Source organism: Corapipo altera, unplaced genomic scaffold (genome assembly GCF_003945725.1).
Source record: "Corapipo altera isolate COAL_440 unplaced genomic scaffold, ASM394572v1 67, whole genome shotgun sequence".
NCBI classification, from domain to species: domain Eukaryota; kingdom Metazoa; phylum Chordata; class Aves; order Passeriformes; family Pipridae; genus Corapipo; species Corapipo altera.
In genome coordinates this window covers 8,812,323-8,956,501 of record NW_020884906.1, presented here as the reverse complement: position 1 = coordinate 8,956,501, position 144,179 = coordinate 8,812,323, and the positions used below count along the sequence as shown (strand labels likewise).

The window sequence follows — 144,179 nt, the reverse complement described above, 5'->3', positions numbered from 1 at the left end:
GGTTTCTTCCCTGTAGGTATCTGGATTTTTGGCAGTGTGGCTGTTGAAACTGTGTTCATCTTTCACTCCAGTCCTAAAATCATGTGCTCTTGCAAAGTGCCTCTGTGTGTGGTAGGGCAGAAAAGGAGTGGGAAAGATACCTCTCCTCCTCCTTCTTTCCCTCTCTCTCTCTTCTTTTTTTTTCTTTTTTTCTTTTTTGCTTTATTACAATCACAATCCTGCTTTTTTGATCTTGCTTCCTGCAATATTATGAGGACTGCAATGGATTGCTATGGCAACTGGCCAACCAGGCCTGCATACTAAATGAAGACACCTCCATGAGGGCTCACAGGGGAGGGAGATAAAAGTGTAAACGTTGCAAACAAACAGAAGAAACTCCAAACAACAGCAGTAGCACCGTGGATGGGTTATACTGTGACACAGGGTGGAGGAACACAAGGATTAAAGCTCAGTATGGATGGCCAGCCTCGGGGCCAGGACTTTTTGTCATGCACCAGCAGGATAGAAAACTCACATTCTTCTCCTCCCCCCGTTCTCCGAAGGCCTTGCCACAAGCAGATATCCAACACACACGTGTGTCTGTAGCTATAGGTGGACTGCTAATTTGCAGGGAGTTGGGGGGGTGGCTGTGTGAAATCAGGGATGCAAATGTTCAATTATTGCAGCTTGACAGTGATGAATGGAGAGGGGAAGAGGGGCTGCATGGCTGGGTTCCTCCTTTGGGTACTTCTGTTCTGGTTGGTCTGAGCTGCATCCCTGTCCCTGTGCCGGTGGCTCTGGGGAGTCCTGGGCAGGAGCAGGGAACATAACAGAAGCAAAGTGCCTGTCTGGCATGGGGCAGGGACAGCTGGCAATAGGGGAGGTCTTTTCTGTTTAATAAAACCGGGTAGAGATGTTGGTTCCTGAATCTCTGGCAGAGGAGGCAAGGAGGTGGGGAGGGTATGTTTTTCCCCAGCATACTTGTCTTTATCTCCACCTTCATCTCTCTGCTGTATTGGATGTCCCTCCAGTCTCCCACCCACAAGCCCATATGGCATTTCCCCCTCCCCACAACTGGAAGGAGCCAGCCTTTTTCCAGGGAAGGAGGAGGGGGGCAGTGTGGTGGGAGGGAGGGGGAGGTTGGTGCCGCTGTTAGGGCCAGATGGCCCTAAAGGGCTCACTCTGGCTCAGACCTTTTCAGCTCCTTTATCTCTGCTCTTCTCCTTCCAGCAAAATGGGCAATTGAACCTGGCACTGCCATTAAAACCTCCTGGGTACTTTCATCCTGCTGGGCTGTGGGATGAATGGGGTGACCCCAGAAGAAATGCTGTGTATGGAGGAGTCTAGCAGATGTGTGTCCCAGGCTGAGGCCTGTTGGAGCTTGGCACAGAGCATGAGAGCCAGTGCCCTCTGAACAGGTTGAGGAGCCTTTCCCAATTTCCCTGTCTTTGCTTTACTGAGCACAGACTCCCATTTGTTTCCATAGGGTTGCATTAGGGCACAAAGGATGACAATTTTGCCCCTCACCCAGAAGGAAAACCACGGTGTGTTAAACCAACCCATTTTTATAGGCACTTAGTCACCAGGCAGCCTCTTGAAATCAGGTGCAGAGACACAAACCTGATAAAGGAGCAAATTTCCACAGAGCAGAACAGGTGACAGTGAATGCTGGAGAAAGGCAGACCTGTGTATAAATGCATGAACCCTGCTGAAAGACAGTGTGCAATGAACAAAGTATGTATTTAGCAGTACTTTCACCCAGTTTTAGTGATCTGGAATCCCACACAGAAAATCAAGCAGTGTTTTTGTTCTGGGGTTCTGCTTTTGGCAGTGCTGTTTGCAGACACTTACAAACTGCCAGCCAGCAGCAGGGCTGTGCTGCAGAGCACTGCTGGGACAGTGACAGGGCCAGCACGTTTATGGCCTGATTCTGCATACAGTGCTCCATACACATCAGCTCTCCTTCACAGTGTGTCTTTGCTGCAGAATTAATGGCTTTTTTTTTTGTATTAGCATCCTCCTTGGCCTGTTCTAGACAGCCACACTGCAGAACTGCAGGTGAGTTGACTTGTGCTGTTTTATTCTCCACCAGCTGCACTGTGAAGTTGTCTGGGTTCACATCCTGTAACTCTCTGAGCTGTGCTAAGATGAACCACTCTTGAATGTATTTTTCATTGTGTTTGTTCTGTCATGTATTAAAGGGTTGGACAGCTATTGGAACTTAAGCAATTCAGTGGATTTAAGTTACCAAAATGAGAACCCCTGTGGTGTTACAAACCTTCCTGGGCACCACAGCAGCGTGTTGCTAAAGTCATTGTGGGGCTGCTCATGGCAGGCTTATGTGTAGCAAGGAAATCTCACCCCACTGATAATGTGCACAACATTAACAGACTTGTTAAATCTGAGATGCTGAGCAAAAGGTTTGCACCACTGATTCTTTCCTCTGCTCCCTGCAGCTGGGGTATAGCTCACACATTTGCATGTGTCACTGTGGCCTTCCTCCTTCTCTGTGTCTGTGCCCCAAATGGGTGTCACCACAGTCCTCCCACCATCGTGTAACCAGCTACTCTTTCACATGGGAACAGAGACACTTCAGAGATTTGCAGAAATGGTCCCTAATGCATCGCAGGGGTGGCACGGGGGGGCTAAAGGAGGCAGTGGGCTCAGCCTCCTGTCTGTCTGGTGGTACTGGCAATACTAAGATAGCAGGAAGCATCTCAAATACCAGGACTAGTAACAACTACATACATTTATAACTAGAGTTTCTGTTTATAACGTGTGTTGAGGAGGGTAGACCTGTAACAAGTGTTCTGAATTAACCTTCCTGCTGCACACAAGCCCCTTTCAGTGTGGTAGCTTTGTAAAACACTGGATTAAACTCTGAGCCTCTGTAGAGGCTGGGGAATGCTGATCCCAAGACATCAGCCTGAGGAGCTCTGCAGGAGTCAGGCTTTGATTGCCAATGCTGTGTTCCCACAAAATTCTGCGTCCTTCCAGAAGTGGGCTTCAACCCTGTGGCCCTTCTACAAAATATTTTCCGTCGATTTTACTTTGCCATTTTTGATAAGTTGTTTCTTTGCCAGTTTCAATGTGTTGTTATTCCATTCGTGGGGCTGTACCAGGCTCCCTGTGGCTGGTAATTAAACACACTGGAAATTCTTGTGCTTTCATTTTTGACCAAAGACCCTGGGCTGGCTGGCACAAAGGGATAAGGTTTGCTGACTTTGGTGCAGGAGGCCCTGAGTTCAGATTCGCTTCCCTTTCTCAGCACTTTTCTCTTTCTAATGAAAACAATAAAAAGAAGAGCGATGTGATCAGAAAACACTTGACAAGTACAAAAATATTGGAAATGGGATGTTTGCAGCAAAAAAATGGGATGAAGTTAGAACAGGCTGAGCCTTGAAATGGGCCAAGTTAAATAAGCAGCAAGTCCTGATAACTTGGCCCTTTTTTTCCAAGGTTCATACACCCACATATGGGATCTCAAAAGGGTGAGCCAATGTAACCCTAATTGTGTCTTATTTATCTTGGCTGCTTAAACAGCTCACCATGCTGTAACTTGGCCCCTTCCACAGTGATTGCATCTTTATACAGTTGACCTTTTCTTCCCCCTCCAGTTTTCTGTATGTGCTACAAGTTTTCATGTCAGATATAATTATCTGAACCCCCGTAGGCTGTAAGGATAAGGTTTCAGCCATTTTTGGCAATGGGGTTCTTTCCCAGGGCTGCAGATGGGTTAGGTGAACCAGATGTACTCAGATAAGTTTGTTGCAATTTCTTTCTGGTTTTTGGGTTGTGCTTCAAAGGATGGCCTCTGTGCTTAGGGGTTAGTTGCCTTATAAATTGTAACTTACATTTTTGCCTTTGTGATGAGGGTATTTTTCATTTCATTGAAACCTGGCTTAAACTATCATGTTCTTGTAGATTCTTTTCTAGAACTTGGGAAGTGACAGTTGCGTGTGTTTGCTGGTATGTAAGTGCTTGGACTAAGCTTGAAAAATAAAATATTGAAATATTTTGGAAATCGGAGGCAGCTCAGTTGCTGCTGTACTGTATCACCTGCAGCAAGCTCTGTGTAAGGGACTGCTCTGTAATGGGACCAGATTTACTTGAGAGATAAAGACACTGCCTGGGTGTCAGGGCTGTGTGTGTGCAACTGCACAACCAGCCTTCTGCCTTCCCCTGGGCCCCCACAGCCACTCAGCCACTCCTGCAGCTGCATCTTAGTCTGATTCTTACAGATTACTGGTGGGCTGGGAAGTAGACACATTGGTGAGCTGGTTAATTAATTCTGTTTTAATATTATTATTTATACTGAGGGACTACAAAGAGCTGTCAGAGGTCACACTGCCCCTTTCACTGGGCACTAGAAAAGCACATGGGCAGGACTTTGGTTTCTGTCTCAGTAGATCTATCTCAGTTGTGACCCTGATTTTGCAGAGAGGGAATGAGGGAGATGGAAAGTAAGGAATTTGGCCAAGACTGTGCAGAGGCTCGGACAGAGCCAAGAAGTAATATCAGCTTCCCCCACCCCTGTGCAGGGCATTCATTGAAGTTTGCTCTTTTAAAATGTCTCCATTTTAATAATTCCATGCTGAGTTCCAACCTCTTTTCTCCACCCACGCCCCCACCTCTCCCGTCTCTCACTCTCTCACCCCATCCCCTTAGACTCAGAGCCACGATACAGTATTTGCTAGGAACAGCATCATTTTGGAAACAACACAAAATGTGTTTCAAGTGATAGCTCTGTTCAGCTGCACCACGTGTAAGGGGTGGAAGGGAAGTGTAAAGAGCTCTCTGGCTTCTTTGTGTCAGTGAGTTGGTGGGGCTGTTTCTCCTCCCTGCAGATGCCATACAGGAGCACCTCCTGACTTCTGTTGGAGCCCCGTTCCCTGACAGGGCCACACACTGAACCCGGCTGAGCCCCAGCTGCACTGACTGAAGGCCGTCAGAGCCCACAGTGCTCAGACCCCTCAGGAATTGGCTCCAATTTTTTTTTCAATTTCATGTTTTTGTCTGTTTGGGAGGTGACCAGTGGCACTTAATGTGGGTCAAGCCTGGCAAACTGATCTCCATGGCAACCCTTAATGAATGCCATTGGCTCAGTGGTTCCATCCCTGCATCTCATTAAATTTCAATGACTTTCATGGGGCTCGGACATGTAATTAATATCAAACACATGGTATTCAGCAGGATAAGGTTTAACAGCAGGCAACTTGTGCAGGAGCAGGAGAGTGACGTGGGGGGGAATGTTTGGGCTCTGGCCCCAAACATGACAGGAACAGACAGCCCGTGAAAAAGAAGCGGGAGGCAGAGCCTGGCGGTTGCTGCTCATGGCCCAGCAGAGCCACTGACGGGCTCTTTAGCCCTGTCTGCTCTGGTGCAGATTGGGAACCAGTTCTATGGTCGGAGCTCATGCATGTTCAGAGTGGTTATCAGCTGCTTTGTGACCAGTGGCCAATTGCTGAAGGAAACAGAGAACCACTGTAGGAAACGGGGTCACATGAGCTGGCTAAAGAAAACTCCTCAAAGGCCCGGGAGATCAGAGCAAACAGCTCAAGGCAGGAAAACAAATGCAGTTGCATTCGTTGGGTTTCTTTTCATTGTGCACAGGTACAACCCCGGTGGCACATTGCAAACCCTCCCTGTCCCCAGCACAGCTGCATCACAGAACAGCTTCCAAAGCCCTCCCAAGAAACCATCATGGACTGGGAAAAATCTTGTGCTTATTGTTGGAGTTGGGTGAATCATAAGACTCTTTAAAGCAAGGAAGAGAAATTCAGGCTGGAGGTGCAGCAGTAGGAGCAGCAACCACAGTGTTTGCACAGAGACCACCTGAGCTTCTCCCCATCCAGCTGCACAGTAGGGCCAGGGGAGCCTTGTTCTCTAGGGGAAGGGACAGATGCCAAAATACAGGGGGAGAGTGGTGAGGAGTGATTTTTGTCATTTGCCAAAATGAATTTGAATTTCTTAGGGTTTGCATGCCTCTAGTGAAGATCTCGGTCACTTCAGCTGTATTAAAATCTTCCAGCATATTATCTCACATGGATTAATGTTATCAGACATGAAATGAAACAAAAAGGTGTGGGGAATGGAGGAAATAACCTCTGCTAATTACTAATATGCAAAGTGAGTAACAAGATGAAGAAATAATGTGCTATCAGATACAATCCTGGGGTTTTTAAAACGAATTATTTCGTCTTCAACTGCATTGCCGCTATTCCCCAGGGAATAATATACAATTCCCACAAGGATGTGAGGGTATAATTCAGTGGCAGCTCTGGTGAAGTTATATTCAGTTTAATGAACGTCGGTGGGAAGCTAAGATTGAATTATTGCCCGAGTGCTCTGTCAGGTTGCCTCATGTTGTTATGCAGGATATAAAGAAAATTATTATTGACAATACTAAGGAGATTCATTTTGTCTGAGTGAAGAAGGTAAGGGAGGTGTATTGAATATGTGACGTAGTGGGAGAAGGTTAATCATGACTGTAATGTGGGATGGGGAGATCGATCATGCGTGGATCACAGGGATGGGTATTTAATGTGTGTGTGACACAGCAGTGGAAGTTTTACTGGCCAGGACGTGTGGAAGGGACAGAGCTGGAGGCAATAACAATGACTTACTGTGTGACTCGTAAATAACAGTGTGGGGAGGATGGCATTCAAAGATCCTTGTGCCCACTAGAAGGTGCAGCAGTGGGGGGAGAGTGCATGGGATTTCCGACAGGGTTGGGGTAAATTCAAGGCATCTCTCTACGTGTGCGAAAAAAAAACCCGGAGAGCCTCTGCCAACTTGCAAATGGCAGCGCGATTTACACTCGTCCTCTCTGGCCATTGGGTGGCAGCATCTTGATGTGCAAAACGAGCATCTCCAGCGCCCTCATTCCGAGCATCCCAAAGGCACCCTCGGAGGGCTGGGAGTTCGCACTCACACCGAGAAACACCGTGCCCAGGCTCCGGTTACAACGTGGTTATGGCCTTCAGATGTGCCGGGGGAGGTTTCGATTGGATTTTAGGAAAAATTCCTTCACTGAAAGGGTTGTCAAGCACCGGAACAGGCTGCCCAGGGCACTCGTGGAGTGGCCATCCCTGGAGGTATTTAAAGACTTGTAGATGTGGCACCTGAGGACATGGTTAGTGGGACTTGGCAGTGCTGAGGGAACAGTTGGACTCGATGATCTTAAAGATCTTTACCAACCTAAATAATTCTGAGCATCTGTGGTGCTGCAAGTGAGGTGTGGCAGAATTCTAACCCAAACTCACTTTCTGTAGGTCCCACTTTATTTCCCCATGTGGTACAGCTGGAGGCTCCAGTCACACACTCTGGGGGGTTTGCTCCCAGGTTTCTGGGAGACCAGCTCAGAGCCTGGGAAGGGTGATGTTGGAACACATTGCCATGTGCCAGATGAAGGATGGCAGAGATTCTCAGGGTATCCCTGTACTGGACAGGCAGGTGAACCTTGGAAGCTTTTTGTATAAAGCTGGAGAGCAATGAGGAGGATGCTGGACAGTGTTCTGAACTGGCCTTGCACTTGCTCAGGGCTCCACATCCTGCACTGGAACAGGCTTGCTGGCCAGCAGCTGTGGTTGCATGTGGCATGAGGGGTGCTCTTGTACAGTTGTCTCTTCAGCAGTGAGCAGATGATGTTTTAGACTCACTTAATGTATCTTATTTTCTAGTTTTCTGCCTGCTTCTCCTTCTCTAAATGCTTTTACTATTCTATTTCTTTGGTTCTTCCCTTTCTTCCTTTTTCTCAGCCCACTCTACTGCTTACAACATAGGCAAGTTGAGCTGGAAGGGATGTCAAAAGAGAAGCAAAGGTTTTCTTCTGACTCAGGGCAGGTTCAGCTTTTCCAGGGTCACTCCTGGGAGATGTCCAACCTGTTCTTAGAGCTCTCCAGGGACAGAGCTTCTGCAGCCTCCCAGACAGTCCAGTCCTATTGCTTCATTATTCCTTACTGTAAGAAGTGGCTTCTTGGTGTCCTGCCTGGACTGTCATTGGTTCATTCTGCATCATTTTTTATTACTTCCACTCACCATGGCCTGTAAGCATAGATTGCTTCCTCCTGTTGCCACATCCTTTCCTGTGTTTGAGTACTTTGTCATATTTCTCTATAGGATTTTCTTATTCCTCAAGAGTATAAACTGTACAACCTCAGTTCCTGTAATTTGCATAAGAACTCAGCTGGCCTCCTTGGCTCAACAGAGCAGGAGACTCACAGACCCATCAGTTCTAGGACTTGAATCAGAAAAGAGAGAGGTATGAAAATTACAAAGTAATACTGTTCAAAACTATGCAGAATTGGCAAAACTAGTTTTTGCTAAAACCACATTTGAGTGTCTTTGAGATCTCCAGATCTGTCAAATTTAGTTGACATTGATCAATGAGTTATAAGTAATAAATAAAATGTAGTGTATGGTATCATAATGAATATTTAAAATTCACACAATTATTAATGGAGAGACGAGCACAAACATGTGGTTACACATACAGCAAAATTGTGTAAGATCTGTTTTCTCAGAAACCAGCTGATAAGTGATGGATGGTTTGGAAAGAAGGATCTGAACATTTTCAAACTTCCAAGAAATGTTTGCTTAAAAACAGACATTAGAAATGCTTTGTTTAAAAAAAAAAAAAAAAATTCAATCTCTTTCTTATCTTGCCCTTCCTACACAGGAAATTTATGAGTTACTTTTCAGGATTCCAAGTCACACAGTTCTAATCAAGATTTCACTACACCCACTCAGAAGGCACTTGAGGGATTGTATGATTCATCAAACTTTCCACATTGAAAAAAGTAACTTCCAGTTTTGGGTACCACTGGGGTAAAGGGGTGTTTGGATCTGGAGCACTGGCCAGGGCACATCATCAGTATGGATTAGTGTCCACAGATTAGCACCTATTAGAAGGAAATTAATATACTGAAATTCAGTGCAAACCATTATAAGCAAAGCAGCTGGTGGTCTTGTTTCAGCAAATTCCATTATCTTGCAAAATAGAAGGAGATCTGTCAAAAAAATCCTTTTCCCATTTTTTCTTGTTATCCGCAAACAACTTCAAAAGCAGATTAAATTCAGTCTCCTCGGGCCTGTCCACCACATTTCACTTTCATATTTTCTTAGGAAAAAAAATCTTACAACAAAATATGGAGATGATTGTTTCATTTTCTCAACCTGTCACTCAGGGTGTTTGATCTGCCTGTTCAAAGTGCAGCACTTGCACTCAGCACGTTCCCATTACAGACGGGAGGAGCGCCCGGTCCACACCACCCAGAACTTCTCCAGTGGTGGGACTCAGAGCAACGTGGAACATTCCATTGGTTTCCATCTGCTGAGATGACAAGAGTGAAAGGCAGAGAAATACATAAATAGGCAAAAGCAAATTCTCTAATGGCCAAACCAGAAGATATTCTCATAAACCATAGAATATGTTGAGTAGGAAGAACCCACTGAAGGCAGTCTTGTCCAGTCTTCTGCTCAAATTCCTCATCAAACATATTCAAATTTTGATATCCTAGACCTCACTGTCAAATTCCTACACTGTTTGTTTTTTCCCAAAGATTTATCCAAGTCCCATGGGTATCTTTCTTCTTTTCTAAGTGCAGTTCTGCTTAGAGCATCTCACATTCCTGACATTTCTCTTTATTTTATTGCAAATAGCAAGAGACAGTCTTCAGATGCAAAATTTGAATCTACATTCAGAATCATAATCACAGGACAGGGCTGTGCTAAAATGGAGCTGAAGTTCAGACTATATGTCAGTAATTTAACAGTAAAACACTGCAATGTGTGTCATCCCAGAAGTGTGCATTAACATACCCAGGGAATTCAGAATTGAGATAAAACTTTAAAGAAATCCAAATAAAGGAAGCAACAAAAAACCACTGAAAAAATACCGAACTCTACCTTGTAGAGATACAGATTTGTTACTATCATAGAGATGTCATAGTGCCTGTGGGCAAAATTAAACAGGTATTAAGACACACTAGATTTTGCATATTAGATTTTTTTAAACTAGGATTATTCTGGAAATGCTGCTGATACATTAAAGCACCTCAATCTTATTTTTTTGTTTATGAGCCAAATAGCAAAATATATTTGTGAATTCGCCAGGAATTCCTACGGTAAAGTCTGAATTCTCAGGTTTTATTCTAAGGAGTTGCTAAGGTTTTTCTTGTGAAACAAAGAAGTTTGGATTTTAGGAAAGTTCTACTCTGAACTTGGGTACCTGGCACGTTAATGGGGTGGATGTAGATTGATGTATGGAGAGAAAAGTGAAATTAATGAGGTTTGGTGTTCTGCAAGTGTGGTGATCACAGACCTGATGAGAACCTGCCAGTCCCATCCTCAAAACTGAGAACAGGCACAGAGTGATCACACTTTAATGTTTTGGGGGGGTTAATTGTATTTTTTTAATGGCAAAATGTGTGAGCCACAGGCAGGACATGCCCCTGGTGTTCAGATACTGAATTGGCTTGAGTGAGACTTTCTTACCCCATCCCTGTCTCTAGTCAGATTCTCACAGGTCTGTTTACATTCTGTCAAAGTCAAGAGGAAGGAAAGTTTTCCCTGAAAGCAGGCTTTTGCGTTTTTCTTTGTTTTGGGGGGTGGGGGAACAGGAGATCTGCAGAGGTGCTATTTCCAAGCTTCCTGACATGGAAAACAGTTGCTGCATCACACCAGACACCACTTTGACTGCTGCAAGGGAAAAAGGTGCTTGTTGAAATCTGCTGCTGCCTGCTTGGAGATCAGATAAATGCCAGTAAAGACAGATAAATCAGAAATGGGACAGCTGCATTCCCTGGCAAAAGGCCACCGTAGTTAAATGTGCAGAAAGCAGTGGGCTTGAGGATTGAAAAAGGGAACCATAACGGGAAGATGTAACCTGTGAAGGGCCACTTCCCTTCCTTCCAGCCTCAGGCTGGCAGTGAAGGAGATGCCAGTTCTCCCTTGGGTGCTGCAGGGTGCCTGTTCTTCAGCCATCTCAGCACATTGTTGTGCCTGGCACAGAAGCTGCTTCCTGACAGAGGATGCAGCACTAGTTCCCAGTTTCCCAGAACACTGATGGAGCCAAACTCTGTATCTCAAACTCACCTGTCCAAAATCTCATGCTTGGCACCAGGCCTTTTTATTTTTCTAATTTTTGTTGTTGTTCTTTTGCCTGGTAGAAGATCAAGCAGATTATCACAGCTTTGTCTTAGGGACTGAAGAATAGAGAGGGAACCAGCAACTGTGAAGCTGAGGGAGGAGAATTCCTTCAGCCAGAGCCCTCTGGGCACTTGTGCACGAGTCTGGCATTGGCACCATCTGATCCAAGCTTGCAGCAGGGAGTTGGTGTAGAGCCCTGAGTCAAGTGTCTGTTATTGCCTTGGGCATGGCACTTCCCTCCTTTCCCATTCAGGGGCTCAAAATTGCTACAGGCTTGGCATGGATGGGGAGTCGTGGTCATTGAGACAACTCAGCAGGTCTGGTTCCCAGCTTCTGCTTACAGCTCCCTGCCAGGGACTCCAGCTGAGCTGCTGGTAGTGTGGAATGAAATACTGGAAGCCCAAGGTTTCCCAAGGCTCCTGCCCAGTAAGTGTTCTGGCAAATGAAGCCTTGTCACTGAAATACAGTTCCAGCCTTGTCTCTGGAAAGATGACAAGGCCCTTTTGCTGTGTGCGAATCTCTCTCGTATTATCCAGTCAGCGGGTTTGGGGGATCTGTGCATTAAATAGATTTATGTGTTTAATAATTATTAGTTTCAAAGATTTACAGTGCCCTGCTGCTGCTTCTGTGACTCTGCCTCCCCGGGGGGATAAGAAAGTGAAAATCTTTCATCAAGGGAAAGGAAAAAATTAGAAACTCTAAATCTTCCATCATTTGGAAAATAGGTTGTGGAGAGAGGAAACACACATTGTCTGAATGTTGCTGGTTAGGTGAGCTCATGTGCATGTCTTGGGGTTGCACATCACACACATGTTTAGGGAACGTGTAAAGATCTGGATATGTTTATCTCCTCCCACTTTGCTTTAAAAAAGACATTTAGACAAGTTAGGGGCATAACCAGAGGAAGCTTCACAGCTGTTCTGCCACTGTTTTGTGGTGCAGTGACAATTTGATAGAAAGAAGCAGCCTTCATTCATCAAGCAAAAAGGAATGGGATTTACCAATAAGAAGATACAGCTACTTCTAAAACAGCCTTGCTTTTTTATGTCATCTTCAAAGCTGTCTCTTGGTCTGTGCTCATATCAGCTCCAAAGCTGCCTCATGCCAGAGCAAGTCCCATTGTGTGAACTGCCCAATTTAGTCTCCTTTTCATGTAGAGTGATTATAGTCACTGTAAAAGCAAAAGGGAACACAAAGGGGAATTTAAGAACTGAAATGCTTGCATGTGAACATATTCCTATCTGGGTTTGTTGCAAAACCAGTGCAGTTTCATTAGATAACAACAGTAGAGGCATGAGGAACTTGGAATGCACCTTACAGAAATTGAATTTGGATGGCTCATTTTGAAATGAGAGTTAGATTTGGAAAGGAAAAGGAAACCATTCTGGATTCCATATTTATAACAGTGAAAGTGTTAATGAATTTCATGCTAATCCTGGTTACCTACAAAAATTAGAGGTTCACAACAGAACTTAAGGAGAAGTAACGTGAAACTGGAAAGTGTGTGTTGCTTCTGGGAAGAGAAAATTTAGGGAAAATGTATATTGTGAAAGATGAGAACCATACAGTAAAGAATTATGCTTCTGGAGTTTTCTTGAGGCCTGGGCATTTCCAGGGTCCCAGAAGGATGACAGACATGTAGAAAACACCAAAGTTCCTGCCCTAAGTGCTCCTTATTTTAAAACTAAATTCATGAATGCCAAGGACAAGAACTGCCTGGTGAAATGGCAGAGCTCTGAGAGATGAGCAAGCTTTATGCCCCTGGAATGTTGAACTCTGGGCAACCTACTTCCCACCCCTGACCTGAGTAGTTCCAGTGGCCTCGGTAGGAAGGAGTCAGTCATCTCACCTGGTCAGCACACCTAGATGTCCACACTGCAGTCTTGCTGCCAAGCTCATACTGATGTTAAGGAGCCTGTAGAAGAGAAGTTTATCTTGAAATCTGGCAGCACAGAGAGGTAGCTAATATTTGAGTGAAGTTGCCAAAAGACCCTCAGGGCCCTAGCAAATTGCAGCTTTTGAAGGACTAAGCTGCATTTTTTCGCTCGTGATCTAATTTTAAGAATCCCTGTGGAAAAATCCTTTTGTAATTGGCCTTGCAACCTTAGGTTGATAATTCAGATCTGATCAGCATGGTCAAGACAGACTCTTGAATTTTGGTTCATGAACAGCTGTCTGGAGGAGCAGATAACAAACAGCATCCAAACCAGGCTCTTTAGGCACAGGGGATCGAATAAAATGTGCTTCAAGAGCATCAGTAATGCAGCACCTGCATCTCTGCCACCTCTCCCTGCAGCAGCTCAAGCAGCTTCTGGCCTGGCATGGACAAGCACAAGGAGTGCCCATGTCTAGGTTCTGGCTGGCAGCTGCAAGGGCTGGGCTGGCCCACCCAGAGCACCCACAGGCAAAGAAATTCAATCCCTGCTCCTGGTGCACTGAAAAAAACCCTTCATGGGCACTACAGTCCGAGGAGTTGGCTGTGTTGAGAAGGTTGTTTAAGCAGGCTGCCTACAGAGGTTTCATGTGGTGCAAGTAGTTTGCAGGGGTTGAGGCTTTGCTCTGGTTGCAGAAGAAAGCTGCTCTTATATGTGGTAGATGAAGAAGAATCTGGAGGGCTGTTCCTAAACTTGGAGTGATCTGTACTCTCACTTCAGCCACTTTGCTTTTCACTTGTAGCAACGGGGTCTTGCACTCAGATAACCAACTCAAAGCAAGCCGATGCTGTTGTCCTGTAGTACCTGGCACACTCTGCATCATTACACAGGGACTTCCCACTCCCAGCCTCTCCTGTGGAACTGCAGGGGCATGCAGGACTGCAAAGTCCCTTTTTCACCAGCCTTTGCGAGTGTCACTGCCTGTTCACATGTGAGCTGAACCCCCTCTTGCACGTGTTACATTTTAGCACCTCTAAGAGTAAAACATCACACCGTGGGGTGGTGGTCTGGTCTGGAATGGCCATTTGCTAAACTTCGTGTGCAATCCAGGAACAGGAGGAGGAAAAGGACAAATGGGGAAGAGAGGAGTTTCTGTTGTTGGGAGGGGTGGTATGGGGGTGTGTGGCAGTGAAGATGCACGTGTGCACTAACAGGCTTGGAGGTCTTCATTGTTTCTGTCTAAATGTTTTTACTTATTATGCTGGAGCTAAACATTTGTTTTCTCCTGTTGCTGTTAGCTCTCCTTTTTGTGCATGCTCCTGACAGTAAACATGCTTGTTCATGTAGATAGTACATACATATATTTATGTGCCCACAGCCTTCAAGGGACAAATGAGGACACAGGACTTTACAGTGTCCTACATATTAAATGCTTGCTGCAGTTGTCTTTTTTTATTTTTTTCCTCTAAAGAAAAAAATGTTTGATTTTTTTCCCCCCTGCTCTGAGTAGTGCTTATTGGCCAAAGGTGTCTCAACCCTCTGTGGCTGTAATCTGACATTCAGGAGAGTGGAGACACAGATGAATCATTTCCTTACCATCACTGCAGCCAGAGTGCTGCAGTCTGTGTCCCTGCCCTGGCTCCCAAATAAGTAGTGGACAGACTTATTTTGATTTCCAAAAGCCCCATTCCTCAAAATGCTGGAGGCAGAGGAGAGGGGATGATTACTGGCCATGGTATCACTTAATAAAAGCAGGGTTTTGAGTCAGCTCCTCCTGTTATATTTTCATACCCTTTTTGATTTCAGTCCAGAGGTGCTGTATCTGTTCTGGGCACTCGGTTCCTTGGTAAGCCCAGGGTGGCTTGGATCAGCCCCTCACAGTGACAGTCCCCAAGTGCCCATTGTCTTGTACCTTTAGAACAGAAGGCAGGAATTGTGTTTCTTTGGATGTGGCTGGAAGTTGATCAGGATTGTCTGTAGCTCTGGCTCAGCAGTGCTGAGCTCAGCACACATCCTGTGTGATGTGTACAGGACACAGTCTCAATAAGATCTGGATTGAAAACTTGGCTTTGTCGAAGTCAGTGGAATTGCTTTATTTGGGTTCATTACTTAAACTCATCTCTGGTAAATGCTGAAGGTTTACAATAGTCTGTTTATAGTAGTCTTCTCAGCATATTGTTAATGCTTTAGCAACACACTTCTAATAGGACTACTGTTTTGTTATTGTGCTTCTGTGGTCAGTACCACTGTTCTACTTTTAAGATAGCATAATGCTATGATTTAATATTTTTAAATCAATTCAACTAAAATGGGAGAGTTGCATTTTAGGCATTATGTCAAGGTGTGCTAAAAGCATGTGACTGCATTTACATAATTCTGCAGGTGAAATGCAACTTCATTCTTTCAGTCCCAAATAGGAACATGTAAGGAGTATAACAAACAATAACATCCTCTCATAAGAATGGAGCTCTGTAGTATGTTTTCCATCTGGCTGTGCTGAGAACCAAGGCAGTTGCTGTTTATGCAGGAAGTTCATTCATAGAAATGTAAAGGCACAATGAATAGCAAAGGAGGGGAACAGTGATAAACTCTCTGTGCCACTTAGGTGCTGCTGAATGAGTTTCTGCATCCTCAGCTGGTATGAGAACCCGGGATCTCTGGCACTTGCCATTGATAGCACCATCTTGTATGGTGACCTGGTGACTCCCTGTGGAAAAGAGCACTCAGAGGATTAAAAGAGTCGTTCTTGGCTTCCTCTACCTTTCTTTGATAGCTTTGCATAGAGAAATGTAGGTATACCTGAGGAGGATTAGCCTGCTCTGTATCTGCATGGGTTATTCTTGTATCACTGTAGATACAGAACTGCATGGCAGCAGTTTACTGAATTCTTCTGTCGGGCAGTTGAGACAGTGTTAAAAAGTAGGTCATTTGAATGCATTCCTGATAACAGTAATGGATTCACACATCAGCTGGCTGCTCCATACACATGTAACCCCTGCCCAATGTCACCTCCAGAGTGATTCACTCCCAGGCCGTGGAATGTGCCATTTTGCTAATGCACATATGCAGAGTTTGCATTTCAAACTGAGGAGAGCTGAGAGCTTAGAAAATGCTAGTAATAACTATTCCCCAGAAAGAGTCTCTCAGACCTGGGCTCTACATGGCTGGGATATATGAAGTGGCATCAGGATTAGAACTTGCTTAAAAATTCGTATGTTACTGGGAGGCTGTTTTATTAAAAAAAAAAAAACAAAAACAAACAAAATGAAAAACCCACCCCACAAACAAAACAACCCTCTTGCTCTTCCTGGAGTACACACACCAGAGGATGGCGTGTTCAGTTCTGGGCACGTCTGTGGGCTGCTCAGTCTCTGCAGCACCCTTTGGAGCATCTCTGTGCTTCCCTGGTGCTGCAGCGAGCGCTGCTGGGATGGGCTGTGTGGTGACACGGCCCCAGCTCCGCGGGCCGGGCGCTGCAGGCACTGGGATGCTCCGTGCCCAGGGGGTGCAGGCTCTGTAATCAACAGCTCTGTGTTGCTTTGCACGAGTAGTTGCTTCTTCCTACTTTCAGGACAGCTTTAAACTAATTTCTGAATCTTAAATACTATATACAGTTCCTTCTGCTGTCGCACAAAGGGCTTAAAGCGATTGTGCCAACCAGGAGCAGCCAGGAGCTGTGGGTTACATGTCTGGCTGTTGCTGTTGTTAAGCCACTGGAAGTAGCAATAAACCTCTGCCCTCCCCAGACCAGCTCCTCAATAAGCAGCACTGAGTTAGGGAGAAGCTGCAAAGGCAGTTAGGATAGTAGGTCAGAAAGACAGTGGCAGATCAGAAAGGCAATGGCAGAGCTTGGGCTGAGGAATTAGTGTCACTGTTTGCTGCACACAGAACAAGAGCTGTGAGCAGAAGGGAACAGAGACATTTCTACCCACTGTATGGAGACATTGCAGATAGTTTGCTTTTAAACTGGAAGAAGCAAAAGCAAGTCTAATCTCTTCTTAGAACCCACTTGTAAAACACCAGGGCTGAGATAGGTATACTTAGAAGTGCATCTTAGGAAAGCCCAAGAGATGAGCTAAAAACCTACCAAAATATAACAGAGGCACAAAACACAGTTAACTCTCTGCTAGTTGACTGTGCCATGCAAGGAAGAGAGCATTTCTCAGACTGTAGACTGTCTCTTTCCATAGCAATGCTGGACAGTGCAAAATCTTACTTGACAGGTAAAAATAGTTTGGTTAAGGTCACACACAGCCTTTGCCTTCCCCCCCTAGGTCTGGTATGATTAAGAATTGTATGTGTCTCTTATGTGTCTCTATACTTAAATCTTGTGCGTCTCTACACTTAAAAATATTGTACTGTTGGATTCACTTTTCTTGTCTAAAGATTCAGGAATTGCTGATGAGACGAAAACCTGCAGCTTTAGAGAGAATGTATCTGAAGAGTCAGCAGTGATACGCTACCGCAGGCGGTTCCTGTGCATGCCTGTGGTAGGAGGTTGGCTTTTCCAGCGCAGCATAATGCAGCAAGTTGATGGAAAGCTGAGTGTGATGCAGGCTTGGCTAATTGGAGCACTCCTGGGAGGATGTGAATTGCACAGTTTCCATAATGAGTAGAGAGAAAAGATAGTTTACATCCCCTAATGTAACAGCATCAGGACAAGATTAATAGCAGAAGCAGGGCAGCGGTGTCCATCAGACACTTCATTATTAAAGGAACTGGGTCTTGCTAATGGCATTGTGCTGGTGATGGTGCTGTGAGTCAGTAGGCAAAATCCCTGCCCTGCATCTCCCCTAACTTTCTTATCACCAAAGCCTAAGATTATAATGGACACATGAACACAGAGATTTTTCTGTTATGTGATGCAATTAAACTGTGGTTCAGCTTCCAAACCACACTGGAAATGGAGTACGTGGATCTTTTAATTTTGCTATTGCTTTATAAAGGGTCTTATCAGGAAAGTTAATGAAGAGTCATTAGTTTGAGGTTAGAGAGGTGGACTGGATTTGTGTAAACATGCCATTTTCTTTCGTGTTTTGAGCACACTATACACTGGCCAGGTTCTCAGTGATATTAAACTGTATCTCAGCCTAGAAACTGGGCAGAAACAAATTTGGAAAAGAGTCACCTTTGTTGGCAATTGTTAACCTGGACTGGGATGGCAGGGAGTGTTACAAATCAGCGTGCACGTGCCAGACTTGACTGGGAGGCTTTTGCTCTGAGTAGCATTGTAGGGTTAGAAACCAAAAGAGGTCACTTTGCTGTCATTTCAGATATTTATTAGAATACAAGCTATGGTGTTGTTTACAACCAGAGAGGAAAAGATCTGTAAGTCCCCACTGCTCTAGGTAAAATATGTGCCTTTTTGCTGCTGGTTTTGAGAAAAATCACAATGAGCAATTTTTTATGATCTGTGCTGGCAAAAACGCTGTGTGTTTTTCAGATACCCTGTTCGTGGGAGGTGCCTTTGTCAGACAAATACTCCTTGGGTTAACACTAGATAAGTGTCTCTAATCCCAGTGCATGTTCAGTAAAACCTAATCCCATCCCGGTGAAGTGAAGGTTTCAGTGCAACTTCAGATCAGTCATGTATGTTAATCTGTGTCCCCTTCCCAGGCAGATTTGTGTCTCTGTTGGCACAGGCACCCTCAGCTTTCACAAGACACGGTGCTGACTGACCAGACTCAAGGCCCTCTTTGGTGCCAAACACTACCATTTCCAGTGCTTGGTATGGTGATGTGGTGATAGCTCTGGAGGCCCCAGTTTAGTCTGTTCTGTCCTGATGTAGAGGCTTGGCAAGCTCCAGTCTTGGCTTAGAATGATGCAGAAGGTGAATCTGTAGTGCAGTAACTGTCTCTGAACAAATCCCTGTAGTAAATACTTTGTTGTTACTCAGAGAGCGCAAAGGCAGTCCCGTGTTCTGTCTGGTAACTGAGAGGGGAAACTTTTGAAGTCAAAATTACAAAAAGCCCAAATCTTCCATAAACAATATTAGTGCAGTCATCTGAAGAACTCTTCTCTGCAGTTACCATGATTACACACCTGTGGAGCAAAGAAACCGAGTGTCTGGGGGTGCTCTGGGCATACAGACCTCCTTCCTTGTGGCAGTCCATGTATGCATCCAAAGCTGGTCACTTAACCACCTGCCTGGCCTGCTCCTCTGAGTTCATTTGTTTCTTACTGTGATTGCCCGGGTCATCTTAGAGTGCTTGTAAACAGAGCACGTTTCCTTCTCTCTCTCTCTTTGTTTTTTTAAAATGGAGTTAACCACAACTCAATATTTGTATCATTCAAGCTCAATTAAAAGCACACACAAAAAAGTTCACGAATAGTCTGCTTCTAATGAAGAGGCATACTTTATAACAGCCCATGTTCAAAGATACTTTTAACAACGAGACCAAAGGATTTACGATGTAAGTATTTTAGTCATTAAAAAATTGGAATTGTTTCTTTGGAGAAAACAAACAGGCTCTGGGCTCTTCCTAAGAGCAGTATGAACTCAGCGGCTGGCAGCGAGTTCGCCCCCCTGCAGGATGAATTAATGATAAAACTGCTTTCGTTCAGAAGGGAATTTTATTGGGCAGGATGCCGGGTACCAACACAATGAGGTCTCCAGGCGCCCCTCCCTCTAGGGGTCTTCAATTACACTTCGTAATGAGCACTGTTTCATTAGTGAGGAAAGCAAAAGTCGGCACTAATTAAAATTAAATTAGGACACACTCAAGTTGTGTCACACAGTGTGCTGAGATATTAATAAAAAGGAAGCTGCCTTGAACAAGCATGGACCAAAGGGTCAAGTGATAACAATTAAAATATTGGATGTGATGTCAATGCTGAATTTTAACACTCCAGTTTTGGCTTTGTGTATGGAAAGATGATGTCTGGACTGGTTTCTGTAAGTTGGAAGAGGCATTGCATCTACATCTGTCAACATAATGTCTGACAGAACATTTTCCTAAAGCTCGCATACTCGCCAGAGTATTTCACAAGAACACATGCGTGTGCACATGTGCCTGCAATCTGCTGTTCATGCCTGCTGTTGAGCTGACGTGTGAAAATAAGATGTACATTCCACGTGAAAACCCTGCACAAACTCCTGCTGACATACAAAAGGTGTCTGCTCGAGCACTCGTGGAGCGAAGCAGTGCATCTGCATTGTTACATATGGATACCATGAGAGGAGCACACATTTTCTAGCTGTCTGTGTCACATGAAGGCTGTTTCTTCCAAGAACAACTGAGTTCCAGTCCCAGCTCAGCTCCCTTCCTGGGAGCACTAATGCTTCATTTACCTTAGCACTTGTGTGATGCTCATGACAGTGATCCTCAGATGAGCTGCCCTTAGGTTTAGAGCATTGCCGAGCTTCGTCGCTTGTTCACCTTTTAAAATCTGCAGTTTTTACTTCTTTTGCTGTGCTCTGCCTCGGTGCCTTCTGCTGTTGCTCCCTGTCCCCACTGTGTGCCAGCAGTGCAGTGCAGGCACCCCCCCAGATCTCACTGCAGGCCTGGCAGAGCACAGTCACCCCAGCTCCAGTTCTCCAGCTGCATCGCTCTCAGCCTGTAGCTAATTGTTCAGACTAGTTGTTGTAAGCATTTTGGAGGAAAACTTACTGCCCAATTTAACTGTGTGTTTAATTAAGTTGGTTCCAAAGGCATTTGCCAAAATATTAAAATATATTTGACCTTCAAAATGGATTAAATAGGCATGATGTTCAGCAAGGCAAATTACAGTGAACATCTGTACAGTTTGTGTTTAAATATACACACGTGGAGCTTGCTGAGCTGGTGAATGGATATGGAATATTCAGCACACACAGATGGTAATCTAGAAAAGAATTTGTTCTTCTCGGTGAATATATTCTTGCACATAAGTAAAATTGTGGCCAAGGCACCTCACACAGTGTGGATCTGTTTGCCTTGCAATAATTATTGATGTTTGCTGTGGTGCAGCCGTAGATTGGGCACGAGACTTGGGTGGAAAACTGAGCAGAAATAGCATCCTGATGTTACATAAGAATCCTTGGAAGTCCAGGCACCCAACCACCAGCCCACCCAAATGCCCACATCTGTAGAAATATATTTCAGTGGAGTAGGCCTCATCATATCTTTTTGTGCTTTAAGTCCTCTTCCTAAGTGTTAGGACAGTTGGTTTCCTTAAACTTGCTGTTGCTTGAATACTTGCTGGATGTCTCCCTCTCTGGGTGTTTCCCATTGTGGCAACTACAAAGAAAGCTTTCCATCCTGTGGGACTGTCCCTGTGCATCCAGGGTAAAACTGGCAGACTATTTAAGGCCCAGCTCTGAAAGCTGACTACTTACATTTCCTTAATATGTATTTACAAGACAGATCATGAAGCCTGTAAATATGTGTTACAATAAAAACATCCCTAATGTGTAACTGAATGCTCTGCCATAACCATTCCACACGGGCTGTTACTCGCTGTGAGGGCAATAACCTGCCTTGCAATGATTTCCTAATGTCTGGCTTAACAAAGACTGACTTCACTAGGTCATTTATTTACAATTCTATAAATGCTCTACCTTTTTAGTACAGTCAAAACATACGTTTGTGGATCTTGTGAGGGTTTTGTTTCTTTTCTTGTTGTATTTGATTGTAATGACATACATTTATACTGTGCTTTCAATTCAGGAGACAGAGATATAGCTCAGATAAAGTGCTTCTGACTTCACCACCAATACAGAAGTTGCTCAGAGGTGGAACAGAGCATCTTCTGAATACGGCACACAGACCAGGTTAGAGATGTTTCAGAGGGATTTTTAAATTTAGGGATTTTTAAATCCCATGTCCTGCCCAGAAAATCTGAATTAACAATCCTGAGTTGTTGAAAGCGAGTATTAAATCTGCTGAGCAGGAGCCTGACCCCCCGGGGAAAGATGCAAAGGGAAAAAGTAATCAAATCACCAGAAACCATTCCTTAGCACCTCAGCTTTCCTGGATGCCTCCAGTCATATGAGACCTAATTCTGATGAGCTTCGAGGCAGGACAATCTGTGAGCCTCGTGGTTTTGCTCAGTGCTTCAAATTATGCTGTAGCTCTTTGTAAAATCTGTACATGCTCGGAGTTCAGTACCAGCCCAGTGCTGCACTGCTGAGTCCCGGGCTGCAGACAACGAGCATTATAAAGGAAAGATAATCCTAAACTAAAGTCGTTAACAGTAAGAAGCGACAAGGAATTCAGGGTGGTTGGTCACTTTAAAGGAAGTGAACCTGGGTCTTCCACATCCCCAAATCTGTGGAGATCCCAGGCTGGTGCTGGTAGTCTTGGGAGATACCCCCGGCAGTTCCAGGCAGATCCATCCCATGACGGTGGCACAGGTGGCTCAGAACGGCTGTCGCGTTCCGTGCAGCACACAGGGGATGGCTGAGATTTCAGTCTCCAGAGCCAACGGTCCGGCACTAAAGCTGTTAAAAAAGAAACGGGCGGGGTCGGGGGGAAGCGTACTCTTCTCAAATACATTTCCAGTCAGTGTTACTCCTTGTCCTTTTAATGTGCACTCGGGAAAGGTACAAGCAGGCACGCTGTGGATGAGTAAGCAGGCAGCACACCAACATGCACACACAGCACTATTATCCTGGCGTGCCTTGTACAGGCATTTTCTTGCTAGTTCCTCTTGCCTTTCACTTAACTTGCTGGGGATTGCAAAGGAACACGCTTCTGTGTTCGCTTATATTGAATCACTGGATGATACAGATCTTTGCTCTGTTACCTAAGCCTGCCTGGTCCCATTCAGGAGCAGAGCATTTGTTTTTGTTGTACGGAGGTACTTGCTTTTGCCTGCTGCAGCCCTTTCTTAATGGTGAATGGAGAGCGAGTGAGTGTGGGTGTGTACGTGTGTGTGAGTGAGCTTTACAAATCCCCTTATAGACACCCCTTTGGCAAGCTCTTTTATGAAATTTTTATTAGTATGTTCAGCAATGTGCATGTCCTCAGGAATAACAAACAGCACAGAGAGAATATATAGCCACTCAAATGGTCCAGGGGCTTCAGAAGGGAGGTGAACAATGCTACTTTAAATATTGCAGGATGGTTTACAACCCTGAGGGAGGTGGTGTGGGGGAGGAGAGGGGAAGAGCAGATGGGCACAGTGTCCATTTAAGGTGGTCTGGCACAGTTATTGGTCAGCAACAATGTGATTTATATTTGGAGGCTCCTTCCAGCCCTGTCTCTTGAGTTTGCATATATGTCTGTCTTTGAAAACATTGCCATGGATTTCAGGGGGTTCTCCAGCTGAGCTGTGCCACAGTGAGTAGGTTTAAAGATTGACAGAATGTTTCAGGGATCATTTCATGTGTGACATGGCTGACATGCCCTGTGTTAGGGGCTGACCCGGCAGGTGATGCTGCCCGCCTTCGCTGCACTAAGCCAGTCTCAAATCACAAGAAGATGTGTGCCTGTCATGGGGATCTGCTGAGCTCAAAACCTCTGGCAGGACCTGAAAAACATTCAGAAACATTACTGGCCATTATCCCAGACACCAGACTGGCTCCAGGCTGTGCAACATGGGGAATGAAAAAACTGTGTTATTTTGGGCTTTTGGCTCCAGGAACTTTGGAACCGCACGAGATCCTTGCACTGATTGAAGGTCCTGGTGTTCGAGTAATCCTTAACATACCCACACTCCTGTGCCTCATACTGCAGGGCTCTGAGTATGTGCAGTTTTCCCCCTGGGCAGTGGGAGCTGAGGATGCTCTTTCATCAGGATTTGAGCCGGGGAGGTTATGCAGATTCTGGCAGCCTTGGTTGTAAAAGAAGTCACTGGACTGTGCTGTTTGTATATTCCCAAATAATATTTATGTGATCCTTGCTCCTTTTAGAGTGCAGGAGCTCTGAGGCTTGTGGACACTGAGCTGTTGGTTCCCTTGGGAGAAAAGGGACCTGGTATCTACAGCAGTGCAGGTATCTGTCCACAATCAGGGCCTGCTTCATCTGCTAAATTTCTTTGAATAAGATTGTATTTATGTTTGCCAATTCTCCTCCCCAAGTGACCCATTAAATCACGTTAATCCCTTCACTCCAGTCTGTTCTTCTACTAAAATCCATGTCTTCCTGTAACTTGCTTCTCATAATCAGCCCATATGCCCGTGCTGCCACCTGAGGTGGTCAGCAAATGGTGTTTATAGACTGGAACAGGTAGGTCTCGGTGCCTTCATTTCTACTCACTGGGTGATCCCCTGAAAGGCCTATGACTTTTTGCCCCAGTTTCCCCTCCTGCAGAATTGTTTATTGCACTGCAGGGCTTCACACAGTAAGGTCATCAAGAGAGCTGATATATAAAGGCTAAGGAAGAGCATTTTTACTCACATGAACCTTGATATGCCAACAAAATTAGTCTCATTCCCCTGGTTTACTACCAACAGTGGTATCAGACTCCATAATAAACTAAAACTGTCTGTGTAAGAGTTCTGGTTTATCTGTCTGCATTAGTATTATTCTGTTAATTGTCATGGCAGTGAAATATCACCCAAGAGCACTAGAGATGAACTGTTTCTTAACTTCAGAGTCTTCGGGCATGTGGGTTTTGTATGGAGAGACATAATAGCATAAAGAACAGTGTTTGTGTTTCTCTAAGTGTGAGATGACAATGGATTGTCAAGTATTCAGCCTTCATGCTGCTACAAGAATAATACAAAAGAAACAGGGCATCATACTGAACAGAGACTGAACTCTTTGGGGCAGGATCCATCATTTTATAATGTAGGCACTGTCTCCAGCATGGTAGGTGATGTATCCCTGAGGTTATTTAGCATTCCATCAGAAAAATGTCATTATTGTCACCACAGACTTGCCTGTGTGATGAGATGTACATAGAAAGGTCTGATATTTTAGGGTTATATGTGCAAAACAGTTGGCTGGCTGCTGCTTGCAAATCCAATTTTGTCCTTATGCATTGACATGCTTTAGCTGTTCTGGGGTCCTGCAGCCCGTGACAGGAAGGGCTGTATGAAACCTTATTCAGTTTTCTGATGTCTAGAACCTGCAGTCAGTTAATCCAATGGACCTTAAGGATGTGGCCAGGCATGTGCAGTATCCAGCCACTGGAGTATTCAAAATGGGTGTGACCCAACCAGAGGCTGGAAAACCGCCTGACACACTTGGCAAGTGATGTAATTCTCCATTCTCAGGAGGAAATTCTTTACTGAACCCCTCTAGCAATGAACTTTTGGCCTGAAGCTGCAGTTTGGATTGCACAAGCTCAATAAATGTGTAATTATAAATACTAGAGACACACCAAGCCCCCCCCCCCCTTACAAGTAGGACCTGTTTTAGAAGTTGGGAAGAAGCAAAGATCCAACCAGTAAACCCATTGCAGGAGCCAGCTGCTCTGGCAGAGAGCGGCCTCTGCTCGGGGTGTGGGCCCTGCAGGAGATGGCTCCTGCCCAAGAAAGTGTCATCGGTCATCCTGGGCATTGTGGCAGCCAATCAAGCCAGCAAAGCCATCAAACACATTCAGCCTCCTCCTCAGGTCTTGCTGCTTTGAATTGGCTGCTTGACAAGTGTGTGGTAATTCTGCTTTTACCTGAAGTCATTGCCTAATTTAGAGTTTGTTTGCAGCTTTGCCATTTAGGAGCCAGGGCTGGATGGGAAGCCCACGGCTGTTGGGGTTTCTCTGATGTGGGAGATGGTATCACGCAGAGGGGGAGAATCTCTACTTTCATAAAATATCAGTCTCCAATCGTGGTTTTTTTTTTTTCTTCCTCTCTTCTTAAATTAGAGTGACTACAATGTAATGCAGAGATAGAGGAACCACTTTGATGGTAGAAATCTACCTGCAGCAGCTTGAAGCTCAGCACTGGTAGACCCTACCCTGCTCCTCTCACTCTGAAGGAGGGATGCAGAGCTCGTGGTCCAGTGATGCTTCCACACCTGTAATACAGTGCTTTGAGAGGCAGCAGAAAGCACTGGGAGGGTCACTGAGGCAGGAATGCTTACAGGGTGATTTCAGGGCAAACTGTGCTTTATGATGTTCCAGGCTCAGTGTGTGTGTGCCCAGCAGTTCCAGAAGGAACACCCCACTTTTCAGTTTTCCAATCTGAGCCATTGGTGTTTCACATACATCTGTGCTGAGTGGGGTGAGGCTGGGATGGATGGAAGTTGTTTACATCCTCATTTCAGCTGGGATAGCGTGGGGTGGCAGAGTCACTGCTCTCCTTGAGAAGTTGGAGATGTTGGTTTTGTGGGGTTACCCAAACCCATGGTAACTGTAGCTCTACCTGCATGTAATGCTTTTCAAAAACCTCTGCTAGTTTGCATGTTAGCTTGCTAAGCCTTTCATGTATAGGGTGGATCCAGCACTGAAATAAGCAAATGAAAAGCCTGTTGAAGGAAGGGTGAGGAGTGGAACCCAGAGGTGGCATATTCAGTCCTTTCTGAAGGCCAGGAAGACCTGTCCAGCCTGCTCACTGCAGTTATTAGATCACTAGAAAAACTCAACACCCCTTTGAAAAGCCTGGCTTACATCTAACTGCAAATATTAGAATCGACTGCCATTGAGCAAAATCAGGCAGGAGCAAAAGCCAAAATATTGTTACTCTTAGGCTGGAGAGTGGAAAAAAGAATCCTTGTCCTAAAGTGTTCAGAACAGTCACCCCAAAGTCGTGATGCACCGTACAGCAATCTGTGTTTGGAAAGCATTAGGATAAAGTGTGTTTGTGGGGTGTACGAGTGTGTTTGTGCACACACACGTGTGGTTTAGGGTTAGCAAATGGAAATGTTTTCATTTCTGCCTGAATATGGATTTATCTTCGTGCTTTAACACACCTACAACATGACTGTTTCAAACCTACACAGCTCGTGATGGTTATGAAGCATTGTTAGTAATTATTGTTAACCAGGGCACTTTAGTGATGAGCCAGGTGTGAGCAGCTTTGTCATGGCTCTGTGAGCTTTCTCACCGTGTTCCTTGAAGCTCCAAAGGACATTAGAAGAGGGTGTGGAATAGTCTGAATATTCCTCTGCAGGACACAGCAGATCCTAGCAGAGCTCCAATGCTTCTTGCTGTTACAGCAGGAACAGCAGCGTGGTTCCAGTTTGGAGGTTTACCTGGTTAGTGTCTTCTTCAGATGTCTGTGTATTAAATGTGATCAAGTAATTTGTCACTGCCTCTGTGTAGTTTGCTTTTAATCCTATACAGGAAAGCGTAATCAAACATTTGTGACCATTTAAACCATGTTGTTTTATAACCCTCCCAACATTCTTTTCCTTCAGATTCTGCAAAGTGATTCCCTTTGCTCATCTTTTCTCTTTTTCTCTTTCAAGAATGCTGGTTGTATAACCTCCTGGTTCCTTTTGTTCTGCCCATGGACTTCAATTTGTTTTGGCACTTTCTGCAAATGTGAAACTTGCAATTAAGCTACGATTTTTATATATGCTAAATTAGTTGCATTAGTTCAGCAAAATATTTGTTTTAGCTGTAATAACAGTATTATAATATCACAGTATTATAGTATCAAGGTAGATTATCATTTATTATGGTGTATTATTGCAGTTAGTAAACAACACTGTCTGCTGTAATTGCTATATCAATACGACTGTTTCAAGGATCTACCAATGTTTGTACTAGAAAACTAAATTTCAAGGGTTTATAATTCACCCATTATATATTGCCTGAAGGTGGAACTTTATATAGTATATACCAGTATTGGGGAAATCCCTGTTCCCTTTGTATTATCCAGTGGATTGAGGCTTATCATGCTTGGAGGAAGATCTAACCTCCTAGAAGTACAGCTGTGGAGGCTTATCTTTATGGGTAGGAACCCGTGCCAATCCCTGCAACTAAAGGTAGATATCTACTCTCTCCAGCTTCTAGTAAGTGTATCTTCTTTTTCTTTCTTGATTAGCTATTCAGTTGACTCATTTTACACTTCCAGAGGAAGGGAGGGATAGAGAAAGAAAGCAAGAAATGTTTAAGAGAGAAATTTGCTTCCTTGTCAGCAAAGAGGTGAGAAAAAGAAATTCCTGGAATGAAATCCCAGTCTCAGACTGCTAGCTGTTCTCTGACAGTCAATGTTTAGTCCTTATTTTCCAGAGGCAGGGAGGTATGATGGACTAGAATTAGTTATACTTCTATTAGTTATACTTCTATTTCCCTAATCCTAGGGGGTGTTCCAAGGCTGTCCCCTAGGATCTACATGGGATCCTTCTCTCCTCTTCCTTAGAGCCTGTTCCCAGTTTAGTTAAGGAGGAGGCTTCTATATCAACATCAGCCTGTACCTCTTCAAAAGGGGCCCCAGACCCACTGTTCCTTTCTTGATGGCATGATGGTATCAGATACAGCTTTGGGTATTTGAGTAATAATAATGATGATAATACTTGGCAGAGTTCAAAGGGGAAGAATTGCAGGGAGATCTACTACAAATCTCTTGCTATATAATTGTGTGTGTGTGTTCATATGGAGGTGTAGGTAACTGAGAGTGCAAATCCAGGCACAAACACTAGAGCCATAGTTTTTCCCCACTCCAAAGTGGAACACAGCAAGGATGAGATTCCAGAATGGAAGCAAAACAAAAGAGCTTTCTGGCCTGCAGTGGACCTTGATTGACTTCAACTCCTCACCGAGTGCAGGAGTAGTGAGGGCCCGTATGAGCAGGGTGAGCTGGAACCAGCTCTTCCCGGGTTGATTCACAGGAATCCTCTCACGACTCTCCTTTCACCCATCCTCCCTTCCCACAGGTTCCACGTGCTTTGCAATTGGGACATTGTCAATGAGCAGGAATTGGCGATCCTGTAAATAATCTGCAAGAAGGGGAGCAGGTGCCAGGGGGCGCAGGAGAGCCGCCGGTAGGACACCCATCCTCGGCCGGGAGGTGCTGCCGGGGGTAGGAAAAGTCCTTCAGTCTACGGAATGTACAACTAAACGCATTTAAAGCAGGTATGACTGTGTTTTAAAGCTTCCTGGGTGATTGACCATACCTCCTGAAATTCTGCCTAATGATTCTGCACTTACCTTCAATGATATCAGGCTGTTTCCTGGTCTCTCTGGAGGAAGCAACACAGTGTAATGGATTAACTCAGAGAGTTATTCACTCTCTAGTCTAATGCAACTGCTTCTGGGGTGAGAGGGGCATGAAATGCTGAGATTTTATATCAGCTGCCCCAGTGAAATCTAAAATAATTCTGTCAGCTGTCAATGAAATAGTTTGATTTATACCCATGTACAAAATATAGCCTTAAAAATGCCTCCAGTAGAAACTACATCAAAATGCTAACAATAATTTGGCCAGAAAACGAATTCTAAGGCAATTTCTGCTGGGCACAGATGTATTTAAGCCAGCTGCATACACTGGCTTAAATGCATTACATATCACATCTGCATCTCTGGGTTGCACTCACAGGAGAGAGGATGCATGTAAGCTATATTCCTATACTGAGAAGCATTATGGAACCCAAAACCAGACAGGACAAAGCCCTCCTATCTCATCCCAACATCATGTGAGACTTGCATGTACTCACTCAAGAGGCATTTTCCTTTTCTGGTCTGGCTGGTTTTACCACAAAAGGGTTATGATACCAGCAATTTGATTATGGTGCAAGTGGGGGATTACTAAAGGTTTATGTTTCCTCTGGTAAAATTCTATGATTGCATTTGCAGAATTACTCTGATATTACTAGGACTGTCTAAAGAAAAGACATTGAAATATAAAAATTTTGGCAACGCTTGGTTTTTGTTCTTCTTTAGGAGAAGTTCATTGATTTGTTGCCTAGGGGCTTGCTGAAGAGCAGCACTCAATATCTCCACTGCTCTGGAAGTTAATTCTTCTTCATTCTGCCAAGTGCCTTTTCTCTTTCAAGCAACTCTCAGTACTGTCCACCTTATTCTTCTCCTGTCTTCTGAGTGCTAATATCTACCCCTTCCTTCAGTAATTGCTACCATGTTGATAGTAATTAGTACATTTGTCTTCATGTGATTATTTATTGTGTTACAAAGCAGTCTGTGGCAACAGAGGATTCCTTCCTGTCATGGATGAATAAGGTATCTCTTCAGTGACGTGCTAAAAGGACAATGCTGATCTGAAAACAAAGCTGCTTCATTCAAACACTGAAGTTGGACATATATAGCCCAATGTATGGCAAAAGCAAATGTAAACCCATTAGATAAATCTTCCCTCAGTAACAGGTTACTTTGGCTTAGTGAAGGCTGAGAGAAATTCTATAAATACACCAGAACAGGAGAAAAAAGAGAGGTAAATACCAGGGAGGAGAACAACTGCTTAGACTAAAGGCAGCACTGGCACAGGAACAGATGGGTATCATCTAGCCAGTAGTAACTGTAGCTGGTAATTAGAAGGTTCCTAACCATCAGAAGAGAGAGATTCTGGAGCAAAATCCCAGCAAAAAATGATGCTTTTTGCTGTTGGGGTTTTTTTTTCCTACTTCTTGCTGTGAGGCAGAACTCAGTAAGGTGGCACGAGGGGTTGTGTTATCGGGTGTGCTGGCTGGGTTTGCACAACTTCTTCCTCCTGTGCCCCTGCAGCTCTCAGTGAGCAGGAGGGGTAGGGGAGAGAACATGAGTAATGTAAGTAAACATCAGCATCTACATAGTGTGAGTTCATCTGGAATATTTTAATACTTCCCATGCTTGGACTGTGGGAGAAGAAATAGCCAAGAGCTCTCTTTTGTGTCCTTGTGGCACAATCAGTCCCAGAACAGTGATTCCTGTTGTAAAGGCCCGAAGATAAGAGGAGGCAGGAAAAGTCACCCTGGGGAGTCTGTCCCTCTGCAAAGGATTGTGGAGTGGTCTTCTCTAATGCTGGAGAAGACAGGCCTGGACCAGAATGTCAGATCTAAACAGCTCTAGGTCCTCCAAATCTGAGGTCTGTAGTATGAGCCTATCTCCAATGACATCTCCTTGAATCTGAATCACTTCTGCTGCTAATGCACAACAGGCAGAAATGTATTCTCACACCCACTGCTCACCTGTGATTCTGTTTTTCTCTTTAGTAATTGTGCAAGTCACCTGATAATTCAGCTGAAAGCCCTTACGAGACATTACATAACGTCCTCAGAGAAACACTGTCTGCTGTAACATTGGAGAGATTATTATGTAAAACTTTCTCTCTTTTTCTCAGTTGTTTGGTTTTGGGTGGGGAGTCAGGATGGATTTCCACTTGGCTGAGTCTAAATGGTTTCAGGCTTACACTGTATTGCTCCCCTTTTTTATTCATCTCTGGAGACTGTGCTGGAACTGCCTTAGCATCACAAGTGAAATGAGTTTGGCAGGGCTCTCTGGAGTCAAGGCAGCACACCTGGCTGCGAGCAGAGGTGCGATTCAGCTCAAGTGGTAACACTTACTCAAGAAAGCCCCCAGCTCTAATGTGATGATTTAATTAGCATCACTGGACCAGATCCATGGGATAAAACCTTCCCCCAATACTCCCTCTGGACTGCAGAGCTTTCTGTAATGCTGAGGGGATCGTGCACTGCTTGCAAACATGAGCAGAGCTGTGGGCAGGCCTCTGCTGAGCAGGAGAAGTGCAAAGAGGCAGATCCCAGCTTCCACTGAAACCTCTGCTTCTTTTCCCTGGGTGGCTCTTGAAGGCTTGACCAGAAGGACTGGGTCACTCACACTCTCCTTTTTTTTCTCAACACACAGAGGCCCTGCCTGCTCTAATGAATGGCCTGTGGGTGACACTGAGCTCCCACAAAGGTCTGAAGGGACGTTAGAAGTGAACACCCAGAGCCGTGACCCAGCTGTCCCTCACATCCTGCTTCTATCAGCATCTTGGAGATCTCCACCCACAGCTGCTGGGTGGAGGGGAGCAGGCAGACCTCTGCCAGCAGTGTCCCCCAGCTGAGGAGTGACCAGGCACTAAGGGCCATTCCCACCACCACACCCTTGGGCAAATGCTGCAGGAGCTGATCTCCAGCCCTGCTGGGCATTCCTGCACCAGCCTCCTGCCCACTGCCCTGCCTGGCCTCCAGTTCATCTGCAGAGACCAGGAGCTCATCAGAGCTGTGTTCAGGCAGCACTTTGATAAAGCAGTGGAAAGGAGAGGGGGGGAGAGCTTTGAGGGGATGTCCTGGACAGAGGACTCTGCTCTCTGACCAACCCCAGCACAGTCCCCACACAGAGCAGGGGGAAACTGCACCCAAGCTCAGGTCAAGAGATCTTATCAGGAACTGTTTTTCTTCCTGTCCAGAAGTTCTCAGTGGAAATACATTCTCTGAAATACTGCTTTTGGCTGTATATTTCAAAGCAGAATGAAAAATTTCGTTTCAGCTAAAAATGTTCTCTTTGAACTGAGATTTTGAGAGAACTTTTTCTTCTTGAAAACTGAGATTAAAGAAAGTCGTCAACTGCCTATCAAAAAGTGCAAAATATTAGATTTATTTTTTAATTGCCCTATTGAGGAAGAGGAAAAACCAATAATTTGTAACAGCTATGTTTTTCAAAGGGAAATTTTTCCATTCCTAACAATATCAAACAGCTCTATCAAAATTTGTGTTTCCTTCTGCTTGTTCACATCTCTTTTTTATTTTTCCCTCCTCATTTGGGACACCATGTAACAACTGAGAACTCTGAAAGTCTTTTTTTTCCCAAAAAAGTTCGCAAACCTCCTTGATGAACAAGCTTTAGGCTTGTCATGAAACCTGAACCCAAGGCAGGTTTCCTGGCTTCAGCTTTCAGTCTGATGTTGCACATGGCTCTGGCTCAGAGGACTTGCTTTAGTGTTGGAGCAGGGATGGGAAATCCACTTGTGCAGAGGAAAAAAGGATGGAAAGTGTATGGCTGCAGTGTGGAAAATCCAGCTGCAGGGCAGCCCCTCTGCCCCTGCTCCTAAACCCTGGACTGGTGCTATGCTGGAGTTCTCAGCAGCTTTGGCAGCTGAGCTGGATTGCTGTGGACCACCTTAAATGTTTTCCATGCCAGCTGAGCACAGAAAGCTGCTGAAATGGGTCTCTGCTGTGCGGTGCACTCTCTCTTAGCAATGCCCTCATGGTGACTCAGTCCCATTCCCTGCTTCTTTTAACCCACAGCAGGTCAAGAGTTTAACAAAGTGACTGGGGCTGGGAGCCAAGTCCCCAGAGTTGCAATCTGCAGCCAGCATGCCAGCATCTGGAAAGCGTTTGTGACCAATAAAAAATGAATGTGCAGACTCCGCCAAAGCAGCAATCATTTGGCATCTCAAGCCCAGATCTTTACAAGATGATTCTTCTGAGGCTTGGAAAGGCTGTTTTCTAATAAAAACAGTTCTGGGCTGGGCCAATAGCCGGGTGAAGAGTGCTGTGCGTCGCCACATGGGAGACAGCCAGCCGGGAATGGGAAGACACTGCTGGAGTGTAACCTCTGGGGCTGGCTGCCTCATGTTGGTGGTGCTGTCGCTCAGGCTGGGCCAGGGCACTGTGAGTGCCACAACAGCTGCCACTCAGAGCACACCCTGACCCTGGGCTGTGTTATCTGGTGCCGCAGGACTCCTGGGGAAGGGCACACGGAGGACTGGTGGGTACAGAACACCCTGCAGTTAGGGCACGGAGCTCTTGGTCAGTGTGACAAGAGCTGCCTTAGACCAACCCCATGGATAAAGCAGTTTCCAGTATTCAGCAGTCACTTTTCCAACTGGTGCAGCTTAAACATGCCAGGCTGTCTCTGCACAGTACGTTTGCATTCCCACCTTTTGGTCAGTTCCTGACTGCAGGAGATCAGCGGAGTTGTAGGAGTTGCTCCCAGGCCTTCTCAGGCACAGGTAACAGCACAGGCCCCTCTTGTCTCCTGAAGAAACTGAAGAGGTTTAGTGTATGTACTTGGTACCTTGGAGTGGTACAAGCCTGTGAATGCTGCCATTGATGGTCCTTGCCAGCAGCTCATACTGCTGCTGTTGACTGCATCCAGGAGACATTCCCATTGCTTTCACACTCTGTCCCTCAGGAAGTGTTGAACTCGGCACCCTGCTCCTCCTAGCAGTGCTCGGTGGGATGGGTTTGTCCGAATGCATGTTCCTTCCCTCAGCTGGATTCTCTCCTTTCTCCTGTTTTCCCTCTCCCCTCTGGAGTGACCATGACTGGAAGTCCTTCCCGCACAAACCTCTAGGGCTTTGGACTCCACCACATACCCTGAATTCCACTCCAAGGAAAAAACTGAAAATGAGTGGAAGTTTAATAATTGTCTTGAAAGTTGCCAGAATACTTTGGCTGGAGCTGGATGGATGTTGTTCCTATGGTGTCATCCTTTCAACCACAGAATCAGTGCCATGGATAAAGCAGTGCAGCTGGGGTGCAAAAACCCCCACAGCTAAAACCCTCTCTTAACTGTGCAGACAGAGAAAAGAAACACACGGTTGTTCCCTTGACTCTGAGCATGATTTGCAGAGGCAGTGCTCCCACAGAAGAAGAGCGAGCTGGCATCTAAACTGTGGGATTCGAGCACAGATACAATGCAGATGCCCCACCTTCCTGAATTTCATCTTGTCTTTGAGGGACATAAAAACTGATGAGGGTGAGGATGTTGGGAGGATGAGGAATTCTGTAAGTGAAGGGATTTTCTTTTATTCATTTCCGTTTCAAACTGCAGATATTTGAAGTGAGGTCCCCTGGGACTGCCAAGGCTGTGCATACACTGCCATTTTACTGAGTTTGGTTTTGACTCAGCACCATTTGTTCTCACCTTGGTCCTGCTTGCAGTAGGAAAATGAGCCAGAGTTAGCCAGTCTCAACTAATGTGTGTGCTTTTCCGTATATTCCCAAAGGGTAGGTGAGGGTGGCTGACCCAGGGTAGGTAACAACAGAATCATCTGAAGAGATGTTACTGGTCTGAGTCAACCTACAGTATTGCTAAAATCCCCCCTTGTGTTGCTAGTCTTGGCAGGATTAACAAAACAAACCCAACCCTCTCCCCCTCCCAACACCTTGTGCTTTGAGTTTGTGTCACACATAAAAAATCCCTCCAAAGGAAACTCTGCCAAAACTACTTGATTTCCCCGGTTTGGAAACTTTAAATTGGGCAAAGTTGGCTTTAAAAGTTGAGGGACTCCTGGCCAAAACCATCCTGATTCAAATTTCAGAACAAAGAGAAATCCAGAGACATATTTAGTTTTGCTTTGGGACATTTCTTGGAATCCTAAAGTTATTGTCACTTACTCCTGTAGTCAGTTTAAAAACAGTCCTTGGAATTCATATCAGCCATGTTCTCTAGAAGTGCCAGTTCTTTTCCCTTTTGTTATTTTTAATGTGGGTGGGTTTTTTGGTTTTGTGGTTTGGTTTTGTTTGGTTGGTTGTTTGGGGGTTTTTTTGTGAGAGGTGCCTTATTAGCTCTAGTAAGAGATTATTTGGAGTTTGCAAAATACATCTTGTAACTACTCAGCACTTTCCATGCATCCCTGAACACTGCTCCTATTTCCTCTAGATGGAGATGACCTGGTCTCTTTGCTTCTGTCATCCACACAGCAGTTTCCTCACAGGATTAAAAATGTTCCACTTCCTACAGATGCTTAGATATGCTGGACTGGGGCTGTGTTAACCCCAGCAGTGCTGCTACTCCGATGGGCCTGTTGAGCCTCCCAGTGATAAGAAGCTGCTTTGTTAATGCCCCAGCCACCCCTGGGAGGTAGCAGGGTGCTGGGCAGGCAGATCCATAATTAGAGGATAAGGAGCTGTAGGGCTGTGGCATGTTCTGGGCAGTGCAGCAAGCATTGGTTTGGATTCTGCATCTGTAGGATGGCAGCTGGAAGGCTTGAGGGGTGGAGGCAGATGACAGTCTGGGCAGTGGGATGCAGGGCAGTGATGCAGAACGTGCATCTCAGGGGGTGGGTGCTGGGCAGGCTGGTGGGCAGTGAGCAGGTGGTGTGTGCACAGGACACAGTGACAGTGCCATGTGAATGAGATGGCTCTTCTTGTGATGATCCTGGGGCTGGAAATCTTTCACCATTTTGATTTCTGGTGGCTTAAGATCATTAACCCTTTTGCACACAGCAAGCTGCTGTCCAAGTGATCACAGAATACTCCTGGTGTTTATCCTTGAAACTATTCAAATGCAGGTTGCTGCATTATATCTAAACATTCTCCGTGGTTGTTGCACTGTTTTCCTCAGTCCTGCCTCTCTGACAGTGAAGGGTTAAATCCCACTTTTCCCATGTGCCTGCTGATGAACTGTGAATATGCAGCCAGGACCTGTTTTCACGCATATGTCCCTTTCTATAATCCAATCTTCTCCACTGTGGCACAGACCTGGAGGCTCTTCTGCAGGCAGGTCTGCTGCCATGGGATAAGAAGCAGTAGGTTGATTTACATAATCATATATGCAAATAAACCAAAATCAGGGTCCTTCCATTCAGGTTTGGTTTTAAGGGGACTTCTTCCATGGGCTGAGAGCAAAGGGATTTGAAAGGATGGTTTTCTTCTCTGGAGCTCTTGAGAAACAGAGCACACCCTCAGAGCAGCACTGCTGCTACCAGCCCTGCAGAGCCCGATGGGTGTAAATGATTAATTGTGCAAACCCACCTGATAGCCCATCCCATGCAAATGCAGCCTTACCCTCTAGGCCTACATCATCTGTTCCCTCTACTGGAAGTGTGGACGGCATCCTTATGCAGGAAATGAAAGAAACTCCATCTCCGAGGAACAAAGGGAATTCATCTCTTCATCTGGTGGAACATTTAAAAGATGTTAAAAGCAGCAACAGCCTCACACCTGTGGCAAACCAGATGAGCGCTGGTGGAGACACGTGGGGAGGTCATTCCAGTGTGTGCCCTTAGAGAGGCTACAGGGAATAAATCCGAGCGCAGCCGTGTCCGTCAGCACTCGGAACGAGAACTCCAAACACTTGGGCTTCTGCTTGCTTCAGTTGCCCTTAGTCTTGGGTAGGGATGCAGGCCAGCCTGGTGTGGGCTTCAGGAAAGCTCCAGGAAAGAGTGGTGTGAGCCACCCATGCCAAATTCACTGATCAGTTCAGTGATCTTGGTTCCAGCAGTGACCCTCGTAGGGGTTTCCCGTGGAAGACTCCAGAAGGAATGAGGCTAACGAGATACCTGTGAAGGTACACAGATACCTGTTCTTGACCTGTGAGGCTATGACAGGTACCAGCAGCGTGGTACATCTTAGCCTGGCTGATGGAGGGTTCTAAAGATCTAATGATCCAAAGATGAAATGTTTAATCAAATTTCTTTAATCTTAAAAAAACACCTAAAATTAGTAAGCTATTAATCTCTTTCTTGCAACAGTGGGACTAGAGGTAGATTGGATGTGATAATTAAACATTGAATAAAAAATGATGACATTTTGTCAATTTTAAGTGCTTTGCCTTTGGAATTCTACTGACTTTAAGGGAATGTGTATCTTGCTGTGCTGTTCTGCCTGAGTGATCAACTCTTACTTGAACATACATGGAACTTTGCAATTTGATTTAAAGCTTTAGATGAGGGAAAATATGGCCAGGTGCTCTGAAAAATGCCACAGATTAAGGAAAAAAAATTCAAACCCAAGAGATACCATAGGTGAGTGCTGTTGACTGTTTTGTCCATTACAGATTCTGATGGCATGAAGCATAACAGTGGACATTCAGAGGTAGGTAAAGCTGTGTCTTTAGCTTTAGGCAGTCTCCTCAATGAGGGGAAAATTAATTTTTGATCTAAGTCTGCTAAGCAGCTTTATCATCCTGGAGTTCAGAGCTGCAGACTCCAGGCTGCTCTGGAGGTGCAGTGCAGTGCAGTGGCCCTTGTCATACCCTGCTACTCAGAGCTGGGCAGAGCTCTGTAAACAGCTACTGCCACATCCACTATGCCAAGGGCAGGCAGAGGGAATGTAAAAATGCTGACTGGATTGCTTTGGTGGTGGTAGGAGATTCCCTCTGACATCTTGTTAAGTCACCTCTGCAGTCTCTTTGCCCCTGGAGCAACACAAAGTTGCCCTAGATAGGATCGGAGTTGGCTCATTAGGAGTGTGTGAGCTGTTCCTGCCTTGCACACTCTGTTGCACCCATCAGGTCTTTCAATTCTAAACCAGTGTCTGCTGCAGAGGACTTACAGCATCACCTACACTACCAGGACATCTCAGAAGAGGTCTTGTGGACCTTCTAAGAATTAACTAGTACTGAAGAAATGCATCTTCTCTGCATTCCTGAGAACTGTTGACACACACAGTGAAGAAGCTGTGTCCATCTTTTGCAACTACAGTGTTCACACAGCACTTGTGCAGAGAGTATTGTGTGTTCTCTGAGGTTAGTCCCAAAATGAAGCTGAGCAGTGTTCCTGCTAGGAAACACTGCTACTGGTAGCACTTGGTCTGACTTCAGGCTCTGATGCCCACGGGCTCAGTCCTTACTGCTGAGATGTGTTGAATTTTTATAGCATTTTGCAGCACCAGTGCACACTGGGTAGAACTGGTTAAGTCAGGCAGTGCTCTCCTTGAATTGGTGCATCACAGACAAGAAACTAGTACAGTTTCTTCTTGACTATGAGTGGATAAATTCAGGTGGTACCTGCCACCTGAGGCAAGAAGAGTTGGGGATTAAGGGAGGACCCGTGGCTTTTTTCTTTGAAAGATGAGCTTTTGAAAGTTAAATTTGCTTGTCAGGCAGAAACTGGGTGTGCCTGACACAGCCTCTCCTGTGGTCTAATGGAGAGTCTGGGTCTAGAAGGCAGAGGCTGTAGCAGCTTTTGAAAGTGCTCATCCATGTAATTTGAGTCTGTGTTTTTCTTCTACAGTCAGTAAGGATGTCTTTGCCATCTCTTGATCCTTATCCCAATGATAAGCCTGACCTGGACTGCAGGTGTCACCCAGCATCCAGTTTCTTAGTTCTGACCAAATCCCCATTGGGTGGATGGGGGCACATTGACCAGCCCTGCTCTTACATGCACAAGGATTTACCACAGCAGAGAATCCTGCAAGTGTGAGTGTGTGTATTTATAGGAAGGCAGATGTAAACCACATTTGTCCCGTGTTTCTGGCAAAGAGAGAGCGTGAAATATTTGTGACCCAAGTCATTGGCTTTCCTGCCATTTGTATAAAAATTTCCAGATGTGATTGTTGATGCCTCACCTGGGACCAATTAAAGAAAGAAGGGATATCCAGAACCAACTGTATTCATGTGGATACTTGACTTGTTTGTGTGTGCGTGCGTGTGCTCATCCCTGTTGCAATGTGTGTGTTTTAAAGTAAAGCAGAATTTCAGTTCAAAGAACTTGTGTTCTCTCCTAGTGTCTTCGTTTTCTTTGTTATCCTTTCCTCCTCAGATTGTCCCTGTCTCACAAACCAGGATCAATTTGAATCTCTTAGATACTTTCCCTCCTCATCCTCATCCTCACACCTTTTCTGTTACACCTCCCACTTGTGGCTCACTTTGGTCACTGTGCTCTTCCATGCAGACACAGCAAGTTTCCTGGAGAAGATTCCTGACTAATATAAACTCCTAGGAAGACAGTGTGAAATCTCTAGTTACACAGCAACAACTGACCAAAGCAGGGTGCAGTGCAGTTTGGACTGCTCACCTCCAAGGGAGCCCTGTTCCCTGCTCTGTCTCCTGCCCTCGCTTTCCTCACCTATTCCTTCAGTCTGTCAGCCTGCTGGGTCCATACTAGACTGTGCCTGGAGATTAAACTCCTGGCTCTCCTCCCTTCCAGGCTGTGTCCACAAGAACTGCCTCCTGATCACCTGTTTTGGCTCCATTTTCTTCACTCTACTCATGACTGGAAACTTCTCTCCTTCTTGTTTATTTTCTGTTGAGTTTCTCCGCATGTTTTTGTCCCTCCCCACAGTCCTCCCTGACTGTATTTACCAAGCTGCCTCCCTGCCTTAGTCATACTGTGCTGGAAAGCAAATCTGAAGTCATCCAATCTTCTTTCCTTCTTTTATTGTTGTTTTTGCAAGAAGAGTTCAAACAAACACCTCCCCAACATCTGGTGCCTTTCAAGAGCCTTAAACTCATGGCCTGAATGAGTATGTGGAAGGAAGAACAGGATGGGAATCCAACTAACTTGCAAAATCTAGGCATGGACTCAAAGGCACAGACTTATTCTAATTCAAAGTATCAAGAACAAAATTTGGACTTTTCTGCTGATCAGTCATCCCCTTTTAGCCATGATCAAAATCAGTTTCTGTGCTTCCCTCCATGCCTGCTGGTGTCACCCACTTCGCTGTGTGGGCACAAGGCCTCCGCTGTGCAAGCATTTATTCTAAAAGGGAAAGAATGCAGGGTCCTGTCTGCAGCAGGACTCACCGGACAAAAGGTCTGGAACCAGAACCGAGGGGCTGCTCCTGTGTAAACCCAGTGTGGCGGGTATCGGGTCCAAAGTGAACTTTGCTTTTTTCTGTCTCGTTTTTTAGCATTGACCAAATGGATTTGGATATTTTTGTGTTTCTTTTCAACACAGAGGATAATTAAAATACAATTGTGAATGCTGGTGGATGTTTCACACAGTCATTTGTTCATTAACAAGGTGTTTCCAGGGTAGTTTTGTTTTAGCTCTAGATTTTCAGCTAGGATTTTATTCCTCCAGCAGCAGATTTTCATAGCTAGACTAGAATTGACAGTCTTAGTAGGTGACATGTTAAAACAGGACTACAATTCAAGTGTAGATTTACCTTTTCTGTGTCTGTCGGGGAGAGAAATACACATATTCTAACCAGCTGATTACAGTCTTTCTAAAAGGATTATTTTTCTTTACATGGAATAAAGCGAAGGGAAATGATGGTGTATTGTTGTGCCCTGAAAAATGTCTTTAACAGTTGAAATAGTTCTGCTTCATTTTTTATAATTTCAAAAAGGGACACACATGTTCAGACAATAAGGCCAAGGGTGCCAGTTGCACAGTGAAGCTTTTAGGTGTCTGTAGGTATTTGTAGTGGCATTATTCTCTTGTGCAGTTCTGGCTGGCAGGGGTGTAAACCTCTCAGACTTTGCCCATCGGTTTACACTGGCACCTCCAACCCCTGACCCAGACAACTCTGCAGTATGGAAAGGTGTATTTTAACTCCACTGGGATACTGTGGGTGTCAGGCACTCCAGCTGCCTAGTGGTGAGTCTCTCTCTCTCCTTGTGTGTGCAGCAAATAAGAAAATAAATGCAGCGCTAGAATATTCCCCTCTCTGCTCTGTTCCCTTGCAAACATTCCAGCCACCTCGAGCTTTATCCCACACTGCACCGTGGGGTGAGCCACATGCAGCTAGCCCAGAGAGGAAGGGTAAAGATAAACTGAAGCAGTGAGTTTAGCAATGCATCAGCCAGGTTATCTCAGCTTCCTGCACCATGCCAAAATTTCCCTGAGTTGGCTCTTTGATGCTCGGCCTCTTTGTCTTTAACCCCAGAAAGACCAGAGCGGTGTGTTTTACCCTTCCATGTGCTATGAGCCTCTCAAAGGAGGGGGTGGGCCAACAGTGCCCACAGGGCAAGTGTGGAAGGAATGAGAGTGGGCAGCTGGAAGTCAGGGGGATGGGACACTGCAGAGAGCGCTGTGATGGCCCCAGGGCAGTGCAGGAAGACTGGCGATAGAGGGAAGCTGTCTAAAGCTGATCCAGTGGGAGACAGAAGTGGGTGAAGAAGATTCATGGCTATATTAGAGCAGGGGAGTGGAGTGCTAATATACTGGTGGCACGATCAGGTATCTGGCAGCGTTTCTTTGCAGCGAGGCCAAGCTGAACATTCTGCTGCATAAATGATTCCTTGCTTTGCAGGAGAATTTCTGCCAAGTCCCTTCCTCTTCTGGCTCCCAGGTTTGGGTGTCTTGCTCAAGTCATGGGGCTTCCAACCACTTTCCTGGCCGCTGCAAACTAAGGTGGTGCCAGTACTTCTAAAAACAGCCTGTGCTCTCTCCTCCTCCTCTTCACTTTGGTGAATTCCTGCCTCCTCTCTTTCAAGCAATGCTTATTCAGCTTTCCTTACTAGACTCTCGCCCACTCTGGAGCATACCGAGTTCTGACCTGAGGAGTGGAGTAGGTAATGCAGGAGGGGCAATTTTAGGAAATACTCAGCCTTCCCTGCTATTATGAGACAGGTCTGACTGCTTTGAGCTGCTTTCTACCTTCAGCACTTGCTTTATTGTCCCAGCACTGCTTAAATGAACTCTTTTAAAGCTTTGTGAGTTTTATTCCTATCTGAGGGGAAACTTGCATTGTTGAAGATCTGGCCCAGTTCCTGTGTACTTTAATCAACACTCGGCTGTGCTTGAAACTGTAAGGACTGGGGAGGGCAAAGACTCCCCCAGGGACACAGAGCATCCACCGATGGGTGCAGGTATGGAGGGTGATAGGGAAAGGGAAATTTAGTGGTGGCTGCAAGCAGGGAAGGGTTCGTGCCCCACTGTAGCAGGGCCACGAGCCATCTGTCCCCACAGACGAGCAGAGCTACTGCATCAGTTCAGGGACAGTCGGGGGGGGGCCCTCCAGGCCGGTGGTAGCAATGGGGTTCCTCTCACCCTGGAAGGGGCCGTGGGGCTACGGCTGCTGTGAGCCCGAGCGGGGGTGGTGCTGGGCTCAGGGGGCTGCCTTGGGCCCGGCCTGAGCTCCTCAAGCACAGCAGTGCCCTGTGGGTCGGGGGGAGGTCCGTGGGTGAGGAGCAGAGGGGGGGGGGTGCCTAAGGCAAGCGGCTGCCCGCGTTGTCCTGTGTGTCAGACTTGATTAGATTTGGCTGGCGCTGGGGCGAAGGCCCCCACGCTGCGAGGGGTGGGGTCTGGCTGGAGGGGCAGAGCCAGACCCTCCTTTTATGTGCTGCTGAAAAGTGGCCTTTGTTGTGGGGTTGACCGGCTTTGTCCCCTCCTGGAAGCAGTGCCCCTTTCTCTGGGTTTCAGCCCCCGAGAGAGGTGAGCAACCCAGTGTTTTTGTGTCAGATTTGAGCTCTGCCTTGTGCCAGTGCTTGGGTGTCGCACTGGCCCTCCGGGGGTCGAGAGAAGCATTTTTCCTGCTAGTTTGGAGTTGTTAATTTGAAACTGCATCTGGCGAGGATCCAGCAAGGTGTTAAGCTACTTTAAGTCGGGACTTCCCCCCAAGTCCCTCCCCTGTTTCTTCACCCCTTTATGAAAGGTTTAGAACAACTGGAGACAGAAACTCAAATAAAATCTGCTCTTCCAGGCCTTTCTGCAGACATGGCTCCTGCAGATTGAGTGATCTGCACTCAGCAATTTCCCGTAAGGATTTCCATCTTAAGGTTTTGTCATTATAGTATTAATTTTGAGCAACATAACAGACTGGGAGTAAACAGCCCTTAGTTGACTTTACAGACTCCTGAGCACCAGAATCGATAATTGTCCAGCCCCTACTGCTTACCAAAATCTTCCTGTGTCAGAGAGCTGCAAGATGTATACCCCACAAACCAGAGCTCAGTGGGTGGGAGGGCAAAAGGTGGGTGTTCCAGAGAGCAACTTTCAGACCATGGGTCCCAGGGGTCTTGTCTCTCTACTGCGGGATAGACCTGGACTGAACATGCAGCTGTGTCCAAGGACAGTGCACGGGCAGTGCTGCACTGCTTCCCAGTCCTGAAGGCTTTGCTTGCCCAGCAGTCCCTTTGCCACCTTTTTGCCCATTGCATCTGCAACACATTGGTCCTTGTGCTGTGCTCTTCAAAGGGTTTTCAAGCATCATTTTAGCTTGTCCAAGGCCAGGTAGCAGAAGGACAGTGAAGCAATTTTCAGATGAGAATGGGCTTTGTATTTACTGTGTATATGCATTGCTTTGGTTAAAATCATTTTAAGAATATAGCAGCTGGAGCACTGGCTATCTTCTGTAGGCAGTGGATCTTTAATTTGACCTGTCTCTCCTGTGGTTCCTTTGGGAGTCTGGGAATGATAACTGACCTCCAGATGTCTTCTCTGCAGACTAATGCTCTCGTTGCCCTGGGCATGCATAAAGATTTGGCACTGCAGGGGTTAAATAGCTCGAGAAGGGTGGAGGATTCTTCAGCCAAACCCAAACTGATTGCACCTGGTTTGCTCAACCTGTGTGTAAATGACACCATGGTCTTCCCACCCCCACCCCAGCAAATGCCACAGGGGCTGCCAAGGTCTACGTGCAGGCAGGGCTGTGAGCAGGTGTGGGGCCTGCAGCGCTGGGAGGCTCCTGGCCCGGCCGGGGGAGCAGCCGTGCCAGTCACACACATGAGCCTTGGAAGCTGCAATCGCCACGAGCCACTGAAATGACAGTGAGACGAAGCCAAAAGTCCCCTTTGCTAACGTTTGCAGCCTCTTGTTAAACGTCCCTGTCAGCTACTGACAGACCTTAGTAGGGTCTGTCCTCCTGAGCAGCAGAAGGGCAGATTTTGGTGAGCATGGGTTGGGCAGCCTGCTTAGCCTGGGAGTGCCTCTGCCTGCTCTGTCTTTGTGCAGAGCACATGGCCCTGAGTTTCCAACCAGGCTGGTCTGTGGCAAGGCCCACTCCTGTCTTTGCTCAGCTGTGCCTCTGGGACAGTGCTGGCTGAATGTGGAGAGGAATTGGGAGCGAGGAGGTTGCTCATGCATGTGAGCATTGCTTTGCTGTCCTTGGGGAGTAATGAAGGGTTTTGGGCCATAGAGTCAAGACTTGGAATTTAGTCTTTGGGAATTTAAAGGAATTTAGAGTTTTGGGGAATTGCTAAGGAGGCAATGAATTTTTTATAGGAAACTAGGCTGGAAGTGTGTTCAGGCAAGCTGTGCTTCTTTAAGTGTGAGTGCCTTGTGCAGCTCTGAAAATGATCACTATCATGCAGTAGAGAGGCTGAAATTATTCACAGTTATTCTCTCTTCCCCCACCCTGAGTCCAGGTGGGGCCAGTCCTTCCTTTTCCAGCCATGCTCACAAAGACACTTGTCACTGGGTCACCCTGCTTACATATCAACCATCATATCAGCCAAGGTGTCATTCATTTCTTCTTTCTGTGTCCACCATTAAGACCTGGCATAAATCTGTGGGTGTAAACGAGACTGTTCTACTGAATGTAAAGTTCTACCCAGCTCCAGTGGAGGGAGTTTGTCCCAGAGCTCCCAAAGCTGACCTGCATATGGGTTTTCTTTGGCATTGTGTAGAGACTCTGAGGTGAGTGGTAAGGGCTGGGGAGATTCCATGTTGTGGCCCAGCTGGCGTGTGCAGCCACAAATAATAATTAATTGGCTCTTTAAGAAGTCTTGCAAACTCTTTTTTCTGTCTGTCTGTCTTAAGCTCCTTTTAATTAACTTCAGTCATGTCCCAACACATCATCTTGGCTGACTCATAGAGCTCACTGTGCCAGTTTTTTGCATTCCTGAAATACACAGGCCGCCAGTGTTGCGAATGCAGCTCGGAGGAAGTCGGGCAGCTCTCCTGGAACTCTGAAATTTTCAGGAACTGTTGTGACATCGAGAGGCAAAGCAGACCAGTCTCTTTGCTTCCTGTGCTGCCCAATTCCCAGCAGTGTTGCTGTCTCTCACTTTACCCACTGACTCAAGGAGCACCTGTGTGGGAGCAGCTTTGTTCCCCGGGAGAGCCCCTTGTTCGGGTTACAGTGCTGGGGGCACACGGCCTTTTCTTCCCCGCTCAAGAGCTCGTTTCTTTGTCACACTTCTTGTTGCCAAGGGTCAGCTTTCAAGATCGGAGGGCATGTTAACAAGATACTCAGGCATATTCAGTCACCAAACAAAGTCTGTGTGGCAGCAGGACAAACTTTTGTGTCTCTTCACTAGAAAGCTTCAAGCCTAATCTAAGGACCATTTCCTTCTTTAGAGAAATTTGGGGTTCAGGAGTGTCTCTATTGCATTATAACCTGTCTGTGCTGATGGAAAGAATCCCAATGTTCCTATTGACTCAAAGCTGTATCAACAGCTTTTGTCCCTTCATCTCTGTGTTTTGAGCTGGAGACTTCTGCATTTGATAACTCAGAGTCAATCTTTAGCACCTCATTTAACAGTGTGTTTAATTTACTGAAAATAAAGGAGGTCTTGTTATAATCTCTTGGTACATGTTTAGCAAGTGCAGCTTTGATAGTGGAGTTGTCCAGCTAGGGCAAAAAAAAGTGTTAATATTCAATGGCTAAAAGAGGGGGCAGCATTACAGTGGTGAGGATCTTTATCCATTTGAATAATGTGCCACTGTATTCTTCATTCCTAAGCATTTTTTGAATCAAGTTTGGAAACAATCTCCAAGTGAAATTATCATACTAAAAAAAAAAAAGGGCATTTATTCAGGATAATTCTGTACTTCGTGCTGAAGATTGCAATTTGCCTTCTGCCCTAATGAGACAGGAAGCAGGGCATTGTGGTAGCAGCTTCAGGTGCTGTGCCCCAGGCTGCAGGTGAGGAGCCACGAGTTGCCTAGAAAACTCTTTTTCAGCAATTTTTTCAGGAGCTCCAGGAATGACTGCTGAGAGATGATTGCTGTGGTGGCATGTTGGACTGTTATGGTAAATTTTGAATAGGTGTGAGGAAAACACATGTGATAGCTGAGAAAAGGCAAAGAGGAAAAAGGGCCTCAGCCTTTTGTGAAAAAAGGGTAAGAAAAAAAGAAAAGGTAATTTCCAGCAAGCACCAGGTTGGAGATGGGAGCAAAGTCTGGATTGCTGTGTCTAAAGACACAAGCACATTGCAAATGGTAAGAAGCAGGAGCAGCATTCAATAATGAGCAAGAAAGTAAAAGAAAACTACCACTGCCTAAAAATGCCTCCTCAGTCCTGTGGAACTCAGGCTGGTTCCTTCTGCATCTGGTATGTGACACTTTGCTGTGTGGACAGGCCCTGACCTGGCTGCACCAGCACTATTGTCATGTAGAAGGTTGCTTATGTTGAGGAGAAAACTTCTTAGAGAAGTCAAACACAAAATACAGTGACAGTGAAAGAGAGAGAACTTAATAAACTTTTAGGAGGGACACTCAGCTCTGGTGCCTGTTCAGGAATTAAGGGTCTGCTGACACACAAAGGATTTGGGTCTTTCCAGTTCCAGCCTCAGGGAAAAACCAGGTATGTTACAGTGAGTGAGTTAAGGAATATATTTCCTCTGACATCCTTTAGAACAAACAACTTGTTTTTAAGGAGCCTGTTAGTCACTGCTTCCCAGGGAGAACACTGCCATGGCAATGCTCGCTCCAGGTGCACAGAAAACTGCAAGCCTAGAGGGGGTTGGACCCCAAAAGAAGTGCATTTCAAATGGCTGCCATGCCAAAAGGGCATGGCTGTAACAAAAGTGATTAAAAAAAACTCCCATCCTGGATGTTATGATGGTATTTTTCCTGAAATTCTTCCTCTCGTGAATAGTAAACATTGGTTTCTAAAGCACCGGGCACCTGTCCCGGAAGAAGTGCTGGAACAGCAAAACTGAAGTGTGCTGTCAGAGTGAGAGGGCTGGACTTGGCCTTGAGCCACTGACAGCCTGTTTAATTCCCTCAGTGAGGGGCAGGAGGAGAAAAGGAAACTGAGTCACTAGTTGTTAGAAATGATGAAAACAGCTACCAGGACCTGCTCAGAAAGGTCCTTTGGTAGGTAACAGGCCTTTTCCCTGAGTAGGGGCAAGGCTTCAGATCACCAAGTGTGCTTAAACAAATCATACAGTGATTTGTTGGTTTTTGGTTTTGTTTCATATTTTCAGCTAAGATTTTCTTTCAACAGACCACTTTTGCCTAGGAAAGCTATGAATCAAGTGTTGATAGTAACACTGTTTATCCTGAGGATCTGGTGTCATGCATATGTTTATAAGCAAAAATATGGGCATGTTGAGATCCTTGTACAAAAGTTTGGGATTACATAATGTGAAAAGTAACTAGTGGTAGGGAAAAAACAAAACACACAGCACTCAGAACTGTGGTCTGCTGAGCAGCCACCAGCTGCCTTCGGGGAGCTGACAGGGCAGCTCCAAGGCTTCCTGACCCCTTCCAGCAAACCCCTTCCATAAAACAGTCACTGGCTTTGCTTCCCTGTGTTCCCCATGGCTGTAGCTCCCCCAGCAATCCCCGGGCACTGTGTGTACACAGCGAGACTCACAGCACAGAAAAGGCTGGGAAGTTCTGCTCTCCAGTGTTGTTCCGTCTGCTTCCACCTCGGAAGGGTGGTTCTCACATGTTCTGTGGGGTTGTGCACCAGGTGCTTTCAGCCCACGTTTCCAGTTCCAATGGACTTCAAAAGAGGAAGATACTCCCATTAATGTTTTGCATGATAACAAGTTAGGCAGGCATCATTTTTGGATGCAGTTGATGGAAGACTGGTTACTACCAGTGCCAAGTGGGTGTCTGAGTTGAGACTATCAAATGATGTCTGTTGTATTAAATGCTTTGTTGGATTTCCGGCTCGGAAAATGAGGCATGTGCCAGACAGAGCTTTCTGTTTTGGCATTAAAGCAATCTTGGCGCCCGGTGGAAACTGTTTACTTTAAAAGCTTAATTTTAACTATAGTTTTGGAACACACTTGGAAATGTCTGCAAATCAACAGTAACAGACAGGAGACTAAAGCATTGTTTCCTTAACTCCTGTGTCCTTTGAAATACCTTAATCTGCTTTGCCTTATGGGAGCCACTTCTGGCTGGTGCATGATTTATTCCCACATTGTTTCTTGCTGAATTGGACAGTAGCTGAAAGACAGGTAGGAATGGAGAGCACAAAAGATCATAATGCACAGCAGCATTTCAAGTCTTTTTAGTATCATTTAACCCTTTCTTGTGACACACGACTGGTGGAAGGGGAACGTGTTCCACCTTGCTGAGCTCTCAACAGAAGCAGCCTGTGCTGGGATGCTGAGGGACACTTCCCAGTCTGCTGCACCGCCAGTGGACCTGCAGTGCCATGAATTTCCACCCAGCAGAAAGGTCCCTTGGAGCGCCAAGCGTGACGCCAGAACACAAAACACTCCATTCATCAAAGCCAGGAGTAAGAAACTCTGTGTTTTTGGTTTTAGAAGTAACTTTTGTACGTTTACGACTTTTTCCACATTAAACATCATTTATGGTTTGGAAATTGTTCAGGCAAGAAGCATGTGGTTTCTGTTCCTGAATATCAGCAGCAGTTTTGCTACGTTCAGTCTCTATTTTTTGTTGACATTTTTTTGGCTTTTCACTTGTCCTTTGGGTGGACCTCTTTGGAGCAGGCTGCCCCAAGGAGAACCCATAACCCTCTTTCTAAATGAAGACTGAGTGATCTGCTTAAGGTGAAGTAGATTACTTTGGTACGGAGAATTTGGATTCAGTGCCAGACTTTTGCAAAGTACCTGGTGAAGAAATACCTTTTCTGGGATGTTCCCTCATCAGAGCAATTGCTGGAACAAATTGAGAAGGAGGAATTTCACACCTGGACTTAAGAGACAGAAGTTGATAGGTTTTTCCATAGGCAATGTGAGAAGTTATAGAGTAGCTTTTGAATTTTCAGTTAATTCTGTTCATGCTGAATAAATGGTAAAAGGCCTAATGATCTAGGAGATCTACAAATTACAGATTTTACTGAGATTTCAAGGGCCTCCTTTTGCAGGCCTTCCTTTGCATAAGTGCCACATTTTAAGGGAGAGTGGATGAAATTACAGAGATATTCTCTGTGCTCCACTTGCCCAAGGACTGGAGACCCCTTTTCTGCCATTGTGTGGGGTGGCAGTCAGAGGAAGTGCCTGCTGCCTTTCCTGAGGTGTGCTGCCAAATAAAGAGCCCTGATTAGAGGCCTTAGTTTATGTCCCTGCTCCTGCCTCAATGAGGAATGAATAAAGACATGTCCTGCCATGTGCTAGGGGTGTTTTCTTCCCTCTTTGGCCCTTTGCATTGTGGCCCAGTGACTCCTGGTGCTGAGTGTCTCTGTTCTGGTGCAGTGCTCTTTCTTGGAGACTGAAGCTTGCAAAAGTTCCCTCCAGCAATAGCCCATGGAAAGTTGCCTGGAGCTCACAGCAAATGATGCCTAGTGCCTCTGGAATTCAGGATAGAAACCTGCTTGGAGGGGAAGGGTGTTGCAACTATATTTTTTACAATTGTTTCCTCTTCAGTGTTTGTATTCTTCCATTACTGACCATGTTTATCCATCTGCTGTTCAGGGTGAACAGGAGCACTGAATTTCACGGAGAGAAAACAAATTTTTTTAAGGAATTTTTTTGTTTTGTTTCCCTCACCTAAGCTTTTTGTGTGTGCCTACTTTGTACCCCAGCTGCTTCTGCAAGTCTAATATGCCTCTATTTCTACACCCAGTTTCTCCTCCCTGGTGCCCTGGGCCAGGGGCTCGGAGCATTTCTCTCCCAGGGCAGAACAGCCTGTGACAGCGGGGTTTCGTTCCCGTCCTCCCAGGTCAGGACCATGAGCCTACGTGGGGTGGTGCAAACTCTCCCAGCTCAGTCTCCAGGTTGGGATGGTTTCCCAATAATGGGAAGAGATGATGAAAGCAAAGAAAGACGCACAGATGGGGAAAGATATCTCAGGGCTGCCAGGGCAGCTGTTCGAGATCCCTGAATCAGATGGAGACAGAGCTCCACCACCCTCAGCTTCCCCACCCTCAGCCAGCCCATCTCCACCGTGCAAAACAAAACCAGCCCCACCCCAGCCGTGCTGTTTTAGCTGATGGTCTAGTTAATAAATGGCAAATTCCAGGGGTAATCCTGTCAAAGCCTTCCTGACATCCTCATTGATAATACTAACCACAAAGGGCTCCCCTGCTCATCCGATTAATACCAGGAGAATTCTACTTGATTAGGTTATTACTGAGGGGAAATGTAGGAAAGATAAATATTCCAGGGAAAAATCAGGCTTTAGACAAGGGGGAAGGTCACAAGTGTCCATGGCTTGTAAAGTTTTTCACCTGGTGGAGAGGGAGAGGTTTGTGATCCCCTGCTCCCTAACAGAGCAAAGGATGGGTGTCCCAGCCCTGCTTTGCCTGCAGCCCATCCATATCATGTTGATGGGAGCACTGGGAGCCAGGCAAGTGCCTACGTCTTGGAAGGGTTGGAGACTTGAATGTAAAGTCCCAAGGGCAGAGCCCCATGTAATTTATTCCTTGAGAAGTCTGCAAGGCCAAATTAGTGCAATTTGGGATCTTGGCAAACAACTGAGAGCCAGAAGGAGGAGCAGAGTTTTTTTCTCTGTCTTCTCCGTACCATACTCCTTCCCTGGAAAAGCCAGGATAGTAGTTTGGAGGCTGGGTAAGAAATACAATGTTTTGGGAAAGATACTGGGCTGCTGCTCTCTTATCCTTTCCAGAACTGTGGTTCTTAGTTATGTTGAGATGTCAGCTGTTCATGCTTCTCAAGCTGCCTGCAGATCCAGGCAGGCATCACAAGATTCCCCACACATGGGCTTTTAAGTATTTATCACCCTTCAGGCTTCTCGACATGATGGGAGGGTTGGGAGGGAACTTTTTAAATGAATGTCAAGACTGTGATACAGAAGACTAGTGGAGCAGTTCCTCATCCTCTGTTTTCTGATGCTGCCTTGGATACCTCTGGTACCAGCATCCTTGTGTCTTCATCACTGGGAAGTACAACAAGGTTTGGTCATGTAGATATGATCAGAACAGGAGCAAACACTTGGGCACACCTGAGTTTGCTCTGTGTGTTTCCCTGGCAGCTGCCTAAAACTGGAATCTGCTTTATTGACCAGAGCAGGTATTAATGGGAAAAAAGATATGTGGAGGAGATAAAAGATAAAAAGGTTTTGGGGGTTGGATATGGTTAGCTGGTGCGTGTAAATAGTTGATAGCGGGAATAAAGAGGAAGGAGACAGACTCTTGAGGATTTCTACTGTGAGGGTGTTTGAATAAAGGAGCAGGTTGCCCAGAGAGGCTGTGGAGTCTCCATCCTCAGAGATAATCCATAATCCACGTGGACATGTGCTGGGAAACATGCTACAGTTGAGCCTGTCTTGAGCAAGGGAATTGGACCAGATGATCTCCAGAGGTGCCTCTAGTCTCAGTGATGCTGAGATTCTGTAACTACACTTGCAAAATGCCTGTTAGAGGGTAGTTGTGATAAGCTGACTTGGGAGGTGAAAGCAGCTCCAGAAGCTCTCACAGATCACTGGAAATATCCTAGTTGAAAACAGCTCTCCATATTTCTAAGCTGTTTTTTTTCCAGGCCATGTGGAACATAGCCTGCAGACTAATTGATAATCTCAACTGGGGAAAGGGGTGAATTGTAGCACTGCAGCAAAGTCCATGGAAAGAAGAAATTTGTGAGCTGGCTCAATTATTGGAGATGATCTGGCATGTAGTTACACTTCACTCCCTGCTCCCAAGTATGGGGCTGTGCCATTCTCTCTCACATAGCAAGCTTGGCACTTGCCTTAAGGTACGAGAAGAGGATCTAGGAGGTCTAGAGGAGGAGAACTGAGAGAGCCTGAGGCTTTTAAAGGAGAAGAGTGAGGGAGAAATGTGATAACATCATGAAGTAGCAAAGGGCTGCAGGGGCAATACAAGTAATACAAGGAGAATGGGTATAATTTATTCTCCGTATCGAGGGCATATAGGACAAATTTCAAGGTTTTTAACTACAGCAAGACATTAGAAAAAAAATGTTATAGCAGTAAATATAATGAAGCCCTGGAATGAAGTGCAAGGGTGCCTGTGGGGTCTGTGAAGGAAATATTTAAAACACAGTATAAAGATTTCAGTCAAGGATGGCAGACTGAGCTGACCTGCCTTGGGGCAGGCAGATGGATGGAGCAGAAAGTCCCTTTTTGTCCCCAGCTTCTGTGACTCCTGGACAGTGGGTGCTCATATGCAGCAGGGAGCTTGCCTATAGGAAGAGGCTCCTCTTACTGTCCCCCACTTAAATTGTAAGTCACAGGGAAAACAAGAGAAATACATTTTACTCTGTAGTTTTCTTACCACTGGACCTTCTCAGGATGGGAGATGCACCATCTTGTGTGGCTTTTCATGTCTGAGGATGTCACCAAGTTCAGAGTTAGTCCTGGGTCCAGCTCCAGCTTTGTAGGGAAGCTCAAACCAGAATTGGCCTTTTTGTTGTGCTGAATGCTGGTTGATCTTATTCCCTTCCTATTTCACCCTCCCACACCCTGTCCCAGACCACAGATAACATTTTTAGGCATGCTCTGAGTAAGCGAGACGAATGGGTCCCACTGGTAAGGGAAGCAGTTGGGGAGATGAAGTTGCTTGCTTTAAAACATCTTCTCTAGAACTTTCCTGGCTTCAAAATCAGCATTGGGAATTCACTGGCAGCTAAGCAGGGATTTTCAGGCTTTCACTGGGTTCTCAGTTGGGAAAGCAAAATCCCGGAGGAAAAGAAGATTCCAAGTCCCTGTCAGGCTCCAGGTCAGAGCACCTTTCCAGCCCATCTCCCATTTGCCCCTTCAGAGGAAGGCACTGGCCTCAGCAGTGTCCTGCTTTCTGCAGCCTGTGCTTTAGAGGAGCCTTCCTGAGTGTGGGTGAGCGTCACTCTGCCCTGAAGAGCCAGAGCCCTGTAACGTGCTGAGAGAGCAGACTGTCTGGTCCTGGCATTTCTTTATATTCCAGCCCACAGCCATTCCCTTTCTGAGAAACCTAACCACTCTGTGTCCTTTCTTCCCTCCCTCTCAGCTCCCTGGACACGTCTACTGCCATGAGACGTCTCAGCCAAGGATTTTGAGCCAAGATATGAGGGAAATGGTTTAACCAGATGTGTGCCCATGCCTGTGATACTGAACTTTGAGATGCTGATATTTAAAAAGATTGCCATCTCCCCTGCCTTCCAGCAGCAAGGTGAGTAATGGGTGGGACAGCAGCATATCCAGAAAAACACCTCTTTTTCAAGGGGAAGGAGAGGAGGTTATAATTCGACTGCAAAAATTTGCTCCGGGCTGAAAACTTGGCAAACAAAAGCTTAACTTAGGAGTGATTTAAAAGGAAACAACAAAAAAGCATAAAATAAATCAGGGCAGTCATTTTGGGTGGAGATGAGGGTCCAGAGCTTAAAGATCATTCTTTAGTGGGGGAGGAGAAGGAGCGGCTCAAAACAGAGTTGCATTTGGCTCTCAGCCCTACTATAACTAAGCCTTTCAAAGCAGGAGAATAAACTGAATACAGTCCCTGGCCTCTCCCTTCACCCATTTGTCAGAGGAAAGCAAGGCCCCCTGCACTCTTTAAGCAGAGTGGATGCAGATAGGGTGGCATTAGCTGAATTCCTCCTATTGCCACTTTCTAAATGTGGACTTCCCTGTACCTTAAAAGGTGTAAAAGCACATAAAGTCATTGAGGCTCAGCTTGCCCAGGAAATAAAGAGGGGCAACTGTTGCTTTCAGCATTGTGACTCCCCTCAGGCCCCTTCTCTCTGTGCTGTACCACACCTGCTGCTCAGCATCTGTGCCCTGCTTCTGCCTTCAGCACTGCACAGAGCCACTGCACACCACGCTGGAGACCTGAGCAGGAGGATGGCTGCTCCTTGCAGCCCTTACCTGGGCTGCCTCCTCTACAGTCCCAGGTTCACAAAGCTAAGGAAGAGGAAGAAGAGCTGAGTGGCTGCACAGCAGCAGAGACCAGAACACAGATCGTGCCTCTGGAGGGAAGGCTTTTCCAGACCATTACCTAATGCTTGTGGCACACGTGATTGGCAGCACACTTGGCATAGGCCTTGGGAAACAAAGACAAGGTCCAGCCAGTTACCTGCCTTTTGTCATCTCCAGACCCCTGGGCCCTTCCAGCCTGTGTGCCAGTGCATAACTGCATTGCAGGCTCCCTTTGTGGTTCTACAACTGTGAGGTTTTCCTGATGGCCTGGAGTCTCCACACATCAAGTTAGGGAGCAAAGTATAATGGTGGCATTTTAGACAAACTGCACCTACAGAGAAGGATTTCACAGTGGAGTGGGTTAAGCACTGGCACAGGTAGCCCAAGAACTGTACGAAAGCTCCATCTTTGGAGATTTTCAGACTTCAATTGGATGAGGGTCTAGAGCAACCTGACATGGCTTTGCTGACTCTCCTCATTGCTGTGCACACTTCTAAAATAGCCATCCCCTCGGCTGCCTGGTGGAATGCTTTGGCTGTAGCAGGTAGCACGGAACTATAGGCTAAATGAATGATCAAAGGCTCCCTCCCACTGCATGGTTTCTCTCCCAGGTTCAATTCCATCAGCTTCAAGTGACACGGGCAGTTACAGTTTAGTTGGGATATTACCTAGTTCTGCTCAGAAGAGGCCTTCTGTGAAGGGCAGCACAGCATAAACCTCTCTGGCTTTTGTCACAGGCTTCATAGTTTGCTCGCAAATATTTTTGTATGTGTTCACAGATCCTCCCTGGCTGAAGAACTTAGTGCTTTCCAGCAGCTGACAGTGCCACATTTTGCTTCATGTAAAAGAAATGCACTTTAATTCTGTTTTTTCTCCAGGCTTAATGAGGGCAGGTAGAACCAGCCAGTACCAAAACTTTCAGAACTAGGTCTGTTTGTTTGATTTGATTTGTGCTTCTGGCACTGTTGTTCTTGCAGTATTAAGAGATTTCTTACCTTTACTGGTACACTGCATGATTTGAGACCTGGTCATCAGTATCTCAGTAGAGTCCTTTTTTGACCTTTCTGAATATCTCAGTAGAGTCAGCTACTGAGATGTTGAGGGAGGGTGTTCAAGATGCTGATGCTTTCATGTATTGTCATTTCTAGGGAAGACTGAAGCCACTGAGCATGGAATCCAGCCCACCTTCTACCTCCCACCTCCCCAAGAGCAGCCAAAACATCTACAGACTGATCTACAGCTGCTCACAAGCACTGGAACTTCCAGTTGTCTACGTTTTCAGGACACGAGCCACGCCAGGAAAGCTGCTTTTGAGAAGGTATGTCATCACTTGTTTAGATTAAAATAAAATGAAAGAGGGAAAAAAGAAAAACATTTACCTTTGGCATCAAAACAAAGCAAGTCTTTCTTTTCCCTGGGCTTCCTTAACTGTGCTTTGTGCAAAAGAAAATGTAAAAATGAATGGGGATGAAGGTAAAGGCAAGGTACTGGCATTGGAGATAAGGTTAATCAGAGCCCAGGAGAAATAATATGGCAGTGGAAGAAGTTTAACAAGTTCATTTTATGTGCCACTGTGTCATGCTTCCCTTTGTTGCTCAAGAATGTTGCTTCACTGGTTCCTAGGGTGTGAAAGGGCCATGCTGCTGGGAGGATGTGCCCCCGAGACCACGCACGAGCCACTACTGGGCTACCTTTCCATCTGAAAATTGTTGGTTTACTTGTATTACAGTTTTGCTGTGGACCAGAAACGGGTCTGGACTTTGTAGTCAGAGGTCTTCTGTAGTATGATAGCTTGTAGAACAGTACTGTGCAGGACAAAAGTGTAATGAGAGTAGGCAGGCACTCCAGCCAAACCAAGGGAAGTTAATATGCCTCTGTAGAAAACATTCACAGTGGTCAGGAGGTTTGAAAGATACCCATCTTGTAAGGAGCTCAGAAGATTAGGCTAAATGCTCTTTAAAATAATGGAGATCCCTCTGACCTTTGCTTTCAAGGGCAGGAGGCAGGACAACATAGACTGTGTTGTGTGTACACATATAAAGCAAAGCCCAGGAGGAACCTCACAGACCCTGTCAGGAGGGGTAGAGGGCACTGTGAGTGTGACAAGCCCTGGCATATTGACACCTCACCACTGCGAGGAATGGCTTGAAGCCAGGCTGGGGCTGAGCTTACAGCAAGGACTGACATCTCTCCCTGCTGCCAGTGTTTGTACACATCCCAAACTGCCATTGCATGGTCTGGGTGAGTCCTGAGACTGGAAGAGCCGGCTCCATCCGCCCGGTGGGTAGGTCTGCAATGCACTGCAGAGACACCCCAGCCTGCTGGCTCCCCTCCTCCAGTTCCCACCTGCACCCCCAGCCCTGGAACAAAGACTCCCACTAAAAGCAAAGAAGTAGATGTAGTGGAAGATTCCCTGTTACTGTCCACATGTGAACTGCTGCTGCTGCAGGCTGTGGCTCGTGTGATGACAGCAATGATTCAATTAAGTGATTTTTGAATACTTCCTCAAATGGCAATAAGTCCTTTGTGTGGACACTCTTAAATCAGTTGGAGTGGCCAGGAACTGATGAATGTAAATTTGTAAAAGAAACAGAGCTGCAACTCTGCTTCCCTTTTTTTTTTTTCTGTGTGTTTCCTCTACCTAGAGGCACAGCCAGGCAGTTTGATGACCGTGCCCAGCTAGTTTTTAGCTCAGCCCCTCGAGGGGAAAAAAAAATAAAAGAAAAAGTGGTCAGTGTCCTCCACCATTCGTTCTGCCCTTGGTGGTGTCAAAGCCTGCTCCAGAGCATGCTCCAGGTCTGTCCATCATAAATGCCCCTTCCACCCACTTCAGCCTGAAAGACATTTCATAGGCCTTTGCTGGAAAGGACCACACATCACATGTGAAGGACTCAGAAAAGCCAAGGTAGGACTCCTGTAACAGCTGTAACTCAGACGTTTTTGCACACATATTATTTTTAGTTAATATAGTTGGTGTTAACATTAATGCCTTAACCCTTGAGGAAGCTAGCTAACTTCCAGGTCAGTATGGCCAGGGAGCTGGCTAATTTCCAGAGTTTTGGGGAGAGAGCCAAGAAGTGCAATGCCAGGGTGTTTCTGGCTGCTGGTGTTCCTGAGTGGACCACATCCGGGTCTGCACTGTATCCTGGGCTTCCAGCCCTGTCTGCCACCCCACCACCCTCTGCTTGCACTGTGGGCTGTGTCTTTAACAGCAGGGCTACACATTACCAACAGCAGCTGTGTGTGCTGATACTTCACCCAAAATTACTTGAATAGGACAGACTGGCAGCTTATGAACCGAGCTGTACAGGCTGGTGGCTTATGAAGGGACAACCACCTTGGTCCAGGAGTTTTGCGTGAGTAAGATGTGGCAAAAAAAGTGACACCATCAGCCATCCACCCGCCGTTGTTACTCAAGTGTGGATTTCACCAGGAAAAGGCTGTGGCAAGCAGGCAGGAGAGGAAAAGGGAGGGGGGATTTCAAACACCACAGCTCAGAGAAAGCAAGCCCTGCGTTCGTGCTTACGTCAGTAGCCTGTCTGTGTGCTGACCCCAGGCTCACCTGAGCCTTGGCAAAGCTCCCCTTTGTTCTGTGTTGGCGTTCAGAATCCAGAGTTATCCCACCGCCACTCCGTGACCCGTTCCACCCAGACAGCCTGCCCATGATTGCTTCATAAAGCAAGACCCAGGAATCAAAAACAGGGCATGTTTCCTGAGCAGAGATGGAAAACAGCTGTGCTGGAAAAAAGGAGGGGTTTGCTGGCTGAGCAGTGGAAAATACAGATCAAGGCCTAGTTGTGCAATCTTCCCTGGCTGGCCTTTGGATGCTATTGTGGCAAGGGGACCAGCTGCAGTTGGCAGGAGGCTGCTGCCCAGTGATGGGGGTAGCCAGAGCCTCTGGTGACAAGGCTGGAAACCCAGAGCTTAGTTTTACAGATGCTTGGGAGGCTGGTAAGTGACATCTGGTGATGCTGCCCCCTCCACTGTCCTGCAGTCAGGTCTGTCTGGCCAGTCCCAGATGGCATTTGAAGGGCCAGGCCCACGACTGCAAAGGCACAGAGCTCTGCAGGGCTGCAGAGCAGCAGCACCAGCCCAGGTGTGGAGCTCAGTTCTGCCTGATGCTCATAAAGTGCTCCCCGTGCAGCCACAGCCAGGGGATGTGGTTGTGTTGTCTGGCCAGGTTCCTGCCTCCGAATCCCCAGCAATTGTGCAGGGAGGCTGAGCAAAAATCTTAGGGCTGGAATCTGCTCTGCCACTGCCATCTTCTAAAATCAAGGGAAGGCTGTGTCCTGATTTCACTAGCCTTAAATGGTGCTTGCTTCAAGCAAGGCTTCTGGAAGAATTCTTTTATCAAATTCAAAATCCCTAATGAAAAGTAAACTAACCAGCTGCATCTGGATCCAGAGGCAGGAGGTGTGGGATTCTCTGGGTTTTTTTAAAATCTAATTATTGTGTACAAGAAGGAGAGGATGGACAAGAACAGAGAGGGAGAATTAGGCCTTTTCTTCTCAGCCTTTTCCTGCTGAGAGAGCCCTGCAACATCTCCTCTCCCAGTGCTCTCAGTAACTAAGCAAGAAACTAAAGTAAGGGGCAAAATGGTGAGAAGGCAGAAAGCAAAGGAAGTAGACAGGACCATCAATCATGTCCTAGGCTGATACATGCCAGCTACATTGGCCTCTCTTCTCAGCACCTGGACCAGCAGAAGACAGTATGATGAATGTTTTTCACTCAGTGGTATTGGAGCTGTGGATGTGCTGTAACTGCAGGGGCATTGTGCTTCCTTAACTGGCTCAGCCTACTGAGCTCAAACGTGGATCCAGACCTTGCTCTGCAGCAGCTTCCAACAGTGTTCATCACTAGGGCAGCACAACTACAGAGGGAAAAAGCAAACCCCAAACTGATCACTGCTACAGAGCCCATAAAGGGAAAGAAGGAAGATGTGGCTACGGTGACCTGTAGCAGGGAGGAAACTGCAGAATTTAGGCAAGAGCAGTGCCCAGGCGAGGTGTAGAGTGAAGCAATTTTGGTCCAAATAGCAACCTTGGGAGTATTTATAGTTCTGAGTTGGGAGCTGAACACCATACACACACCACGTGGAAGGAGTGAGGGACTCAAGGCTCTGCTGACAGCAGCCAACCTCTCCTTCAGTTTGATTCTCGAGGTGCAGCTTACAGGAGGCTGCAGGAGCTGCTCCCACGGCACAGGAAAAGAACAAGACAAAGAACAATGCATTTTGCTGAGGCAAATGCACCTGCTTTAGCTATTACTGATTTAAGCCAGGTCACACTAAACTTGGTACACAGCAGGCTTTGCACAAGTGCACACAAAATCAATTTGCTTAAACCTGGACAACTTTGTAAGACATCCAGACAAACAAAACCCAGATAGATGCACAAAATTAATAGATGGTAATGGCTTCAGCATTATTAGACCTGTTGAAAATGTAGCAATACTTGCAGATAAAACCTCCAGTGCTTCAGTTTATCATCAGTACAAAACAGGATGATGGCATATTTTAGAAATAATTTGCAAAGCGAGGTGATGGTCTTTTGGCTTTTACTGATCTGAAATTATTCTTTATAAAAAATTCATCCTCCCCTTTTAACTTCTTATAGTGGTATCAGTCATGAGAGTTCTCATGAAACAAACAAATATTCTCCATCTGTATCTACTCAGCAGGGTCCAAATGGGACCTCAATAGTGGCTGAAACAAAATTTCATTACAAAAAAAAATTGTTCCCATGGAAAAGTTCCAATTTTGATGAAATATTTCCTGCAGAAACCAAACCTATCATTCAAAGGTTTGACCCAATATCTGCTCTCCAAGAGGGAGAAGGGTAGCGGAGAGAAAGAAAGCAAGTGTGGGTTTGGGAGAAAAGAAGACCTACCAATAAATGAGGGTAATGAAAGCAGAGGGAAGAAAGTACAAATTCCCAGGCATTCCAGACATATCTGGTGTCCTTTACATCCTGTGCTCTGCACTTCACTTGTACATATTTCAGTGTTCCACCGCAGAGGCAGCTGCAGTTCAGTTGTGAGTTATTATATGAAGAGTTTTGTGTAGTTGTTACAGGATCTTATGAGATGAAAAAGACCTGACCACGGCAAAGAAAGTAAAATAGAACATGCAATGTATTAACTATGCTGGAAACCACTTAGGCCACAGAGAAATGGGTGCCAGGAAGCAAAAATTTCCAGAAGGAATTAAAAAATAAAAGGGCAGAAAAAGGAAAAGGAAAGTCACTGGTAGCTGGGAGAAGAGTGCAGGCTCATTACCACATCTGAGCTGTTGAAAACAGCCTCTGGTTTTCTGTAGCTCTTCATCTGTTTTTCTGTTCATTTTTGTCCTTCTCTTTAACCTTGCTGGGTAAAACACATCTCCAAGGACAAATAAAAATGATTTTCTTGCCAGTGCTGCTGACTTTGCAACCTGTCAGAAAACTGACTAAACTTGAAGCTCTTTCAGTCAGTCACTTTAAAATATAGTCAGCATTGTGTTTAAAGAAAAAAAAAAAAGGGAGGAAGAAAAAGGCAATATATGAATTCAACAGCAGGGCTGCTCTGCTTGTGTATTGCAGCATTCCACCAGCCTCTGGGAGACAAAACCCAGGTGATGAGTAGTGGGACAAAGGAAGTGCTGCAAAATACTAGGCTTGGCTCTTGCAGTATGATGAAGATGCTTCATTTGTTTCAATTAAATAGTTATTTTATTGAAGGATCCTCAGATCCAAAAAGCTGGTCTGGGAACCAGGAAACACCCTCAAGAACCCAGGCTAAGGAAATGTGAATTAATTTTGCTAGGGTCACACTTCACCTGCCCAAGGAAAAGTGTCTGAATCTTAACATCTGGGAGGTTGAAATCTGCAGTGGGTGCTTTTGTCATTACTTCCCTGGAAGCATTTCCCCTTTTTACCTGCACCACAGGTGGATGGAGAACTATATTTTAGGAATCTTTTCTGCCTCAGCTGCTTCACTGCTCCTCAGAGTTACACTTAGAGCCCAAACAGACTGGGAGGATTTAGGCATTGGCAGGTCCATCTACTGTCTCTGACAAATGCTGCTTTCAAACTCTGGTTAGGAGAAAGCAGGGGGAACTTTCCAAAATCAGCTTCAGCTTGCTCAGGGTCACAACAAAAAAAGGTGAAATTATGATTCCTCCAGATTCTGATGAGCATCAGATTTTGGCTTATGAGCCAAGTGCAAGTGTGATAAAATGGGAGGTTGTGAGTGCCTCTTTAGGCCGTGTATGTGTGGGAGGGTTTGCTTTGGGAAGTAGCTGGTTCAGATCCCTGAATGAAGGAGGAAAAAACAGGGACAGAGTCAGGCTACAGGAACAAGGTGAACTCTAGAGCAAAAGATGTAATTTTTCAATCAAGCTTTTAATGAAAAGATCATAAAATAACAGTTTCTCATCACTGTACATTAAGACTGCAAATTTCTGAATGCTGAGATCATATTATAATTTCTGTATCTTTTTATATGACACTTGAGTTGAAGCCACAACTATGTGTGGCTCTGACCTGAATTCAAGCTCTTGAAGGAAATGAACAGAACATTGCAGCAGGAATGTCGGCCTTTCCCTTGCCCTCCCCTCCTCTCCCCCTCCCCAGGAAACATCCAGGGCTCCCAGACTGACTGATAGTTAAGGCTTAAAATTAAAAACAAAAAAAAAAAAAAAGGAGATGCAACATCCCTTTTTCAGTTGTATTTAAAATATTAAAATAAAACAGGGAAGAATATCCAGCCAGCCAGAACAAGATCCTCTCCTCACAGAAAAGTTATCCCCAGCCAGTCAAAAGTCCTGTGGAAGGTTAGAGGAACAGCTGGGCCAGGTGCTTCGGTGGGCAGCTTGTGACAGAGAAAGTTTAAAACACATCCCACTCCTCAGGGAAAGCCAGTGCTGTGAAGTGGGTCCCCCAACTGCCAACAAATGTCTCATGAGGTGTTCTTGCCCCACTGCAAGCCACAGGGACTGTCCAAAAAACACTGATCCCTGTGCTCAGTGCTGGCCTTCAAAATCCTTAGGAAAATTAGGGAAGGGAGGGAAGAAGAAGATGGCAATAGGAGACAACTGAAGAAAAATGCATTTCTATCTCTAAACTTCCATTTCAGGATCTTCGAGTTGTTAGTTAGAAAAAGGAAATTAGAAGAAATAGCAATTTTGTTGTGGCAGAAAGATAAACTAGGGCTGAAATGAAGAAGCCATCCTGACTTGGAGGACCAGCTCTAGGAGCCTTACAGCAGAGCTGGAATTGCCTCCCAAGGGTCCCAAATATTTTACTTTTACAAGGAAAGCAGCAAATTTAGTGAGTCTAATGGGAAATCACCAAAGGTGAAATTTCTTACCCTACTCTGAAAAATGCAAAATACGAGGAGTGGAAAGGGGCTGAGAAACAGCTACTCCTTTTGCCTGCTTGTCTCCTGCACTAAAGTCAGGACCATGAAGTACCATGGGACTTAAAATACTGCAACAAGCCACTTTCAGCTATTGAAAGCAACACCCAAATATTCTTTTTCAAAAATATGGCCAGTTCTGGAGTGCAAGGGTAAGCTTATAGAAAGAAGGATTTTACAGTAAATGGAGAGACTTTACTGATGTTGAGCAAATAATTATTTAAACAAAAACTAAGGAAAAAATGCCAGAAGTCTATTTAACTATTGCAGAATTACAGCTCGGAGTTCATTTAGATTTTAAATTCTTACTTAAACAAATGTTTCTTCAAATGTACCATCTCAGTGATGAGCATTTCTGCTGTCTGGGGACAGCTCAGTTTGCTACCTGGAGCCTCTCAAACCCACTTAAAATGTAAGGAGGTTCTGTCTCTCTATTTTTCACTTGCTTTTCCCTCAATTCCAGCACTGCTGAATGGAAAGGTTTCTGAATTTGGCAAATATCCAGAAATCAGCAAACATCCAGCAACATTTCTTCTTGCTAATTTTTAAGGCTGTAGGAGGTGCTCACTCCACCAATACTGGAACAGGAGGCTTTGCAAAGGACAGCTTTCCCCCTGTGGGGCTGTGGGGAACCTGGTGCTTCAGGATCCTCGGCAAGGCCCATCACAAGATGGCACAGAGGCTGTTGGGTTTGGCACAGAGCTTCCTCTGCCCATCCTGGGCCTTGACTCCCACCTCTGAGATCCCTTATTGCTACCACAGAGAACAGCAAGTGAGGGAGGGGGGGGCTTCACTCAGGAGCTACATCCTGTTCTTCAGGCAGGACACAGACTTGTCTCAGTCACAGGCTGCACTCAGAAGCACACAACTGTTCCTCTAATGACTTTCACCTTCTCTGGATTTTGCCAGCAGTCACCTCAGATTTCATTTTGTTTCACTAAGTGCACTGGATGTTTCTCTGGTCAAGACCCAAACTCCTGCTTTTCAGAACTGAAGCGACACGGTAAAATACTGCTAACCCAGACTTTGAACCTGCACTGCTTGAAAACAATGCTTTCCACACACACGAGAGAGAGGAAAACAAAAACAAAAACCAAAACAGGAATCGTAAAAGAGTGACACTGTAAATTGAAACATTTAAATACAGCAAAAACATAAATTCCTCTTCTATGCAAAGCTACAAAAGTCCAGTCTTTGTATTGTCTTCACAGGTTATGGTTTATGGCTATGCTGAGAGTCTCTGAGATTCTTTTTTTTTTTTTTTAATATTTTTTTTTTCATTTTTTTGAAATCCTGTAGAGAAGACCCTGCGGACACATCTTTGTGTTTGCAACTTTCTGAATTACATTGCAAAACTGTGCATACAGAATCTGAGAAATAAATACATTCATTACTGCACATACATATTGATACAAAAACAACACTGTCAAATAGTGTTTGCACCATCTTTGTTAGATATTAAGACCAGGCAAAATTAATATTTCATTTTCCATCAGCCCCCCCTCAAATGTTTGAGGTGGCTTTGGTGTAGAAGGTAAAAGCTACAAAGGGTCAAGACTAATCATGGGGAGCTTTCTTAAACCTTTTTTTTTTTTGGCTTCAGCAGTATTTTAGCAAACCACCTTCATTGGTCACCTTTAAACTGTCCTACCGTGCAGACCAGGCTTAGACTTCCACCTTGGTGGCCGTAGGAGTTTTGGTTGGGCTCTTTGCACATAACTGTAGGGTCTGGAGTGAATGGGTCCAGCTGGTTAGTTAAGGTGGCTCTGGGGGTCGGAGCCGCTCGGTGCCCGCGCTCTGCCCTCGCACCGGCCCTGAAAGCTCCCAGAGCCAGGCTGGGCACGGGCGGCAGGGCTGTGCGTGCTCCCCACGGCAGCAGCCCCAAAGCCTCACAGAAGCTGCGTGTCAAGAGCTCTTTGGTGTCTTCTGTGATCTTTGTGGCTCCTGCGAACTCCCCCGAATGCACAGAGCTGGGCCTTTGGGTTTTTTGCCAAGAATTTGTTTTTGGAAGTTTTGCAGTAAAGGACTGGAAAACAGCCCAGCTCCACATGGCTAAAGTGAAGGAGATGTGCTGGGTACAGCAGCTCCCACCATCCTCTAACAACATCCTTTTCTGTCTCTAGAGCTTTTTGCATCTCTCTTTACCCTCTCAGTGCCCTCAGACTCCTCTGAGGAAGAGGGAGGCTGGAATGCCTCTACAACTGTGCCTGGGTCTCACTCCCAGCAACATCTCTCATAAAAAAAAAAAGTTCTCCGTGCCATATTTGTAATTGCCCACCCTGTTCCCCACCCTCCCCGAGCAGTGCTGGAATGCAGGCTGGGACACAGATCTCCCCTCCCAAGCTGGGGGACACTGTGTAGCCTTCAGAGACAAACCAATGGAAAAAGCAAAGATTAATTTTGACTGGCCCCTAGATCTGTTGAGGTCTGAAACTGTAAAAGTTTATGTAAACAATGAGATAAATATATTAGTACTTTTCTGAGCCAAGTGAGGTTCCATACTCATTCAAATGTGCTTTGGTTTAAAAAATAGTTTTGTGAATTTGGGTATGAGCTTCTTTATTCTTTTATACAACTTTTGCTATTTTATCTTTTTTTTCCTGTTATTCCGAAAACATTCTGGAACTAAGTGACTAAAGCATATACTTAAGCTGCCTGGCCTCTTTTTTTTTTTCTTTTTTTTTTTTTTTTTTTTTTTAAATTTTTTTTTTTCTTTAGGCTCTTTGTGTATTTAAAAAAAAATTAAAATAAAATAAAAAAAAAAACAAAAATGCAACTCCCTCCCCCCCACCCTAAAACTCTTAAAATCTTAAATATGAAACTAGTGTTTTGCTTTCTCATTAAAATACAGAAAAATGTCTGATACAATACTATGTCGTACAAATGCAGTTGAGTGTTTAGGCCCCGAGCAGGCCTGAAACAGTCCCTGAAGTTTTGAGTATTATTAGTTATTCATTATTACTGTCACAATTTGGAAAATGTTGTTTATACTCAAATCTATGGAACACAACTTTACACAGCTATTTGAAAAAAGAACAAAATTTCCTTTTGTACAATACTCTTGCTGTACACAGACTTTATGTCGTATTGTTTAAGTGCTGGGGAGGGGATAAAGTTTAAAAAAAAAAAAAAAAGACGCTCCGAAAAAATGTTTTTAAAAAATAGCATTGGGTCCTGAAACTTCAACGTGATTCTCAAGGCCTAAGAAACAAATGAAGAAGGGGCCTGGGTGGGGGGGAGAAGCTACATCACCCACACACATCTTGTAAAAATGGAATTACGAGAGGGGGAGCAGGGGCTTTGTCTGCTGAGGAGCCTTGGGCTGCTCCCGGGCTCGGCTCCATCCTGTTGTCCCAAGGGTGGCTCCTGCCAGGCACCTGCCTGCACTGGGGCCACTGCAGGGCCACAAGGGAATGGGAAACCTGCATCCAAACCCCACAGCTGGGGACAGGGCTCATCCCTGGCAGTGCCCTTCTCTCTGAGGGAGCCCAACACTGTTTGGGAACTCCGGCCCTGCCGGGTCCTTGGGCAGGCGGCGCCCGGGGGAGCTCGGCCTTGGGGCTGCAGGGGCAGCAAAGGCAGGATGGAAGTGCCGAGGGACTCATCTTGCACAGCTGTGCCTGGGCTCTGCTGAGACTTGCTTTGAGAAAAAGGTAGATGGCAAGGCCTTCCCTGTCCTCCCCAAAGACTATTTCGGGGACATTCTCGGGGGGAAGGGGCTTGGCAAGGAATCGAGGAGAAAACAATTCAACATATATTCCAAATGTGGAAGTGCTAAAGACACTAAAACCTCACCTAACCCCCCCCCCCCAAAGAAAACAGTGCATCTCAGCACAATTAGAAAAAACCAAAAGTCCATGCTCCCCTCTCACACTCCAGGGCTTGCAGGCGCCCCGGAGCAGGCGGACAATGGCACCAGGAGAAGCTGGAGCGGGTGGAGAGGGGTGAGCGTGTTCCCTGTAACGTGACACCTGGCCAAGGCTCAGTGCCTTCGGGTTGTCTATTGCTTGGAGCCTGGATTCCAGTTTCCTATGTTCATTCAACTGACCCAAAAACTTCTCATGGACTAGTCTACCTTAACCAAAAAAAAAAAAAAAAAAGAAAGAAAAACAAAAAACAAACAAACAAAAAACCAAAAAACCCCAATAGAAAATGAAGCTTATATTTCTTTGTTTTAGTCAAACATGCTCACTTTTTTTCTTTTTTTTTTTTTTCTTTTTTGGTCGAAACTTTAAAAAATTGTTTGTTTTTTCTTTTTAAAAAAGACAAAACGTGAGGTTTGGTAAACCTTACGCATAGAGACTATACTGGTTTGAGTGGAAAAAAAAAACCAAAACAAAAACCAACACATGAAAAAAAAAACAAAACGCAAGTGTAAACCTTAGTCATTTCAGAAGGGATGATTCTACTGGCTGTGAATTTTTACCACCACAGTCACGGGAGGCTTGAAATAAGCCATAGCTTTCCACAAGGTCACGCCAACAAAGTCAAGGGGGCCAAGAATTGGTGGGCAACGTTCTCTGTCTTCTCTCCTAAACCAATAGCAGCTGTTGGCTGTGATGTCTTATGCAGATGTTGCAAGAACATTTTGTTTCTTTTTCTTTTCATTTTTTTCCTTTTTTTTTTTTTGTGTGCGTGTGTTAAATTGTCTAAAAGGGAGGATATGAAACACTTTGGTTTGCTTTTTCCTCCTCTCCCCCACCTTATTGCACTCTGGATTTTAGTAAATTATAGGCTGCTATGCCCTCACCCTCTGTCCTGCCAGGTGTTTACAGACTGACCCAGATGTGCTGGGGGAGTGGAAGATGAGGGGGACATTTTCCCCTCCCCATAATATCCAGATTCAATAAACAAAGCTGGAAAGGGCCCAAAAAGCTCAGAGAAGTTTTCTGCTTTTATCTAAAAGTGACTACAGACAGCCAAGAGACTGCGAGTTGAGCCAGTCCGAGCAGCCAGCACAGCCTCTGGCTCAAGTATATTTTGCTTTGTCTTTGGCCAAGCTTTGCTTTAACATTTCTCTAGTTGACTTTTGATGGAAGGACGGGGTGGTAAAAATCCCTTAACTTTAATTTAGCTTCTACTTTTATACATTTAATTACTTACAATAAAAGAAAAAAAATGCCTAATCTTTCACTAACCATCTTATTGTTCTCATGAATTCAAGAGGTAGCAAAGGTAACAAGTCTGTCCACACAGACTCGCTCTTTAGTGAGGGAGGAAAGCTAAAAACATACACACACACAAAAAATAAAATAAAAAATAATAAAAAAGTACCTATGGAACTTGTAGCAAGTCCAGCCTACATCAAACCCCCTCCCCACCCACCCACCCTAGAATTAACCTCAGACCTTCCAGTTCAAACATTCACATAAACGTTACAATGGTTTTTCCTTTAATAAAACAAGTACCTCTAAGCAAAGAATATTCATACGAAACTACTAGAAAAGTAAAGACGACCCCCTGCTCACTGAAAGAAATTCCCAGGGCATACAGTCCCTGTTCAGTCATGGGTAAGGCAAAAGAGGTTTGCGTGTTTTGTGGAGAAGGTGGCACGTGGTTACATGTGCCAAGGATAAAGATCAAAAGCAAAAGAGGGAGGGATGGTGAAGAAGGCTTCACCATTTAAGTGAAATACTTGGGCTGGTGCAGCCCTGGGGAGCTTCTCTCCCCACCAGCCCAGCCCAGGGCACGAGGGGTGGGCTCTATCTCTGCTACGGCTTTCCCACAGCCTCTGAAGGGGCTGCCAACCCTGTGAGATGGTCCACAGACACAGCTTCTGCACTGCTGAATGCAATGCTATGTTATTTCACAGCTACTTAGGCCACTGAAAAGGTGTACTTTATTTTCTTTTTAATGGCAAGAAATACCCCTACCTAGTTTGGTTTTAAGAGAGGAGGTGAGGTGACAGTAACACAAAGGAAAGAGGCAGGGAGGGGGGAGCCAGCAGAGGCCAAAAGTTCCCCAAGGTCCCCCTACCTGCTCCAGATAATTATCATGGCAATGAAGTCGAAGTGTGCAAAAAGAAGTGGCATTTCTTGCCAGATCATCAGGATTTGGAGGGAGACTTGGACTAATTGCATCAGCTTGGCTGTGGACCTTTCTTTTTTTAAAAAAAGGAAAAAAAGGAACTTTTTTTTTTTAAATGTTAAAGCTACATTTGTTTAGGCCTCCCATGACTGAACAGAGTGTGGGGAGCTGCCCCCTTTTTTGTCTGGTTTTTTTTTTCTTTTTTTCTTTTTTTTTTCTTTTAAGCAGCAAGTCTACAGAAAGGTAAATCACTGCGGATGGGCTCGAAGCTCATTCTGGAGTCTTTGGCTTATGTGGGAGAGGTATGCATTCGCAGGTGGCTGATCAGATTGCGCTGCTGGGTGAATTTCCCACCACACAGTTGACATTCGTAAGGTTTTTCTCCTGAGTGGACACGCATATGCTCTGTTAGTCGGTACTGCCGGGTAAAGCGCATCCCACATTCCTCGCAGGCAAAGGGCTTGAGCCCCAAGTGGCTGCGCATGTGCCGTGTCATGGTGCCCCGCTGCGTGAACATCTTGCCGCAGATGTTGCAAGGGAAGGGCCGAGTCAGCCAGTGAGTCTTCTCGTGCTGCCGCAGCGTGGCTGGATCCTTGTAGCTCTTCTCACACACTGAGCACTTGAAGGGCCGGGACTCCGCAGCATAGGACTGATTGGGGTTGGACAAATCCTCAGCTTCATCCTTGCTGCCGTACGTGCCTTCCTCCTTGATGTAAAGGTCTTCCTCGGTGTGCGTTTCCACGTGGGCGTTGAGCTGCTCCGAGCTCGGGAAGCCTTTGCCGCAGGGGATACAGACGTACAGGTTGTCACCGTAGGCCACTGGCTCGAACCCCTCCTGCCGGTAGACATAGTTGGCACTGGTATGGCCACCACTCTCGCTCTCGCTCTGGCCGCTGTCGTCACTGTTCTCCTTACCATTTTCCACCTCCTCCTTACAGGGGTAGGGCAGGTCTGCACCGTAGGCCCCGGCCAGACTCCTCTCCACAGACTTGGACAAGGGCCCCAGCAGGATACCGTTGGGCAGCCCTTCGCCCTCGTCCCTGTCTTTGCTCCCCTCCTTCCGGTCAAAGGCGTTGTCTTTCTTGATCCACTCCTTCTTGCGGGACGAATGCCGGAGGCCCTTGCGCTGGCTGCCCTCGGTCAGGGCGTGGTGGCACTCCTCGCTCAGATCCATCTCCATGGGGTCGCTGCTGTCCGCCATGCTGTGGGGGGCTCCGACCCCCGACTCGTCGAACGATGAGGCACTGTTGGCTGCAGGGGCTGAGGCAGATTGGGGAGAGCCGTGCTGGCTTTCGCTGTGCTGCGTGTCATCGTGGGAGGCTGCCACAGGGAGCGATGGGCTTTTCTTGGACAGGTCGAGGCCGAGCTCCTGGTCACCGGTGCTCCCGTTTGCGCTGCCACCCCCACCGCCGTTCTTGCTGGCTCCCCTGCTTAAGGAGTGACAGTTCTCTTGGTTGGAGCTGCTGATGAAGACCTCGTCATCAGAGAGCTTTCCCTTTGACAGCTCCTTTGAGTGCGAGCCCTTCAACCCCTCATTTGACCCTGAATAGCGAGCTTGGATGACTGAAGCAGTGGAAAGTCTTTGACTCCTGGCAGATCTCCCGACACCAAGGCCACCGGCCTTGCCAGCAAAGGACTTGCCGTTCCGCTTCAGCTTCTTTCTGCAGAGAGCTGCCAGGTCGTGCAGTTGGAGGTAGCTTGCTGCGGTGAGGAGAGCGTTAAAGTTCTGTTCACCAGGCTGGTCAGTCGTTAAGAGCTTACCAGTATAAATAAAGTCCAAGATCTGCCGGAACACGGTGGGGTTCACCATGTCCGTGTCTAAGTTTATCAGGTTGTCATGCAGGACAAGGGATTTGAAATACATGCTGCTGGCTGCCAGGATGTTCTTATGGGCACGAAACAGGGCATTTTCTACCACAATGATCACATCACAGAGGAAACCTTTGGCTCGTTGCTGGTTCAGCTGCAGTAGCAGTTGTTTGGCATGATTTGGCAGTTCCATCTCCACCTTCTCTTCCTCTCACCTTCACCTTACCACCTGCAAAACAGGAGGATGAGAGGTGTGAACCTGCTCTTTCCACTCAAACAGGTTACATTTACTAGACTGGTTTAACATGGTGCAGTCTGTGTTAGGCTTGACTTTAACTAAGGAGATCTGAGTACAATGAGCTCTGCAAGCTGTGATCCTGCTTGGAATACAGACAGAAGTATCTCTCGTGCTAAGATTTGATTCAAGTCTTTCAAAAATCAGATTTGTAATTATCTGTTTCCAAAAACAACGGTTGCTGGCTGGAACTACTATTCAAAAGGCACCAGCATGAAAGCAATGGTTAGGAATGGGGGAAGGCTGGTCCCTCTCCTGACACAGTTTTAAAGGGAGGATGAGGAGCAAGAAAAAGAGGAAGAAAAAAGAAACATCTACTTCACTGTCATTTGCATATCTGAGCATGTAAAATAATTAGCATAAACTGCAGCTTCTCTGCTTTAACATGTAGTTTGTTTCTTGGCTCTTACATGTTGAAAACTTATAACACCCAGCTGCTCTGGGATTGAGAAAAATGACATGTAGCAACTAAATCCATTGAAGATGGAATTAATCACACTGAGGTGTGAATGGGAAGGCTCCTTAAGAGTATGAAAAGCTGCTTTAAAAACCACCCCCCGGCAATGTCCATATCCCAATCCATTGACATGAAGGGCTAGAATCAACCCTCAACTGGCTGAAATTCAGGATGCTGAGCTAGCTAAGTGCCACCAAATGTCTTCACAAATCTGACACAGTTTTCTTAAGCTGATTTTGTTCTTTCTTTAGTTTTGAAGGAATTTTTTAAAACTGAAAAAGTCATATCTCACAGTCTTTCTACCCTGAAATACTGGAAAGAGAGGAAAATAGTGGTTGCCTTCATGTATGTATCCACAAACAGTAGTCATGTTGCATTTTAGGTTAGATGTTTATATTGGTTTTCCCAGTAGTATGGACTGTAGGAAACACCTTGCTTGAGGCGTATCAGAACCAACTGCAATTGTACATTTGGGAGATATCACAATACCTAAATGCCAGAATTTAAATCTGGGTCTGCATTCAGGGATCCAAGACCAATTTAAGATTTTTTTTTTTCTTGATTTTTTTTTTTGTTTGCAAGTGCCAACTGCTTCTTGTAATGGACATTTATCTGTTAAAGTTAATTGTTTCTGAGGTTCAAATGTAGGAATTAAATACCAAACATACAATAGCCACATTTAGCCTTCCACTTCCTTCCCTTCCCAATTCATCATATTATTTGAAGCATTTCTCCTACTGAAGGAGGAGGTCATAAGTACAGAGAAATGAAGAGCTTAAATTTTCTCATAAAATCATCATCAGTTAATGTTTTTATTGTCTGTGAGACCCATTAACACATTCTGTCCAATCAGAGTTCAAATGATGAAGCATCAGACTGCATTATCTTCCCTTGCACCAAGCATATATACACAAGAAATAGAGTGATGCTGTCAGTGTTAAAAACTACTTCCCTCAAACCTGATTCTTACTAACTAATGATAAAAATAAAGATTTCATTATCAGAAAGGTGGTAAATTTACATCATCCTTTTCTGCGCAACAAAAAGATTTTGCCTTATGAAAAAAGCTATCAAAAAGTAAACAAATGCAATTTTTCCTCCAGTGTTGTTGCCTGACTACCCTGATATTTTTACCAACAGATCTGCCAAGCAGGTGCCTCACTTCTTCCTCAGGACACAGCTCTTCCCTTGGTTTGCTGGCCAGCCTCGTACTTGCTTATGCTTTTGGTAGAATTTTGTGGCTCTTGAGTGCAGCTGCACCTAATTCAGCATCCACACAGATCCCTCTGGCTCGTCCCCCTGACCCATGGCTAAAAAGGCTGCTCTGCTTTCCTGCTCTATATTGTTTCAGCAACAGATGGGAACCCAAGACGACCTTGGTGGATTCACCACTGTGCCTCTGTGACACAAGTGCTGTTCCCAAAGGTCGCTGGCTTTAGCAAGGGTGGCAGCCAAAAGGAGGAAATCCCGGCTTGCCGTGGTGCTTGTCTCCATCTATAGTGTTTCTGTCCTAGAAAGTCACCCTGCAGCACCACAAAAACGTGACAGGACAGGGATTACTGACACTGAGCACTGTTGAGCACTTTAAAAACAAGTTTTGATGTAATTAGTTACATCAGAGCTGCAGCACGCAGGCAGCGTGGCTGGGTCTGGTGGCTTGCTTCCAGAATTGCTGATTAAGAGGAAGAAGCAACAACAGAGGCACCAAATACCCACTTTTATCTAACCAGGCCAGTAAAAGCCCTTACTCCTGGGTCACTGAGATACATGGATAGGGAAGGACAGGCTTGCAACAAAACACAGCATTCTCTCTGTATAAATGCATCCTGCTCAGGATAGGCAGAGACAGCCTGGTGCTACACTCTTTCACTACAAACATAACGGGGCTTTTTCATGCATGTAACACACAAAATCCCTGGATATGATTTTTAAGTGTTCCATAAAGGACAAATATGGGAAAGGAAGGGATGGGAAAGGAAGGGAAACAGCACAGCCAATATTTTTTGCCTAAACAAGCTAATAAAATATAAAATTTAAAAAAGGAGTATGTTACTCAAGTAAAAGTGATCTTATTTCCCATTCATGTGGCACTTGAAGCAGAGGCCTAGAAATCTCTGTATATGAGTTGTCTAAGCCTTTGCAAAGAGTCAAGGCCCACTGCAGCTACTAATGCAAAATATTTTTAGAGTTGTACTTCTTTTTTTTCTTGTTCTTTCTTTCTGCCTTAAATGATATTGGAACCAGGTAATGAGCCTGCAGGGAAAGCCCTGGAAACAGGTAGAATTGTAATTCTGCTTTTTACTGACCTTCATGAGGAAGATAATGTTATTATTAAGCTTCAGTATGTTCTGCAGCATAAAAATTAGCATAGTACAACTTGTTTAAATTACCTCTATTTATCTCACATGTCAAATCTTACAGAACTATTCATGTTCAGTAGGACATAGGTAAGAGATAGCTTATTACCTTTAGTAGATTTTAAAAGCAGTGGTCAGGTGTAAGCACTGTAACACTGCTTATCAAATTTGAATTGGTTAGCTGAAGGCTAACATGGGTTTAGCAACCCCAACAAAATGAATGTAATGAAACAAAGCCTTCAGCCAAGCTTAGAGCACCATGTTTAAACTTCTGTCAGAATTGCCCACCAGGACAGCAATATGGCTCAGGGAACGCTCCTTTGACTGACATCCCTTTGCTGACAAAAGCTTGATAGCAGCCTGCCTTGTGCATCTTGTGCAGTCCTGAACAAAAACAAATCATTCCAGATATTTTCCAGAGCTGACCACTCACAAACCCTTCCTTAGCACTGATGCATTTCAGAGGTGGAGGAAGAGAGGTGTGTTGGAAAAGGTGTTAGCAAAAGACAAGCAGGCATTATTCCTTAACTTATGGCATTCCCAGGATCTCACTTCTAGCTGAAAGCATGGGACCAAGGACAACTCCAAGGTTAAATCCCATATAAAAGTTGGCAGATCTGCCCAAACAAATGGCAGGTGCAGCCCTTACAAAGGCCTTGCTATCCATGAGTTTGCAGAGACTGTCTCTTAAGAAACCCTTACCTTTGAATAACATCACCACAACCCCCAAAGCGCTGAAAAATCACAGTGGGTTTATGTTTCTTGTATCTCAGTATCATTTTTAATAACCCTTCCTTTCCTGTTTCCTGCAAAAAGACAGATAAGACATACTCCCAGCTAAGAGGAGCCCTGACTCACAAAAGGCTTAGATGCATTTCTAGTAAATAAACCAAACCCCAGACCTCAAGAATACATAGATGATCTCACTGGGGCCCCAGTTTTTAATCACTGAATGTGGTGTGCAGAATTTCACTCCTTTGCATTTAAAACATGATCACAGAAGGCTCTGAACAAAGAGCATCAGTGATGGTCTTTTCCCACATTCAGGTTGGTTCCTTGACATTCAAGACACAGTTTTCAGAGCAGTGAACCTGCTCAAATCCTGCCGTGCAAGGAGGGAGTGAAGCAAGACTGAGGCTCTCCACTACCTCCACCATACCCATGACACTGAGACACAGCACATGCAAAGACATGAGAGATACAGGGCACAAATCACAGAATGCAGTGACGCTGCAAGCAGATGCCACACAGCAAACAGAGCTTGGCAAGCTGAGCACCGGCAGCGTCTTCCTAAGCAATGCTGCCCCAGGAGCTGGGTACCTGCGGGCTACTGTGCCCAGCCTGGAGCACTCTGGCACCCTGAGGGCAGGAAGGTTGTGCAGAACACACAGGCTGCTCCAGGACCTGTGCTGCTCTCACTACGCAGCGGGGAAAATTTAAATTTCTCTCAATTTCCACAAAGATTCTGGACATCACAGAAAATTAATTTGCTAAAGTAGAGGAGAAGAGAAATCCCTTCACCCCTTTAAACAGTATAAAATCTACGTATTCACTACAGATTTGATTCTCTTTAATATCACTAAATCTCCTCCTAAAAGTAATTGCTGAATGAATGGTAAATGTGTTATCTTAGCAACTTCTGGCAGGAGATGCTATTTGATTTCATCTCTGAGTTATAGATTGCAGCACATGAATATTGTTTACCTTTTAAGCAGCAACACCAGTGAAGCAAAGAATCAATCAAAAACAGATCTAAGGAACCACTCATTTCACGTAGAGGATTTGTGGATGGATGAGAAGGCTAGACACCGAGCACCTGAGCAGTGAACTAACAGTACTGCAGATAAAAACCAACAAACAGATTAGATGTGATATAGCAAATTAGATGCTGTTAAAGCGTCAGCCTACTGTGCATGTTATAACAGACCTAGGAAAAGGTAGTGGCCTGCTTCCTTAGTTCTCCACCTTCCCAAGCAGTTGTGCTGCACTGAGCAGACACTGCAGTGGTGAGCATGGGGAAGAACAAGACAGAATTAAATCCACTGTTTCCTACATTGCTCTCTCCCACCAATTTCTGACATTAAAAATGCTGCGTCCGGCTGCTCCTGGAACTGGGTGAAACTGAAACCAGTGACTTCTGCACCCTTCAGTTCCGGATGAACCAACTTCTTTTGAGCACTTGACCACCCCACTGGAAAGAGAGCTTTCCTGTTTCTCACTGGCCCATCTGATCTTCCTCTCCCCACATCCCAACAGAACCTATTTCCAGGACTGTCCCGAGGTATCAGTGAAGTGGGTGGTTCATGGCTGCTAACCTGCCCCCCTGGAGCTGCAGCTGGCAGGTCATTAGCCCATGACTTTTAAAGGTATTCACATTCCAGAACGGCAGAAGCACAGGGAGTAATGCTTGGAACTGTGTTAGCCCAAATGTGTCCCTATCCCCAGCCCCTGCGAGCAGACAGACAACAGAATTCAGAAGCAGAAGCAAGAACATGCATTTTCATCATTGGCAGTGGAGCAGCAAAAGTTCTGTGAACTGGGCTTAAGCAGAAAACAGGATGCAGCACCCTTGTTTTTCTCACACAAATATTTTGAACTTCAAAATAGCTTAGACCAACATGTCAAGTGACCCGGGGACACGGCTGCAGAGCCGGGGAGGGGAGAGAAAGCAACATGCAGGACAGAGCAGGATGTGCAGCTGATTTTGCAGGTGTGAACATGGAAAGGAGAAGGAAAATGGAGGATAATTTTGCAGAGGATGCCACATCACCAAACTTAAAGTGGCCCTGCTTTAGTTCATTACATTCCAATTAGTGCCAGGCAGAACTGCCCTCCCGGCTCCCTGAGGCAGCTCCCGCAGATCCAGCTTTGCTCATGGACACAAGCACCTGTTTGGTACCTCTATGTGGCAGCATTTGGTACGTGGGCAATACCTGCTCAACTGCTACCAGCTCCTGGCCCAAAAAGGAGAGAAGAAGAAGAGTCAGACGATTTCCCAGTCCCTTCTCTCATGTTCTAGAATAACAAGGAGAGCCTGACGTGGCTAAGCCCTTCTCTACTGCATGGCAAACTTCCCAGGGAAGGGGGATCTCCATGGGCGGAAAGGGTAGGGGCCCTGTGTGCATGAAAGCACTAACATTAGGAGAGCAAAGTGATTTCCAGTCAGTGCAAGGCTGCAGCAAAGCAGGAACACCTTGCTACACAAGCTGAGACTACGAGCAGTAGAATGCAGATTAACCACTTGGTTGCCGCTTACCATGCCAGGTACATTGGGCTAAAGGCACCTCCATCCAGTGCTGCCCGACGTGCCAGGTACATCCCATGATGTTCCATTGAAATCACAACAGGCCATCAATAGAACGTGGCTGCACGGATGCAGAATGGAGAACCAGCAGGGACGCTGTTAAATGCAATTAAAAAACTGCAATCAAAATTGAAACGTACATTTTAAAACGGCCACCTGCCTTAAATATGTAACTACCAGAACAACCTCCCCTCCACCCATCTCCCCACAACTGCTGAACTGCAACGGCAGCAGAGCAGGAGGACTCTGCAAGTTTCTTTTTGACTCTGGCCACCTCCACTCAGGACTCCCAATGTTACTGAGCTTCAGGGGGACCAGTCCATATGTATCCAAACCCAGCAGATTCCAGGATGTCTGCACCAGCTTCATTATGCCCAGAAATTCAGGCAACTAAATATCATCACCATTTAGAAATGCCTCTATGACAGGAACAGCCTGGTGCCAGAGCTTCATGGTCTCATTCCCACACAGTACAGGCAACAGAAGAAATTCTTAAATGCTGATCCTCTGTTGTCCCCATTTCCCTGTGCCCCTTCCCAAGCCTAGAGATCTTATGGCATTGAGCCAGGCTGGATACTTTGGTGCAAGATGGGAGAAGAAGATACTGTATACCCTCTCCTATTTATAATCATAATTATTCACTGATAATTTAATCTACGTTCTTAGAGACTGGAGATCAAGTTGATACCTGGTGAACTGCAGCTTGTACAAGAGTCGCAAAACTTAAGATCTAAAATTCCACCCTCCCATGCCCAAAGGAAAAAGCAACATCATCTTTTCCACGTCAGGGAAAGGCACATCTCACAGACACCCTAAGTTTGACAAGCTGATTGTATCTTCTGCAGTGTGTATCCTCCTTTCCACAGAGTTCCCGTAATCAGCTCCAGCAGGATTATCATGGAGGGCAGTCTGAGGGTAGATGCTAAGCACGGGTCCCTCTGTACAAGTGATGAAACTGCTCCAGTGAAACCCATCAAACACCCAAAAAACAGTACAGACAAAAGCCTGCAGCCTGGCAGGGAATTTAACGTAGGTTTTTAGACCCTCAGAGTGAAGTAAAACATCTGCATAGCTCTTTTCACACTGATGGCTGCATGTCTCCAGCTGTGCTGCTGAAGACAGAAATCTTACATTTAAAAAGTGAGAAGAATATTGATTATCAACCTTAAAGATAAAAGGCCAAATGAAAAAGACCTACAATAATTAATGTAGTTGGATGAGAGACAACATAAAGGAGGACACTGGCCCAGGAAACAGAAACTGTCCTCATGAAAAGGACACTGAATATAAGGAGAGAGGTCATTCTTCCTGGACATCTGCTGGGCTGGGCTCGGCTCAGGCCCAGGTCAGTGTTCCCACCATTCCCACCTGCATACTTATCCCCACAATTCTGTAACTAAATCCCTGTCACACTGAACTAACAGGTCTTTTGTATTCAGATCACCCTGTTTTGACTGCTATAGACTGAAGATTTTCAAATCTTGTTAATACAATGAAGAAGTGAAATGTAAGCAACTGTTTGCTTACTGACCTGGGCTGTGCTGAGCCAAGAGCATTTGCTGAACTAGTCTGAACAGCCCAGTGCCAGCATGAACAGGCCAACCCACATTTAACTACCCTGCAGCTTTAAGCATAATGGGCCAGAGCCCCAGGGATTCTGGCCCCAGGGATTCAGAGCTCCCCCTCCCCAGAAGATCACACTCTGCACTGCATAGGAGCAACATACTTCTGGCTGCATCTGCCAGCATCACAACTCTGCAAAACCCTCAGCAATACCAGCAGCACCCAGTTTAACAAAGGCTGAATGCTGCATAAAGGTACGTCTTGAACAGCAGCTCAAATGCAGATTTTTTTGCTTCTGTGAAGCAAGAGCTCTTCTCCATAGTTGCATTTCCCCTCTAGGGCAGAGATTAGCAGAGAACTGCTTAAACCAAAGGTGTTTCCTACTGTTAGAACATCCCACTGCAGCCAGAAATGAAGCTTCCTGCCAATTCCTAAACAGAGCACTTGTATATTATACATTTATTTTCACTGCTGACATGAAGGAGCCTAAGATTACCCAAACCTCTAGTGGGAGGAGAAGAGGAGAGGCACGGACATTGCAGATCTTGTCAGGCAGAGCCAGGCACTAAAAATTCCTGCATATCTGCAGAGCACAGTTGATCTCAGGAACACAGCAGTGGCACAAAACAAATAAAAGCTTCAGAAGCTTGTGACCAGCTAATGACCAGCAACAGCCACTGGGCTCTTCTGCAGTCCTGCAACAACCCAGCAAGCTCTGTTTCAGTTGTACCTGCACTGCAAGTAGTAAAGGCAGCTCTGATGTCCGGTCCTAATCTATTTTATTTATTTATTTATTTACTCCTTATTGCACTAGAATACCCATAGATTGAGTGGAGCAGCTCAGCCCACACAGGAGGAAGGACTTTTCCACCCATTCACCAGTTAAGACCCCTTTGGTATGCAAACTTTCTGCTTCACAGCTACCTTAGAGCCTTGATGTACAGAACTGTCCCTTTACAATGCAAGAACTTAGGACATGACTAAAGGATTGTTGCAACCTCCCAGATAATCCTACAGAGTGTTAGGCTTGGGCCCTGTCCTTCAGTAAGGTAGGGCAGTTGGCACGGGGTGGCAGCCTCACGCTGAGCATTGCTCTGGGGGCACACACAGCACGGAGAGAAGGAGGAATGTCCAATGACCCTTCTCCAGCCCACACTGTCCTACAGCACCCTCAGGGTTGCAGCACTTTAGGGCTCTGAGTCACCACAGGTACAAGCTGATAGCAGGTTGTGAAATGCAGTGGTACTGGAGCAAATGCACGACCCTTTCCACTGTCCCTGCAGCTCGGCAGGGATCTCCAGGACAGGGATGAGGCAGGAGCTGGGACCATCCACTGTGACTCAGGCTCCTTAGTTACATGAATTGTTAGAGCAAACAAAGCCTCAGAGTACTGGGAGAAATGAGAGAGGGTTTGATAAAGATCCTCTTATTTTTATTTCTTGTGTGGACTCAGCAAACTCTTTTGCAGAGAGAAGCAATCTGCACAGGAGCACCTGCATCCAGAGTGCTAATACCACCAACTTGCAAGAGTTAACACTGAGGGGTGCAGGGTAGTAACCACCTTGGACCAAAATGGCATCTCTCTCACCATATGCCTGGCTCCCATCCTGCCAGCTTTATCCTGCAGCCCTCACAACAGTGGTGCAGGGCTGCTCATACCTCGGGTGTGTTTGGCCAGCCCTCCCTGTCAGAGAGCTCAGCTCAGGGGACTACAGCCCCAGGCACATTATGAAAGGCAGCCCAGCAAGGTCATGGGGTGTTGAAAACTTTGCTACAGTCCAAAGCACAGGATCTTCCTCCTTTCCTTCCCTACACACTATTCTTGTCAAGGTCAAGGATTTTCTGGCAGTTCTCAAAACAGACAAATTATAGGCTTTTGTCATGAATTAAGACTTGAAACATCTCTTCATTTTAAAGAAGTGGAAGGGGAGGAGCAAGACAGAGGGGAAGGTACTTTGGGCCAAGATTTGGTTTTGAAAAGGGGATTGGCAGCCTATGTATGTGCTTTACCCTGTAATCTGAAAGCTCCTCAGGACAGGACCCCTAGAAGCATTTTACACTGAACCATGTACACATCCCAGAGCAAGAGAACCAGCAGCTCCCTGCATCCGTTCCAGTCTGCTCAGCTTCTCCTAAATCAACACTGCCAGAAGGCAAGACAGCACTATAACAAATTAGCACCACTCACAATTTGTTGGAGTTGCTGTTCCATTGTTTGTTTATTTAAAACACGCGCAAGAACACACACACAAACCTCCCGAGCCTGCTCTCTGCTGCCATCCCCCAAACTCCAGATCTGCAGTCTCAGAGAAGCGAGCAAAGGCTGTGGATTAAACCCATGCAGAGCAACAGCCAGTGCACTGGGACTCTGCTTGGGTTTTGCTCTTTCGCTATGAGCAAAACAAAAGAATGCCCACACTGTGCCAGCCTGGAACATCACAGTGTCAAAATCCTTATTTCAGCACCTAACTAGGGATGTGTTGCTAAGAAAAAGAAAGAGCCCTAGGCTTGAAAGGACCCAGCGCTAATAAAACTCTTAGTGCTAATGCTATTTATGAACATCCAAGGGATAATCTGCACCCCTTATCAGCCCACAAGATTATAAGATCTTTAAAATAGAAAACATGTCTTACTTCATAAAGCACTGTAAGAGTTTACAAAGCACAATATTAGTGGTAATAAATAATTGTCAGAGTCGGGCACAGAGGCGGCTGTAAAACCTGAGGCACCATCGCCATTCCCATTTCATCCTGAGCCCTGGCCAGTAACACTGGACACTGACTGGCTGTGCTGACTTGGTCCACTCAGGCACCAATCTGTTGTTATTTTAAGAGATCATCTGGGAAATGTGCTATGCTTACACTCACACTGGAGAAATTAATGTTTTATCACAAGGTGATCATGATGAGGGTGATTTTAAAGAGCTGTAGTAGATTCTTATCCTTCCACCAAACATAGTTTAATTTGCCAGCATGTGTCAGTGTGCCAGCAGTGATTCCTTCACAGAGCATTTCTATCTGTAGGCACTTATCACACACAGGGAACCCTTCACCAGAGCACCTGCTCACCAGTTACATCACACAGCACATAGAGACACCTTCACTTTAATTTCTCTTGGCAATAAGCTCTGGGCTGCTGCAGACATAGTTTAGAGGACAGTAAAGTCAGCATCATCCACTCAAACCCTTACATGCTTTCATTCAGTTATTTCTTTCATTTCAGAGATTTATTTTTTTTTCTGGCTTAAAAATGCTCCAAATGTTTGCATTTCTGGCTGCTGTATCATGTGCTGACAGATAACAGTGTCACCCAAAGCATCTCCGCTCACCTGGGTTGAGCATGGCTTTGGTTTCTGGACAGGTGAACACCAGATACCACAGTTACCTCCACCAGTCTAAAAACAGTTAAGAAAACTACAAGATTTTATACTCAGATTGAGACCTTTGCATGGAATTCTGTTAGTGCCAAAACATTTACAATGTTATTCTTCAGATAACCCACGATTTATCAGATGTTTAAATACTCAAGTTTAACTATTTAAAAACTACTCACTTTACATTTGTCACCTAAGGAAATTACAAGGCAATTTGTGCATTTTTTTCCTGTCAGGAAAAAAAATGCCTCAAAGAGCAAAGCAGAATGCACAACCCTCCTTCTTTCAGCATTATTAAAACCATCTCATTGGTAATTATTCTTCTCAAGATGGGTGTGGGGGAGTGAAAATCTGGAGCAGATTCTATTTTTAGAAGATAACCTTGGGAAAAACAGGAGGTACCAGAGAAACAGGCATGAGGGGTGAAGTTGTGACAGTACTGAAACCAGCAGGAGACACAGGTGTACCAGGTGTCTGTGCCAGAGAGCTCTGAGAACACAAATGTGGCCACACCTCCTGCGAGATTTAGGCTTGGCTGGCAGGTTTCAGAGGCACTCAGAATTCACAGAGACAATTCACATATTTAAAAGCTTGAGCAAGAGTTAAAAAAACAAAAAAAACCCACAAAAAACAAACAAAACCAACAAAACAACAAACCCGCACAAAAAGGTTATTTTAAAAGTTTGCTGGATCACTTCCCAGAGAGCTCTCCCCTCTCAGCAAGGAAAGTGGTTAAAGAAAAAAAAAACAACCAACAAAAAACCAAACAGAACCAAAACATAAAACCCAAAACAGCCAGAGAGGCTGAAACCTCTCTAACACAGATGAAACAACACAGCAGTTTTATAGCTACATAAATAGGATCAGCATCTGGCCCAAGGAGTAATACATGTACAAACTACTGCTAGCAGCCACAACAAACATTGATACCACTCCTTGGAGTGGAAGGAAAAAGTAAAATTCTTCCATCCTTACCACTTCCAGCAGAGCCCTCTCATATGACAGCACCAAGAGGCACCCAGGGGATGCAGACAATACGTTCAGCGTTTGGACTAAAGCCTCCCTCTTGGCACGGTGCATTCCCAAACACCTGTATCCAGTATCCAGCTGCTTCCAGCCCCTGCCCCGTGGCAGCTCATTATTCAGCCACATGCAGTTCTGTCACAGAGAGGGGCTCCATAAATTGTGGCATTGTTATGCCACAGTGCAGGTGCTTGAAAACACAGATCCTGAGGCTCATCAGCCACATCAGACAGAGGGATGTTCTGATGCCATCCAGCTTTCTCTGACCACCACATCAGCCCAGCCAGGGTTAATCTATTCCTTTCTCCAGGCATTTTCTTGGCAGGGACCTCACTCAAAGAGTATATTTTAACAGCAGGAAAACCACCTTAAAATCCCAAACCAAACAAGTCAACTCTTGTAAAGAACCTGAATAAGTGGCATCCTTCTTATCCCAAGATATCCTCCATCGCAGATGCTGACATGGCTTTCACACACCTTTTTTCTCTGTTACCTCATGTAAGAAGCCTGACAATAATCCCAAATCCCTAGACCCTTCCAGGAGCAGACACAGACCCATCCCACACAATCAAAGTCTTATAACAGGGTATGTAATGCAAAAGCTCGTTTAATCTTGTGCAGGCAAGAAATAGCAGGGACCTGCCCATAGAAAAATTAAAAAGTATATAGTAATTCATCAAATTGATTTAATAGAGCCAGCTGCATGTGCAAAAGCTGACTCCAGCAGAGACAGTCCCAGTAGTGTGCATTTACTTACAAATAAGCAAGGGGCTTTGGCACAGCCACTGAATCCTTTGGAAAAGTTGGTTTTGACATGTTGGAAAAGGACTTGGATTTTTCAGCTGCTCCCTAAGCAGGAGGCAATTCAGAGAACACACCCAGGACCTGCAGCAGACACCTCTTTAAAATTTGTCTTCATTATGTTCTAATTTTCTCACAATTTTCTATTATTTGCCACAGCCAGAAAAAAAAGCACAGATGAAATTTTTCATGTTTCTAAAAACAGAGGAAAGGTCAGGAAAGCACCGTTACACATCATTTGTTCTTTCTCTAGCAGTAGTCAGAGTCAAGAGCCCTGGCCCAGGCTCTACTACTCACATTTTCCCTGTTATTCCTGAGCCAACAACCCAAATATAGATGTCAGGTTTGGTGGGTTTCAAAACCAAAGGTGTGCTGGAAGGGGGATTATTGTGGGGTTTTTTAAAGACAGTGATTCATAACAAATTCAGCTTTGCCAACTTGCAAATGTAACTTCTTCCCCCCAGATCCTACTGGGTCACTGAGAGACAGGCAAAGCTTCAGACAGGACTAATACCTGTTTGTGCTGAAACTTGCTGAGGTGCCCAAAAATGACCGATGAATTTAGGTCTTTCAATGGGATGAATGGCACAGTAGAAATTCTTAGTCATACAAGCTTTCTTCATAATTCGTATGATTTCTTCCCTCTATGATATGTATTTTTTATTATTTGTGTAAAACTTTCATTATAGAAGACAAAAGTATGGTTATTAGAGGATATGTAAAGTACATCAGAACAATAGAAAGGAGTTGCAACCTGACCACCTCTCGCGTGAAAGACTGGTTGGTTACTGCAATCCACTTTTTCTTTAACTAAATTTTAGTTTCCTGGGAAGCGTGAGAAGGTTCATTTGGTTTTTAATTGATCATATTATTTAAAGAATTTAGTGAGGAATCTAAAAATCTGTGAAAGGGTTTGTTGGAGGGGGATTAGAAAGAGAAGAGTCCTGTAAAAACAACCCCAACCACTCCAGTCACAGGGTTTGTTCCTGTGCTGCACACAGAACCATAGAATCATTTAGGCTGGAGAAGACCTTTAGGATCGAGTCCAACCATCAACCCAGCATTGCCAAGTCCACCACTTAAACTGTGTCCCCAGGAGCCACATCTACACGTCCTTTGAATACCTCCAGGGATGGCCATTCCACCCCTCCCTTGGGCAGCCTGCTCCAATGCTTGATGACCCTTTCCACCAAGAATTTTCCCTAACTTCCCCAACCTACACCTTCCCTGGTGCAACCTGAGGCCATTTCCTCTTGTCCTACTGCTTGTTACTCCAGAGAAGAGGCCGACCCCCCTTGGCTACAGCCTCCTTTCAACCTTGTTGACCCTCACACAGTCGGCCTCAGCCCATCGATCCAGCCTGTCCAGACCCCTCTGCAGAGCCTTCCTGCCCTCCAGCAGATCTACACTCCCACCCAACCTGATGCCATCTGTCACCTTACTGAGGGTGCCCTCAATGCCCCTGCCCAGATCTCTGATAAAGACACACACACTGAGGCCTTCTTGCCTCCCCATGAGGGAAACAAATCCAAAAGATCTGGCATAAAAGGCCTGGAAGACACTGCTCTCAGACACAGAGTGGGGAGGTGCTGGGAAGCAAAGCAGTGGCTGAAATTAGATGGAAATAACAACAACATTCACAGAAGTTCCCCTTGGATACACGTCAGCGTGTGGGAATGATGGATTAAGACTAAGTATTTGCATTTCCCAGTCAGATGCCAAGATAGCAGAGCTGGCACACTAAAGTGTTGTGATGTTCCTTGAAGGGAGTCTCCTGCCACCAACACTGCCTGTGTGCAGAGCTCTTCTGCTTGCAGGTATCTCTCTCTCTAATAATGTAGGTGTTTTGAATTTTTTTAAATGTGATCTAGGTTAGTGCTTATAAAAGTAAAGCATTAACAACTACAGCGCAGCACAGGCAGCTAGGCAAGCTCTTCTGGCAGATCCCTGCCAACACAATCAACCCCAAATTAACTTGTGCTGTGCTCCCACCCACACACAGCAAGCAGGTAGTGCCATGGTGCCAACTGCTTCAGTCAGCATGTAAGAGCAGAGTGCCATGTTATTACCTCCTCTTCTAAAGGCCACAGTAGAGCATTTTGATCTCTGCATTCAGTAGACACCTGAACTATTACAGCACAGGGCTGAATCCTCAGGCAGATGTGGGGTTTAAAATAAGATGTAGCACTTCTGCATCGTTGCCCTCCACAACAGATTTCAGTGCTTTTATGCTGCTCTTTTTCAAGGCCAGCACTGACACTGCCAATGATACATTATTTCCCATTATTTTCCCAGCTGGAAAAAAAAATCCCCAAACCAACCACAGAGAAATAGAGCCATCATTACAAAGGATGAGGCATCATGATCTGTTTTAGGGCATCCAAGTCAGGGCCACAACCAAAAGGGTCAGGTCTTGCCCTCTTCCTGCATCAGCCCTGTTCTGGCTCAGGCTCTTGGTCTTCAGGGGCAGCACAACAGAGCAGGCAGCAAAGCACAGCCAAGGATCGGGAACACTCTCCAACAAAGCTGGCTGTAAAGCCAAATCCCCAGTGTCAGAGGTCACAGCAGCAACGGAGGATTGTGCTTCAACCTCCAAAACATCCTCCAGTATCCAGGGAGGCTGCTGGCAATAGGTGAAAGATGGTGCTAAGACAGAGGAACAATGAGGAAAAAGTTCTCGGAATTGTTTCTGGCACTGCCTGGTGCACACCCAGTGAGGAGGTGGAGCAGAGCACCACTGGGACCAGGAGGAGGCTTCTCTCCCACAGAGGGACAAACAGAAGGGAATGTTCCTGCCTGCATTTCGGCCTGAAATTCTCCTCTCCAACACCCCAGTTTCCATAGTCAGCATAGATCAATGCCTAACTACACGAGATACTTCCACTTTGTAATGATCTTCATCTCTACATGTTTAATTGTTGTTGACTTCCTCCCTTGGAACTTTGTAACAGCCCAGCAAGAATGACAGTTTAGGGGTCCTCCCAAAAGTCCCCCAAATGCATCAGGAACTGGAATCTGCTGCAGGGCTGTGGTACGTTGTCTCAGCAGATTCAGTGGGTAACGAGGTCTTCTGAAACAAAGTGTAATAAGTGTTTCTGCCTGGACTTGCCAAAAGCCCTTAATGCAAACAGAACTGCAGGAAAATTAGGGTGGACTCTAGTGGCTGCCTCCCCCTCGGGGTTTTGGTTTTTTTGTTGTTTTTTTTTTTCCTTCAATCCTGATGAAATGCATTACAGTTGCATTTAAACTGAGGTTGTGATTTAAATTTTCCAAAGCAGGCAGGGCAGGTTTGAAAGCCTGATATATCAGAATGTGTGTGTGCTTCCTGAAGAACCAGGGTGGTTGCAGAGCCTTCCCCAAAGGGTGCCTGGTTGGTCCCCTCACCCCTTGGCATGCTTTGCTGTCACACAGGCCACTGGAATCCTGGCAAGTCGAGCAGACTCGCTCCTTACAGCCAAGCTCCCCACATTCAAACATGCCAGTACTTTCCTTGAAGGTATTTACAGTTTACTTTTTAGTGCTACTTTTAAGTTCAAAGGGTCTAGTAAAGCCCCATTAAGCCATTTACATCAAACTGGTTAGTTAATTATCCTGTTGCAGGCTTTAAATTAGCAATTTATAACCCCTTCCCTGGAGATGCCAGTATTTGGAAACAACTCAGCCAGGACATTGTGCAGGGTGCAGTTAAGGAACAAAAAAAGCCCCCTAAACCATACCACTACCACCACCCCCCAAAAAAAGAAAACAAAACCAAAAACCCCCCAAACCAAAAAAACCCCACCCAAACAACCCAGAATAAATCTCTTCAGTTTTTTATTGGAAATCTGTTAACTCTGGGAGAATCTAGTAGGGACAGGGGTGGGAGAGAGCCCACCATTACCAGTTAGCAGGGATACCTTTGGCTGTGCAGCAAATCGTGGGGATGTGCAGAGGGACAAAGCCAGCCTGGGACGCACTACAGCCAGATGGGGAGGATGTTCAACCTTTACAAGATGTTCTGCTTCTTAGTAGCATAATCAAAGGTATTTTTACATTCACATTTACGAAAATGTGTCTGCCCACATGGGAGGAGAACAATTTGAGGCTTTAGGTCTGGTCAAACTGCACACCAGCACACAGGTTCTAAAGAGGACGTGGGTTTTGGTGAGCACCTCTGCTTACCCAGGCAGTGAGGAGGCTCTTCCTGCACTGCAGCCATCCTTCAGGTTAGGGGTTAAAAGATCCATTTTTATATCCCCTTGCCATAAGGGTCAATGACCCCATGAGCCAGGTGAGGTTGGAGCTGAGGGGGCTCCATGCCCAGGATCTTCTCCCCTGCCCAAAACCTTTAATTTCTGAGAAGGAGAATCTGTTGACCCCTCAGGGACTGGTTATTCCAGTCCACCCCACTCTAAATGCAGAGCTGTTACAGAAGAGAATAACCCCCTTCTCCCTTAAATGCTAAACTGCCCAAACTAACCAGGTCTTAGAGTAAAACATTCCTTCCTCTTCCTTATTTCCACCAGCCATTACATTAGTTCTGCAAACAACTGGCATACTGGATGTTTACTGGCAAACATTATTTAAAATAAAGATGGGAGGAAAAAACTGTCCAGTTGCTACTATTTTTACAATCTGTCAGGTATAGGAGAAATCTCAGTCCCAGTCCTGGAAGCTGTCCCAAACCAACAGGCACTTAACACCTCACCAAGAGCAGGAATCCATGGAAAGAAGGGCCATGTGGAACAAGACCAAGGCAAACTAGGAGATTTCACATTAACATCAAAAAAAAAGCACATGAAGTTTGAGAGAAAAATTCCATTCTACTTGAAAGACAAGACAGACAGATGGAATCAAGTCATATGACAGACCCTGCCATTTTTTGGCCTTCATCTTAATACATCCTCTTTTCAATGGCAAAAAAAAATTTATCTTCTGCCAAACAAGTGTCAGATTTACTTTAAAAGAGAGATAAAAATCTAAGCAAGTTATTTTCTTTATACTATGCAACCATGAGATTTATTTTGCATTTGCTTGCTTCTTGTTACAGAGAGTAGCTGTTTCACAATAATCTTTAGGACAGGACAGATGGGAAGAAGAGAGGGAAAAGATGCTCAGATTTCAAACTGAAGGGACAAAATATTTTTGTTCAAAATTTGTAAGATGGTGTGATTTACTGCTCCAAATTGCAAGACAGAGGCCATATAATAAAAATACAGGTAAACACAACATAAAATCTAAATTATCTAAAGGACTGAAAAACCCAACCCCACACATAGATGACATTCCCCGAATTCTCTGCCCTTTCTTGGGAGCAGTTACACCCAAACCATCACTCAGACCAGAAGCTGTTCTCTCCTGCTAATCACTCTGGAATCACACACTAAGGTAAAAAAAGTTCAAATGCAAATGCCAGCCTGGCCTTTGAAACAGCCCAGTGCTAAGGGGCCACAGGACTGCACAATACTAGGAAATTATAAAATAACGTGAAACTGGGGAGAAAGAAGAAAGCAAAGCCCTCCTGTGGATAAAACAAGAGTCCTTCCTGCTCCACCAAAACCCCTCCATTTCCAAGGCATGCAATACCCAGGCCCGTGCCTAGAACAGGTGTGTCTCCTTAAATACCTCCCCTGTCACACTTGTGTCTCATGGATACGGTCCTGCGGGATTATATTAGTACCAGTGCATACCAGCTGGAGCTGCCCCCGGCGGGATCCTGTAACTCCTGGCTCGGGGGGAGCAGCTCTCCAGCCTGCGGCCCCTCGGCCACATGACTCGGGGACACGCAGCGACCCCGCGGCTGCCCCGCAGTTGTGCTCCGGGGGCTGAACCAGCCCAGGCACGAGCGAGAGACCTCCCCCGAGCACGGGAAGGGGGCACTGCCAGCAGAAAGTGAAGAACGGAGCGCTCCAAGGATTCTTTTCTTTCCCTCCTCTGCACTTACTACCACCAAATCCTGATTTATGCCAAATAGACACGCTGAAAACCACGGTAAAAAAACAATGCAAGGCTAAGAGAGCAAAGCCCACCCAGCCATTCCCAAGCAGAAAATGCTGACAGGGCACTTGGCAGGTATGGCTAAAGCAGGATGAAGGAAGGACAAAGGAGAGTGAGCCTCATTCATCTCCAAGTCAGTGCAGAAAGAGACACCCTTTGGCAATTCCAGCCTAATTCATCACTGAGCCCTGGAGGATGCATACCTTGGAGGATGCTTGCTACTGGCCTGAGCACCTCAAAGTGCTAATAAGAAAATTCTTATGGCAGCAAACACATTAGTGACATTTTTTTGTGTCATCTCTTCATGACTGGCACAGATAGTACAAAGAAAAGAGCTACCTGGTGTGAGCTATAGCTTTGCATCACAATACAAAGGTTTTCTTCAGCATGAAGAACTGCCCAGATGCCACCCTTGTCATGAAAGGCATCTCGTAGTACAGGTCAGGGAGCTGGGGCACTGATGGACATGAGAAGCTGCTGAGCAGCACACATGGGCTCTGAGTGGAGCACCACAGGGCCCTGTGGGATCTCCTCTCTTACTCCTCCTTAGTAGCACAGGTGCCTTCATTTTCCAGAGAACAATTCTTGCAACAGGTCTTAGGAGAGTACATGAGTGAGAATTCATGCACCAATCTTGATGAAAAGTCTCATTTATGAGGAATCTACCACATCCATAAGTTATTCCATTAGTTAATTAATTCAGATTTCCAAGTTTGAGCTCACATCAGGTTTATCTGCTCATCCCTACAGAAAATAGCTCCAGGCATCACAATCAGCCGTTGGGGGTGAAGGCAGTGCCAAGCTAAAGTTCTTCTCAAGTGGTGTAGGTAGAACTTCTTCAGCCCACCTCTGCTTTATAACCCCTCGAGGGCTGGGTGACACAGAGGGTTCAATGAACCCAACTCATCAGTCCAGTGCAAGCTGGAAGCAAAAGGAAATTCTCACATACTCCACATACTCTACATCCCAGCAATCTGTTCATCTCACTGGCCATTTCTGTTCAAATAAATCCAGAATAAGGCCATTCTATCATACTTCACTCTCAAACAAATGAGCAGGACCTCAAAGACCCCAAATCCATCTACTCCTACAAACAAATCCTTCTTACTACTGACATTTCTCATTTTCAGGAGGTCTCAAGTCCATAGCCATAAAAATCAGCATTAACTGCCCGGTGAACTTGTAGTCTTTAGCCAACTATTTCTTACACTGTGTCCTTGATTACCAGGCAAACATCTGTTGCAAATGCCAGCCCATTTCTCAGACACCAGGAGTTTAAATGTTGAACAGCCTCCCATAACCAAGATTTAGCATCTTTACCTTTCCTTTACTCTTTGCCAGCCACAGTGTCAGTGACCTTTGGCCAGTGGGCAGCCAGGCTGGGGAGAGCACTGGGCTTCACACATCTGTCCTGAGATCTTACAATACAGACTGTCCCCTCCTTCTCAGGCAACTTGAAACCAAGTCACCAGAGCAGGTCTGTGTCCCCAGCAGACAAAGGGAGGCCCAGCTGTATTTCATAACTGTGCCACATACAGAATTAGGCACTTCCAAGAACCTTGATACTTAGTGACACACCTACTGCAGAAGCCATTTGTAAAAATCCCCACGTTTAGTACAGGAGTGCAATCATTCACTTTCATTTTTCCACAAGGAAAAATTGTTCAGACTTTGGGTAAACCAGGCCTTCTTATGAGCACCCTCTCTGCATCCCCAGGGCTGTGTGTTCCCCTGGGCAGACAGCAGCACATGCAGTTTCTTTGAAGCCTCCGAAAGGCTGAATTTCTAGGTGAGAGCCAAACAAACCAACCCATTTAAGTGGGAGTAGCTGAGAACAGAGCTGTCCACGCGCCTCTGTACAGGCCTCCATCCAAATGCTCAACTCCCACTCCTGTCAGTACTTGCAAGCCTTTAATCCAACGGAGGTTCTTCACCAACCTCCAGCTATTTCATGACGTGCCTGTCTTGGGGCAAAAAATCCTAGAGAGTGTCCCCGTAAATCAAACACATTCGTTATATAATTGAAGAAGTTTTATGGGGGAAAATGGCAGAAATCCTACTGTCATTAAGAAGAAAATTAGTGATCTAGTGCATAGCAGTGATTAGCCAGATAGCTACCTTTTTTTATTGAGGAACCAGACTCATAATTAAGGTTTTTTTTCTTAAAATAATATATAAATAAACTATTGGAAAGTTTTACACAACTTTAACCAGTGGAATTTCAGAGTTCAAATAAATTACTAGCTATTTCACTGTTGGACTGTCTGTCTCTAAGGCCATAATTAATTTTAATGTTCAAAGTTGCAGTGCCAAACATGTGGCCAGGAGTAAAATAAGGAAAACCTCTTTTAGGCCTCTCTTGCATTTTCTATCAACAATACAGAAGACAGTAAAATAGGAGGCCAGGTGCACTTATGCTCAGAGATACCTTCAGTCTCACACACCTTGAGATGTATGTAAAACATGACAAATTCAAAATTCACTTGCCCCCATTCTGGGGGAGGGCAACGGAGATGAGAGAGAGGAAGGGGAGGGAAAAAAGGAGACCAACTGTCACATGAATGACTTCATATATGAACACACAGAAGGAGTTCCCTTAGCTGTGGGTCACATCATAGCAAATACAGGGAAAGCCACGGCAATGCCATGCCAGCAGCTAAATGTGCTGCTATTTATTTAATTATTTATTTATTCAGATAGTGTCCAATGGTAGAGGAAGACTGGATTTAAATAAAAGTAATTGAAAGCTACCAATTTTAAACTTGTTTTACATTTAGACTAGTTATTTTCATAAAGGATGATCAGTGGCTGGTAACTACTAACCATATTGATTTGCAACTAAATATAGTCTGCCCTCAATTTGGTATTATGTTCTTCTAACCAGAGCTGCACTATCTCCAGCTGAAACATTTATTCCATTTCACATGTATTTATCCAGCTGTCATTTCCCCTCCTTTTATTATTTTAATAAAATCAATGACTTTTATTAGACAATTTCTTTTTGTCCCATTTGAAACATAGTGCCTGAAAAGTCAAAAATCCATGGAGAATTTTTTACATCACTTTTGTATTGAGCATACTAAGCATTTAAGTCCAAACATGTCTAACATTTAAAACAAACTCTTTTATAAAGAGGAATGAGCTGTAGCTAATGATTTCAAACTGAATTCTCGTTGCCTATTCCTTGAAAATCTAGAGCTTCCCATGAGATCTAGTTTCTTATTCACCAGCTTAGAGAAGGAAAACAAGCATCCCAAATTTCTTAGGCTTTCATTGTTCTCTCAGCTGAAATCCTTTATTGCATTAAATAATAATTAAAAAAAAAATAATGCAAAAATGGCCTGAAGGTCTCCCTGCAAAAGCAGCTGCCTCTGTCAAAACAAACTCTTGTTCCTCACGGTCAGGGACAGACTTTCTGCCACTGAGCGTTCTGTCTTCCCTTAAACCTTTGGCAGAGGACAAGCAGTGCCTAAATAAAGACAGACCTAAGTTCACAAGATCTATGAAAATTGTTTAAGGCAGCTATTGTAACTTCAAGTTTCTCTTCCATATTATTGTTATTAAAAAGATCATCCAGTGCAGTAGCTTTTAGCCATTACATCTACAATGCACTTGACTTTTGCGCAATAACCCACAAATTCTCAGCCAAGATTACTAAAACCAACAAAAGCAAGAGGTTCCACTTCCTACAATACACATTCTGCTTCCCTTTTCTTGGTGTATGTACTGAGAGGCTGTGATTGCATCTGCCCACATTGTGTTTAGCAACTGAAATTCGAGAAATATCTTTTCTTCCCCCCCAAAAAAAATCTTAATACACATGCCAGATTAAAAAGATAAAGCTTAATTTGCTATCAGGAAGACTGCAGAGAAACAGAAGGCAGACCTGATCAAACACAATGTTATGTGAAAAGTGCAGAAGAAACGGGTTTTCATGAAACCCTCTCATTCTACTTCCAAATTCACATTTGTCTTCACAATCCATGACATTTCTCAAACCACTTCTGCACTAACTTCCTTATTTGTTTATTCCTTCCCAAGATAGCACTTCCATTTATAAAATTCACACTTTAATTGCCAGCACAGACCTGGCTGCCTGTCAAGCTTAGGAAACCTGAAATGAAGCCTTTGCTTTGGTCTGCCAGGGCTCAGCCCTGGGCAGCCCAGCGGTGCCTCCACAGCCCCCCAGCAGGGCCAGGGCACCTCCTTAGAGCAAACGCTTCAGTAGGGACGAGACCCAGCCAGGAGCTCATTGCTGGAATAATGTGTGTGCACCTACAGAGGAATAAAAAGTCAATGCATTCCCTGCGGCCCTGTGGCTGCATGAACACCCAAGCAATGTGAACCACTTCTTCCTAAAGTCAGGAGCCATCATCCAATGAGGATTCTGCCCAGCAGTGTCCAGCATGTGACAGAAATGCCAGTGTCACCTGATGACCCAGTGGTGGGCTAACAGTGACTCATTGCCACCGACAGAACACACCTCAGTTACATTTTGAGCAAGACCTGAGGCCCTTCAGCCAATCCCACAGCAGTTTGAGCCAGGTGAGGTGCACCATGTGTGTAGCTGCTGGGTTGTGAATGCTGAAATATGCTGTTCAAGCTCACCTATGACCACAGGTTAATCATCCAGTAATGTGACTGATGTGATTACAACAGGACAAGGAGCACTGTATCAGACACAGTGCCCTGGGCCTGCATCACGCTGGACAACTGTCACATGTGTAGACTGGACACTGGGAGAATCTCCTTGGATGATTTACCAGTATTGCTGGTCCATTCTTACAGGTGTTTGAAAAAGGAAAGTCTGGATGAGTGGAAGGGATAAAACCACTAAACCCTCTTTGCTCCTTGTTGTAAACATTCATTTTGCTGGTGTGGAGGAAGAAGCAAACGGGGGGAATAAAACTGCACATCCCTTATTTAAAAGAAAGATGACTTGGTACCTCAGAAATAGTCTAGTAAGAACACTGTTTCCCTTCCCTAATGAAGTTCCCTGTCCAGTATTAAGGAAAACTAATCTTTCAGTAACACTTCAGCCACCTCAAAGGGCAATTTAAAAAATAATGTGGGGTTATGACGTTTAAACAAGTTTTTCTACCAATTACTTGTTAATAGCATCCAGAGGCTCCAAGTAAGAAACAGGACCCATCATTCCAAGCAATTTATAATAGCAATACATAGAGTGAGGCAGAGGATTTGAAGGGAAGAAAAATGCTGGGGGCAGGGAGAGGAGGGGAGGTTTAAAAATCACAATTAAGATTGCTGAGTATATCCAAAATCTAAAAACTGGAATAAAAGCCAATGCTCTGCACCAAAGCCCTCTGGAAATATAAACTGTTAAAAGAAAAAAAAAAAAAAAAAGGGAAAAGAAAAAGTCATTTTGTCCTAGTTTGCTCCATGAGATCAGACCCAGCACGAGATCCAGCCCTATGCTACCCCCTGGCAGCCTTGTGCCCTGGAGTGCTCAGGTGTGCCAGGCACTGACAGCCCACAGGTACAAACTCATCTGCCCCAGGGCTGCCTGGCACACGAACTCAGAAGGGCTCTGTGAGCTGGAAGAGAAATCCCCCAAGAAAAGAAAGAAACTCTCCCTATTTTGCCTAGAAAAGCCTCCTCCGGAGAGCGGAGCCGCATTGTTGGGAGGTGGCGATTGACGCCTGCGCTGCAGCCGCTCCTCCCGGGGCAGGGAATGCCACGCTGCAGCAGCAGGCTCGCCTGCTCCAGGTTCACATGGAAGCATTCCAAGCTACTCAGCTTCTGACAGCTCTCCAACTGCTCTTCCACGCGGTGTTGCTTTACATTACATTGCTTTCCCTGCCAGGAGGCACTGCTGTATTACAGTACAGTCGTCTAGCAAAATGTAAAACTGCTTTCTTCACCTCCCAAATACCACCTGACTGTTGCCGCTGCAGTCACGACCATAAGCCCCGCTCTCTATTACATTTCCCTGCTTTTGTGCATATACAAGAGATTTTAATATCTTCCCTCCTCTTCAGCCTCCTTCCCAACTTTCTGCTTCTCCCCTCCCCGTCGTGCTCCCCAGTCCTTTCTGCGGAGGGCAGCCCCCTCAGCTTACAGCCCAAGGTGTCACTGCTCGAGTTAAAACACCCAAGTCAGCTCATTAGGGGCATTATCAGGTGACTTGACCGACTGTAGCACCAAGGAGAGAAAGTGTGAAAAATAATTCAAAACATTGTAGTGACTTACAGCTTCCTTAACAAGCTCAGCTTCCTGTTAAATCAGAATTTTAGCAAAGAAAGCAGGCTACAGAGGCAATTTATAACACACATGCACTTTTAAGCATTTGGCTTTTAATTCTCTTCATTTCACTGTGCAAAACTAGTTCCCTGCACTGCAGTGTAGCTGGTTTCCTTTCTAGTTTTGAACTATAAAAATAGTCATATCATAAGAGCAAAGGTCTAGCTCTGTCTGTTCTTCAGTCATAGCCAGAACAGGGGGGAAAAAAAAAAGGAGGGGTGGCAAAGGGGGAGGAAAAGCAGTGAAATAGAGTACAAGCAGTCTTTTCCCTTCTTACACCCTGTGCAATTGTTAAAGATCTCCTGATCCAGGGGTTGCATCCAGGCCATCACTTTTAATAAGAACTTATCTGTCCTCCATCGATTTTTCAATCTGTTTAGACTTCTGCTATCCATAACACCCTGTGGCAATGAGTTTCACGTGGTAACTGCTGCTTGACAGAGTGCCTCCTCTCTGCCTGCTTTGAATCAATTCAGCAAACACAAGAACCATGAAGGATCACTCCCTACTCCCCTTCCCCACCCCATTTCTGACAATATAAGACATCTGCAATTTCTGTAATAAGTCATCTCTGCTCTGTGGCAAAGAGAGAAATCAGTGAGTGACTTTTCTCTGGCCCTTCCTTGGCCCTCCACTGCCTTTGAGGGGTGGTGATCAGAACTGCACAGCGCTTAAGACACTGGCACACCAGGGATTTACCCAGCAGCACACTGATGGTTTCTGTTTGGTTTACCAGCTTGGGAAAACATCCAGAGAGTTTGTTGATTCCTCAGGGAGCACAGCATTTCCTCCCAGCTGACGGATCAGTCAGACTTGGCACTGTGATGCAGAAATCACTACCCTGCCTCATGAGCCCCTGCTAATCCCAGGAGACTTGCTTCACCAAATAGAGCTGCTCCACATAATTGCTTGGCTTATCTCCCCTCTCTTAGCTGAGCTACCAAGGTTCCAAAAGCCCTCAAAATTAATGACAGGCATGCTTGCAGATTAAAACCCTCTACCTGTGTAGTGCTGTGTGCATCACTTGCTCCCACAGCACTGCAGTCGCAGCGCTCGGCTGAGGTCTCTCTGACAAGCAGCTCCCAGTGCTGCCAAATTAGCAAACACTGGGAGGAACCATCAGAGTACTTTGTTTGACTCCACTTTCAGAATTTCTGAGAGGCAGTTGTAGCACAAGAAAGATAACACGAAACAAAGTTATGAACTGAAACACTGAATCTCAGCACACCTGACCAGAAAACTAAGCAGGTAATTTGAGCAAACACAGACTCCTCTGAACACACAGTTAACAAAAGGAGCTCAAGACAGCTTAACAAAATAATAGCACAGACACATTTTACTTCCACAGTTACAAACCTCTGAATTCGAATGAGCAAACTATAGGAATAACAGCCTTTGAGCATCAATGAAAATCTACAGCTCCACATAGCACACAAAGGCTGGGGGAATAAAGTCATCCAGTCCAGCATATCAAAACCTAAACCTTCCTTCTGGATATCTCATTTGTGGAACATTTTGCACATGGTGCCTGCAAAAATAACACTGGATGTGTTAAGATCTGTGGAGAAGAATTCCTTTCCTTCTGTTTCCTAAGGGAACTAACATCGCTTTTACTCAACAGGATGAGGAATCCCTTGCTGGAGCTCTGACATAAAGAGAATTCAGAAAGTCAGCCAGAGACCTGCCCACACCCATCACCATGACTTTCCAAGACTGGAATGAGAAAAAGTTCCGTTTAAGTTGTGCACTCAGCCTCAAATGTCAGTCACCTCTATTTTGTCTTTTGAAATGTACACACAATGTACACACACCTATTTATACACACATGTATAAATCACTTCTGATATTTTTTCTGAAATCCCCACTTTGACATTTCTCACAGTCCCGAATCTAACAGATGATTCCCCAGTTAATTTACCCCCTGTATTATAAAATGCTGCCATCCATGAGGGATCAGAAACAGCCAGGAGCTTGAATACAGAGAGCACAGCAGCCTGCTCACAATAAGCAGAAAAGTTATCCCTGTAAAGCAGTGTCTTAAACACTATTACAAGGAAGTGGCAGCCTGCTCAGAGCCACACCAGGCAGGATAGAAAGTCTGAGTCCCTTGAGTCATGGGGCTCCTTCCTTGCTGCACAAGCAGGAAGGTGTGCACAAGCAGGTGAGGGAGCACACAGTATCTCCTGCCTCACACTGGACTCCAGGCTGTGAGCCACAAAAAGTACTGTTTGCTCACATCCCCTTTCTTCGGTAACCAATTGAGAAGCTGCTCACAGTCACCACATCCATCCCTTCTCGGGGGCAGCCCCAGAGCTGCCCAGCAGGGACACGCTGGGAATAGCTACACCCCAGGATCTATCCACAGGGTTAGGCAGAAAGGAGTATCCAGGGTACCTATCATGGCAACATCTAAATGCAAGTATCAGAGTACTTTGCAGACAAAAAGGGCTTTCCCCCAGGCTGTTTAAAATTTGCATGTTCCTGTGTAGCACTGAAGATAGCAGCAATGGTGATTCATTAAGATAATGATTTAAGTAGGAGGCTTAAGAAAGTCGGGGTGGATTAACATCCAAAGGGCTGCAGTTGGAGCTTCTCCACTCCAGGCTGCCACCCTCCCTTTTAAGGGAAGGGATGAATTCCAAAAGTCAGGAGAACTATAAATTAACAGCAACTGTATCACAACTACATTGCACTGAAGCAGAAGAGCACCATCTCTGCTCCTGCCCATGCTCCTTGGCAAGGACAAGCACAAAATTTTATGCTGCAGGAAAATCTTCATGGCATTATAAATAATTGACAATTATAAATTATTGGATTTTCTTTTATTTGATTAGTTTCTTAGTGTAGGTTCTCCTCAAAAAAAAAAAAAAAGATTGTGTAAATTTCTTTTAAACCAATTTTCCATCCACCTTAAAAACAATACACATTTTCTTCCCAACACTTGTCTTTCCCCACTATTGAATAATCAGATGGGTTTGATAAATTGATTGCTCCCACATAATAATGTAAATACAAACATTGGGAAAAAGCACACGAGTCCTTTCCACACCCCAACATTTAATCAAATCGTGATCGGTTACGAGTTGAGACATGAATTCTGTCCGTAACACCAGGTTAATGCTCAGACAGTAACAGGCAGCTCATACTTCATCCCTGCTAAGAGAGAGGCCTCTGTACCGTGATTTTGATATATTACTTTCAGTTGCCTTCTAAAGAGATGTACAGGCAGCCAGTTTTGCTGTTGTGCTGCTCACTGGTTATGTGGCACCAGGGCATTGCCCCACTCACCGCTAGCTGTGCTTGGGCTGAACGTCTTCTAGGCACTCTATCCCATGCTGATTCAGAACAGAATAGCTCCCTGGAATGCAATTATAGAAAGAGTGAGGGTTTGTCTTGAAAAGGGATTATTCCAGAACAGCTATTCCTTATTAACTATTCCCAATCACCTCTTGGCTACGTTGATGAAGTTAACTGAGATTCAGATCTGTAACTTACCTTGGTCTGAATCAATGGCCCTGTTTAGATGAGCCCTGGTACAGCATCCTACACTCAATAGCAATGGCTTTGCCAATAGACTCAATTGCAATGAAAATAGAGCTGGTGCACGGACACATCTCAGCTGAGTTTGTTTTAAGTTGGGCAGATAACAGGATCAAGAAATATGTTAAAAAAACCCCAGTTGTTCCTATCATGTTAGATCTCATCAGTGCTGCATGTGACATTTTGTACTTTACAAGTCTCAGGATCTGCTTTGTTCAAACTTGGTTTATTCCTTAGATATATGGAGACCTTAACAGTAGGGAAATTTTGAGTTCTGGAACTTCTTTGTTTAAGTTCTTAGCTTGCAAGATTTCTCATCCAAAAGGGCTGAGAAAGTACCTGGCACATCTTCGATGCTTATTGAATACATTAAATAAATCAAACGTTTTATGATAAAATTCCACTCCCCCACACTAAACAGATGTAGGTGCAAGTCAAAGAAGCTTGAAAAATTGCACTAAAATTGATTTTGCTCCAGTTTTCCCCAAAGGAAAAAATTTGAGTGTGGTTTGAGACAAAAACATGGAAAATTTAAGCTATCATGAACAACTGAAGAGAGAAATAGAGGAAAGACAGAAGCCAAAACTAAACTTCACATTCAGCATGCATAATGGATATTCTCTACAGTGTTCTGTATCACAGGCATTCCTGGACTCACACATAAAGTGGGAGTCTTTTTCTTGGCCTCATCTCACTTCTAGAGAAAAATGCCAGATAGGTTAATGCTGGAGTCTCCTGCCTCCTCAGGGGAAATCACAAACCACAGAGAAGGCTCTTTCACATTCTGAGGGGCTAGAAAAGATAGGACTCAACAAAGCTGAGGATGTTGGTCCCAAAACTGGAGGAAGAATTACTTATAGATGCTTGTCAGGTCCTGCAGCATAAAAAAATCTGCGAACTCTTGAACACCTATAACTTAAAATACACACAAAGCCATGTCATTGCATGTGTTACAGGAAGGGAAGAGAAACAACATCCTCTGTTCAGATTGTTTCTAGACTGTTAGACTATGACTTGGTGTGGCAGGACTGTCAAACATCACCATCTCCATGATGTTCCACGCCTGAGGCCTGTGCCCAGGCAGGCAGGTTCTGGGGAGGGGCAGAGGGCAGAGAGTCTCCTTGGACACAGTTCAGTCATTTCCAAGGCTGGTACTGGCATCCCAAAGGAGCTCTCTGACAAAGACAGCACAGAACTCAGTATATCAGGACAGCATTCAACTGCAAGACACACAAGACCATTTCTTGTGTCCCTGAACATCTTCACACCACACCTCCCACTTTCACACTGACAAAGCTGGTCCATCCTGCACAGAGTGAATCAGGGATCCTGTGTCCAAAAATGGGTGATCCAGCCTGCCATTACTTGATTACATATCTGTAACTATCAGTCTCCTGTTGCATACAAGCAGTCTTAGTCCATGGATGTAATATTTTATGAGCAGCTTTTATAGGTTCTTTTCCCTTTAGGAGAGAAAGTTAAGAGAGGCGTGGCAGAAAGGGGAAAGGGCTATTATAAATATATGCAAGTCAAATCAGGGGAAAAAAAAAAAAAGGAAAAGAAACTGAAACCACTTCCAGTCTCTCTCCCCCTAATAAATTCCACACTCTCATGGTCTCTGGCACCACTTCACAGTAACCCCAAAAGATGTTCACCTGCTCCCACAGCACTGAGAAACAAACAGTGAAGTGAGAACAAAGAAGCTCCCACCTAGGATGACCAGTCTAATCCCCTGACAGCACATGGTGAAGGGAAAACCTTATCATTAAAGGAGAAGAAAAACAAACACACACGCGCACACATGGCTCCACTGCTGGGCACTATTAGCATCCTCCCCATTTTCTATATGCATCCAGTATCAGGAGATTTATATTCAGGCCAAAAGCTCACGCTGGCAGGAGAGGAAAGTACTTTGGAGAAGAGAGGGGAAGGGGAAAAAAAAAGCCTACAGTTTCTTGGCTTGTGATCAGCAGGCTGGATGCATTCTGTGGAACTAGGCCAAAGCGTTAGTTATTATATTCAAGAGAACATCTGAATCCCAGCTCAAGGGAGCCGAGTTTGCGGCTCTCATTTATGCTGTATATCAATTGAATATCAAACCACATTTTCCGCCTTCTGAATAATAAAGCTTAATAGTTTGGGACTCCCATATGGTCTATTGTTAAAATATTTCCAAACACTGGCTGCTGTTTTATTTCTGAAGGGAAGATTTCTCTTTCCTCTTCAAGCTTTCTTGTTTAAAAAGATGCTTGTAGCAAAAGCTAAATATATTCATCTTTTAAATATTTCCAGAGTTTTAAGAAGGGCTGAAAAATGAGAGGATAAGGAAAAGAAAATACATTTTGAAACTAGCTTTTTTTTTTCTTTTTTAATGTCACATGCAAATGTTTGTTCCAGGCAGAAGCAGCTGGTGCCACCAGGCTCTGCTGTTCAGAACAGGGGGTGCAGAAGCTTTCAGAAACCATGAGTTGCTCTAACAAAGGAGGGACCACACAGACTCAAACCATTCACAAAAGGACCCAGGCCGATTATTTGACTATTACTTACAAGGAAGCTTGGCCAGTAATGTAGGCAATAAATACTGGAGAAACCTGTTCTGTGCATAACCCGGGTTTGTCTTTTCACAAGTCCTGCTCTCTAATTAGCTACTCATTCCTGGAGGGCATTGCTGATGGATGGAGTGTATCAATTTGGTATATATAAAAAAAAGAGTCAAGAAACTTGTTAAATAATAAAAACATCAGCATAATAAACACTCTGCAGTGTGTTAGGAACGGTCACTAGTGCTCCTTCCCAGTCACACCAGAAAAAAGTACTCCTGTTCTTTCAGAAAAAGACTCAGTGGCTGAGTCTCTAACTCTCAAGGGCTGCAGTGCCCTGCTCAGAGCACAGATGAGAACTCAGAAGTGCTCATCTTCTGGTCCTGCATTCACCCCTTGTTCCCTCAGCAGGAAAGGACTCGACTGCTCTATGAGCAGAAGTGAAAGCTGTGGCACTGCCTGGTCGTGCACTGCTGAGACCCACCAGCTCCACCTCACCCAGCCCCTGCCCTCCTGTGAAGTTCCTCCGTGACCAGAGCTCTTGGTGCAGCCCCAGCCTCAGTGTGTGCTGGTCACTCTGCCAGGCAGAAGGTGCTGAGCTCTGCAGGGCCATCAGTAACACAGCACAAAACCGTAGCTGTTCCTGCAGCCCAGGAGCCAAGTAGAAATCCGGCTCTCTCCTTATTCTTTTGTTCTAGCCCTCATTGCTGCTTCTCATTCCTCTCTCCTACTTCCCTCCTTCTGCCAGTGTGTTCCCCTCCCCTCCATCACCTATCTGCCCTCCATCGCTCTGCTCCAGTCCACAGGGCTTCAGAGTCAGCTCTCCTAACCCTGAAACTGGTTGCTCTTACTCATCAGCTGCCTCCTTCCCAGAAAGGAAGAAATTCCAGTATTTCAACATTTGCTCCCATCCCAATTCGGGGAGAAAAACTGAAATTAGAGACTCTCTGCAGAACGGAAGTTCACAAGTTTAAAAAGAAAGAAACAAACAAAAAAAAGGAAACCTATTTATGAACACCAGTACATTTTGTGTCATTTGAAATGGAATATTTTACATTACTGAAACCAAAGTTGGTTCATTTTGGTTTGGTGACCTGACCTGAGAAATTTTGTTCTGAGTCAGTACACTGTTGAGCTGCTTTTATTCCCACAGTGTTGCACTGCCTCAGCCACTGCAGTTTGGCAGCCTGGTAACCCTGGGCTCACTTCTGGGTCAGACCCCCTGGCTGGAAGGCAGCTCCCACAGCACACACCAAGGTCTCCTGTGGCACAGCACGACCCCTAGGAGCCCTGCACTGCCATATGGGAAGGCCAAGGCCCTTGGAGTCCAGCAGAAGAGGACATGAACAACAGTTCTCTGAGCAGTTGAGGATGACCTGGAATCCAACACAGTGTTTTGAACCAATCCCGAGTGAAGCCTTTCAGACCAGCTAGAGAAAAGCAAAGCAAAGGGGGTATTCCCATTCAGGCAGCACAGACAGGTCAAGGGAACATTTCTGGTAAAAAGCTAGTTTATTAGTTTTACAGGTGATCAGAAATCCAGCATTGGGCTTTTCTAGGAAAAAAAGATGTTTCCATTTTAAGGAAACTATCCTTTTCCCTGAAAACGTCACTCCAAGGAAAACTCAGATCAGTCTCCTACTGACCACAGCAGCATTCTTACAAATTGTCTTAAAAATAATGGAATGAACAGAGCTCATTCTTGCAAAAATTTCCTCAGCAGGGAACTTAAATTACAGCAATATCAACACCCTCCTGCTTCCTACAGAGCTCCTGGTGTGATCCAAGGACTGCAGGATTTAGTTCATCAACCAAGTTTAACGACTAGTTCAGAGTCTGACAAGTATTGAACCAGAGGGTTTGCAACAGATGTCTGAAGGGTCGATCCCTTGCTGCTTCCAGCCGAGGCACAGACACAGCTTTTATGAGAGCTGGGTAGAAACAAGTGCTGGTGGAGCTGCTGATGGCTCCAAGCTCTGCCCCAAGTCTTAGGGGTGCCACCAATTCCTGCTAAACAAGCAGTTCTTAAAGCAAGTGGAGAGGACTCACAGGAGCATTAGTATGTATTCACAGAAAGCTGCTTTAGTAATTTTTCTGTAGACTCTATAATGTTACCCCTGTAATGTGTGTTCTTCCCCCAGCTCTGTAGATCTGAGAGACGGTGGAGAGTGTGTGTGTGTGTGTACAGATTTGATTTACTTTTGAAAAAAAAGAGGACAAGGAGAGACACTTAGCCTGTAGTTTCAGTGTTGGAAACTGCAATAAACCTCTCTTTTTAAACCCCATAACCTCGTGACTGTTTTATAGTTATAAGGAATCATAACCAGAGAAAGATTTAGCCTAACAGTGATCTGCCCTCAAAGACATTAATCTGTCACGTCTAATCGAAGGGGAATAAGGAGACGAACCTTTCCTCTAAGTAATTCAAGCAGATGGTGCATGGCTTTGGTGGGAACTTACTGTAAGTTGCCCCTGTAACAAGGGTAAATTTGGCAGCGCTGCACACCCAGAGACGCTATTTACGAGTCAGTGTGAAAGATATCTCTGCACGATTTCCTTGTGTTTTAAAACCTGAATTCACAACAACCATACCTCACTGCTTTTGTGGTTGACACATTCAACCAGCTTTCCACCCACTTTTTCACCTCCTTTAGAGCCAGCAAGACTGAGTCCCTCTTGTTTGCAAGTTTTTCCTCTTCTCAAAGTAATTCTTTACTTTTGAGGGATCAGCAGAAGATAATCAAATGCACCATGCCAACATGTTAAAGCACATTTTTCTATCAATATTTCAAATATAACTATTAGTCTGGGCCTCTAGTAGCTTCTTTCTTACCCTATAAAGCACACCAAGCATTCAGGTTAGTTTTTCTTTCCTTTTCCATGTCCTATTTAGGAAATATAAGGTTTATTTTCTCTCCCTCTCTCTTTTTCCCCCCAAACCTCAATCCCCAGTTTCTCTTTCCTAGTTTTTTCATACGACATCTCTTCCCTGCTTCTCCAGACTCACATTAAAAAGCATTTCTTGATCACCTTGCTCTGGGTTCTTCCTCTCCTCCAGAGGAGCAACAAATGGCTCTTAGGACACTTTGCTCTGCTTCCTCTCTTGGAAGACAGCCAAATCTTACTCAACTCTCTTCCTCAGGTCTGTCACTCAGCCCACTAACCTATCCCCATTTTCCACCCACACTGAACAAGCCATAAGGTTTCCAAACTTGTCTGGAGAGCTTAATCCCAAATTCAGTTTGTTGTCCTATAGGAGACCAGACATGAAACCAATACGAATGCTTAAGAGTTCCCATGATATCTCAAAGCAGGTGAGGACCATTATTGTCAGATTCCTAGCATGCAACGAGGCTGATAGGGAGCACTGAAAGATGTGGGGGAACAAGAGACCAAATGCACATGCAGTGGCAGTCCAGGAGAGTTTACTGAATTCGAAGGAGCAGTAAACTTGCACACTGGTTTTCCAGACCGGTCAGGGGAGGATTGGTATTAGAGAACCCGAGAGTAATCCCCAGATTACCCTTCAACACGCTCACAGGGAGCAAATGTCACTTTGCATGGTGAGCATGGCAGCTCGGGAGCACGCTTTACGTTTCATGTTAATGAGTATTAGCACGGAACCCAACTTCCTTCCCCTCCCTAATTTTTATATAATTAAGGACCAGAATGAGCATTTTGTTTCAATCTGCAACAGTGACAGACAACAGCACTGCAGAGGAACAGGAAAGGGAGAGAATGAAGAAAAAAAATGGAGGTGGTAGACACTTACTGCTCTGGCCACTGCATGAAATGAAGGCTTGAGTGCACATTTTTGCCTGATTGCATAGCTGTCTCTGCTGCCCATCTAATCTGCTTAGAAAACTGGTTTTGAAGGATATGGTTCAGACATACCACTCGCATGGGGAGGGGGGAGTGATGAGGGGAGAAAAAAAAAAAGTGCTGCAGCTGCAAAAGATAAAATAGAGACAACTAATTTTCTCAGAGCTTGCAACACAACCTCTCCCCCTCCTCCACATGCAGTCACTGCACTGGCAGGATAAGCTGGAGATTCTCCAGCGTAAGCAAGAAGGCACAATAAGGTGTGCAGGCCCTTCTCCACCCCGATACCCACAGCCCTGGGGGTACCACAGAAAGCGGAGGCTGACAGCCCGGGGCAGGGGGGGACATTCCTCTGCCTGCTCCTTTCAATTGCCTTCCCATTTTCCGGAGGGGGACGTGAGAAAGGCACATTGCAGGATGTTATTGCCGAGACAATAATGAGCGTAAGGGAGCTGCAGACTCCTGCTGTACCAATTGGTGGCTGGGTTCTGAACTCTCATTGTGTGATCCGATTTCTCCTGTCATTCAAGCCATTTTGCAAACTCCAAGCATACGTTCATTTAAGCCATGTGTCCTGAAATCTAAACAGCTGAAGGGGGCGGGAGGGGTAGGGAGAGGGGAGAACCACTGGATTTCTGGTGACAGTGTCTAAAATACACATTTGCACAAGGAAGTCTCACTTTAGATAGTCACTTAGCAAAACAACTACAGCTGCTGACAGGCAAGAGGTACAGTTTCAAGTGACCATCAGACATAAAATAGGCCAAATAAATTACTGCAGTCTAAAGGGAGTGGGTGTGTGTGCTCCCACAAATGTAACAGAGATAACAAATGGATTACCACTGGGTACCCAACGTCAAGATTAGCAGCCCCAGTTCTCATTCCAGTTACACCATAGCAATGACTTTACCCAGGATCCAGCAGAAGAGAAACTGAAATCAGAGTCTGACCCAGGATGTCAGGGAAGCAGCTGCCTTACTTTTTTAATGCCTAGAATTTCAACCCAGTTTGCTTTGTTTCAGGAGTCTAAGCTGCCTCTGGCAGAAGGGCTGGCAGCCTTTGCCAGCTGCCACGTGATCTGCAAGGATGTTTTCTAAATAGAATTTTTTTTTTTTTTGAGGTGGGGATGGGGGAGAGGAAATGGAGGTTGTTAGTGATGGAGGCAGACAGCACGAGAAGTATATTAGCATGTTTTATCCCTTTCCTCAAAGATATTTTGTTCTTTATTTCTGTTCCATGCCCATATATACACTTACCCTCTCCTTTGCACTCTCATACACATACACCCATCTGTTCTTTAAAACAGTCAAGAAGGCCAGCTCTGGTCTTTGTGAGGTCTTTGAGGAGACATTGTGTGAGTGCTTACTCCCTCACTGAAGTAAAATACAAGGGTTTTTTACACGTATACAAATAATTTTTAAGCCTTCCAAATATTAATTGCTTACGGAAATTAAACATCTGCTAACAATAAACTCCCCAAACAAATGAGAAGATGGTTTCAGTCTGACTGAAATGCTTTCCCTTGCTAATTGCTAAGAATACCATTTTCTTGTCTTTTACAATGGCAATTTCATTAGGTCGTCTCCAATTATCCAAAAATTTCAGTCCATTCTCTTTCATGACAGACTGGAAAAAGTCCAATTCCCATCTCCAACACAACTTTCAGGGTCCTGCAAAACCAAGTGAGAAACTGGCAATTATGATGAGCCACAAAAAGTCCTCAGGGCCGAGACTGACTACGTGGGTTGCAGAGTCCACCTGCACACCTTTTCTTACCACCTCGCCCACAGTCCCCTCCGAGTCTTCCGAGTTTTCACAAGTATCCTACTACAGACAACATCCCACTGTGGCAACTAGGTACTGGAAGTGCCAAGAGGAGCTGAAATGCTGATAACGCGCGAATGCTCAGAATAGCTGGTGCCAGGGGGAGAGAAGGGGGCCACCAGCTGAATTTTCATCACGTAAGGAAATAAGTCAGTTGGGTAAAAGCCCCATATGGCTGCCTGGGAACAAGGAGCTAAAAGGGCTTTCACTGCTTGGAGAACTGCAGATCTCCTCCAGCTTCTCATCCTCACTCTGTGCAACTTGGTGCAGAAACTTAAAGAAAACTTTCCAAAACCCCACAGTCTTTTATTACACAAGATAAGGAACTAGTCCTTTGCATGAATATGTTTCCTGCATTTAAGAATCAAAAAGCATTTAGTGTTTGCCCTCGGCCTAGCTCACTCAAGGTCAAATAGCAAGTTCAGCAGCAAGAGATGACAAGGACTCAGGTACATCCAAATCCCATTCAACTGTTGTACTCATTAGACTGAAGAGATGTTAAACACCCTCATGGCGTCAAGAATGACTAATGCCCTCCCAGGTCAGCCAGTGAAAGAGAACTGGGAACTCACACATCTCCTTCCTCTGCCTTCCACTCCAATATTGTTGCAAAGCCCACGTGATGAGATTTTCCTAATCAGCAGTTAAATAGTTAATGCTTACATTACAGCAGATGGAACAGGAGTTGCTGCAGGGAAGGTATGCAGAGGGAAGGAGGAGAAAAGAGACAGCAAGGAGGAAAAAGCAGGCAAGGAAACAATCCTACAGGAAAGCAGTTTTCCCACTAAAAGGAGTGATTAGTTGACTAGACAACGTAACCCTTAAGACTTTGTCTAGACTAGGATAAAATGCTGTATTGTTGAAGTCGTTTGAGGCACATTGTAGGTAAGGCTCGGTCTTTGAGCCTGTGGTAGCCGAAGTAGAGACTAATTAGGACACGTTCACTAACATGTCTTAATGTTCCATGTTTTAAGTCCTTGCCCAAGAACTCAAGGCTATGCAAAGCAAAGCTCTCTGATGCTGTCCTAATGATTGTAAAAGCAAAGCTATGACACAGTGCAAAGAAATCAGAATGTTGAGGAATTGCTCAAGTCTCACATCCCCCATTTTTCACACGCTCATTGAATGCCTATAAACATTTGCATCTTAAAATATTCACCAGCATTTTACTGGACAACCTGCTACGACATTTTTCCTCTATAAATCTAATCAAAGCCCCAAATGTCAATATGAAAAGAAACCACAGGCTAATAGCCTACACTCCTGTGAAGCCTATCTTTTTGCTCCAGTGTTTGCCCAGGCAGAATTAGGAAGAAGGGTGTGAGGGGAAAAGAAGAGAGCACTAAGAAGAGTGTGCCCAGGGCTTTAGCAACACCATCATTTTGATAATCCATTACCAGATTTGTAATTAAAATCAAGTCCCACCTCACTAGGACAGCCAGATGTATCCATAGAGAACTCGTTCAGAGGGTTATTACAGTAAATACCAGGAGAATTACGAATGCTGTAGCTTCTTCTTAACCCTTCCAGCAGTATTTCAGAATACTGCCTGTCAGTTTGAAAGACTGATCATTTTTCTCCCAGCTTGTTGCAGGCTCTAGGTGTGCCCCTAACCAAATAGGCTTACCACTTAAAAGCTTAATTGCACCTGTGGCTTAAACCTTATCCCAGACAGCACTCAGGAGCATTTGGATTTGGGCGTTTCAGGTGTGAGACTGGGGCCTGCGCTCACGAACAGAGCTGGGCAAGTCAGACTGGGAGCCCCTGGTAAAAGCAGACTCTGTACACTGGGGAGCAAGGGATGGGGAAGAAAGAAATGCTTTTTCCATTTTGATCACATTTTACTGTATTTATGTTTCCACAATTGGGCTTGAGTAATGTCCACCTCCTTGTTTGTGACTGAGGGCAGGTTTCAGAGTCTCCAATTTCTTTTCCACAACAAAAAGATCAAAGTTTGAGCCACTTGTGCAACTTAGGTGTTTACAGTGAACTGGTCTAATCGCATGGCAAGCCCTCCCTCCTGTTATCAGTCTCACACTGAGCCAAGCTCCTTCATTCCATAAGCACCAGGAAGGACTGAGAGGAGAGGGCACATGTCTGGTGTGGATTATAACCCACTGTCCCTTCTATCTGCTCTTACACGGGAACTAAAATACAGGGTGCTAGGGAAAAGCCCAACATGTTCAGGTAAATATTCACTCAGGGTCTGGTCTGCAGGGCTGACAAACCATTTCCAGGTTGTACTTTTAAAGAGTCTTTCTAAGAAGCAAGCAAATGCTGTGTGAAGAACCACAAGGAAAGAGAAGACTTCCTTCACTCACCTTTCAGTATTGCCTGGGTAGTACAGGCTCATGGTGAATCTTATTGACAAAGGAAACCTGTGCTGCCTTGTCAAAAGTTACCCGTGAAAGAGGGAGTTCCTGCAGCCAAGCTTCCACATTTCTAATCTCTCTGTCTCATGCAAGGACACACAAACTTTCTCGGTCTCAGTTTTGTAAGCTATGAAATTGAGCTAAATTTTAGGGGGTTGTGAAATTGTTTTTAATTAATAATTGCAAAGTGCACATCTTCGGATGAAAGGTATCATATAAATATTAATGAGCTCAGACTACTGGCAGTATGTGTGTCTCTCAGGAATCCTAAGCACCATGGATGGATCAAAGAGGACATGTAGCTCTAAGAGACAGAGTGGTGGGAGTTGTCTCTGTTTAACTGTATTTTAAAGTAGATCCTCAAGACTGTTGTGGATATTCCCTATCAAGTTACAGCAGCTTTCAATTAAAATTACATTTTATCCTTAGGCAAAATTCCACCGTGTACCTTTTAATATTAGCAGGGCACATTTTCACTCCTGTAGATATTTCTTCTACATACGTGCATTACTAGATCTTTGTAAATAGGGGTCAAACCAACTGGGAAATAGGGATTTTACCTTCGTTTTCATCCAAGTAAATACCCCTTACCTATTACATTGCTGCAAAACTTCCAGCTCTGCTGCGCTGCCGTGACAAGCAGCGGGATGAGGACGTGGCAGCTGTTTGCTCCCGGTGTTCGTCGCTCAGTCTGGCAGCACTTCAGACACGGAGCTGTCCTTTGAATGAATATGGCAGAAAACGCCGCGCGGTGAAGATGCTGCCTCTGCTCCCCTGAGCAGTCGTGTCCCGAGCAGGGGCTGCACGAAACACGGCCACGCCCGAGCGGTCGGAGCCGCTAAGGGGGCTCTGCGCGGGCATGTTGGTGCAGGGAGCGGGCAGCGCGGCCCCCTGAGCCCGGAGCCGGCTGCCCTGCTGGGCAGGCACTGGGGAGGAGGCTCAGCCTCCTCAGGAATGCGGGATGGCCGCAGGCCTCAGGAGTGTTTTCCAAAGAGGTGCTTCCGTTTGTTTCTCTTAGGGTCCAGCGAACCTGCGCTGTTTTGTTGGGGGGCGGGGGGGTGGGGAATGAGGAAGAGTTGCTCTGTTGAGTTTTTAAAAAAAACATCAGAAGGCAACAGGGTGCAGAGACCAGAGATCTTTCTTTGCCTGAGGAAAATTCAGTTTTATCAGCTGCTTTCTTCTTACCTCTCTCCAGCTGTAAGACCCCATGGGCAGCTTTCTGCCCACTTCTCTGCAGCCAGGGCATCCCATGTGCTTTGTGAGCCTGACACGTGGCCAGCCAAGGGATCTACGGCAACCTCCCTCCTTCCTGGGGGCTGCCTTGCATTTCCCTAATGGAGTCAGACCACTGGCCCTCTGTCCTGCTCACCTCAGGCACTCTCCATGAGCTCTGCTCTCTGCAGTTGCTGCTAAGGCACTGCTGTAGCTGCCTCTGGTTTTGTCTACACTGGAGCAACTGGGACTTGCTCAGTGCTGGTAGCAAGAACAAAAATCAAATGGCACAGGCACACCTGGGGTGGTTGTAATTGTGTCCCTGAGTTACTCAGAGGGACTACAGCGAAGAGGTGGCATTAAGAATCCTTACTAATTCTTTGGCAGAAGAGGGAGAAATTTGGAAGATGCTCAGAACAAATAACACTTTGATAGCTAAGGGGAAAAAAAAAAAGCCCCAGAAATGAATGTCCTCCTGGGTTGCCTATAAAAGATGGCATGTTCACAACAGGGTGAGTGGTGGCCAAAACAATGGTCTATTAACTTGAATCTACTTGCTGTCTTCAGTGCTAAAAGATATGGCAGAAAATGTAACTGTGTTTTGGTACTAAATAATATAAACCTGGACACAGTGCCAACAACTTTTAGGCAAGGAACCATGAACCCAAACCAGAGAGATGGGAGGTTAATTTCTTCCCCCAGCCACACCAGGGAATTTTACACTTCTGTATGAATAATGTTTTTATAGCAAACCCAGGCATCAGTCCTAGCAAATACCCCTCTGTAAACTCTAGCCCAAAAGAATCACTTTGGAAAAGGTCATGCCACCTCCTGTTCCCAGAATTAAGTTAATTAGCACTTGTCCCTCTCTGTATAAAGTCAGGGATCCTCCCACAAAGGATGTAACACAACCAGATTGTTAAAAGATGTACATATGCCCCCTTAAGCAAACAGGCTTCTTAGTAGTATCACTAAGATTCCCTTTGGTCATCCCTGTAGAACTCTCAATTGGCAGGGAAGCAGGCTGGGAGATGAGCATAACCAGTGCTTTGCCAGGTACAAGGAGCACAGTACAGGCCAAGAAGAGTGCTGGTATTTTAGTACTAGGTAGTGATATCTCTCCATCTGGATGACATTTACCAGGTTCAGCACCAGCCTTCATGCAGAATGAAATACCTGAACTATGGGAATGTTTTCTCACTGAATTTGAAAGATTTGCAAGGCATTTTCCCCTCTGACACACTTCGTTTCTCTGATTCCATCCAGGCATTTGTGCTGTATATATTGTTGAAGTATTTCACTTCCCCTCCATGTGACCACCTACGTGCACTGATAGAAAGCAAAGTCAGGTAAGACCTGCTATCAGTTATATCTGGGTGCAACTGAAGTTTGATCAGCAATGAAGGTCAGCATGCTGTTCTGTAATTTCTGTCCACAAAAAAGTTACACAGTGCACTTACTGAAAGAGGGAAAAAATAGCTGGGCCCACACAGTTCTTGGGCAAAAAAATACTGTCACAGGTTGCCTGCCACAGAAGTTACTGCTGGTTTACAACAGTAGTTTAGGAACAGAAACCCAAACCCAAATGTTTAATTACAGACATGTCCATCCTAATCTAACTCTAACATAGCACAAACTATGTAGGATGTTAAACCCCACTTCCTAAGCCTTTCTGTCACAGCCATGACTGCTTGCTCTGAGCACAGCCTCGAACCTGCTAAGCAGGAAAGGACTACACCAAGGAGGACAGGCTCCAGTTCCCTGGAGAGAACACTCCTTTGCAGGGCCGTAAAAAAAGGTTCAGAGACTATTTGTGTCAACTCCCTAAACCACAAACCACAACTAGCCCTCCCTCTGAAGCACTTGCGTGCTGCTCCTTGCAAAGCTGGAGCAAGATATGTTGGCACCCAGATCACCGCCTTTGGGGGCCCACCCATCCCTCTTGCTCTCTTCCCACCCCTTATCACAGCCTTGCAGACCCTCTCCCTGGGCAGCAGCAGACACTGGGGTGTATTTGCCTCCAGCTTTGGCACCTTCTGTTCCACCATCACCCTGTTCTTCTGACCCAGGGTGCAGCTTGCCCACGCTGCTGGGTCCTCTGATACCAAGAGGGGGATAACACGTAGAGAATCACAAGGAAGAAATGTGAAACTGGCAGCTCTGGCATTCAAAACAGAGTGGGACTCAGGATGGATTTGATGTTTCAGCTTGAAACTTTAAACAAGGAAAAACTGAACAAAGCAAAGGAATGGCTTATGGGCAGCTCAGACTTGTCCTAGACTTTCAAGCCAGTCGCTTCCCATAAATACTCATAATTTCAAACATAAGAAAGGGGGAGAGGAGACAAAACAAACTGAGTCAACTGCTTACTGCCTTTCTGATTCAGAGTCCTCAGCAGATGTAAGACAGAAAATTATTCTAGGAAAAAGTTCCTATTTATGTATCTGGGACAGCCCCCAAAATTTTTACCAGAGGGGAAGAAGAGGACAAGAACTAAACTGCGAACTTGTCCGCACCCTAGCAGGAATTCACCCATTTTTCACCTCCCACAGGTGTCATTAGCATGCTACCGAGAGCAGAAAAAACAGCAGCTAAGATCAAACACAAGCTAGTAACAAAGCTCTTCCTCCTGTCATCCTGCAATGGGCCAGAGTTTCTGGCTGCAGCAAGGAGTGTTTTCCTGAAAGGCAGGGCTAGTTCTGAGTCCCTTTTAAAAGAAGGGCCATGCTATGAACGTGCTACAGCTGCGACACAGAAAGTGCAGAAGGCAGGAAGTCTGACGTTCACACCAACCTCAGCCCCTTCACTCACACCTCTTTTCAAATAGCTTTAGCACATGGAGCCCACATTTTCACATTCTCAGAAGGAGCTTTATCTATCACATTGCAAGTTTAAGAGAATTTCTTTAAATTTTAAAAGTCCCTTTTTCCACATTCGAAGACTCACTCAACTGGGAGCAACTTTTAAATTGTTTTTATAAACTGTTCTCCTCTCTGATTTTTGCAATAAGTTGCTACACTCCCTTTTAAAATAATATATATAAGTTTAAAAAACTAAAATACGGACTGAAACACCATACCAACTGTTGTCACAGTCCAAAAATGTCTGGATTTTCAAACTTAAGTCCACTGCTGTGTAAAAGGGCCACACACATGTAAGTGTCAATCAGACTCGGTGGCAAAACAGAGGGACCCAGGCTGAGCCTGCAGAATGGCACAGACTTTCCTGGACAGAGAGGGAGTGCCAGTCCTCACCCATCTGGAATAATTTCTGCATTTTTCAATGCAGACTTTTGGAAATCAACCTCAAGAAGCCAGGTGTTTGATTTCTGCATATCCTGCTTTGCAGTATTTGGTGACAGAAGCAGGAAGAGAGGGAAACAAAGAAAAATGTATTATTTCCAGGGCTACACCATAATTATACCTAATATTACCATTGTAACTGTTTTTGCAGACAACTCAATAGGTTTGTTCTGTGTCCAAAAATTCTGAAGCTGATCCTGTACATTTTTAACAGAAACACTATCTCCATTCCCCTCCTCTCAGTACCAGGATTAAAATAAAGTAACATTCAAAGTATTTGTGAGAAATGGCAAACAAATGGGTAGTACAGCTTGGAGATTGCTTGGCAGCACAAAGCCACATGCAGAAATTAGCCATGGCAAGTAACTGAGGGCAACAAAACCCAACATTGTCCAGCATTTGGGCACTCAGCAAAAGACTGATGAGTGAGGGGAAAGAGCCAACCCCACATGATACTGTAAGGTCTCAAGTACTATTTTGAATCAGGTAAACTAATATCTCCTGTACCTGTTCCAAACCACACAGTAATACACAGTCTCTGTTTCTACAAAGTCTGCTGGCTGCCCCTTTGGAAGTAGCATCTATCTTGAAGAAGATCTTGTATTTTCTCTTGGTCTCTGAAAAAGGACCCCAAACAAGTGGCAGGGGCACAGGGGTTTGGAAGCCTTTGCATGTTTATCTTTACTGATAAGCCTGCAATCTTTGCTGCAAGCACATCAGCCTGTGTCTGCAGCGAAACCTTACTGCAGTCAATGCCTGCCTTGAAACAGGCTTCCTCAGAACTGGGCAATGCCTTTAACCCCTTAGTGGCTCACCTGAAAAGGCTTTGGTGTAGAAGACTTATTTTCCTGCTTGCAGGTGCATCATGTTTTCATACAACTTAAAAAAACCCCATGTAAGCCAGACCTGCTTTGAGACAGCAGCAGTGCAGATTATACCTCCACAGATATTATCAGGTTTAGTATCTTACCCTAGGAGAGTTTCATCTCCCCAAACCTCCTTTGGTCCTGTGCAGATCAAAAGTATTGTCCATTTAAAATAAAGGGATGCAGCAATCCAAGTTGTGGGTTGAACACATAAAAATTCATTAGGAGGACTTGTTGAAATTATTCTGTCTAATTGATTGGAGACTGTCAGCAGGACCTATCTGGATTCTTAGAACTGGAGAATCAACCATGATTCCAAGATATCTAATCCTTTTCTAACAGGTTAACTAACCCTGCTTGTGCAGTTTTGTTAATACTTGAATTCTCAGTTCAGGCACAAACATGCATGCCAAGGGCAAACATCCAGAAAGCCACTGGGGATCTCCCAAAGCTGGCATGCCAAGAGCTTGGACAGCCTGAAAATTACAAACAAGTGGCTTTTCTCTGACAGCAGGTTCCATTTATTTCCTCCCACTTGCTCTTTCCCCATCTCCTTCCTACACCCCTGAGTCAACCTTCACCAGGCAAGTTTCAGTTAAGCATGTGCTTTGCCAGAGGTGTTTTTAATTATGTTTTTTAAAGTTTATTTATAGCACACACGCACAGTGCACGATACTTTCAGGGCTTCTGGAGACCAGCATGTCAGGTGTGACTTTGCCAGGTGGAAGGAACATGAATTCATCAACTGGCCCATAGAAAATGCCCTCCCCTCCCCTGTATCTGTCTCTCTCTATACTCTAACTCACAGGTGGAGTGAAATGTAATATCCATGATGAACATACTGGAAATTCCAACTGAAAAAAAAATTTAGAGGGATCCAACTTAGAGGGATCCCTCTCCAGCTGATCCCTGAGCACAACCAGCAGCCCATGAGACAATACAACAATTCTGTGAACAGTTTCCCATTAGGGCAAGAGTTGGAAAACAGTCCAACAAACTGAACTGGGTGAAACTTGCAGTCAGAATTCACATGGATCAGCACTCCTTGCATCTGGCAAACAGCAAGTTTCATTTAGGGATTTATCCTAAATGGGTTTATTTGAGGCATGTGACTAGTTTCTCTTTTCATAGGAAAAGTGTATAATATGACCACAAAATCATTTCTGAGGAGAAAAGCACATATTTTCAGCAAATCTCTGAGCTAAGTTCTGACCCTAAAAGACTGTTGTTCTCATGGTTAGGCTTCCCAGATATACACAGCACAAGTCGGGTTTTATTGCACAAACCTGTGCCATGGTGGAGAGATCCCCCGTTCTGCTTCCTGCTCTGTACCTGGCCTGGGCAGGGAACAGCCACTGGACAGGCCTTTCAAACCAAAGGGTGTGTCCATGGCTGCTTTCAGGACAAGTTTAACTTTCCCAGTTCCCAAGTGGTGACAGTGGCTGAAAGACTGTGTCCTCAGCTACACAGCAAACAAAACCAGAGCAAGTTACTCAGAGCAATGGCTCAGAAACCTCAATTGTAGGAGGTGGCACAGAGGAGTTCTGAGAGGAGAAGAAAAGGATGTGGTAGACAATTTGCTAATGCCCAGAAATTCTGTGTCTGAACCAGTGAGCTGCATGCCAGGATGCCTCGGGGCAGGGCTGAGTCCATTGCTCTTTCCACAGCAGCAGCTTTTTCTAAATTAAGATGTCTTTACACACAGGACTTGGGAAACTTAATTCAGATTAACTGAAGTTGTGAATTTAAAGTGAATTAGCTAAACCACATTATATCTCTGTACAGACAACTCATCCAGTATTAAAAGGAACTTAGTTTTATCTCATTCTAGTGAATTAAGAGCATTTTAATTCTAAGAATGCCCATGCAGGTACTAGTGGGTTGAACAAATAATGAAGTTACATGCTATGCTGGAGCTGAATGTGGCATAGGAAGTATCCCCACTTCCATGCTAAAAATGCTCATTTCCCCCCCACTTAAAAATAAGCTAACTAAAATTATCAATTCAATTTTTCTAATTATCTATGCCTACAAATCTCAAGCTGCATTTAGAAAAACCTGCCTCTGGCTCTGTATTTGCCTTTTGTTTGAATCTGCCAGACCATGTGTGTTGTTTAAAATATCAGAAGAAAAAAGAACATTGATATCATAAAAAAAAAGGGAAAGGCAACAGCACATAAGAAACATTCACATCATTACTTCGAGAAAAGCCAGACACCAGATCCCAGCCACATCTGCAACAATGGACCTGGATCTAGATTTGGCCTCCACTATTCCATGAGCCACTACTCTGACTTCCCAAGAGAGGGTAATTCTCAAGTTTTAGAAGCGAGATTGTGGTGTTGTTTGTGAGCATCCAGGTATGTTTCCAGCTTACCTAAGCAGTACAGAGCTCTTACAGCTTCACCAAGGGTCATACAACACCACTACCCAGCTAATTGCTTGGACACAATATTTCTTCATCAAAGGGTTCAGCAAAAGTCATTTCATGGAGCAGAAATGGCAAGTAGTGGTAAATTCTAGCTGTTGTTTAGGAAAGGAGACTTAACCTCTCTGCTTCACTTCACCTGGGATTGCTGGGAGAGCTTGCAGCAAATCAGAACCACAGACTACAGAAGTCCAGGTAGCACAAGGGAGATTGGCCAACTGCTTGAAGTGAGAGTGGTCTGGTAACTATGGTTAGTTACCAGAACCCAGATCTTTCCTACAGAATATGTGCTACTTTCCATGCCACCCCTTTTTGAGTTGTAGAGGAAGCAATAAAAAGGATAAAGGATTTTTATTATAGATATTAAGTAAACAACACTCTGTCTCCAATGCAATCTTCCACAAGAAGGAAAACCAACTTCTCAAGCAAGTCCAGATTGTTAAACAGGAGACAGATGAAAGCACTGCCTCAGAATGCAAGGAAATCCCAGGCTGGCTGGTTGGGAAAGAATTAGCAACACATAATTAAAAAGAGCACTCTCCCCTTCCTCCTCCCTGAGGTGAACACAGGTCCTGCATATTATTGCCTTCTCCATCAGCACCAGACAATGAAGCCATTGCTTGAGGTCTTTCTCATTTCTACCCAGGCTTTCAGTTGCTGGAGGCTGTTTCACACCAGTTACCAGCAGCGTCCGTGTGCAGTACGGGCTGTTCAGATGTGTAGCTTGTGATGAAAGATTTGGCCAGTGGAGAACACCAGGAGGGAGGGAACCAGATGGTAGTTCTTATCATGACTTCCAGTAGAGGTTCAGTGGTCCCTTACTGGTGACCTTGATTGAGCACCAGTGGAGCCAACACTCCTACTCTTGTGTTTGAGTAGGGAGGAGCTCAGATCACATTTTACTGAACAGAGTAAATTCTGTCACTTGGTAATACCACCTGGAACACAGACTATCAGGATCCTCTCCAGGAAGAGCTACTGAAGGATCAGGAACATCCAGTATATTCATCAGGGCCAACACACAGGGAAGACATGAGATACAGCTCAAAAGTACAGCACAGAAAGGCTCCTGCACAGGTAAAGGCAGGAGTGACTTGCAGCAGAGGATAGAGCCATGCAAAATGGAGCACTACAGAAAAAGCAACAGGCAACACAGGTTATGCCTTCAGCACAAGAGCCAGGGGCTGCTGACAACAGGAAATGGAGAAAAAGCAGCACTCAAAACTAGCAAACAAAATAAACAGATGTGACTGACAGCCTGGAGTGATCCCTCCTCTACAGGCAACAAGATCAGCAACACTCACTGGAGCCGGATCACACACCTTGGTACACCTATCCCTCCTAAAGTCTGAGACTGAGGACCACTCCAGCACAGCGCACAGGGGTGCAGCTGACCTGTGCTGTTCCTTGGTCCCCAGCTCAAGGCAGGGAGTACGCAAGAACAGCTTAAAAGCACATCATATGTGATAGTGAATACCCAGCTACACAGAACACTCAGTAAAGGCCAGAAACTCCCTCACCTCAGGGCATAACCAACCACTGACTTCCTCTCCGCACAAGTTATACCATAGTTGTTTGTTTTAGGAGTTCTTGTACCTTTCCCTCAAGCATCTGTTGTTTGCCTGTCTTGGAGAAAGGATGCCAGGCTAGACAGACAGATCATGGCTTCCTTCTGGTATGGCAATTACTGCATTCCACCCTGGAAGGGGGAGAACACACTGGGGAAAGCGAGGAATGTTAGATGGCAATTTCCAATAACACACGGCCCCATTAAATAGCCTTTCCTCTCCATCTGGCCCTGCCCAGTCATGAAGCAGAACACCAGGAGCACAGAGCAGCACAACTTGGCCCTCTGCACTCTCAAAGGGTCCTGTGTTCCACCGCAGAATTGGGGAACAAAGCTGAGCAGGGCTCAGCTCTCACCCTGGAAGTCCTCACACATGCAAGAAGCAGGATGTTCCGATACAAATAAATGTCTTACAAAACCAGGAGCAGAATTGTGGTGTGCAGCCCAAGTTAATACAAAATGCAGTATTTAAAACAGATCTCACTAGACACCACAGTCCCTCAACATCAGGCTGAGTCAGTTGTCCTACAAGATCTGTGCCTCTAATGCCAAAAAAAAAAGGTAAAACACATCAAAGGTTACCTACAATACCAATTCCCTGCAATCTTTGACTAAGTCGATCCACTTCCAGCAGAATAATAAATACCTGTGTCACTCTATGAACTAGGGGCTTGAAATGGGCATTTGGCAAAGCCTCTTTCTTCCTTCTCTGGAGCCAGAAGGCTCCCAGGCTCCCCCACACAACTGTAATTTGGGAAACTCAGACCTGCCTTTCTACCTAAAAATTCTTCTCCCTGTTGACTTTGGCTCTGTGCCAGTTTAGCCATCAATTCCAGGTCTCACAACCTGTGTGTCAGCAGAAATTGCCAGTAGATATCTGCCCAGATTAGCTGCCCAGACACCATCTCACTTGAGGCCTGCTCATAGATACCCTTCTTGAAAGCAGCTGCTGCTGCTGCATTTATCCACTGGAGCCCTCATTTCCTCACTGCCCATCTGCCGCAGGGGAGGCAGAGCCACACAGACAAGACACAAATGACTGACAGGGAAGACCCTGCCACACCAAACAATAAACACCAGGAAATCCAAAGCCTGCACCTACCTCGTGAATTTGTGCTGGTTTTTAAAAACAGAAGCAGAATGTGGATAAGCAAGCACAGCTACAGTTGAACAACTTATCTAAGTTTAGACAAGCGGTATCTAAATAATGCTGTTTTATCTTATTACTGTAACAAATATAAGAATTGATTTAATAACCTAATGTTGGTTTTGGACAGTAGAGGTCTGCATCAATGAACCAAGACACTAATTATATTATCTTATCAAATCAGTGTATAATAATAGAAGTTCTCTATGCATTGATGGAACTAGGCTTAGCTCTGCTTGAGAAAATAATCCCTGAAAAGACAGGGAATGAGACAGTGTTTAGTAGGAACTCCTTGTGCATAGTCACTATTTTCTTTCCTTTTCAAAATATTACTAAGTATTATCTTTAAGGTATCGCATGACAAGAAATTTCCTCGATAATCTTTTATTGCTTGGTATTTAACCTCCCTCTATCTTTCTGAGAGGTAGTCAATACAATCCTCCAGAAGACTTAAGTAAAAGGGAAAGAACTACTGGTGCATATGCAGATCCATTCATTGTAAGCTGACAATAAAGCTTTTTCCATCAAGGTACAAGCAAAATGACTTGCTGACATTAACTGGCAAGTACTTTGCATTCATATGGTATCTTTCATCTACAGACTTCAAAGCATCTGACAGGAGGCAGGCAGGCGTTGTTTCGTCATCCTCCAAGAAAGAAGCTGAAGTAGAGTGGCAAGACCTCCACAAGAAGGTAAAACCAATAGCAGAAATCTAAATTAACTGATACCCAGTCCTTAAAAATTAAGTGTTCTGCCCCCAGTACAAATTACATGTGCCCCAGAGAGCAGGACCACCACTCACCCACACCCCGCTGAGAACTGCTTGGGATTCTTTAAGAATGGAAAATTCATTCATGAGAAACTAAACAAACACAGAACACAAGAATCCTCTTCTACACACAGGGAAATGGTGGGGATCTGAGACCAATCCAAATCTGAAGTTCTGTAGTGCTCCAAGGAGGAGTGCTCCTTGAGTGAACCTGCAGAAGCACAGGTCTTCATTCATGAGGAGAGGAAGGGAAACCCTGCTACATAATCTAGCAAGTGTTTAAATCAACCTGCTCAGATGAAGATCTCTCCAGAGAAAAACTAGGACTGTAAGAAAGGTTACGGAAATAATTTTTAAAATGCCATCTTAAAGAGAGTAAGCCTTGTTTCAGCTCTTCACCTTTTTCTTATAGCTGAATAAATGCTGATTGCCTAGAGTACTCAAAGGGTCAGCAGAAACACTTTTTAAAGATAAATGGTGGGGGGGTATCGCTGCACAGTGCTATTTTAAAAGGAGTGTATGGATTCCTCTAAGTTTTGGGAGCAATGAACAAAAAAGGATGCTGAAGGAATCTCTGGAGCAAGCAGTCTTTTAGCACAGAGAGACTGCAATAGAAATATTTTAAAATGCACTCTCTAGTTATGAGATCTCTCACGGCCTGGGGAGGTGGACAATATTAGAGGCCACTAAATCCTAGAGTTTATTTTTCTAAAAGTTTTCACTTCAAATAAAGCTTTGTTTTAAAATGTATGGGGCCAACTGTTAGAGCATTGAGATCCTGGTTATTAGCCAGCTAGAGCTCATGAATTATGTTTAGTGAGAAGTTTATTGGCTCAGTAAACACCATTCCAGTTCCCCTCACTCCTGAACTGTGGAAGCCAAACCAAGAGATATTCAATGCCACATCACCACTAGAACCAGAGCAACCATTAGGTGATTACAGACATTTTATTTTTTGTAAGGAATTTGCTATTGCATCATTTAATACACAGAAGTCTTTAAATTTACCAAGGCAACACACAAAGAGTAAGTAACTGTTTGGTCCTGTTTACCATCTTCCGGAGCAGGAATATTTGTTTCCATCTCGTAACTTTCAAGTCCACACACTACAGAAATGCAGTCCCTTGAACTCTTAGTAAGGCAGGAGTCTGGCATGGAATTTATAACACCAGCAAGGCTGGAGTGGGCAAGCACAGGAGCTTTCTGATAAAACCATCACATGGAGTCAGGGCAGAGTATGGGACAGTAACAATCTGCATTTGTTTCCTATTATTGCCACTCTGTCTCAAGGAGACTCATAAAAATGGGGTCTATTCTGTGTTCTGAGGCTTAGATGTTGCTCTTTTTAAGTTACATACTCAAGAACAACTTACACCATTATAACTTAATGGCAGATCTGGCTACAACTCAGGTACAACCCAGGTAAAGTACCCATGAGTGCCCAAAATGGGGCCAGGGCAGCCTGAGGTGGCATTGGCTCTGCCTGGCCTTACACCCATGTGTGCACAGCACCAGGAACCAGGAGACCCAAACACAAGGTAAGCATCTCCAGGACCAGCAAGAATGATGTGTAGCTGTGCAAATCCAGAAGCAGCTTCTACTTACGTGGTGGCTTTGTCCTGAGCACAGAGCTGGTTTAGCTGATTACCTTTCACTGCCATGAGCTAAAGCCTCACATACAGAGAGTAAGCAATGATCAGTCAGTGTGCAGTGACTTGTTTGTGTGCTCGTTGTTCCAGTTCTCTGGAATAGCTGAAATATGCCAGAAGACTGTACAGGGACTGTGTCAGTCCTTGAGGCAAGGAAAGTTAATTTAGTTGGAAGAGTAGGGATGTAAAAGAGAGTGCTGTAATAACAGTAGTCTGTTCTGGTGGCAAAGTAAACTGGAACTGAAGGAGTTGAGGTTCTCTTCCTGGTTCTCTACATCTGTCACACCACCTTGGCCGAATAATGCATCTCTTTGTGTCTCAGCTTCCTCTCTCCCCTTTTTGCCTTTACTGTTCATTTAGAGTGGGACATTCTTCAGGGAAGAGATTGTGCCTGTACAGCCCAGTGACAGCCTTAGGGTTCTGCAGTCCCTAAACCAAATATAGCCCAATTTACATAACACATGAAATACATGAAATCATGTATTCTCATGTAAGTGCTCCTTCTGATATTCTGAGAATCACGATGCTAGAATCTGTCCATATGACAAAGAAGAACCTTGGCAGCACAGATCCTTAGTGTCCAACCTATCCCACAAGGGCATGCCAAGGCCATATCATCACACCCATAATGAAGCACCTCTGGGGAGCAGGCACAGTTAAAATTTTTCCAACCCAGTAGTGGTGAAAGACAAGATACCCTTCTCTTTAAACTTAACCCTCTCCCTTCCAAAGAATGCCTGGAATTTCTACTATTTCTCAGCAGAGAGTGGAAGGCAAAGACTTGGCATGGGGCAAGACAGATAAGAGCAGTTGCCTTCTCTAGGTTTTGTTAACTCTGCATAACTGCTTAGGGCAGAGACACATCTGTCAGAGACAGACTACAAATCACTAGGATAATTCCAAGCAAACAAAATGTAGTTTACAATATGGCTGTGGTATATAAAACACCTCTGTAAAACTACGGTATAATTCAACTGCTGCAGGTTTCATTTACAAAGTAACGATACAGTTTTCCCTCTCCAAGACTGCCATTTAGGATCACTAAGATGTTGAATAAAGTCTTGGCAGTCTTCTGGGACACAGTGAAGGTTGATTGTTGTTGGAACTTTCTCTAAGCAAGCCACATTTAAATAGCATGTTTTGCAAAAGGGCCCATATTGCCTTGCATGCGAATTCAAGTTCCTTTACCAGTTTAAAATCTGGGTCAGAGCAATTTGCTTACATTTGGAGTCCTTTTCCAAAGTTAATGGTGTGTGGGATTTGGAGTTGCAGATACAGGACAACCGGATACTCTGCTATTATCTGCTCTGCATCATGCATCTACCATCTAGAGTTTTCCTGCTAAGCTTTGTTCATATGTACAACCCACTCCTTCAGCAGTTGCACACTCAGCATCCTAATGATATTATTCTTGGCCATCCTGTTAAACTCACAGGTAAATGCACGGGAGTGGGCCCTGCTGGATTCTCAATAGAGTTTTTAGATGGCTCCAGATTACATCTGGCCAAGGGTGGAAGTTTTGATAAGCAGTCATGAAGTTGAGAGCTTTTCTATTCAAATAGGATGTTGACTCCTGCTGACTCTATCTCTGTCACTTCTCTGGTGATAACTAGATTACCCAAATGTACTATGCTCAGGGCTACATCAGACCACCACTTGGGAGATCCAGTTAGTGCTACATACAGCTGCCAAATTGCTGAGCCAAATTTCACACAGGGATCACACACAACAACAGTGACAGTTGATGTTTGTTTCACTTTGCCGTTCAAGGAGGTACTTTTGGATTACTAATATCTTGTATGACTTGGGTGCTGGCTAATTCAGAGATTATTTTATTGTATCATGACAGGCAACTGTTAGCTGGATCCTATGCCCTCAGCACACATGTTTAAGTCTCTCTGATCTGGAAATTTAGGTGTCCCACCCAGAGCTATGGTCCTGCCCATATTTATTTCAGCACTTCTTGGAAAAAGAAAGAAAGGAAGGAAATAAGAAAGAAGCCCAAAACCACAACACAAATTTGCCACTTAAATTTACTGACAGAACTGACCTGCAAACTACAAGACAGTAACAGAGAATTATGATATTCACACTTTCTCACAGTATTCCTCTGGGTATATTATATAATATTTCCTTAATACAAACCACTTTGGAGTGACAGTCAATGAAATACATTAAATACAAATACTGGGTTTAGGATAAAAATGTGGTTCCTACCTATGGGCTTGTAAAGGAAAAGTCAGCAGAGCCTTACTCTTCTTGTAGGTATATTCTGAAGTTTCATCCCCTTGTTCACAAGCCAGGCAGAATAAAAATATCCACCTACACTAAACCAAAGGGAGCCACTCGTAACCCAGACACAACCACAACAGACATTCTCGACAGTCCTTGGCTTAATAGAACACTGCTTTGTGGTTATACCCACCACTAGGATTTCATCTTGCAAGTTCTAGCACGTTTAATTTATTCCAGGTCATACATCAAATATAATATTAAAATTGGAGATGGCGTTTGAGATTGAGACTTTCTTTTGCAGTTCGAGTAGAGAGAACATGGTTGAGACTGTGGGTGCATGAGCATATTAATACCTAAACACAAACCTGCAGCCATCACTCAAGAAAAACAATTGGTCTTTAAGAGGGGAAAAAAGTTGTAAAAGGAATCAATTCCATTAAATAGCTCTATAAATCAATTCCACCAAAAATCAATGGGAAACTACATCCACAAGGTGCCAAGTAACTCCCACACATCAGGTGCAACTGTCCGTGACAGAGGCCACACAGCAGCTCTGCCTGCCGAGAATCCAGGCAGCCAAGGGCTGAAGTGGGGACCTGGCACTGCCCACGCTGCCCTCCCACTCCTCTCACAGCACTTCAGCCCTGCCTGCTCAGGGGGAGCTGCTGAGACCCCCAGGAAAGCAAGAGCACTGCTCCCTGCCAAGACCTGCACACGTGTTCCATGGAGCCCACCCTGGGATCGGCACCACGCTCCCGGGGGCCACGCAGACACAGCAGTGGGCAAGTCCCTCGTAAAAATCAGCGGATGAAAACTCAAGTTTCCTGTCAGAGCCACATGTCTTACATGCCCAGGTCTAAAATGAAGCATTTGGGATTTTCCAACAGGCTTCGTGCCACATCAGGTGTCCCCAAAGGGGAGTTGGCTTATGCACAGATATGGGGAGGATGGTAGGGGAACATTTGGGATGTGGGGCCCATGAGCCACCAGCACACAGTAAATCACACACCGGTTAAACAAAGAACTTGTTTAAGCACAAGTTCATGAGTTTCACATTGTGTCAGTCTTGACAGTTCAGTGACTCCCCAGTGACTGTGCCAGGCCACTGCCCTCTCACTTTCAAAGTGCAGCTCAGTTGCATTTTCACATTTATAGGTGGTGGATGCCCCTTCAAAGACTGGAGAAACCCTTGGGGCTTTCATTTTGTGCTGGCAGCTCTCAAATGACTTTAGAAACAACCCCCCCCTAGGGCTTTCGTTCTGTGTGGCAGAGCAGAGAGGGCATAGAAGATTCTGGCTTTGTTAAAACCTGCAGAAAAATTCATGTCCTGTGTCTTCCCCTTCATGTGCTCCACGTGTGCTGTCATGTCTCTGGACCATTACAGACACACTCTAAGATTCAGACCAAGCATTTTTGCAATAGAAAAACTTGATGAGTTGTCCTCTGCTATTCAGCACTAAGTACCAAACCCCATTTTTTCCTGTTGTAACTGAATGTCAAGAGTAACTGAGTTCAGTTATTGCACACAGAAACACTCATGTCTAGTACTATTCACCTATATTTAAAATAGAGAAAGAGTGCATATATGTGTATAGCAAATAATGAACAATTTAATGAGAAGGCTGAGGACTGTCTGTGACAGGGATTGAGACAATCTACTGCTTCTCTCCAAGGCTCTGTGACCCAACTGCAGGAGGGATCTGATCTGCAAATTGCATCTTTTAGCAATCAGCACCCTCAACTTACTGATTTCAATGGGATTTGAGAGCAGTTGATATCAAAGCTGTCATCAGTCACAAGTTTCCCTAGATGTAAGGACATGCCGTTCTGGAAAGCAAGAGTTTGACATAAGCTGGAGGTTTGATGTCAAGAATAAGTGGGAACTGTACAATCAAAAACTTCAATCTAACCACTGGTATCTGGCAAGACAAAGCAGCAACACATTCAAGTTTGTCTCTTTTGGATTATTCCTTAAAACTTTATCATATGATTCTTCTGCTCCCAAAGAATTAATCAAATATTAAAAACTATACTAAGGGAAGCTGAAGGATGTTCTCAGTAGAACAGCCAGATTTTCCTGCCATTAAGAGTGAATGTTCTTCATTTTGCAGTGATACTTTATCTACTGGGATTTCAGTTTCATACAAGTCAGGAAAAAAAAAAAAATTTTGCCAAGTGGCCTTAAGGTATTATAATCAGAAGGGTGTTTGCAGAGAGTTTTGAAACACAGATCCTGTTCTAAAGAGAGTCTCCATGCACAGACAGATGCCACACCAACACTTGCATGGATGTAACCTGAAACTATTTGGTGACTCTCTGAAGGTCTGCAGTAGCTCAGAGTGAAGAAATTAGTGTTATATTGATGAAGGACAGCCCAAAACATGGTGCAAAGTTTGTGTGGAAAGAGACAGAGAAAACAGATAGGAACAGACACAGCTCAGGGAATGAAGAGATTACAGTGATACAGCAAATATGTAGGAATGGTTGGAAAAAGCAAGTATGTGCACAACTGAGGACCCTGGAGGAAGCAAAGAATCCCACAGGTTAGACAACCAAAGGATAAATTGCAATAAGCGGACATTATGGACTAAGAGTAGAAGCCAGCACAGGGATCTAAAGTGTCAACTTGCATTTAAAGACTATCACAGTTAAAAGCATACACCAAATTGCATAATAGACAAAAGAAATGAATTGAAAGAGTAATCTGTGGAAATAGACTCAGAGAGAGGATTGTAAGGATTTTTTTTTTAAATCCTGCTCCCAAACTCTTTTATACTCAAGGAAAAAAAAATCTTAAATCCCATTTCCTGCCACTGTAGGGCTAAAAAGTTAAAACCATATTTCATAGCAGTTAACGTGAAACAGGATTACTGTGCCGACTTGTTCTTAAAGAGCAAATACATTTTAAAAACTAGATTTGGAAGGAGGTATATTTCTTTCTGACAAATCCTCTGACAAGAAGCAGGATGAAGAAAACATATTTTCTCTATGACTTCTGGGGATGAACAGAATTTAAAAGTTGTTGCCTTCAGTAGAATTGATGTACTCTTCCAATTGGACTTTTTTTGTTCAGTCATTCACTGTAGAGATTGACTTAATATGAATAATTGTGCTTTTCTTCCCTACTCAGATGAAGTACTTGCACTCTTCTCAATGAAGGCAAAAGAAATGCTTTGTTAACATTAGGTTTAAAATAAGCCAGGAAGGTCTTATGGAGAAGATCCAGTGACCCATCGAAAGGAATAACTTTTTAATACCAGCCAGGGAACTGCCTCCTGAGAAAAAGGAAGATTCAAACCCCTACCCAAGCAGACATGCCAGCCCTCTCTGACACGGCAGTACCACAGTCTACTTGGGACTTCCCCGTGTCAAAGCCTTTTACACAGAGAGCACTTGGGCAGCGAGCGTGTGACACACATCCAGTGAGACTCCTCATGTCTCTGCTGTTTTCTCTTGAGCCTCTGAACTGTGACCTCAAAGCAAATGAATCTGAGAAGAAAATACATTAATCAGGCATTCACTCAGCCAGGCTCGGGATTTTTAAAGCAGGGATCTGAATCAGCTCTATCACCTCCCACTTCTTTCCTGATACAATTAGTCAGCATCTGCCCCGGCAGCCAACCCGCTGCCTCTCAGAGGGGGGGACAAGCAGCTGCAGCTCCCTTGCCCGCTGCTACCTCCTGCCAGGCTGCAGAAACACGGAGAACAGCCTACTCAATTCATCTGGTGAAGGTTAGCATCCCTTCCCTGCGCTCAGGGGAGCGAGAGGAGCTGAGAACAGCTACCACTTCCAGCCCCTTTGATTCCCTGCTCCAGCCCAAGTGCAGGTTCAGACGTGTCCCAGCCACACCTCTCCCCACCTTGGGCCAAGGCCATGCCAGCTCTACACACCTGTTGGAGGCTTCCCCACATTTTAAGGGAATCCCCAGAAGGGGATTTGCAGGTGCTCTGCTCCCTTCAAAGAGTTCAGGCAACAAATCAGCCTGGGAAATTGGACCCACAGCATTCAATGTGGCCCTCTGACCTTTTCCGAAATGTTCTCAGCCCACCAGGCTGGCAGGAGCTGAGAGTTTTAAAAGAAGCGTGTGCTTTTAAAATCCAGTTGAATTTTTGCTAGGGAAACTTTACAAAGGCATCATTAGGGTATCCACAGTTTTGCAATTTTAGGTTGCACGTGATTACAGCAAATAAACAGGTGTGCAAGTCAGGGTCGGAAGCGGGCTTCTACTTAAAGCTCACCTCACCAGGCACCTGGAAAATAAATAAACCCCCCAAGCAGTTCTGTTTTACCCAACAGCTCTAAGGCTCCAGCCCCACTCCTAGGGCTGGATTGTGCAAGCTCTTACTCCAGCAGTCACACCGGGTTCAAGCAAAGTGCCTGAGTAAGCATTTGCAGAATCTGACCCCCCCAGCCAGTTATCTATATGGCACCTATTTGTGCCTTGCATTGCAAGCTCTTTAGCCAGGGACATGGGCTGGGAGTATATTGTCTGCTGCAATGTGCTTTATCTCCATTTATAGCATTAAATCTAATTTTTGGTGCCAAGTACAGCATTACCCTTACAATGACATCTATTAAAGACAGTTTTCCCTGAAGACTCTGGTCTGACCAACAACCAGTTTGCACTGTTCATTTTTTTAATTTTACTGCAAAACCACCATGTTCATACTACTTCTCCACTTCTTTAATTTCAAGTATTTTCTTAAAAAACAGTATGACAGGCACTGAACTAGAGAAATCCCACATCCTGGCATTACACTGACTTCACTTGAGATGCTGCCATCCTTCCTTCCCTGGAGATTTAAAAAACTGGAAACTTAAACCAAATTTCAAGCAGCAAACTTGACTGGTTAGTCTCAGTAATGTGTAAGTTTAGCAGAGGCAGACTTGCTTTCCCCATGCCATCAGCAGCATTCCTGATGGGCACCCAGCCCCATCCCCCCTCCCAAGGCACAGAAGAGGAGGGGTGGGACAGCAGCATGGCACAGCATGGAGCAGTTCTTATGGAAAAAAAAGCTGCAAGTTCCCCTGAAATGCTGCGTCCTGCATGCCTCAAAGGACAGCTGCTACCTTCTCACTTACAAAAACGTGACCCCAGCCAGTCAATCTACAGCACTAATGCTGTCAGATACCCTCCCACTCATCACTTTTGATGGTCAAAGACATTGTAATGAAGAAGCTTCCCCTCCACCTCAGAAGGGGATGTGCTTTGCTTTTGCTCCAGGAAGGTTTAGGGAGGGTGCTTTAGGTTTTTGAGGTTTTGGTGAAGGTACAACCCAAGCTGTTTTAGATAAACACAGAGGTAGCATGAGTCCATGTGTAACCACAGAGGAAGCAAGCACAAATAGGCAAATGTTCTGAATAATGGCAGTCGATGCACAGAGAAACTTGCTTGGACTCACCTGGACTCCTTTCCCCCTTTCTTGTCCAACCAGTTACTGGATGGGGCACATCCCAGGCCTCTGGCATATGGTATTAGATGTTCTGGGCATTAGAAGATAACTACTGATAAGTCTTTTGAAATGGTACAGCTGGTGTCATGTAGCCCAAGTCCCTGTTCATATGAACTCCTGAAATTTGGAAGGGAGAGGGCGATTTTATTTCCTACAAGTGAAAGAGAGAAGCTGAAGTGCTTCATCAGTTATTTGTGTACAGTGAGAGAGGAAGCTGGTTTGTTGGGCTGTGGCCATGGCTTCTGTTCTGTTAGGGAAGAACCTGTGGGCAGCTTTCGGCAAGTCATATAAACATCTCAAAAAAGGTTAGGTGAAGATGCCAGAGACACAGCTGTAAGTCACCAATTACTAATTATGAAAGCATTTTGAGATCTTTGGCTGGAAGGGATCTCTTTTCTGGATAGGCAGATATTTTAATTCCATACTCCAGTGAGTATGGAATCACTGGATTCCATCACTGTTCCAGCAGGACCCTTAAAATATTTTTTCTTCCATGACTATCCTTGTTGCTAGTTACACCTCCATGCAGTTTTTAAAAAACTGCATGATTTTCAGTACTACAGCTCTATCAAATATACTAGTTTTCTCTGCTTTTGCTTCCACTTACAAAGACATTGAATTATTAGTACAGCATTCAGCTTGAAATCCTCCTGCATGATTAACAGGGTGAAATATTATACAATGGGAACTACTACAGTTATTTACTGTTCATTAAATGCTAATGGAAATTCAGCCCATCTTCAAAATATCATGGCCTTACACAGGCAGAGGTAGAGAGGTACAGACAGATTAAATGATTTTTCCAGATTCAAACAATAAATCAGTGGCAAGAAAATTCTCATACTCAACTCTTTGTTTTAGGCACCAAAATAGAGACTTGCAGAATGAAGCTGATGGTCCTCTGTGCACACTCAGGTCACTCTCTCCCTCGCTCAGGAGTGAGGAATATCAATTCGGCAATTAAACCCATCGCTTACAAGTAGCAACCAGAAACTGGGAGACCCAGCCTGACTGGAATAAGCCAGCTGACTGCAGCTACTGAAAAGAGGTCCACACTTGGGGAAATACTCAAGACATTCCTTCTCCAAGGCACCACCCATAATAACAGGCCAACAGTCTCAAACACCTCTGCATCTTGGATGGGTACGCAGAACCGCATACATTAAACTGCTTTTCTTGGAGCTCGTTTCAGAATGCTGCCAGCTTGTAAACAGCAGAGTCAGTTTTGCTGCCAACACAGTTTTTACCTAGAGCAAACGGAAGTGCTTTTCCAAGAATTTCCAAGACTGTTGCGTCACGCTGAGCACTGGCATTGCACCACACAACCCGGGGAGGGAAGACACAAATACAGGCTGCTGCTCGGCACACCCTGAGAAGGATTATTTAGAGGTATTTCTTTATTTCCAGGAAGAGACTCTCAGTGCAAAACAGACCTTCCAAAAAGTCCCAGTGTTCACTGCAGGGGAGTACAGTCTCGTTAATACTTTCAGTGCTGTAGCAAAAAGTGAATAATTTTTATAGCCGGCACGTTTCAATTTTCGTTACGCTTTTGAAAGCCTTGTTTGATAAAGTACAGTGGAGACTAAGAAATGTAGCATTTCTGAAGGGCTAGAGAGCAATCTTCTCGAGGCTCCTTTCCCCACTGTGGGTTTTGCATAATCCTTTGGCAACTTTACCATTTTGAAGCTTTATTAGAATTATGTGTATGATGACAGCATTTACAGGCTGTTGCTAAGGTCAGGGTCCCATTATGCAAACTTTTAAATATGATGAGCATTTGTAAGATAAATATACAAGACAAACCAAGGACATTGTATTCTCCGTACTTTAAAGATGAAGAAAACTGAAGTTGCCTAATTTCCTTCATGACCATAGCATGGAAAAATTAAATCAGGGATAGAAGCAGAGTTCCTTAGAGCACAAGCTTACTCAGAAGAATTAAATGTGGGCAAACATTCAACCACTGCACCAATTCATAAAAGTAAGTGCTTATAACCAAGTTTTCTGGGTAAAAGTTTTCAAGTCGTAATTTACATGACTTTTAAAACACACTCAGCCAAACACCAGTCTGCTGACATCTGAAGAATTACACTATGACTCTCACTCTCATGCCAAAATTCCCATTACTGAGCATTTTGGTGCTATGGTTCTGGATATGTACACTCCATAGATGTGGACACAGATTTATAGTTTTTAGTGGATTCCCTGCCATCTACAACTTTGGTAGATATTTTCTCTGCCTAGAAGGACATCCACGTTTTAATTTGAAGACTGGGCATAATCATGTCGCTAATATCACGTTACCAAAGAACACTCAAACTGCCTAGGAAAGAACAAAGAGTTTTTTCAAGGACTTGAGAAGTTTAAGCAAAAAGTTCCACGTGAGGACCATTCTGGATACTTTGTAAAGGTAAACAGAAACTAGGAATAAAAAAGCATCCTTCCAGGGGTAGGGGAAATAAAAACAGCCCAAGTTTAAGTCTCACTGTACACTGGCATAATTTCAAACCTTCTTTTAAATGGTCTTGTTTAAGTCAGTCTTGTATGTGTTTGCTAGTGAAGTTTTGAGGAAAATCAGTCCCTAAACAGAGAAAGCCACTACTTTCTTGTTTCATCCACTCTGGGCAGTTCACTAAACCTTCGTATCAGGAGCCTCTTGCAAAGGGACAGAGAGGCTGGTTTTTTCAGTTTTAGTTCAATAACCAGTTCTTTCAGACTGCAGAAAGCAATTGAGATTTGAGGAGAGGCAGAAGGACAGGAAAGCCTACTGCCCTCCAAATCAAAACTAGGTGTTAGAGACTAGTATCTGCTAGTTCCAAACTCAGAAAAGAGCAACATAACTAAAAAATAATCTGTTCCCTCTTGCTCTGAGAACACTTCCTTTGCTTTGCATTTAAATTGGAGCTGAATAAAAATCACAGAATAAGTCACATAGGAAGGGACCTCAGGAGGTCATCGGGAAGTATTTTGATAAGAAAGTATTTTCTAAATATTTTTATTTAACACTTCAAAATATTCAGGTTTAGTATTTCATTAAATTTAATGCTACATAAGAAGTCGTTTGAGTCACTTCTCAGAAACAAAAACACAGTAAATTACTTTTGGTTTTGATTTGCATGTTAGATCATAGCCTGAATGTGTTAAACCCTGCTTAAGAGAAAATAACATCAAATTTACTTTAAAGTTATTTTTAGTTGCGCATCAACATGTTTTAATAGGTACAAACCAGTGAAATCCAGTCTTTCTGCTGGAGAGTAACTACCACATAGACAAACAAGCAAGCTTTAAAATAAGGTTTCTTGTTGGCTGATTTCAATTCTCAGTTAAAATTGGCAACGCAAATTACTCTATTCTGTTCTTTATCGAAGAAGAGAAAAGATTTCCAAACTGTCAAACTGGCTGGTGGCATCTTGACAGCAGATGGGAATGCAGTAAGAGCAGTCCTACATGGCAGTGCCTTTATGTGACTCCTGGAAAACTGAATCCACTCACTGAATGGTTCTTTATACAACGAGAAATGAGCACACATTTAGGGGAAGGAATCTGCTGTACACCCATGTCATCTTAAACCAGTCCAGGAATGAATGGGACTAGCCCAACATGAAGAGCAGAGTCAGGTTGTTTACCACGAGGCCTCTTCCCAGTCAGTCCATCTTGTATCCCTTTTTAAACTCATGGCAAAAGACTGATTTGAAGACAATTTTATTGTGCACAGTGTTTGGTTCAGTGGGGGAAGGGAGTGGACAGAGCAAACTGATATATTATGGAAAGCCATCCCCTTCTCCCTTACCCAGGGGACTGAAGGACAGCGAATGCCTCAGGCCAGTGTACTGACATGAAACGCTTACTACCTCCCATCCAGAACCTGGGCAAGGACAACACTGGCAAGTTTTTCCATCCAGTATCTACAGCTGGAAGATCAAGAGGGGGTTGTTCCTACATCCTGCATAGATCTCTTAGAACATTCAGCTGTTTTCAGGGCTATTCTTACTGTGAGAGTTCCCTGATGACAGTTTTGAGCAACAAACTAACTCCTTGCACTTCTCTGAACATTTCTTATTGCCAGCTGAAGGCTCAGACCCTTCCTCTCCCAGCTTAGCTGTCAGTGCATGTGTCTTCTGACTTTCTGCAGCCAAGCTCAGCAGTTTGTCTTTTTTCTGTTACCAAGAGAGCAAGTGAAGGAAGCTTCCCACAACAGGTCCATTTCCGAATGCCTGCTTGAGGTTTTCAGTTTAAAAGATCACTTTTTAGCCCCTTCAAATCCCCAGGGTGCACATCTGAAAATGTGATATAATACAGATGTAATCCTGGATAAAGTACATTCCCCAGCCCTTTCCATTAAGTAAAATCAGTAACCAGAATCCCTGTTTAGGATTTGTGATTACAAGGATCACCCTCCACCCTGCCCTGGTCAAACAATACGGGCTCCAGGAAAGCACAAGAGCCGTCATTTCAATAACGCAAAACCCTGTCGCTTCCACTCCAGAACAGCTGACTTGAAGTGCATGCTAGGCTGTGCTTATTAACAAAATGAGAAATCTGATATATAGAAAGAAAACACTATGTGAGGATTAATCCTGGATTGCAGTTTGTGGCCAGCACTGGGCCGTCATCCAAACACAGATGAAAAAGAACAAAATTTCTCCCACCTGTCACTTACAGCAGGTACAGCTATTGCAATGTTGTAGTCTTCTCCTTTACAGCTATTGTAACAACTCATTTTGTACCAGCTTAAAATTCAGGATTAACCTCACTGTTTCATTTCTTCCTTGTTTTGTGGGAGCCAGCACTGGAGGGTGAATTTTCTTTCCAGGAATTACAAACAAGAAGCGTGAGTAACTTACAAGTTTGGACAGCTAGCACAATACACGTACACTTCAAGGAAAGAAACCCAGCTTAAAACTGGCATCCTGTTGGAAACTGGAGATGCTAACTGAACAAGAAAACAGGACTTTCAGGAACATCTTTTTAACATTGTTTCTGCTGCTTTTGGGAGAAGTAAGCACACTGTCACTGCTGATTAAAAGAGACCTGAGCGAACCAATGCAGTTTCTTCACCAATGAGCTACTGCACAGCAGAGCAAAATCCCTATTGCAATGCCTTGTCCTTGCTCCTGATACTACAGCAAGACAAAAACCAATTTAAGCAGCCCTAGTGGCTCAATCACTGGTGGTGTGATCATCACCAAACCAAAGGAGAAGTCATCTTTATTTTTTAAAATATATTCTCCTGCTTACGGTTGGGTCGACGCTCAGTTGTTGCAATCCCACAGCTGAGCCCTGTTAATTTTTCTCCAAGCCCAGCAGGGAAGGCATGTCCGCTGATGCTGAAATGGTCCCTTCCCATTGAGCTTTGCCTGTCACAATACAGCCAATATAATGGCTATGTCACAAATGTGATTTTGCTTTCTCCTGCTCCAACACCACATTTGCTGCAGCACTCAAATGCCGCTTTGTGGCAACGTTCTTCCCTGGCTCTTGTCAGAAGCTGCAGTTTCATTCGTACACTTTATCAGTCAGATTTGGTTTGAGGATGGGAAACTTGGGTTTCTGTAGAGAAAACACGACAACCCCATCCTACCAATACCTCTGCCTGTCAACCCACGATATGTTCATCAGGCTGGATGAGAGGTTAAATGCTGCAGTCAGCACAAACACGAGTTCTGATATGAAGGCAAATGCACCTCGGTTTTCAAACATTACCCCACTTCCCTACATCTATCATCAAAGAAGGTAGCAGGAGCTCAAAGAATAGCCATGTACTATTTTCTGCAAGGTCAAAGGAATGCACAACATACAGTTTATGTTTGACAGTTCTTAATTACTATGGACTGTAAAGACGCTGGAAAACGGGAACTCTCATTGAAAGATCTGCTGTTCACAACTTCAAATTTCATGCTGTGACCACCAATTTTGGGCTGCGGTGGCTGTTTTACAGAGTTTAAATCCATAACACAGCCAAACTGTTTAGCATTAGGTTGTGTTCTAGTTATTTTAAACAACTAAACAAAATAAACTGAACATGCACCCTCCTGGAATCAGGCCTCTCATCTTCTCTTTCTCTCCTCTCTCCCCCCACCCCTTGTCACACATCGGCTTCTGCCAAACAATTCAGCACTGACACTACAGCACATCACGTGATACCAAGTGCTTCAAGCATCTTGCAATACTTATTACTATCTACACATCCATAAGTCATTCCGCCCAGCAACGTATGTGAATACTAACGTGAGCTATTTCTTTATGTATTAAAGATTTAGAGCTCTCCTGGATCCTCGGAAGAAGCTTTTCCACCAAACACTGAAAAATCATCCCTTTTATGTACGTGCGTCTCATCTGCATTTCACGTAGATTAGGAAGCATGACATAAGGAAAACCTGCCATATCCTTGGATTCTCCCATTCCTCCTGCTTACAATCCTGTGGCCACACAAGTCTGTCGTGATTAAGCAATGGATTTTAGACACTGGAGAACAAGGCACTTACAGGGGGTGTCCTTTCCCATGTTAGAATGGAAAGTAACAAATGTAAGAGGTTGCTTATTCTTAATGCTGATCTCCTCCAGAGCTAAAATGATATGTCAGTAGCAGGTGGCAAGTTTGAAGACACCCCCACTCCTCCTTTTTTTTTTTTAATAAATATAACAAAGGGCACACAGATTTGACCTAATGGGTCAACCATCAAAAGTTAAACTGATTTAAATAATTAGACCTAGAATGTCAGGCACCACTGCAAATAATTGCTCCTAATGCTTTTAGGATTAGATTGCTAATGAAAAGGCGCAAAAAGGAGGCCACTTGCAGTTGTGGAAATAAGTCAATTTTCTTTCCATATGTCATTTTCCCCATGCAGATTTGCTGTGAAATCCTAAGGAGTCATTTACAGCTTTCTCTCCAGAGCCACTGTAGTATATTACAATAGTTCTGAGTCATAAAAAATAGTAATAAGTCATCTTGAAATATTAGTTGTTTATACACTGTATTTATCAGGCACAGCAAACATCTGCTCATAGTTCTGACATTTTCCAATGAAAGTGACTATTGCATATTGTTTTCCCCTTTAATTTGTGGAAAAACATGGGAGCTATTCAAATATAAACAGCATTCCAAAACAAATTTAAACCAGTTTTGGTCAAAGGACAGTTCATTAGCAGAATGTAATTCTGATGCTCTTAACTGGTTTCTGGCTGTTCTCTCAGATTTATTCTAACAGCAGAGTAACATCCTGGGTGATTTCGGTGACCGTCTGCTAAAACACTTGGTTCCATAGATAATGCATTAATTCTATGTAAAGGTGTATACACCCACTCCCACAAACTAACGCCAAGTTACCCGCCAACGGAAGCGTCGAGGCCACCCGAGTTCTCCAAGGCTGCGGACCTGGCAGCAGAAAGTTTCGAGTGCCCGGCCCCCGGGTGCACATCCGCGCTCCGCGGGGCCGGGCGCGGTGTCCGGCGGGCGCGGATCCCCCGGGAGGAGCGCGGCTGGCGGCCCCGATAACGGGGGGCGCGCCGAGAGCCGCCCGCCGCCGCCGTGCCCACTTCCACCTGGGACCCGGCCAAGCAGAAGTCAATAATTGACTTCCCCGCCGGCTCTCGCCCCGTATCGAAGGGGCCGGGCGCGGGCTGGGCGCTGCGGGCACCGCGGGGCTCCCCGGGCCGCGCACCGCGCAGGGGGCCGGCACGCTGCCTCCCCCGCCCCCACTCCCCCGCCGGCTTGGCTTTGCTTTTAAATGCAACCAGAAAAAAAAACAACACAAAAAGCCCGGCTCCCCCCGCCGCCGAGCTGGCACCGGCACCGGCGCGCCGGGGGATGCAGAGCCCGGTCCGGCTCCGCGGCGCCGCGCACCCGGACCGGGCAGCCGCGGGCAGCCACCAGCCCTCCCGCTTCCCTCAGTTGCGATGCCGAGCGCCTCGGCAGCAATATTGCCAGCCTGGACGTACAATTTAATTTTTTAATTTTTTTTCAAACGGGATGGACAGCTCTGCGCTGGCCGGCGCGGCCGGGGAACGCGCATTTCCTGCGGGGCACAAAGCCGGCGGGCAGGGTCTGGGAGGGTGCGCGATCCTGCTCCGTCCATTGCGTCCGAGATGGGGCCGTAACAAAAGCCAGAGACCCGCAGCGACGGGCAGAGCGAGCGGAGCCGGCGGGTCTTTCCCTCCGCGATCCCGAGCGACCGAGGGGGGCGGCGGGGAAGGGGGGAGCCAGGGCAAAAGTTCACCGCGGTCCCGGTAGGGCAGGGGGTGCTCGGTGGGGCTGGGGCCGGCGCTGGGATTGGGGGATGCCGGCCTGGCTCGTCGCCTCGCAGCCCGGCGGATGGACCGCGGGCGAAAAGGAGGGGATGCAAGTCCCGGGAGCCCCTTTCCTGCCCTCTCCTCCACAATGCGGCCAGATCCCCGGCACAAACACGCCCCCCGGCACCCCGGGGCTCCGCTCTCTCCTTTCGGGGAAAAAAACAAAATAAAATAAAATACGGCTCACTTGCAGGGGCGAGTGGGGATGGGGAGCGGGCGGCTGCTCCGGGGCTGCCTGCGCTCCCCGCCGCTCAGCCCCACGCCGGCCGGCCCCGGCGGGCAGCAGCTGCGGCCCCCCGCCCCGACCCCACCGCCGGCGGGGAAGGGGCAGCGCGCACCCATGCACACACACGCGCGCACACACACACAAATGGCACGGGAGGAGGGGGAAAGTTTCCAGCCGCTTCAACCAAATAACCAGCATTTGCAACCCCCAGACAGGCACGGTGGCCGGCACAGCGATGCACGCCCCGGCCCCCAAAGCAACGGGGCAGCGCGCCGGGAGAGCGAGGGCAGGGGGCCCGGGGCACGGACAGAGGGGGGCACGGGGAGAGGAGCGATCTCGGGATTTTTTCAATGGAAGTACCGCCGGTGCCGGGCACGGCTGATGCAGGGCAGGGAACAAGGGGATACCCCCGCCACCCCGGCGACTCTCCCGAGCGGACCCGTGCAGATGGGCAAAGCACCGGGGCTGCGAATAAAGAGCGGGGGAGCGGGGCTGGGCTGCACCGCGGAGCCCGGCAGCGCCCGGCCGCCCCGCGGGACCCGCGCCCCGCGCCGCGTTACCTTCTTATTGCATCTGGAGCAGCAGCTTTTCTTCCCCTTTCCCTCTCCTCCTCTCCCTCTCCTGTCCTCTCGGTTTATACCAGCCTGTTCCTCATCTCACAGCCTTCCTCCCAGCGCCATCTTGCAAGCTTGTGACGTTGGGAGCCGCTCACCCCTGACCCACATTTGAATAGAAGCCAAAATGAAAAAAGAAGAGGAGAGAGAGAGGGAGAGAGGAGAGAAAGAGGGGGAAGAAGAAAGAGCGGAACAAGGATAGGCAGGGAAAGCAGCAGCTAAGCAATTGCTGTGCCAGTGTGGAACAGCATCGGCTCCGCTCCCTTGCCAGCTAGTTTAGTAATAAGCAATTTCCTGCTGTTGCAATAAATGTTGCCGCGACGGGGCTGGGAAAGGGACAGGGAGCGGGCTAATTCCCACCGAGGGACCAGGGCTTCCCCCACCCCGAGCCGCCCCCCTTTCCCTGCCACCCACACCCCGAAACCCAGCCTGGAGCCCGACCACTGCTCCCGGCAACCCCAAATACTGCTGCTCCCTCCCAGGTTCTGAGCAATGAAAAAGGCATTTGTTAAGATTATTTCTCCCATCACTGATGAACTCTCAAGTGTGTGTTAAGAGAAATAATACAGATTACAGCTTGTACATGTGTTGGAATCTGAAATGAGCCTTATACACAAATTTATGGAACATCCTCATGTATAGCACTATTTGCATATTAGCTTTTTGTCGTTCCTGTCTGTGTGTTAAGGACTGTCACTGCATTTTGCACCATCCAGGACACAGATACAGACGTGGCCTCTGCACCCACAAAATCCATAGAATCTGAAGTTTTGTTTTGTGCATTTTTTTTAGTTATTTACCTATTGGAAGGGTATCGGGGGGGGGGGGGGAAGTTATTTGTGTTTTGCATCCCTGGTCCTGCAAGATTTCCATGCATGCTTAACTTGAAGCACATCAGTAATCACACTGAGCAAGAAGGGATATTCAGATGCTTGCACTAAACATGTACCCAGCCTGCAAACTCAACCTATTATTTTGTAAAATGTTAAGTAAATTGATATCATCTTAATCTTACTGACTGTTGCCACAAAGTACAACTGTGCAGAAATCTGAATTATACCTTTGTAGCACTTTCTTCCTTCAGTAGCTAATTAATCTGTAATAACAGGAGCAATGCATATAAACATTTTTATTGTAATCATGCACACGAGTAAATCCACTATCCCATGTAAGAATCACTGTATTGGCTGCAAGTGTGAGATGATATTTTCTTTCCTTCTGTGCCCTGACAGCCACCCATAACCAAAACTCTCTGTAGCCTGAGCAAGGTGATTCATTAGTGAAGCTGAGCCTGCATTTAACACGTGCCTAATAATTCCCTAATAGCCACAACGCCAGCGACTCTCTCAGCCACTTCCTGTGCAGATCCCTGCAGTTTGCATGCACTTCAGCTGGATCCCAGCTGCAGCCTAAGCTCTGTCCCTGATAATAAAGATATTTTCTAGTTGCTCATCCAGAGTTCAAAGTTTTTGCAGGAGATGGTTTCTTCAGCCTTACCAAAGTGGCTTGAGGAGCAAATAAAGATAAGGCAAATCACAGCAGCCATATCAGAAGGGTCTGGACTGGTGGTTTGTTCGCAGTACACCCAATAAAGAGCAGAACACTTTAACAGTGGTGAGAACAGCAAACCTGACTGTCAGCACAAGACCCAGTGAAGTAGATAAGGATCAATTCAAGACTCTTCCCCCACCAGGAAAGTTAATTTAAGATTGGTGATGCTGCCCTTAGCTGTATTTTAAAGCTAAGTGGCCTTGCAAATAGCCAGGGAGGTGTAGGTAGCCATTTGCTTCACGCTGTGCCAGAGGAATTGGTAGGCAAATACACAGAAGTCCTTGCACTGTGTTATCTAAACAGGGACAAAATGCATCACAGAGTTTTTTCAGGCAAGTTTAGACATTTGGGTTTAGAAAGACATGCTTTTGTCAATCTTTATGTGGCATCTCAAGACCTCAACAATGCCACCATCTGCCCTCATCTTCCTTCCGCTGAAGCTTCCCACCCCACAACAGTCTGTGTGCCCCTGCCAGTTCACAGACCAACATCTTAGTTCAAACCCGCTTTCATCAGACATTTGAACAAAGGTGCCAGGTTTTTCACAGGAATGGCTTGAGGCACAAGCATTTCAGCCTGTCTGCCAACTTTGCTAGGCAGGTGTTAACTTTTAAGAGCGAAGGGAGGGAAGAAGGTTGGGAGGACGGGGAGAAACATCCTAAAATGCCACCACAAGATTTAGTCTCAAAAGTTTTACTTGTATTTGAATCTTCTCTAGGTTTGGAGATGATCAGTTCCCAACATCCCTAAGGAAATTGGGAGATAGACACATTTGCAGTGGCAAGGAGACCAAAAAAAAGATATACATTAGCTGTCTGGCACCTAGAAATGATATGGTATGATGCAGCACTGCATCCAGCTCTATATAGGGGTGATAATTATAAGGTTGAAAAAGAATTAATGAGAAAGTTAGACCTGGCTTTGTCACTCGAACCATGGACATCTGTGGAGAATCTGATGAGCCAAGGAGAAGTATGGCCACACCTACCTGGAAAACATCTACAGGCACGCAAGGCAGATACCACGATACCTGTAATGTCTCCAAGCAACCACAGCCAGGGAACTTGCCATCCAAACAGAGGGTACACCCTCAAGTTCCAAGAAATCACACCCACTGTGGGCACATCTGGCACTGGGTGAAACGTGCCCATGTGTGTGAAAAGCAAACATGTTGCTCAGGTGCAGAGAGAAGCGTTCTCAGGCGAAAGGCTGGACTAGGAGGGTAATGGTGGCACTCTGCTTACAGACACTGGCACAGTGAGTGTGTTCTGAAGGATGGTTTGGGCTTGGGGATACTTTAAAGAAAGAGGCTCTTCTATTTCCAACCTGATACTTGTCATTAACTTTGTTTTCTAATTTTGTTTGACTGTGGGGTTTTTAGCACTTATATTGAAAGGAGCACTGAGAGGATGGCAGCAGTGGATTGTGCTCTGCAGACACAAATGAAAGCTCCAACTTCCTCCTCACTGTGTTGATGCAACACATAAAATACTGTTCAAAACTATTGTTGAATGTAACACGTCCAAGGTAGCTATGACCAACAGATTTTTGTGCTAACAGTATACAAAGAATTCAGAACAAGCAGATTTCACACCATCTTTATATATTTGCCCTTAATATCTATTCACAAACAGCTCTGTAAAGCTGCTTTCAAGCAGAAAAGTTTAATGAATTGTATCCCCCCCAAATAAATTGTTGTTTGTAAAATATTTAGAATCAGGTCAGTGACTTGAAACCCAGAGGGATTTCAGGGCTTCCGATTGTTTTCAGTCATTTTGAACAAACTGATGGGTTCAGAAGCAGCTCCAGCTCTTTGTAGTAGTGCTAACAGCAAGTTTATACTCATCATAGAACAAGAAGAGGACAGAGGTAGAATTATTATAGTGGCAATCGAGTGCTGTGGGTGCAGAGTGAAGTAATTTGAGCAAAGAAAATGCCATTGCAGAAAGTAAACAGAATAAGGACCAAAGAGTGGCCATGTGCCCGCACGGCTCTTCAGTGCCACCTGCCTTCAGTCCCAGCGCTGGTGGATGGCCAGTGCCATCTAGCAGGCAAAACAGTTGTTTACAGTAGGGAACCGATGGGTGAAGCTGGGCAGAAAAGTTGAAACGAAAAGAGAAAAACTGTAATTCAAGGAACTAAGCAAAATATGCAGGGCAAAGAATGGCAGTTTAGGGCTTAAGTCTGAAAGAGAGGCGAAAGTGAGGGGTAACCAGCCTTCTCTCAAGAATAGGAAACGAATTAGCTCTAAAAATAAACAGCAAAAAAATAAATTTGTTAGCAGAGGTTTGGAGTCATTGTCTCTGCAGTGGTGTAGTTCTGACAGAGCCACAAAAAATGCTGAGGGCCAGAACATTGATCTGGAACTGAAACAGGCACCATCTAAAGCATTGCAGTGACCCAGGAAACTGTGCTTGAATGGTACCAGAACAGCTGGTGATAACTCATAAAATTAAGAAGTTATTTCACTGTCCCCTCCACCAGAAATATCCCTCTACAGTCAGACTTATGTGTCTGGAAGGTTTTTTCTGAAAGACTCGCAGGTGTCCATGGAGGACACTCCAATTTTATGCTAAAATGGGTTTGGAAAATCTTTTCTCTCTTAGCTGCAAATGTGCTATGTATGAATACGCATCCTCAATAAAGCTCCTCCATTATGTGCTGGATTAGTTGGTTCCCCCACTGCTACTTCTGGTCTTTTGACTGGCAGAGGGACACACAGAACGTTACATTTTGACCTCTGTGTAATGATACCTGAATTTCTCGTATCTGTTCCTGGTTTTACCAATTCAAAACTTGATAGTGCACAAATTCTACAAGTAATTTTTCCACAGCTGAAAAGGAAAAGAAAATGGTTTAAGAGAC

The 144,179-nt window shown here is 45.1% G+C and overlaps 1 protein-coding gene across 5 annotated transcripts; it reads right to left on the bottom strand.

Annotated features, from left to right (window-relative positions):
- Positions 1-68,903: 68,903 nt before the first annotated feature.
- On the bottom strand, positions 68,904-140,022 carry HIC2 (HIC ZBTB transcriptional repressor 2). 5 transcript variants are annotated; one of them, XM_027652232.1, is made up of 3 exons: positions 139,710-140,022; positions 76,860-77,003; positions 68,904-70,723 (listed from the first exon to the last, which is right to left on the bottom strand). In XM_027652232.1, the coding sequence occupies exon 3, from the start codon at positions 70,685-70,687 to the stop codon at positions 68,975-68,977; it is 1,713 nt and encodes a 570-aa protein (XP_027508033.1). In that variant the 5' UTR covers positions 70,688-70,723; positions 76,860-77,003; positions 139,710-140,022; the 3' UTR covers positions 68,904-68,974. The 5 variants fall into 5 exon arrangements, with proteins under 5 accessions (XP_027508033.1, XP_027508035.1, XP_027508034.1 ...); XM_027652234.1 differs by lacking the exon at positions 139,710-140,022 and adding an exon at positions 110,594-110,658; XM_027652233.1 differs by lacking the exon at positions 139,710-140,022 and adding an exon at positions 99,193-99,264.
- Between the last annotated feature and the right edge of the window lie 4,157 nt (positions 140,023-144,179).

Coding starts and splice junctions, on each gene's coding strand:
- HIC2 (XM_027652232.1), bottom strand. CDS start 70,687: ATGGAACTGCCAAATCATGCCAAACAACTGCTACTGCAGCTGAACCAG.